The sequence below is a fragment of the Gobio gobio genome, assembly GCF_949357685.1.
Source record: "Gobio gobio genome assembly, chromosome: 22".
NCBI classification, from domain to species: Eukaryota; Metazoa; Chordata; class Actinopteri; order Cypriniformes; family Gobionidae; genus Gobio; species Gobio gobio.
The window spans coordinates 27,563,839-27,686,048 of NC_137118.1; the positions used below are offsets into that span (position 1 = coordinate 27,563,839).

At 39.1% G+C, this 122,210-nt stretch overlaps 6 protein-coding genes across 9 annotated transcripts; 4 read left to right on the forward strand and 2 right to left on the reverse strand.

The window, feature by feature from the left end:
* Nucleotides 1–320: 320 nt before the first annotated feature.
* On the reverse strand, nucleotides 321–47,298 carry wrn (WRN RecQ like helicase). The gene is made up of 36 exons (XM_079805349.1): nucleotides 47,070–47,298; nucleotides 46,863–46,936; nucleotides 45,757–45,875; nucleotides 43,376–43,521; nucleotides 43,147–43,295; nucleotides 41,677–41,826; nucleotides 41,359–41,401; nucleotides 41,086–41,194; nucleotides 37,988–38,312; nucleotides 37,835–37,909; nucleotides 34,526–34,631; nucleotides 34,088–34,163; nucleotides 33,900–33,967; nucleotides 33,340–33,448; nucleotides 32,927–32,995; nucleotides 31,068–31,150; nucleotides 30,868–30,974; nucleotides 30,578–30,765; nucleotides 29,923–30,097; nucleotides 26,578–26,759; nucleotides 26,382–26,483; nucleotides 26,005–26,097; nucleotides 25,791–25,920; nucleotides 25,352–25,522; nucleotides 24,410–24,507; nucleotides 24,049–24,112; nucleotides 23,884–23,954; nucleotides 23,664–23,745; nucleotides 23,345–23,457; nucleotides 18,576–18,690; nucleotides 16,971–17,093; nucleotides 12,815–12,977; nucleotides 8,955–9,079; nucleotides 7,839–7,958; nucleotides 7,442–7,582; nucleotides 321–1,422 (listed from the first exon to the last, which is right to left on the reverse strand). Exons 2-36 carry the CDS (start codon nucleotides 46,914–46,916, stop codon nucleotides 1,309–1,311), a joined length of 4,158 nt encoding a protein of 1,385 aa, XP_079661475.1. The 5' UTR covers nucleotides 46,917–46,936; nucleotides 47,070–47,298; the 3' UTR covers nucleotides 321–1,308.
* Nucleotides 47,299–55,516: 8,218 nt separating this feature from the next.
* On the forward strand, nucleotides 55,517–62,923 carry purg (purine-rich element binding protein G). The gene has a single exon (XM_079804803.1). The coding sequence runs from the start codon at nucleotides 58,196–58,198 to the stop codon at nucleotides 59,168–59,170; it is 975 nt and encodes a 324-aa protein (XP_079660929.1). The 5' UTR covers nucleotides 55,517–58,195; the 3' UTR covers nucleotides 59,171–62,923.
* Nucleotides 62,924–64,371: 1,448 nt separating this feature from the next.
* tex15 (testis expressed 15, meiosis and synapsis associated) lies at nucleotides 64,372–75,733 on the forward strand. 2 transcript variants are annotated; one of them, XM_079805347.1, is made up of 10 exons: nucleotides 64,372–64,475; nucleotides 64,928–65,101; nucleotides 65,421–65,565; nucleotides 65,716–65,881; nucleotides 66,320–66,554; nucleotides 66,654–66,797; nucleotides 66,889–67,051; nucleotides 67,243–72,290; nucleotides 74,644–74,690; nucleotides 74,767–75,733. In XM_079805347.1, exons 3-10 carry the CDS (start codon nucleotides 65,445–65,447, stop codon nucleotides 75,410–75,412), a joined length of 6,570 nt encoding a protein of 2,189 aa, XP_079661473.1. In that variant the 5' UTR covers nucleotides 64,372–64,475; nucleotides 64,928–65,101; nucleotides 65,421–65,444; the 3' UTR covers nucleotides 75,413–75,733. The 2 variants fall into 2 exon arrangements, with proteins under 2 accessions (XP_079661473.1, XP_079661474.1); XM_079805348.1 differs by lacking the exon at nucleotides 64,928–65,101 and having other exon boundaries at nucleotides 64,381–64,475.
* Nucleotides 75,734–76,201: 468 nt separating this feature from the next.
* ppp2cb (protein phosphatase 2, catalytic subunit, beta isozyme) lies at nucleotides 76,202–98,081 on the forward strand. 2 transcript variants are annotated; one of them, XM_079805370.1, is made up of 7 exons: nucleotides 76,202–76,629; nucleotides 89,663–89,872; nucleotides 89,953–90,126; nucleotides 90,268–90,357; nucleotides 92,750–92,911; nucleotides 93,002–93,120; nucleotides 96,344–98,081. In XM_079805370.1, exons 1-7 carry the CDS (start codon nucleotides 76,528–76,530, stop codon nucleotides 96,414–96,416), a joined length of 930 nt encoding a protein of 309 aa, XP_079661496.1. In that variant the 5' UTR covers nucleotides 76,202–76,527; the 3' UTR covers nucleotides 96,417–98,081. The 2 variants fall into 2 exon arrangements, with proteins under 2 accessions (XP_079661496.1, XP_079661497.1); XM_079805371.1 differs by lacking the exon at nucleotides 76,202–76,629 and adding an exon at nucleotides 84,142–89,056.
* ubxn8 (UBX domain protein 8) lies at nucleotides 96,737–107,013 on the reverse strand. 2 transcript variants are annotated; one of them, XM_079805372.1, is made up of 8 exons: nucleotides 106,903–107,007; nucleotides 103,179–103,304; nucleotides 103,005–103,078; nucleotides 102,771–102,893; nucleotides 99,564–99,695; nucleotides 98,544–98,585; nucleotides 98,349–98,423; nucleotides 96,737–98,270 (listed from the first exon to the last, which is right to left on the reverse strand). In XM_079805372.1, the coding sequence occupies exons 1-8, from the start codon at nucleotides 106,979–106,981 to the stop codon at nucleotides 98,100–98,102; spliced, it is 822 nt and encodes a 273-aa protein (XP_079661498.1). In that variant the 5' UTR covers nucleotides 106,982–107,007; the 3' UTR covers nucleotides 96,737–98,099. The 2 variants fall into 2 exon arrangements, with proteins under 2 accessions (XP_079661498.1, XP_079661499.1); XM_079805373.1 differs by having other exon boundaries at nucleotides 97,181–98,270; nucleotides 106,624–107,013.
* Nucleotides 107,014–107,529: 516 nt separating this feature from the next.
* Nucleotides 107,530–110,840, forward strand: hint1 (histidine triad nucleotide binding protein 1). Its single transcript, XM_079804120.1, has 3 exons — nucleotides 107,530–107,664; nucleotides 108,188–108,292; nucleotides 110,554–110,840. The coding sequence occupies exons 1-3, from the start codon at nucleotides 107,554–107,556 to the stop codon at nucleotides 110,716–110,718; spliced, it is 381 nt and encodes a 126-aa protein (XP_079660246.1). The 5' UTR covers nucleotides 107,530–107,553; the 3' UTR covers nucleotides 110,719–110,840.
* The last annotated feature ends 11,370 nt before the right edge of the window (nucleotides 110,841–122,210 follow it).

Below are 122,210 nucleotides of genomic sequence, written 5' to 3' on the forward strand. Positions count from 1 at the left end.
TATCATTGAAAAATGTAACTATATAAAAAGCTGGCTGATAATATGAAGTTGGATATACAAGTATGTCCAGCTTTATTCACACTAGGAACGCCCATGATTGACTTCACAGTACAGAGACTAGCGACATGCAGCGACAAAGTCTCTGGTGGTGTGAATGCAGCTTAAGTTTTATTGTTTTATCTGTAATGAACCACTGTCCCATATGCATGAAATGTTAGTGTACATTCATGTCATCATATGGAAGTGAGACCTCAAAGGTGCTTGGATTCTGACTCATGGCACTCCGTTCCCCCTGAATGCAGGTACAGTTACAACTCTTTCATTATTTGATTGTTTTTATTAAATTTGTATACAAAAAAAAGAAAAAAAAGATTTACACTGGTTACATAAGCACCATAGACAAAAAAAAAAAAAAAATCAAGTACGGCTGAATTGTGTTCACACTTCACTGTAGCACAACTAATTTTGGACAAAGACTCAGAGAGGAAGTGCTCAGGAGCATCAGGTGAATGTCCTGCCAGAGCAAAACTGATGATGACGGGGAAAGTTTGGAAGGAAATCTTAAAATCTGTCCTGCTTCATAAAGGCAGGTTGTGAATGCAAGTATTTACCATGGTGGGGAACATTGTGGCAGAAATCAGAAGCAGATTTCACAATAAAAGCCTGTGCTTTACTCCTGCCATGTAAACTGAATTGTACAGCCGGCATACACATACTGCTCTGTGAATGTGCTGCTTCAATAACATCACTGCTTCACGGTGAGCAGCAAGACATTTAACTGAAATTGCATCAGTACTGTTTTAACTACAGGTGTTTGTTTAACAAAATTTGCTCCTTGGCAATAAACAATCTCAACTTTCAAAAATCTTATTGTCTCTGGACAATTATTTAATTATTTACTTAATATTTACACCCAGGAATGAACCAATTCAGGAAATAAAAGTCCGCCCAACGCTTTGGAAATCTCCCTGTTTTTTGTGGTCTGGGAGTTGGCGGTATTCTGAGAGGAGTGTTTCCACAACGACAGGTGGAAGCCAGTAGCGTTCAGCTCCAGGCCACTCACGGAATCAGAAACATGATATGCGCAAATCAAGAACTAGTGTGTGGGCCTGTGAGAAATCTGAAAAATATCTAGAGGAGTTCAAGCTGCTGGTCCCCTTTACTAACAGGATTCTTGACAACAAATGCAGACAAATAATGAGACGCTCTTGTAGAACTAGATTATATCAGTATTCAGAGCCATTAACAAAGAAATCTTGTACAAAATATGAAAATGTCTGTTAAACGGCTTAGTAATACCCCAGAGTGTCAACTAAAAAGTCCTTTCTTCTTTTTGGTTTTCTTCTCAGTTGCAGCAGTTATTGGGGTGTTTGGTAGTTCAGCCCAATCAGGTAGTTTTCTCTTCGTAGTCTGACTCGCAATCTGTGGAAACAAAGATAACCATCAGCCAATAGATAATTTTGCTCAAAAGACAACTAGATTTAGCATAAGGTACTTGTGCGCCTCTTGAAGGCAGGAGAGTGAGGCTTACTAGCACTGCTCTTACCAGCTGGACCACCTAAACCTCTCTTTCATGCACTAAACCTCGTCAGTCGGAACCAAATGGCAACTGTACGGTCTCTCTCTTAAATCCAACATAGAACAGAAACTGCAATTCATTGACTGGCCGCAAGAGACTGGCTACAAAAGGGAGTCAATCCCATAAACCCCAAAAATACTCTTCAGAATACTACGGATGACATTATGGACACAACTTCCATTGTTTTACACAGTCTATGGTCGGAACGAATCAAAACTGATTTAAGGTTCTCAAAGTTCTGTTTATATGAACCCTAACTGTTGCAATCCAATTCATATATACATGTTTACAAGTGTATTACATGCAGGGCTTAACATAAACTTCTTTGCTCACAAGCCACTGTGGCTAATGTTACTAGCCACTCAGCATTTTCACTGGCCACAATTTTGACATCAATACCATGGGGAAAACTGCCATATAGATATTTTTTAAAGCCGCACTAGGTAACTTTTGCTCTCGGGCTCCCCCTACAGTTGTGAAACAGTATTGTCCTCTACTACTGTCGTAAACGGTCACTCTACATCAGGGGATGCATCGCACGTGCATTTGTTGACATGACAACCATGATAGCCCTGAACACTGCCGGAGTTCACATGCGTGTTCTGCTTGCGTCGCGTGTGAAATGTCTTCATCCCAGGTACAGTGGCATATGTTTCAGCAGGTCATATGAATACAATTTCATGGGTTTTATTTTTTTCAAACGCCAAATGATCGCGATGCTCACGTTTACAAGCCAGCGTCATTATAGTAGCCTAGTCTATTGGTTCCCGTTTTACAGAATCTATATGATACTTCAATTCAATGTTTGAGTGGCAGGTAATAACCATATATCGTCAATATTATAATATCAAGCTACCATAGATGAATCTGCAAATTCGAAAAATCGATTTGCATTAAAGCTTGAGGAAAGACAAATAAACCAATATCACAGACATGTTAGGTATCCTAAAATATGATTTTGTATTTACTACGTATTTACTTGCAAGAATGTAGCCCCTCCTCCTCCAGCTCACGTCAACGAGCAAACGCTGGCCCAGTGTTGAGCCTCGTCCTGCCTTTAATCCGATCACTTTCTCGTTTTCTCTTTTTGCTTTCCTCAGACAAAACCTTTGCTTTCTTATTTTTCTGTGCTGCTTCGGCCATGACTATAACATTCGGTAAACAAATGATTTGCGAGCGTTTTTTTCACGCACGTCCGAATTTAAGGAAGTGGGGATGGTGGTGGAAGTGACATATATGCCGTAAAGCAGTCTAATTTTGTAGTTCTTTTTGTTCTCGGGTTACTACCCGAAACCCGAAGTTTAAAAGTACGATTAAAAACGATACAGACCCCGTCAGGCTATGGCAGACGTGTCATTCAACCTATTGTAAGTCGATGTATCATCACAAGAGTTTTGAAAATATATTATGAAGGTTGAAAAGTTACCTAGTGCTGCTTTAACATCATCTCATAATTTGGCAGCAGGTATATTAGGCTGCTGTCACTTTAAGGCCTGACACACAAACATAACTGACTGTGTTTAAGTGAATACTCGCCAAGACCGGCATTTTGACATTATTTTGTGTATATTTGACTGTTTAAGCGCATTAAGGAGCAAAAAAAGAACTCAATTTAGTATTGAGAGGCATCTTTATGTGCACACACTTTGGGTGTAAAATAGTAAAATTATGCGCAATACACGCTATCCCACGCCGAAATTCAAGCCCCGTAACATCAACAATATTTGCATTTGGCCGTCACCACGTTTAGATAATGTCACCATAAGCTTTCATGTCACCAGAGCTAATGCAAGTTTTTCCTTTTTCTTGATAACATTTCTAAAAACATCTGTCACAAGAGCTGATCAGTTCGTAAGACGTGAGATTTAAATAAACATATAAAAGTGTTTATATTTTAGACCTGACAGGATGGTAAATGGGAAATTGCGTACATGCGTCACTCGACCGTGCATGTCTCATCATATCTGTAAATAGAAAAAAGTTGCTCTGGCTGCTTTGACGTGTGTATGGTGTGGGAGTGGAAGAGGTTAGTTGTCACAATGAGCGAGAAAGGTTGACATGGAGCAGCTTAATCTCCAACCTCTGGGGAATCACCCCTTTTCAACAAGCACCGAACAGAGAAGAGTCTGCTCGCAAAAAGAGAACGTGACAGAGCTCGTAATAAAACAAGAACAGTTTGGCTTGGCTTGTTGTTGGTTTGACTTTTCAGAGATGGCAAGAACTGATGGATTTGAAATGTTGTAAAAGCAACGCGAAGATAATGGCGTTTTTATTACTCAACAGGTGAGTATATTTTATTGAACAGATAAATTGCCATATGAAGCTCTCTAGCAGAGTTGACTGTAAAGCATTATCTATTGTAAAGGGTCATATTCATCCGCACAATCATGCAGATTCAATGCACAAGCAAAACAATGTTGTTCCGCAGGAAAATGCAAAAAAATGCAGTTTTGTTTTTTCGAGGGTTTACATTTAAGTTACAGCCACATCACTGAGAAGATCCTGGGTGCGAAGGCTTACATGACGCAGACAGCTGCATCAACAGAGGAAAACCCCGCGCTCAGATTAACATCCATCACAATTCCTCATAAGCCATTTATGTGTCCCTCCAAACTTCATTTCCTTCCAGCCAGCTCTTCTTATCTCCCTGTCTTGCAATCTGTTCAGTATTCATGTTAAATCATTTGTGCGACTCCAGAGTGGGCGAGGGAACATCAGGGAGGGTGTGTTTAAAGAGGCCCTAATGATCTCACATCGATCTACAGGCTCATGTCACTGCAGGACAAAAGAGCAATGATGGACGTGCTCTTTAAACCAGCTTCTATCACCATTAATGTCCATGATAACAGGTCAGAGAGATGCACGCTAGACAGTAATGGCTGGAATTTACTGGAAAAGACCTGAACCACACACACAAAAAATAACATTATATGATATATTAGTCTTAATAAGGCGTAGTATTATTACATTGTGTTAGTAAAAGTTCATTTTGCCTTTTTCCTTTATTGTTTTTAGAAACATGGGCCAAAAGTATAAAATCTTCTTCATCCTGTCACACCTCCTGCACTCCTGAAGATCAGACGTGAAGCTGAGTGACACAGGTCACAACCTTATGACCTTAATGGCTTTGAGCTTACAAGGGGAGGTGTCGGGTAATGGTGCGTGTCAAAGGTCAAGCAGAGGTTAAAGACAGTTGGCTCATGCTAAAGCAGCACACAGCGCTCATCACTTCAGGGGAGGGTGTCTGATGTTCAATGACTTTAGCGGACAGGATTACACCTAAACCAAAGGTTGGGGTTTAGATTACAGCCTAAAAAAACGTCTGTGTTAACATCATATGATGAGCTGTTTTAAGTCTGAAGGCGCCGCATTCATCAAAAACAGCATCCATGTTACAATAATAGTCACTCACATAATGTTCAGAAATGACTGAACAATACTAAAGTTCAAGTGTTTTACACAGTCTATACATATTTCTGATAATTCTACTTTCAGAAGAATTTTCAATTCCTTTCATAATCACAATTTGGATATACACTACTTTGCCAAAAGTTTTGGGACAGCTGCCTTTACATGCACATGAACTTTACATCCCACTCTAAATCCGTAGGGTTTAATATGGAGTTGGCCCAACCCTTTGCAGCTATCACAGCTTCATCTCTTTTGGGAAGGCTTTCCACAAGCTAAAGGAATTTTTGACCATTCTTCTAGAAGCACATTTGTGAGGTCAGGCACTGATGTTGGACGAGAAGGCCTGGCTCGCAGTCTCCGTTCTAATTCATCCCAAAGGTATTCTATTGGGTTGAGCTCAGGACTATGTGCAGGCCAGTCAAGTTTCTCCACACCAAACTCACTCATCTTTATGGACCTTGCTTTATGCACTGGTGCGCAGTCATGTTGGAACAGGAAGGGGCCATCCCCCAACTGTTCCCACCAGTACTGATCTCTTAGGGTGCTTTCACACTAGCAGTTTTGGTGCGCACCCGGGTTCGATTGATGTCAGAGTTCGCTACGTTTGGATGATGTGAACGCGGTCTTCCGAACTCGGGTGCGCACCCGCGAACCGTACCAGAGTCCGCTTAAAAAGGGTGGTCTGGGGTACGGTTCATGTGAACTCTGGTACGGTTCGCTGCTGATGTGAACGCAATCGTACTAAATCGCGGAAGTGAACCGCTATTAATGACGTATGATTTGATAAAAATGTGTGTTTGTGTGTGTTTCACTCACTTTCCTGACGAGCATGACTGACATACTGCAAGCAGAGAGCTGTACATCTCATTTCTGCTCGTCTTCAGCGTTTTTAAGAGCATTTGCAGTACATTTGCACCATATAGATGCAAGTGCCATTACGTACTGAAGCTTTAGAAACAAAACCAACAGTTAAAAAACTAAAATATAAAAGTGAGGTCAGCAACACTATGCATTTCGCCGCCTTCACGCTCGCTGTCATTACTAAGCAACCGGGTAAACAGCTGCTGCTTTGATGACGCAAACGCACCTCGGTTCGGAACCAAATAATATAATATGAACACAGTCCAGCAGGGGCACGGGGAGGGGGGAGCAATCGAAATCGGGTTCGGTCCAGGCAATCGAACCAAGTGTGAAAGCACCCTTAGTAACCACCAAACCCAGACTCGTCCATTGGATTGCCAGACAGAGAAGAGTGATTCGTCACTCTAGAGTCCAGTGGCGGCGTGCTTTCCACCACTGCATCTGACGCTTTGCATTGAAGTTGGTGATGCAAGGCTTGGATGCAGCTGCTCAGCCATGAAAACCATTCCATGAAGCTCTCTACGCACTGTTCTTGAGCTAATCTGAAGGCCGCACAAAGTTTGGAGGTCTGTAGCTATCGTCTCTGCAGAAAGCTGGCGACTTCTGCACAGTGCGCCTCAGCATGCGCTTTCTGTGATTTTGGCCTATCACTTTGTGGCTGAGTTGCTGTTGTTCCTAATTGTATCCATTTTGTTATAAAATACCACTAACAGTTGATCGTGGAATATTTAGTAGTGAGAAAATTTCACAAATGGACTTATTGCACAGGGTGGCAACTCCTCACGGTACCACGCTTGAATTCACTGAGCTCCTGAGAGCGATTCATTCTTTCACAAATGTTTGTAGAAGCAGTCTGCATGCCTAGGTGCTTGATTTTATACACCTGTGGCCATGGTAGAGATTGGAACACCTGAATTCAATGATTTGGAGGGGTGTCCCAATACTTTTGGCAATATAGTGTATATTTATAGTTAATAAATAAATCAATAAATTAAATAAATAAATAAATAATGCTGTACCAAATACGGTTTTGTACAAAATACAAAAATACATTACTCAGTAGTAGCAATGTAGGGAACACAAATGTTTTTATATTTTTATAATAAGTTAACTTGTCCGGGTTATTGTGTAGTGACTGGGTGACTGTACATTATTTCTACTTTGTAGTATGCTAGACTCTGAGTTCACATGATAAAATATTTTACTTTTTATTGTAATACAGACCAAAGAGAAATGTATCTTTGAACCTTTTCTATTATTAAAACATGTAAAGATAAAATTGCATCATCCATTTTCTCACCAAACATGAGGTCAAGATGATGACGGATGTTAAGAGTATTTTGAGATTCTGTAGTGTGTGTAATGTATTCACATGTCTCTCCGGGGTCCGTTTCATTTAGCAATTGTCTGCTGAGTTCATGCACTGACGTTCAAAAGTTTGGGATCTTTCTTTCTTTTTCACAAAAAAATACAACAAAAACAATAATATTGTGAAATATGATTACAATTTAAAATGACTGTATTTTATGTACGTTTAGTAGTGTATATTCTGTGAATGATTCTTTATCAGTTCTGTTCTTCAAATTATACCTTTACAGGTGAATCACTGAAAAGATCTTGCGTGTCCTTATCCAGGTTATCCTGGTTCCAGGAGGCCAGAACCATTCCACTGCTCTGAGGAACCGGGTCACATGATGTCAGACGGACATCAGTTCTCAAGCAGGGATCATCCTATACACACAATAGAGATTTACCTCAGCTGCAATCAGAAACTAAACAGTCAGGGAATTAACAATATGGGACTGGACATCAATAAGTGTGTTTACAAGCGCAATAATAATCATTTGAATTGATCCTGGAACGAACAAGAAGGTAGACTAGATATTAGAACTAATGAAAGAGCAGCTTTTCAAATGAAGTCCATCCGCATATGCATTGATTTCAGAAATTATGTGCACAAATGCAAAAAAACTGAGATGTCAGTCACCTGCGGCATGGGAATATTGATGAAGAGCTCATCTTCACTTGTGTCCATGACATCTGACTCGAGCTGTGAATCTTCACGCACACGTTTAACAGCAGGCCTGTCTTCAGTCACTGATTTATCCTACAACAACGAAACACATCTGTTGGCATTTGATCCCTGCATACTGCCATCTCAGGAACTTATACAGCTGCCGACGTGACCATCAAAGAACATAACCATGAAAGCAATTGCTTAAAACTTATCTTTTTCTACAAGACATCAGCAGTAAAACTAATTTATTATCAAATCTTGCAGAGGTTTCTGTGAAATGTGCATATACTACAGCTGCAGAAGCCAATGACGCCACATCTGGAGATGAGGCATGCTGGGATGATGGCTAAGAAAAATAAAGTAGGTCTGCCGTAATCAGTCTGAGAGACACAGCAGATGGTGAGTCTTAATGTCAGAATACTGACAGAGATGAGAATACGACAGAGTCACTGAATGTTACCAATATGATGGTTTTAGGATAAAACGTGTAAGGAAAAGTGCATTCTATGTACACAAGTAATTGTGTAAAAATACAAAGTACAAATATTCCGTATAGTGTCTATATGAGCTGCACATCTAGTATTATAAAGTGGTTTTAGACAGATTATATCATGCCACACTGCAGGATTCTCTGAATACAGTGCGTTTCATGAATCAAATAGCAGGTATTGACTTTAAGACCTTGAATTTTTCTGGTACTTGATTTATGAGATAGTAAAACTCCTTTTCCCATTATTAAGAGAATAGGCAAAATAAAAAAAAAATCATAGTAAACTTTAGTATCTGCACATACCATGAATAATTCTGCTCAGCACAGAGGAAGTGAAAATTAAAATGATAAACCCTTAAACATAAATAGACAGCAGCTGTAAATAAACTATTGCTAGTGAAACCAGTAACATCAGCAGCGATCAGTATATCAGTTACTCTGATAAAAACAAACAAATCCATGAGACAGCACTGTGCTGCCCTCTGCTGGTGCACCTCCATTTCAGCCAAATATACACAAAATTAAATTAACACAAAATGATTTCAATCAAATTATGCATCTCTACTGGAGTCAAGAGCGACAGGAGTGAAACACACCAGCGGCTCAATCCAGCTGATGTCATGATGTGCTTCTCTCTGGAGTTCATAAACCGCCAGCCTGAGCAGGAAGTTACTGATATCATCAGGCACACGAGAGCGAATCGCTTTAAAATCACTCAGATCTGTTCAGGAATGACAAAGAAATAATATAAGATTAATTAGTATTGTCAATGGATTATCTATCTTAATCGCACCTAACATTAAATGTTTTTTTATATATTTTTTTATATTGTAATAATTTCACATTTAAACAAAAAAATTTAATGTAAATGCAATTTTAACATTTATTAAGCTTTAAAAAAAAACAACTTAAAACAATCTTCTCACAAACCCATTATAATAAATGTCACATTTACCTGCCCTTCAATATATCAGGGGTCAATTTTTTCTATTGGTCCAGTCAGACTGGTTCAGATTTTTACTTGCCCCGTCAAAATGTTTATTGTTTTCATAGTTTTTTGACCCATGTAACCTTGTGAACAGTGCTTTAAGATCTACAGGTAGGAAATATACAGAAATTAAAGTTATATGATAAAGTTATCAAATACTTCACAGTCTTCACTTTTAAAGGGATAGTTCACCCAAAAATGAAAATTAGCCCATGATTTACTCACCCTCAAGTCATCCTAGGTGTATATGACATTCTTCTTTCAGACGAATATAATCAGAGTTATATTAAAAAAATCCAGGCTAACCCAAGCATTATAATTGCAGTAATAGTTGCTCTGTTTTTGAAGTCCATAAAAAAATGCACCTGTTCATCGAATAACGTGCTCCACGCGGCTCCGGGGTGTTAATAAAGGCCTTCTGAAGCGAATTATAAATTAAATATATATTAATCTTTATTAAAGCTACAAAAGTTATTCAGTTAAGAGCAGTAATTGATTTTTTCTTTTTCTTTTGTTCTTTGATTAACATTAATGACAAACAGCAGCAGGTTTATTAGGCTGCTGTCACTTTAAGACCTGCCACATATCACACAGATCTGACACGCATCCCATTTTCTCACAATTCTTTACGTTCATTTAAGACTTCCTTTAACTCATTTAAGACTGTACTTGTGAGAATCCTCAACAAAACAGGCATTTTGGCATAATTTTGTGTTTTTTTGTCCATTCAAGCACTGTCTTATGCTGCGTTCACACCAAACGCGAATTGAGCGTCCAAATCGCGTCTACCGCGTCTAGTTTCACGCGCGAACATTTTGAATGCATTCGCATGTCCGCAGAGAATTGGACGCGCGTAGAAATCGAGCGCTGGAAGCGAAATTGACGCGCGTTCAAGGCACTCCAGGAGAAATATGTCATAAAACACCACTCTGCCTCTTTTCATTTTCATTAAAAATATATATTAAGCATTAATAGCCACACAAATGTGGTCCAGGCAACTCCTACATTATCTTCACTGCATGTATGTTTAAATATCCTTAAAATATAAAGTTATGAAACTTCTCTTTGCCCTCAGTCAAAACGATTTGGCAGACAACAAATTATAGATTCATGAGAGCAAAGCTCGGCCGTTAGATCTACACAAAACGAACCACTACAGGACATCAGAGCCAGCGGCAGACGCCAGAAGGACTGGCCGAGGAAAGGCTGCCTTCGCCGGGGTTATGAGCAGTGATTGCCCGGTGATCGCCTGGATCTCACAACTCCAAAAACACAAGATTATTTTTTTTAAATAGGCGCTCTCTTTATAAATAAACCACAGATTTGAGCTTTAAACAACTACATTCCCATCTGAAAAAGTCTTAAAACTACATTTTGTGACACAATAGTACTATTTTTAATTTATGCAGGGTTTCTCATACACGTCACTTTACCACGTGACAGCAGCAAGCAGGCTCCTGATTGGTTAACGTGGCGCGAATTGACGCCAAAGTTCAAATTTTTCAACTCGGGCGTCAGACGCGAATTCGCTTCAAACGCGTGAATGCACAAAAGCACCATTCGCGTGTAACGCGCGTTTCGCGCAAGACGCTCAATTCGCTGGACGCGCGAATGAGGCGGATTCGCGTCCTTCGCGCCGCGCGAAACGCGCCTTCCGCGCCGCGAGACCTCCAGACGCGCGTCAACGCGCCTTTCCATTGACTTAACATTGAAATCACTCGCGCCAGACGCTCAATTCGCGTTTGGTGTGAACGCAGCATTAAAGCAGCTTTCTGTGCGCACACAGACAGGAGATTCACAGACACGCACCAGTACTGCACTAGGGATGAAACGGTATGGAAATTTCACATCACGATTATAATGACCCACATTATCACGGTTATCAATATTATCACGGTTTTGTTCAAATGAGATGAAAGTGTTCAAAAAGAACAGATGCACACACTTAAAACATTTCAACAAGTTTTATATTTGAAAATAAACAAACAACAAATAAATCAAGGAGCTCTATGCACTTTTTTAAGATAGATTCTGTGGGATATCCTTCCTTATAATGGCTGTCGTCAATAGCAACGCATAAATAATAATAATTTGGTGTAAATATAATCTCTAATATTATCTCTGTAAATATATTCTCAAGCAATATTCTCATCAGTGATCAGCAATGATGCATTTAAATCTAGCATATTTTGTGTAAGAGCCCAAACAGTATCCTAGTGAAATAATGCATATCCATATTTCCATATGATTTGACAGTTTATTTTATTAAATATCAAAATGTGTGCATCATACCTGACACCTAGATGAACACTTTACAGTCAGTTTTATGACTGTCATTCCCTTCAAATGCTATTGAAGTTTGAAACGTGTATAACGTTACCAATGTTGTATGTAACTTTAGAGACGGTCCCTAAATTCGCCAACTTTATGCCAGTCATATCAGATGCGCTGTGGTTCTGCTGTGTTTGTTTGAAACTATTTTCGCTGCTGAAATAGAACAGAAACAGTCAATCACTGGATGATGAGTGAATCTCCTGCGTACATCGCATGTTTTGAGTGCTGATTTCAGCGAGTGAGAGCGGCGTGTGCGGTCTGAACAAAACTCCGGCTAATCTGAACGTCTCTGATTATGAGAGGTTATTCATGCTCAACGCGATTATAACAGATGGCTTTTAAGAAGACTATAATAAGTTCAACAGCCAGAGTGACTAGTGTGCAGCCGAAATAACGTTACACCTGCAAATGGCGGTTGTTAATGTCAAGCCCTGATTATTATCCCTTAAATGTCACCCTAGTCTTGTCTGAATTTGTTCGTTCACTTCACGTTATAATTTGCCAGACGTAGTTTTGGTATTGAGGTCAAAGTCCACTTGCCTTGCGTCCGCAGATTTGAAGTGTTTCCCCTATTACAGCGACTTTCTTCTGACATGTTCTGCAGACAGGGTGACCATCTTCGATTAAGTTTCCTTCAGGACTTTTGTAAAAGCCAAAATATGACCACACCTCAGATTTGGTCCTTTTAGAAGTCTGAACATTTCCCCGAGTGCTGTCACTGCCTTCTGCCATTTCTTCTCACTCAAAAACAGCTGCGTGCTGCACCAGACTGACGCTGACTGGACAAGATTTACCGCGAGTTTTCAAAATCGTGATAATCACACACGGTTTTAATGATAATTAAATTTTAAACGATATTACTAACCGTCACTACATTTTATCGTGGTTTATCGTGAAACCGGTAATCGTTTCATCCCTATACTGCACTGCGTTCTCTTTTACGTGTTAGCAAAGATGCTGCGTTGATTGTGTTAAATTATTTTAACGCATTACAATGAATTTTTTTTTTTAATGAATTTTGACGGCACTATTATTAATATCATTCACATTGTGGCCCAAAAATAGTCTCAAGAACAAAAACACAAGCTTTTAGATAAGAGATAGTGGGCTGTTTTGGGGTGAGATGTGTTTAACCTGAGCTGGCTGGAGGAGAGGCAATGTTTTTTCTGATGGTGTTATAGACGGCCGCTGAGAGTCCAGCTCTATCCGTGTCCACAGCACAGCCCATCTTCTGCGCCTGGAGTAGGTGAGACTCCACCACTGCCATGGGCAGAGAGCGAACGTCTGCCACCTGCCTCTACACAAGACAAGACAAATAACTGCTGCTTCACCAGCAAAACACACCGGCTCAATGACACCATGCTCAGTTTATCGGTCCAAAAACATATATGATAATGCAATTCATTTAACAGACAGTGACTTGAATACATCTTTTCTACAATGAACCTAAATTAAACTGATATTTGTATGGGGGATGAATTAAAAATCTCAAGATGGTGTAACAGGCTTGATAGTGTAATAAAGATAAGGTATATATGGGGCATATTTATTATTTCTTTATAAGCAATGCTTTTTTTTTGGTACAAACTTACAACTGATAAAACTAGTGTAAATGGGATTTTTAGCAGTGCCTTGGGCAACCCAAGTTTAGCCAATTCACACCCCACAGACAAACGCCAACAAACAACACCAACAAGGCCATTGGATTTAGAATTTTATGAAAAATAACCATAATCATGTTCACACTGCCCCAACAGACACCAACAAACGCGGATTGAACATGTTCAGTCGGGTGAGAACAAACCCCAACCAACACCAACAGAGGCCGACAGGGGTAACACACTGATCCGACAAAACCCAACACACATTTGTTGGCGTTTGTCTGTGTAGTGCGAATTGGCCATAAGATTGTCTTTTATGATCTTGTCTCTCTAATACGGCTAATAAATGGCAAAAAGGCCTAAATATATAACTTCAAATAATTATTAAGATTAAGCAAGAACAATTTATTGGCATTTTTTTAAGTATTTAATAATTGGTATTGGTCAATATTGGATAAGTAATTGGCATTTTAAGATTTAGATGACTTTTGCCATTATCTAGCACTAATTTAAAGGGATAACAGATTATGGCAAAAATTTAACTCGTATGGTTTCTCTTTAAGAGTATGTGCTGGCATAAATTGCTGTGCACATGAAAGATCGTAGAACTGTGTGTGTTGTTTACCCATAAAGTGAGTTAAAAAGTACATCCTTTTATGTATATATATTATTTTTAAATGCCCAGTAAACTTTCCCATATAAACCAAATTAAAAATGCTATTGGTTCTCACTCTCTGAGCTCTATTATCCAGCTAAACTTTGTCAGGGACTGCTCTATATAACCAGCATCCCAGGCTAGCATCCTAGCAAACAAACCATTCATTATACACCGATCAGACATAACATTATGACCAGGTGAAGTGAATAGCACTGATTATCTCTTCATCATGCCACCTGTTAGTGAGTGGGATGTATTAGGCAGCAGGTGAACATTTTGTCCTCAAAGTTGATGTGTTAGAAGCAGGAAAAATGGGCAAGCATAAGGATTTGAGCAAGTTTGACAAGGGCCAAATTGTGATGGCTAGACGACTGGGCCAGAGTATCTCCAAAACTGCAGCTCTTGTGGGGTGTTCCCAGGCTGCAGTAGTCAGTATCTATCAAAAGTGGTCCAAGGCAGGAACGGTGATGAACTGGCAGCAGGGTCATGGGCGGCCAAGGCTCATTGATGCACATGGGGAGGGAAGGCTAGCCTTTGTGGTCTGAATAAACAGACGAGCTACTGTAGCTCAAATTGCTCAAGAAATTAATGCTGGTTCTGATAGAAAGGTGTCAGAATACACAGTGCATCTCAGTTTATTGCGAATGGGGCTGCATAGCCGCAGACCAGTCAGGGTGCCCATGCTGACCCCTGTCCACCGTCGAAAGCGACAACCGTGGGCACGTGAGCATCAGAACTGGACCACGGAGCAATGGAAGAAGGTGGCCTGGTCTGATGAAATACGTTTTCTTTTACATCATGTGGATGGCCGGTGTGTGTGCATTGCTTACCTGGGGAACACATGGCACCAGGATGCACTATGGGAAGAAGGCAAGCCGGCGGAGGCAGTGTGATGCTTTGAGCAATGTTCTGCTGGGAAACCTTGGGTCCTGCCATCCATGTGGATGTTACTTTGACACGTACCACCTACCTAAGCATTGTTGCAGACCATGTACTCACTTTCATGGAAACAGTATTCTCTGGTGGCTGTGCTCGCTTTCAGCAGGATAATGTGCCCTGCCACAAAGCAAACATGGTTCAGGAATGGTTTGAGGAGCACAACAACACGTTTTTGGTGTTGACTTGGCCTCCAAATTCCCCAGATCTCAATCCAATCGAGCATATGTGCAGGGCTGAAACGATTAGTCGACATTGTCGACAATACAAAATTGTCGACAAATATCTTTGTTGTCAAGTAGTCGTTTGATCTCATGTGACCTAATGTAAGGGCCTGCAATATCGCGATTTGACCGCTACGGCGATGTAGCGCTAGAGTGCAATGCAGCCCTTACAAATGTTGCGGTAGAAGAAAACAGCGCGAATGACGGAGTGCAAACAAATCTGAACTAGCAAGAAGTGGGAAAGTTTCACAAAACTTCAAACTAAAGGCTGCGTCTCAATCAGCTTCCTAGTTCAGTAGTCAGGGCACTGATCAGGGATCAGCCCATTGATTCTTGTCCTGATCAGTGCCCTGACTACTGAACCAGGAGCTGATTCAGACGTGCAAGGCGAAACGAGAGCACAACGTGCATGTTGGAGCACTTAAAGAGGAAACGACTAACTAGCGGTACATTCTCTTATTAGAGAATGCAATACTACTAATAATTGTAATAATATTAACAACAATAATAATATAATTACAGTAATGTGATGATTTATTTAGCATAGAATAAAGTTTAATCGAGCTTGGAGTCAGGACTGTTTTTTATTATTATAACACTATTAGGTATTATAGTCTCATCACTTGCCTGTATTTTGTTCCATATGCATGAAGACAAAAGGCAGTGTTAGGAAGAATATCATGTCAGTTACTTTTTCATATTGTTGATTAAAAGGTGAATGAGAATCTTTCAGCTCAATTGTCATGTAAGAGATTAATATTATGTCATTTTTTCTGCAATGTCATTTGCAGATTCATATTTTTACCATTCTTTGTGTCCTGAAGTAAATGTCCTCTTTTTCTGTTTTAGTTCTAAGAAAAGCAGTGGGCCCATTATTGTTTTACAAATTAAGCTCTTAATACTGCTGCCAAGAGATGTTTACATTCAAACATCTATTTTTTTTTGTCTGTAATGCAGCTAATTTTTGTTTATTATTATTATTATTATTTTTTTTCAATTGAAAGCAAACAGAATATTTTAACAATGCTTAGAGAGCATTTGTGTGTGATTTGAGTTCTGAGAACTTGGCTCAAAATGTATTAAAACCATTTCAAAAGCTGAAGTGACTTTCTTTTTTATATATTATAGTTAGAATATGTATAACTCGATGCTTTAACTAATTGAAAAAGATGAATAATCGTCCAAAATGTACTGATTAGTCGTCGATGTCGATGGCGATAACCGATGATTAGTCGATTAACTGTTCTAATAATCATTAGATTCATCGATTATTAAAATAATCGTTTGTTGCAGCCCTGCATATGTGGAATGTGCTTAACAAACATGTCTGATCCATGGAGACCCCCACCTTGCAATTAACAGGACTTAAAACCATGCTGCAGTTCAGACAATCTCATTCAGATCACTCTGGTATGCAACACTCACTTTTTACAACCCAATCAACAACTCATGGATAAAATCAGGTCCTGGCCTACATAAGCGGGTTCACTCAGAAATACGTCACAATACGGTAGTGAAGTCAACTGCGACTTCTGTTTCATGACAGCGTTAAAGGTGCACTCAGTAGAATTTGTTCATGTTTCCCAGTCCTATTGTCCTGGATGCATATTTAGCAACTGCTGCTGCTTCACACTGAAGCAGATTATCTTCTGTTTAGCATCTTTCTATGTTTTTTCTGTCTCATGCTATACACATACATACATATTTTCATTTATTATAACACATTTTTGTGCATTGTTGGAAGTACTTTTTTATTGTTCCTTTTCATCTTCTCTGGCATCTTAATTTGCCATTGACCCAGATACACTGATACGTTTTTCACTTTGGACACGATGGACATTGGGCATAATAATAGGAGGTGAATATCGTACCATGCTCTTGTGCTCCATCTGGAACAGTCTGTAAGTGACGGAGACACTATCCGGCAGAAACTGTCCCACAGAACCTACGCCTGCTGTTTGGACAAGTGGAGTAGAGCTGGAGGAAACATCCACCTGATTCACAGAACAACTCATTATCATAATCATACAGTATAACACTTCATCCTGAAGATAATAAATCAACCTACAAGCCCTGAGAGAAACATCTGGAGCCAGGAAGATCCACAATAAAATAGATGGACGTGGTCCTAGATGCTGACTGGTCAATCCAAAGTTTCAGTGAGGAACTGTGACAGCTGTGATGTGAAACAGCTGTTCAGCAGCTACTGTGTATCTCACTGAAATCAACTATTAAGGCCCCGATATATTCACGGCAAAGTTCTTTTTCGTTCTCCGTTTAGAGGTAAAACTAAGTTTGAAATACATGACCAGCGATATACTGTTATCGAACATCTGACGCTGCCCACACTGCTGAGAGCAGCATTTAGATGAATATGTATATATGCGCTGCGCTCTTTCCTCTCACATTATTTCGTTCTTCGATTTTCGTTTGAAGTATATCAGGGCCTTTAACCTTAGTTAACACTAGATCTACTAGTGGAGGTGGACGACATTCAATTTGATTAAAAAATTTGATTAAAATGATTTATGTGGAAATGTTATGTCCTTTGAATATATATAGTAACTTTTCAAAAAGAAATGAGGCACTCAGTGTTGATATTATGTGCAGCAAAATATATTCTGTACAGCACAGCATAGAATTATTTATATGTATATATATGTATATACATATATATATATATTCATAATACAGCATAACCATAAGTGCTTAAAGGTGAAATGTATACTTTTCTGAATGATAAAATACTTTCATATGCCAGATTAATATGCTGAGACAACTTTAAGTCATTGGTAGGTTGAACACTGCCACTCTGTGGCGACATTATGAAAACATTACTCTGTTTGAGCATCCCAACCATTCCAACTACAGCACAATGGGGCAAGTTAGAGGCAAGATTATATTTCTGGTTTAGGAAACTTGTTTGAGAACAGTCATTATTTTTGCAATATACACTCAAGCCACACTTTATTTTAGGTGGCCTTGTCTACTATGTACTAACTAACAAGACTATGCACTCCCATGTTTACTGCTAATGAGTTTGAGGTAAGGTTGGCTTTAGGAGTAAAGGTAGGGTTAGGATTATAGGGGTTAAGATCTGGGTTCTGGGTAATCGTTGGGTTAAAGCTAGGGGTAACGTTAACTGTGTAACTAAAACTGTTATTTAAATGCAAGTACTTTTTATGTAATTAAAATTCATGTACATAGTAGTTAAGGCCGCCTAAAGTGTGACCTACAGTCATACATTTTGCACATCAAAATCATAATTTTTCAAACCGTTCAAAAGTTTGGGATCACATTTTTAAAGAAATTATAAATTTTATTCAGCAAGGTTGCATCGAATAAGAAAAAAGCATCAAATAATGCAGCCTTGGTGAACATAAGAATCTTCTTTTGAAACAAAACTTAAAAAATCCCAAACTTTTGAAGGGTAGTGCACAATATACAATGTTTAGCAGTGTGCTAGTGTGCAGTACCTGTAAGCTGTGTGTCTGACAGAATCGGATGATGACATCAATCAGAGGCATTAACATGGCTGCTTTGGCTTCTGAAACACCGTCCACCTGTTTCAAGCTGGATGTTGTGCACGGCCTGCCAAAAAAGTCCACATGAAACATCAAAATATGACATAGGACATTCATGTCTGCCTAAGTTTAATATCACACCTTATAACACTGTTTTTTTAATCGTCAGTACAAATTTGGCTTTTTTAACAATTAAAGTGTGGTCACAAAAAATGGTCCATTGTTTATTGTCAATAGCATAGCGATGTATAAAGCACAGCTCATACAGAAGTCCCTTTCAATAAAAATACCCTATTTTCCGGACTATAAGTCGCATCAGTCAAAAAATGCGTCATGAAGAGGAGAAAAACATATACAAGTCGCACTGGACTATAACGGCAGCTTCACACCGCACGCGGAGAGCGGGAGCTCATCTTGCTTTCAGTCCGCGATTAGCTTTCTTTGTTTTCTTCATTACAGTTAAAGTAACCTCTGCTTTTCGCCAGTCCCTCACAACTCACTCACTCCAAACTTTCTTTCTGCTGCTCGATTACTGTTTTCGGCTGCATATTTTACTACCTGCAGTTTGTAATTTGCAGAATAGGATTTTCTTTTTGGGGGGCGTTTTGTTTGTGTTCAGTCTTTCTCAGTTGTCTTTAAGTTAATATTTCAGTTTTCAGGTAATTTTTTCAGGGGTAGGCTACAGGAGCAGCATAGAGCGCCCTCTCGCGGCTGTAGACATAGCTAAATGTTTATTCTTGTCAGTCAGTATGAATTAATTTTGATATATAAGTCGCAGGACCAGCCAAACTATGAAAAAAAGTGTGACTTATAGTCCGGGAAATACGGTAGTTATCTCAGCATGGTAGAGCTGAAACAACTAATCGATTTAATCGATTCAAATCAATTATTAAAATAGTTGTCAACTAATTTATTCATCGATTAGTTGGTAAATAACTTTTATTTGCCGTAAGCGGCTCATTTCGTGCATATTTTAAATCTGCGGTGACCAAAGTATGGCAGTAATGAGCCACCGGAGGTTTTACTCAGCCAGTACAGCAGGAGAAGTAGCGAATAGCCAATAGCTGGCCGCGTTTTATGTCACGTGCTTCTCGCACAGCGTCTCTGCAGCATTCAGTGAGATGGCGGAGGCAGGCGGCAGTAGAGTAGTGAATAACACATTATTATGGACAAAATGTGCATCTAGAAATAGTGGAGTGGAAACAGAGTGAGCTGATGCAGGAAAGGGATAAAAGAGCCCAAAACCTCAGAATGATTTATTTTAAGCGAATGCATTAGCATTTAACATACCCTGTCATAACAGATGTGTGTGTGCATCTGCAGCCTCAGCGCAAAATGTTCATTTTACAGGTTATATCCACTGATCTATATAGAGAACTGCAGTTATATCCTCATCTGTAAATGTTACTAATTCACGCAAGTATTTCCATTTTGCATGAAAGAGCGTCCTGGTCCTGAAAGTAACTTCACTGAACGAGCGCCGGTGCAGTGAGCGCGCGCATGCGCGTCAAACAGACAGAATGCTTTTTAGAGAGGGAGACAATTAATATTCAGTACAAAACGTTCATGTAGCTGCAATATCTGCTTTACTCGCTAAATTTAGTTTTAAAAGTCAACATGTAATTCAAGTATTTTATGAGAATAGTAACTGTAAAGGGATAACGGCGTGTAATTGAATATAAATGTAAGAAGTTTCTACAGGATAAAGAAATGACTAACAGGTACTGTGTTCATAGAGAGGGAGTGTGTGTGTGTGTGTTCCTGCAGAACATTCATCTTATGCGGTAACACTGAGTTTGTATTTTTTTCTTTCTTTAATATTATTTTAATGTAGGGATTTGCTTAGTAACTTTTTTTGTACATAATGTATAGCACAAACATACCCTTACAAACATTATGCAGTATTGATAACCATTTGTATAACCACACAAATACCATATAGTTAAACTATGGATTTGAAGCAAAACAATGGTTCATTTGTGGTTACCATTGAATAACTAAAATAACCCTGTTATTTATTTATTATTATTATTGTTTGTTTTGTTCATTGTAAAACCAAGGGTAATTTATGTAATAGTAGATATATTCACTATGTGTGTTTTCATAGCACGTTTGTTTGAAGGACAACGTTAGACAGGATGTGGAACAGTGTGTTACAACCAAAAAACAGGCGTTTACCCGATTAATAAAAAAAATAATCAACCAACGAATCGATTATCAAAATCGTTAGTTGCAGCCCTACAGCATGGGCAATTCAATTGACAAAATAAGTTAAATCTGCATGGGCAGGGTTTCTGCAGGTTTTTATGAAGGTAAATTTAAGACCTTTTTAAGACCAATTAGAAAGAAAATGTAAGGAATAAATTGAAGGGAACAATGTCAATATGTTCTCTAAATGTCTAAGCACACAATGAGTTATATTAGTGACACTTCAAAGTCTTAAAATACAATTTCCAAACGATCTCCATAACTTTTTAATTAATTTTACAAAAAATTGCTTAAAGTTTGAGATAAGAAATTTTGGGAAATCTTGTGATTAAAACAAGAACAAATATCTGCCAATGGGTTCAATTTCTCAGAAAACAAGCATTTTGCATGTCATTAAATGTAACCTCAATTTTTTGCAGTGCATGCAATTTAATTTTGCAATTAAATTTAGGGCCCTATGAAATCAGTTTTTTTTTTTTTTTTTTTAGTTTATTCTGGTTACATTTTTTTGGACTCTGCTTTAATGGTTGGATTATATTTTACTGACTTTCATTCATCTTTGTAACACAAATGAAGATATTTAATGAAATGGGAAAGATTTCTGTCCCTTCATTGACAGTCTAAGCAACTACGACTTTGACGCTTCAAAAGTTCATAAAGAGTTCCTAAAACTAATCCTACGAATCAAGCGATTTATTCTAAATTTTCTGAAGAGACTCGATCGCTTTAAATGATGAATGAAAGTCTTACGGGTGATCTGTGTCCTGTCCTACTTTTGATTTATTCATCCAAAATTTGACAAATTCTGTGACATTCTTCATTATACAGTAAATTCCATTTTTATGAATGGATTCTGCAATTCCGTCCACATTTTCTGCATCGCAGAAATCATAGGGCCCTAATTTAATGCCATGATATTGAATTTAAGACTTTCTGCTCCAATTTAAGACATTTAAGGCCTTAAAGGGGTCATAGAATGACATTTTTGTACAAGTTAATATGATTCTTTAGTGTCTAAATGAAAAGTTTGTAATATACTTTAATTAAAAATTCTCATTAGTATTGTAAGAAAACACTAAATTTACCTGGTCAAAACCAGCTCAGTTTTCAGCAAGTCATTTCAGTGTATGTGACTTTAAATGATAATGAGCTTTGCTCACCCCGCCCCCTCTGCTCTGTGGGGCGTTCGGTTCGACCCGACACAACACACGTGGAGTGTTGCCTTGACAACATTTGAGGGTATATTTTCGAGAAATAATGGCAACGGGAGTCTCTGAGGACACATCTGAGCAACCTTATCATTTTGAACCGGAGTCGGACCAGGAACAGATGACGAACCCATCGAAGTTCGAACAGGACGTTTCTGAATGGTTGGTTAACGTCATGTCACTTTGATCTATCTTTGTACTGGCAGAGTAGCGTAGTTGCTATGTGTTTACTGATGTTTTAGTTCATTGACAGATTGATGTTATGTTATAAGATTTTTTTTTTTTACATTACTTCTTAATCAGTAACAGACACCGTTATAAACCATGTACAAAAGTAAGCTTAGTGTAGTGTTACCACGTTAACTTTATCACCCGAGTACACAGTTTGTAATAACAAACATAACGCGTTGTTCATTATAAACGTGGGATTATGAATTATATTGAGAGCGTCATACACAGAAAGCATGCCATAATGTAACTTACCCTGTAAACTTTAGCCTCATTCATCGTGAAGCGTTCAAGCGATTTGCAAAGATTAATATAAAGGTTAATAAAACGTTACACTCACATCTTCTGAAGGTGCAGCAGGAACACGATCCTTTTTTCAAGAGCAGCTTATTAGCAAAACCTGCTTTATACTGACGCTCATTTATAAAGCAGTCTGCTGAGAAATGATTCGCGCAAACATTGACGTTGATCGGGGAGAATATTCCCTTCTAAAACAAAACTCAGCAGCAACTGGGTCTTCAGCGGTTCGGATTTAGGAACATCAAAATGACTGCTGTGTTCGTTATTACACCCAAGAACACAACACCACAATCGCTTAGACGCCATTCTGCTCCAGCGCATCAACAATGGCGGACTGATGTCAGCTCGCTCAGGGCGGGTCTGTGTTGAAACGCTGCTGTCAATCAACAATCTTAGGAGGGGCGTACACCGTGTAACGTCACACGATCAGACGGCTCGATTTGAGACAGGGGAAAATATATAAGGAGATTTAAAAAAAAACACTGGATGTATTTTTATCATTATAGGATGGTAGTGTACAGGCACTGCCAACACACATTTCCGTATAATCAACTTGTAAAAGTGCATGTACCATTCTATGACCCCTTTAAATTGTGGAAGATCAAATTAAAACTCACAATCACACAGATTCCTATTAGAATGACTGGATTTTGCCTGCAAAATTTCACAGAGCAACAATAAATGTGGCAGTTGTAAAAGGAAATGTTCTTCTTGGAAGACTACACTATCCTACATTATCCAAATGCCTACAAACCCTTTCCTTCAAGCAAACATTACCTTAATTTTGCCATGTCCAAAAGGATTTTATTGGTAGCCAGTAGAGCTGGTGGGATGTCTCTGAGACTAGCTAACTTCTGACGCTCAGACACCAGCTTACCATAGAGTTCAGACTGCAAAAACAAAAGAAACAAGACAGAGCATGAAAAACAGATTCTGACTGTTGTTTCCAGAGACATATGCTGCTGTGCAAACTTTCAGAAATCACTCAGTTACTCTTAAGAAATAAGAAACATGATGGGAACTGAAGACAAGCAGGATAAATAAATGACAGCACTGGGCTCATCCTTACTCTGTGGCTCTGTTTTGTATTCAGTACCTGTAGCTGGATTTCTCTAGCAGAGACCACTGGAGTTTGGGCTCTGACATCAGTGTGAACCAGGGTTGGTCTGGCAGCTGATCTGTAAACAAATATTAAATATCATTGTGACGTGACCAATTTAGTTGTAAAAACCTCTGAACAACACACAAACCATAATCAAATAAAAATGCCCATTTGGAGTCAAACTTTCAAGTTAATATTTATGTGTAATTCATACCTTGAGGGTAATTCTGCTTTCCTCACCATATGAGAACTAACCTTTGGCCTCTGAAAAGCAGCAAGAGAGGGCTGCAAAAAACAATAAAATCATCCATTTAAAAGTAAAACTGTTAATTCAAAGGAAGATGAAAGATTTCAGGATTTATTAATGGATGATACTGACCCGAGTGTAATCTGACTGCAGGTCAGAAGCAGTAGACCCAACATGTGCTGGATCCGCTTTTCTACTGCAAAGACATACCAGGAATACAATGAAAAATGCATCAAGAGATCTTTGTGCCACTCTGTTTTGCATGGCAGGAAAAATTCCAGTACCTGCTATTCTGAAATGTCACAAAAGAACACCTTTCACAAGATTCAAGCTATGTATTACATTGAATGCACTGGAATCTGTGCAGATGGAGCAATGGCACATAGCCTTCTAAATGAGGCTAGCCACATGGACCCAGTGTGTCCTCAACTACACAGTGCACATGTGAGTTTGCATGTGATGGAGCACAGCTGATGAGATGTGAGGGTCTTACCGTGGTATGGTAACCACTCTGCTGAACAGATCCCTGTTGGGCTGCAGCAGGAGTCGCCTGTGCCTCTCATCCTCAGCTGTACTCAGCCACGATCTGCCCTGAGTCAAATATTCACATACAATCTTGATGAATATATCATGTTTTTTTGATGAATATAAAAGTTTGTGCATTGAAAGCATTGTTGAAGATATTATTCATAAAGTTATGTACTTTTAATATACATGTTTGCAACTGAATCCTGCAACAAATTAAATGTAGCTTTTATAACAGATGTTTTATGGTTGTGGTAAAGACAACTATAGAAATCTGTACCCTGTGTGGTATGTATGTCATGTGGCATGTATGTACCCTGAAATATGTATGTCAGTATGTGGGGGAAAAAGTTAGTGTAGTGTAACGCTGCAGATGACAGATGCCTTTTTCATGCACAACACACAGACAATTTACTGTAAATGCAACATATTTTATTTAAAGTATTATAACAATGAGGATGAACTATTGGAGAGTTTAAGCCTAATGATTTTTTAAATATTATATATATAGTTGCAGGAGGCAATTAAGGTGCCAAGCATGGTAAAAGCAAAAAGGTCACAAATGACATCACAATTTTAGTATGACACACTGAATCTAAGGGAGTTTTCACACCTGTTTTGTTCCATTTTTGTTACAATGTTGCATTTTCTTCTTGTTTCAGTTCACTTTCACAAGGGAACATTTCAAGCATACCAAAATGTGTTCACGCAAGTCATGCATGCCAGTACAACTGTCCCCTTATTGGTCAGAGTTTCCTCTGCGTCATCCATCAAGATGATTGACAAGTTCGCTCTGTTTTTTTCTCTTTTTCCCTTGGCTGAAATTCCAGTCCCACCGGTTTCCCCCTCTAACGACAGCCTTGAAACATGCTTTACTAAATAGTTAATGACTAATCTTGGGTGTGAGTACCTTGGGTGTGAGTTTACAGAGAGTGCTGAATTTGTTGTGGCCTGTGGTTTCCATCAGATATTTTTCAGCAACCAGTTCTCTGCTGAGAGCCTTCCACCATGTTTCTGAGATTTCCCTGCCGACACCAAAAAGAGAGTGCTTCCGAAAGCGATCTGGAACCCGCTGAGCGCTCTAAAAGAGAGATTACATATTCATTTGATTTTAAAAATGTCTAATTCATGTGTGAAAGATAAAGTCCTCATTGATGCAGTATAAACATCTTTCAGATGTTTTCATCTTTTTTCTTTTTGCATCCTAATATTTTATGCAAAGAATTTTTAGATTGATGATTGATTTTAATTAAGTGACATAAAACAAACTCATCCACATTCTCAGCATCAAGACAGAGGGTTTGGTTTTGTATGTTATTGGATGTTAACGGGTGTTGTGTTTAACATACTGAGCCACGCAGGAAGAGGATGGGCGCTGTGATGCCAAACTTCTCATTCATAGTGCAGACGGCCTTCATCAGCTGATAGGCACACGAGCCAAAGTCCTGTAGGACCACCTCTGGATCGCCTCTGTTCACACTGACATCACAACAAGATAAAACAAGTCATCCTTTATGAACTATCAGAACAGTTTGAAGACACACAGAGAGCAGATATACTCACCCTGTTCTGCAGTTATCACAACACTCACTGCTACCCAGAATTCCAGACGTCACTTTCCTCAGACGCTTGTCTTCAAAATGACATAAAATCAACCTACGATACAATTCACACAATGCTCAAAAATATCATCAACTTTACAGACTTAGAAATCAAGTCTCAAAAAGAATGTAAGCATTTATAAATGTCACATTCACAGCAAAAAATAAATAAATACTTTTGAATAATTCATAACCTTATGACGACATTATCATACGTAGGAATATTCCCCACTAAACTTACTGTAATGCATTTTGACATTGAGTTTTTTTTGTTTCATTTTCTTTGATCGAGTTACATATTCTGTGTCATGAGATTCACCCAAAATTAAATTCACTTACTTTCGTCTGCATTTGGTTGAATTAAGATACTTTTCCATTTTTGCCATCATGTCCATTTTGTAACCTCTGAATCGCTCACTTTTGGATTGATTGAGTATGAATCTTCAGGAAAACAAAAGCAGATATATTTTAAGTAAGCTCATCAGAAAAAGTTGTCCAAGTTAAGCTAGTTAAAGAAATGAGGGTGAGTTGCCACCTATTCAGGGCCATATCTCCAGGCATCCATAAGACGTGACAGGCACTGGGCAGCCCGTCTCTGCCGGCCCTCCCGATCTCCTGATAGTATGACTCCATCTCTTTGGGAGCTCCGTAATGGATGACCTTCCTGATATCAGATTTATTGATGCCCATCCCAAACGCCACAGTGGCCACCACACACTGCAGACAAAACCACGAGGAAACAACACTGTGTACTCTACGTACTCTAACCTTCAGAAAGCCCCACCCAGAGCATTTACTGAAACAAAACTCTAAAATCAACTGATCATCACCGGTTCATAAGATGCCACAATCACAGGAACATTAGCATATGACCATTTAGGGGTGGGTGATATGACCAAAATCATGTAATGAGTAATTTTATTTCACGATAACGATATATATCACAAATTAGTTATTTTTTGCTTTAAAAAAGGTTATAATTTTTTTTGATACCATTGAAATTTCATAATTCTTAGCACCCTTTTCAATATCATTAAAAAAACTAATACAGCCTTAAAAAAACTCAAGCTTACTGAAGCAAAGCAAAGACAACAAACTACAATAGAACAAAGACACAAATGAAATAGACCTACCTGAAAACCTTCAAGCACTAGAAATACATAAAATGTATAAAGTAATCAAATGTAAAAAAAAAAAAAAAGTCACAGTACAGTCTTTACTGTGTAAATTAAATACACATTTATTCTTATTAAAGTTACAAAAGTGATTCAGTCAAGAACAGTGATAACATTTTCTCTCATTTTTGTTTGCTTGATTAACATTATGACAGCAGGTACATTTGGATGCTGTCAGTTTAAGATCGACTGCACATATCCAATATACTCGTGCATTTTTTTCTCTCAACTGTTAACGTTCATAAATGACTGTTTACTTGCAAAGAACTGGTCGTGCACGCATCCAATATACTTGTGTGTTTTTTAATCTCAACTGTATAGTATAGCAAAGTATAGCACATACATATGTGTATTTAACTGTTCAAGCCCAATTAGGCAGAAAAAAGCATTCAGATCAGTTCTCACTCGCTCTATGAGCAGCAGCTTCATGTCTCTCAGCACGCGCATATACTGAAATAATTTCTCTTTTCACTGTTAATTGTGCTTCAACGCTAAAAATGCATGCAAACAATAAGCTTTCATGATCACGCAGCACAGAAACACCACATGAGCGTAAACCGCGATAGAGACGATAGTCCAAAATCGGTTGACAAATTTCTTCCAGTATATCGCCCACCCCTAACCACATGAACATTAGCATATGACCACTAGAGGCAGTACTACAAAAGTAAACTGCACATGCACATGCTGGTACCTGATGACAAGATGCTACTATTCAGCACAGTTCTGCAGATCAGGCAGTGAGATGTGAAGAGTTTAAACAAAAACATTAATGGATCAATTAAATATTCAATTGCTGAGACGCATACATGTCTTAACTCGTGGTGATCACTTGCTCTTAGGTTTGATATGCCATTATTAAAGTTATTAATTATCTTAAACGGTTTAATTTAAATCATCTGTCCATTAAATATTTCATATGTATTTATTTCTGTATATACAAATATTTAAAGAATCATGAATCACACCAAAATAATCAAACTGACAGTGTGAGCCATACCAGTATGCAAAGTTACCAAATCATAACAGAGGTCATGTACATTAACATTAAAGGCACAGTAGCTAAAGAGCCTGTTAAGTAGCTACGTTAACATGGACACATTTTGTTTCGATCATAAATGAAATAATTCCGACTGATGAATCCGAACATATAGTTTCATTCATGAAACTTTAATAAATATATGAGTAAATCCGGTAGCCTAGAAATCTAGACGCAATCTAGCGGCAGCAAATCTAATTTGCCACGAGTGTAGTCTAGCAACTCTCGGTAGACCTGTGAGCTGGAAAAACCAAACTCTGGTCAGGCCAATCACATCGTGCAAAGAGTCGGTGGGCAGGCTTAACATAATGACGGCACGTCACGGCAGAGTTGCAGCGGTTCGCGTGCTACTCGTGAACAAAGAAGCTGGCGCACGGCGGTCTTTCGAATCGGCTTTGGCCGTGACCCTGGAAGACTTTGAGTTAAGCTTTTCTTTGAGAAAAGAACAAAGAATGATTTTGTGCCAGTCTTAAGAAAGGAAGATGTGTTCGGACATTTGCCGACCGGATACAGCGAAAGTTTAATCCATCAACTTGCTCCACTTCACGTTGCTCTCTGGTTGGTTGTAGCGCTATCCAATTGCGTGCAGGGGGAATTTGAAAAACAACCGTTTGTCCCGCCCCTCGGATTGAACCCTGTCAATGGTGAGTTCCCAGACCCAACATCTTGATGTGGGTCTGGCTTGTTAGGCTATAAATCCGGAGTAATTTGGAATATCCACGGCATTAACATGTTACTAGTATCTCATTTTGAAGAATATTACTGAATATAAAAATGCAGTAACCAGCAACAATAACTTCTCACTTGTTGTTCAGTCATTGTACAAATAGGATGGTTGATTGGTGTAGTATTTGTCCCACCCCTTCTCCGCTGTGATTGGACGGTTGGGTAAAAAGTTCCAGTGGTGGAATCACCAGACTTGCCTTTCACCCAAAGTTTAACTGTTTTCAACTCTCAGCTACAAAAAAAGATAGGGCAAACGAACTCATGAAATATTATTATGCTACAGAGCGCATCAAATGCTGTGTCATTTGCCTAAAGAACACAGAACGTTCGAAGGTTTTACACACCATTTACACAGTAGTGGTGGGAGCAGGTGTAAATTTCTTTTGTACCAAGTAACATTTGGAAAATATGAACATTTCCATGACTCCGAAAATTTACGTCAGAACGGCTTTACAAACGGTTTACACAAACATTTATCCTGCTTGTGTTTCATGAATGAGGCCTATAGTGTTTACATGAATGCTGAAGTAAAAATGCCCCAAAACAAGGCAGAAACAAATGATTGTCCTGCAACACTTCACAGACGATGAGTGGAAGGAGAACTTTAGATTATATTACACTATATTCAACAACAGATCGTTCCACTCGTCATACACCATTGCACATGCACAGAACTTTCCAGTTTCGGTTTTCAATCCGATCAAGTGTTTACATGTTCAATCAAACAGATTAGAAAAGGTTTAAATCATCCCTTTACAATTAAAATGAAATTTCAATCTGATTTGGTCAATTCGTCCTTTTTTTTCGATTACAATCGGATTATTAGGGTCCATGTTAATGCAGCTACTGACAGCAAAATGTTGGAAAATGAACATTTAAAACTACATTTCTATTTCTTGCACAAAACAAACATTATAAGTTGACTTTCAATGGCATTTACCTGAATCTCATCTCTCATGAACTGGTGCTGGGTTTCTCTCCTCTGTTTGATGCTCAGACCTGCATGATAAACTCCACATGGGATGTCCAGTTTATGCAGTGCCGCTGTTACACGCTCCGCCTCTTTCTTAGATGGACAGTACACAATGGCTGAGCCTTCAAGCTCAAAACCACCCCTAAAAAAGAGAGAGAGAAAACTAATACTGAATCTGTAATGTGTGTAAAGGGACTCTTATTGGATTCTGAAGATTAGAATCAAAATTGAAATATTAATTGTTGTTGTGTATAAACTACTGGTATACAATTGTCCTTGGCACCGAACTTTGATAATGCAACTAGATAAATATAAAAATATTTTACAGGTCAATAAAAATCACACTTTTAAAATTCCTGGATAAATTCAGAGAGAATCCTGGTACGTAAATAAAATTGGCAGATGTTGAGGGAACAAATTAAAATGAATTTCAGCTTACATCATCTCGTAACTTATTTTAAAACTTGTCTTGTCTTATTTTTTTGGGGGGTGGGAAGCTTGTTGAGGCCCCTGGTTGAGAATCACATTAGGCAATCCCAAAATACTCCTGAGCCAAAATACTTAAAGAAAGCTTTGCATAGAATTATTCAGACAAATAATTACAAGAATCAGCATGGCCTACCCTTTCTTTTTAACGAGAAATTGTTTGAGGTCTTGGATAACGTCACCAGACTTGCGATTGACATCCAGGTAGAGGTTTGGTCGGTCGAACGAGGTACAGGTGATCATGGGATTGATCAGATGAAGGCTCTTAATGATGTCCTCACGGATCGACGGACTCGCAGTAGCCGTGAGTGCCAAAATAGGAACCTGATTAAACAATAACGTGTTAGGAATAACATGAATAGATGAACAAAATCAATCACTCAGTGATTGCTTTATAACGACAAATCAAAACCAAACATGACTTACACCAGGGAGATTTTTCTTGAGTTTTCCCAGGTCACGATACGCACTTCTGAAATCATGACCCCACTGAGAGATGCAATGAGCCTCGTCTATCGCAACCAGAGATAAACCTACAAACACATGCACAAAAAGAGAAGTTCCTCAGTTACAATGAAGCACTGGTTCATTTCAAACATAATTTGATTTCTTCCTGTTTGATTCACCATGAGTCCTGTCGAGCTGCACTAGCAGAGGAATATTCCCAGAGCAGAACTCAGGTGTCATGTACACCACTCGGAAATGACCCCTGAAGACGAGACAACAGGAAAAGAAACAGTGTCAGTGGCAATACACGTCACTGAATTATCTTTAGTGAAACTGTTTTCGGATAGTTTAAACGTGACATGTCCAATAATTTTTTTAAATCAACCTCAAGATTTAATGTCACAATTTTAATATGAATGCATAAGAGACAATATCAGTGGCAAGAAAAAGTATGTGAACCCTTTGGAAAGAGTTGATTTTCTGTATTAATTGGTCATTGGCTCTCGGGGTCATTCCACAGCATCTCTATGCCATGTTGAAAATTGTCTGCAAATCTCTCAATATGCTATATCATCACCAAATATTGGATTGAATTTTCTTATAAACTTGTTTTCTTTCAATTATCACAGGTTTTGTATTGCTTTTTGGAACTGATGGAACTTTTGGAACTTTAGCATTGGCCTCGGTGATCTGAGCTTTTTGCACCTCAGTTTTTGAGTGAAAAAAGTTACATCAAGTTATTCACCAAAAAATACAATAAAACTGGTGCATAAGCTCAGATAAATGATTTGTATGGAATTTTTTGTAGGTGGGTCATTTTTGACCAGGAACATCAAGGCCCTATTTTAACGATCTGAGCGCATGGTCTGAAGTACATGACGCAGGTGCACTTGGAGCATGTCCGAATCCGCTTTTGCTAGTTTAACAACAGAAAAAAACGGTCAACGGTCAATTTGCTATATAAACGTGGAGCTGGTTGTGAAAATGGAGCTGGTTGTGATAACTGCAACAGGCTGAAAATAGCAAAGAACACTTGCGTCGCACCTGGCGTCACATTGCCCCGGGTGTATAATAGGGCCCACAAGTGTAACAAGGTTGAAAAAAAAGTTGTCATACACTGTGTGAGTAAAGTCAGTACATTTTAGTTCAATACGAAAACATTAACTACAATTTTCAACACAAAAGAAAATCCTCTTTGGGTCAAAATGACCAGTGCAAGGGTTAAAGGGATAGTTCACCCAGAAATAAAAAGTGTCATCATTTTACCCAACCTCTTGTCATTCCAAACCCATAAGACCTTTGTTCACACAAATGTAGATTTCTGTCCCTCTATTGGAAGTCCATTCCACAAAACTTAAGTTCATAAAGAGATCCATATGATGCATGTACAGTAAATGTAATCCATATGAATATACATTGAGAAGTTTAATCCAGGTCTTCTGAAGATCAGATTTATATGAAGATTAACACTGATCAACACACATACAAAGAGCTCATCAAATAAGTTAAACAGAAGCTCAACTGCATGTTGTTTGATGAACAAACTTGGTTCGCAATCGTCAAGCACCGTTGAGTGATATTTGATAAGCTCCAAGTATCAGTGTTTTTAGGTGAATTCACTTGCCACTGTATTTTAAGTCAAGTCAAGTCAAGTCAACTTTATTTATATAGCGCTTTTTACAATGCAGATTGTTTCAAAGCAGCTTCACAGTGTTAAATAGGAAAATAATGCAACAGAATTTGATTCAGCTGTACAGCCGCTCCGGAGAAAACGGTGATGTCACCTAGCTCATTTAAATTATCATACAGTGAAAATGTGGGCAGATCAGTTATTTAGTTGATGTATTTAATTTAGTTTAGTAATTCAATTTATTTGGATATTTAGTCGAAAATGTAGTGTCCCCGTATAGTACCTGTACTACCTGCTTAAAATTCTATTATTCCCCATTATTTTCCTCCATCTTATTATTTTTAGATGGAGTGTAGCATGTAACATCACAGGACATGTCAAGTGGCCAAAATTGTTTCAGCCTCTCACCTGTTCACTTCCTCAAATAAGTTTTTGGTCTGAGCAGATCCAAGAAAACAAGCATGGATGTTTGACATTCTGCAACACAAACACAAATACGAATGAAAGATTAATGAATGAGACCTCCACTGATTTATCAAAACATCTCATTAACGATCACACAATGCTCTTCCTAGAGTTGCCATGGGATTTCTTTTTCTAAAACATCTGATTAATGTTGTATTATGTACCTTTTCATCTACAGAATGACCAAACCACTACACATCCAAATCTGAGGCACATTCCACCTTTCAACTACAGAACGCTGATTAACAGTGCCCTAAACGCACATTAAAAATGTCATAACTTGAAATACGTCACAATACGGTAGTAAAGTCAGTCACAATGTGCACTTCATGACTGATGTCAGAAATGTAACATACTGCAGATGAAGCACCTGGTCCTCCATGAGGGCGATGAGAGGGGAAATGACCACACTTATTTTATGGCAGTATACTGGAGGAAACTGGAAACACAAACTCTTCCCATAACCTGCCAACACAGCGTTTCATGCGAGCAGACATTTGAACACAAACTAAGTCGTCATATTTATTCACATAGCACTTTTCAAAATACACATTGTCTGATCTAATTGTTTATAATATCTTAATATCTTCATGTCTTAGAGTTGCATTTAGCGGATTAACTAGGCGATAATAACATTCATTAATGGCTGAAGTCTACACCTTCTAAATACTTCACCTGATTGACGCTAATATCACAACAGAGCTAAGAAATGTAGATTATGCAGAATGATATCTAACCCTGAACACTCTCCAGACACAACTAAACTGACATGTTAGTGACACTGTAAATCTCTAATGCAGAAATATTTCATCTGTACAGTATCATCAATATGTACACTGAATGAATGCCAATTAAACCATACATAAAATATAATTTAGTAAATATCTCAATGTCAATGATCAAGAAAAAGTTATACCAGTTGCCATGACAACAAGATTATCCCTCCTCTCCATGAGAACGGACTGAATCACTTTCCACTGAACCCTGAAAAACGATGAGCATCATTTGGGCTAATGGCATTAATAACTACATAAAATTTCATAATCATAATCATAATCAATTGTATAAAAGACATCCCAAGACTGCTTGAGTTTCAATACTTACGGTTTAAAGTTGGGGTGTCCAAAGTACATTTTCAGACATCTAATTTGTTCAGGAATTGGTTGTGGGATACTTGAATCTTAATAGAAACAAACAAGTTTGTTGAAATTCAAAATAAACATAACTCAAAACAACCTAAAAAGGAAACCTGACAGAATATCATACATATTTAGAATATCATAAATCAATTAGATTTAAATAGATGAAAGCTTCGATTCTTGCATTTATTCTAGATTTTCTTTTACAGTAGTATTAATGCTTGTAAAACATGTAAAGCAGCAAAACTTCTCTCACAATATTGCTGACTAATATTAAGACTGATAGTGAATAACGTTCAAGCTGAACAAGCTGTGTCGTCAGTCAAAGATTACATAAACATAAAATAAATAACTATATTAATCTGGGAAGGCCATTCATGTTCATGATGGACAGTAAATTTACCAAACACCTCTTCCTCATCTTCCTCAACATCCTCATCGTCGTCGTCAGCACCAGACTGTGGGACATCTGCCGGTTTCTCATTTAATTTTTCTAGGTCATCAGCACACTGACCAACAACAGAAGAGAGACATGATGAGAGTAAAGACTCGCTCCTGGAAACTATTGGGAATCAAACTATCCGAGTAAATCTCGAGTTTTCAGAAACATCTGCCATCATTTACCTTAACCTTAGGTCTTTCCAAACCCATAGAGTTTTTTGGACTATCTTTAATGGCTTTTTATGGCATTTTTGGAGCTTGACTGACTTGCTTTAAAGCTGCAGAATGTAAAGTTTTTGGTTAAAAAAATAACAAAACAGTTATTGAGGAAGTACATAAGACATCAGTGTTGAATAACTGCCTTCCTAACGGTTTTGAACACTGATGTCTTATGTAACCGATTGGCAATGGTAATCTTATAAAAATTATTTCGAATTTGAGTTCTCAGTTTGAGGTCATTCATCTTTGCGTGGTTACGTCACAACCGTAAACAGAAAGACCTTTAAATTGCACATATGCTGAGGACGTAGTTGCTTAGACTTGTCATCAAGATGGCAGTTTTTGATCTAGAAAGGTCTAAATGGAAATCATCTTTGACATCTGGGGAAACATTTGAATACAGCTGTTCAAAAGTAATCTGATTGGATTTCGGCTATTGGATTCTGACATTGTTTTGAATATATGCTTACTAGATAAAGGTTTGCAATATTGACAAAAATAATGCCTCAATTTTCTGGGATTTTGTTGACAACATTGATCAGACAGCATTTTGTTGAGTGTGTTTATTGTGTTGGTACCTTGGCAGGTTTAGGACTGCCGTGGATAGCTGATTCCTAAAGTTTTTTTATATTCTTCATATTTTTTTTGCGGTGGTCAGTTCGCAGCAGTGACAGAAATGATCTTTTCCAATAAGTTTAAATTGAATTTTACCTTTTATCTGCATTTTTACATTTATATGGGATTTTTTATTACCTAATTAAATGTAGCCTATGTATAATTTATTATGTAAAATTACTACATTTAATCAATGAATTCAATTAAAATAATGAGACACAATAGGACTGTCACCAATCAAATGAAATCGGAATGAAATGGAAACCCATGAAACTGCATCTGAAGTGGCATTTAGATGCATTTACACAGACTGTTTAATGCAGCTCAGAGGGACATGAATGCATTTAACCTGCTGTTACAAATGCATAAATTATGTTTTGATGTTTTAAAAATAAAACCTTCACCGAGCGGCAGCGGGCATGCGCATTTACATTCTGTGAGTGAGATCCCACCCCTGTGGGCGGGTTGAAAACATGCGGAACTAGCTCCTGTAGTCTCTAGGCTCTGGCCAAAAATCCATCAAAATGACGATATTTGCGTCATTGGAGGATTTTTTCCAGAAATAAAATGCATAATTATCTTGTCTCAGGGGGATATGAGGGGAAAAAGTACCATAATTCAAATATACTACCGGGTTTCTACTGATACAAAGCTTAATGCTAATCGCTGAAGTAACCCTTTAACTCTTTCCCCGCCAAACACAGAATTTTCCGTTATGTGTGAGAAAACACAAATTGATGAGTTGATTTATAAATATAGCATATATAGCCTAAAAAACAAATACTCATAAGAGGCATTTTTACTGAATTTTAAAGGTGTCATTAACTGGCTTTTTAAAAAAATTGTATACTGCTGTCTGAGGTCAACTTATGACGTTCGCGTGGTTTTTACATTCAAAAACATCATAATGAATAAGTAAGAAAATTTTCTGCCTTGGTTTTGAGGCTCTCTGAAAAACGGTCGGTTTTGATGGGCGTGCCGCACTGAAGACTTGGAAGTAAATGGCCACGGCTAGGATTGGATAAGATTTGCAAATTTAATAAGCTTCAGCTCCCCTCAGTACATGTGGAAATTGTTTTGAAAGTGTCTGGAGAAACGCTCACAGGGCTAGAAAAACATCTTTATCAAACAAACACAATGATTCATCTCTCATCCACCAGCGATTGACTGGAATGGTATTTCTGTATTACTTGGTCAGCCCGATCATCAGTGAATATAACCGCAAACCGTACACACACAGTGGGTGCGCGCGCAAGAAAGGAATGTTATTTCACTATAGCCCGTTGGCAGGCCAGGGATAGGCCGTCTGAAAAACACAGACCCCTGGGTCTTTGGGCTTTGCGAGTTGGCATCGTTTAGCTCCACGAGTCGGTGGGCGGGCTTGAGGCGGTGCTTCTGCATTCTATTACGTCAGTGGTCGACATATTCTTAGATCTCTCGTTTTCTGGGCCTGGTGTCAAGAAAAGCTTTTCTTTGACTAACAAGGATGTGAGTGCATTTTCAGCTCTGAAACGTACAGGATATTCTTATATCACGATTAACTTTTATATACCAAAGGCTCAAAAGAAAGTTGATTTCTCAATTCATCACCCCTTTAATAGAGTAAACCACGCAGTGAGAGTGAACCCTCTAAATGCATTCTAACCTAAACTGAAAAGGCTACATCATGCAGAGTATGCACTCTAGGCATGTTTCTGTTTGGTTTTTGCAAAGTGAGGGACATATTTGATGCTGTCAGTTTACATATCATTGAAACAACAATTACGATATTATCATAGGCGATATATAATCACACACCCCTACTACAAGAACATATTTCTTATTGTAATGACGAATGTCGATGTACCATAACAGATTCACACAGATTTCAAACGGAGATGGCGATAGAAAAGTTTCATACTGCAGCTTTAATTACAGACACAAGGGTGACTAATGACTCATTTCCACCGCGCGGTACGGATCAGTTTTTGCTGTTTCCATTGTCAGAAGTTGTGAATGTTAACCTAATTCTGAACCGTACCGTACTAAAGGGTGGAGCTAGACTCACTGCAGAACGTTGTTTGGTTGACAGAGAATAGTCACTTGCACTTGCTTTTTCAGCTGTGTTTTTCCTTGCAGCCTGGAGCCTTGGTTCAAACAAAGCGTGTCTTCTTGTGACAACAGCCAATTGCAGAGAAGCAAGAACAAGATCTGCTGTATGTCATCCATTGTTGTTTACGGTGTCGCTTTCTTTTTAGCGTGAGAATGACGGCGATCGTCACGCTTATCGGAAACGCAAGCCGGATCAGGGTTTACTGAACCGTACCGCACCGCTCTGTGGAAACGAGCCATAAGTGATCAGAGTTTTCATCTTAATGGACAAATATTGCTGTGGTGCGTGATCAATCACTCCACAGCGATCACCTGAAAACATAAACTGAGCTGCATTCACTTTTACCTTCATCATTTCATCATCAAACTCTTCATCACTCTCCGTGTCATTAGAGTTCTTGGGGGCTGATGCCTGCTGAGTCTGAAGGAAACCATAACAATCATGAAGCATCAGTAAGTGACACAGATAAAGCACAGAAGAGCTGAATGTGGCACTCACCTGGAAAGCTAAGATGCACTCCTCCTCCAGCTGCTCCTGTCTGGCCTGCTGCTCCAGCATCTGCAGCTCATACTTGGAGATATCCAGAGACATCACACCTTCACTCGGAGAGAGTCTGCCAGGCTCTTCCTCAGGCTGACTGTGGCTCCGCTCTTCAGAAGGTGTGGAAACACCTTCATGATGTGTCCTAGTTTTGGCATCGTTGAGGTTGTGGTATAGAGAAGACTGTTCTTCGACTGACTCGTCAGCCATTTTGATGCCATTTGACAAGATGCATCTTAGGGATGCATTTGTCTGAGACAGATCATCCACTAGTCTTTCAGCACTGCAAAAATCATACATAAATCACTTTAAGAGGAATCACATTTCCAACTGAATATTGGCATGTAGATGGCATGTCTTGAGGTCAGGACTCTTATCAAACATGTGAAGTTTGGGGCAGATCGGACATTGTATGCCTGACTTACAACAGCTTCCTGTGTCATGGCGAAACATCAGACTTTGTCAGGCTGCCACGGACACGCCCTTCAGCGAAAACTCAAGATCTTCACAATTTAACATCACCAAGGCCTTTAGATTAGACTGATCAAATGTGATGTTGATCTGATTAAATCTCTAGGAGGAGTTCCTTAAAGTACGTCTGGAAATGGCAAAAACCGCAAAAATTTTGCAGATCAAATTCAAAATATCTCACTTCCAGTTGGGTTTTCAGATTTTGCTTCCAGGAACTTTTTTGTAGGTATTGGGCTGTTACATGTGTTTACCGAATTTCATAATTGTACGTGAAACATAGCTCGAATGGCGCTTAATTTACATTTTGTAGGTGGCGCCATCGAGCCATTTTGCCATGCCTAATTCTGAAACCCATATCAGATGTAAATTTTCACCACTTTTGACACGTGTGCAAAGTTTCATGAGTTTTTGAGCATGTTTAGGCCCTTAAAACTGCGATTAATTTGGGAGAAGAAGAAGAATAGGCTGAGCAATTCCAATAGGGTCCTCACACCATTATTGCTCGGGCCCTAATAATAATGCACAGGCAGAATTATGTACCATGGACTGTGGAATTTAAACTGTGATTTTTAATCAACTTCAACCTTTTGCCTCTACATTTCATATCATGTGAAATTACAGTTGCAACTAGCACCTTAGCCTGAAAATACCATGAAGTGCCATTTTTGAAAGAGAATACTTTAAAATGCTCATATAACAAAAATAAAAAAAATGCTGGAATTGATGCACAATCACAAGGAGAATTCCAGATGAACAATGAGTGTGACTTCACAATCTCACTGAATAAATATTAGAAGTATATTAGCATAATGTGATCAAAATTCAAGCGTGGTTATACATTCACTTTACGCTTGACTTTCCTAACCATGCCCACACATTGTGACAAAATTCAATACATTATTGGAGGGCTATTGGATTCCATTCGTGGAGGGCCGTCTCAAACAGGACAGTGGCTCCCCAGGACCAGAGTTGAACAGCCCTTCTATGTCGTATATTTGTATCTGCATTCTCCTCTTGATACCGGCCTCTGTTCTCAAAACACATTACACATGCATCCGTTTCCAGGACTGAAATTAACCAACACTAACAAATGCATAATTGCACCATACAGTTGTCAAGCATCATACTATGAGATCGGCTCAAAATATCAAACATGTTTGACTGGATGGAATCATAGATGGTAAAATCCTAAAGTCAGAATAAATTAAATTGAATGAATAGATTGAAAGGACCACAATAAGCCAATATGTTCTCTAAATATAAATGTCTACTTCAAACAGATATCCATTACTTTTTAATACATTTTACAAAAAAACTAACTTGAATACTTGATACTAAATGCTGATACACTGATCGCAATGCACTAAAGTGATGTTCTTCCTCAGTATTTTTCTTTTCCAGTGCAAATGTCTAAAGGTTCTTAAATCAAGATGCATTTACTGGAGAGGCATAAAGACAAAATATGAAGTCTTGTTTAAAGCGAAATTGATCAAAATGAAGAGAGTTTATAATTAAAACAAGAACAAATATAGCCGCAAGCAACAATTATCAGGGCCAGATACAACAGAAGCAAACAAGGAAGCTAGCAGCAGACCAATTGCAAAAATGATGGTTAAATTCGGAAAAAAAAAAATTCTGGTTAAATTTACTGTTATGATCGGCTAACGTCCTTGCATAGGAAACTCACTTGCTATTGCACACGAGTAAGTGTTTTGAAAACATTATCCATATAAAACCATTATTTATAGACAAAGCATTATGAAATAATTTACTGACGGTTGGTAATGCAGCTGCTGTCAGATACAATACAGTCGACTGCTTTATCTATCAACAAGTTTCTTTGCCAACTCTCCATTACACTGTGCCTCGTTTACAAAACAAAATGCTCCGAACAAACATATAATCCTCAGACGTGATTCCGGGACACCATTAAAATAAACCATCCACTTGTTCCTGATGCTGGGATATTTCTGAAGTCTGTACAGATGCAAACAAGCCATTTAAACTGGACATGTCAAAGTGAATGTTCTTTCACTCTTCCATTTGCCCTATTGTCGACAGACTCGAGTGTGTGGAGTATGTCAAAAACGTAATGTGTATCTGTATACTGTATCGGTGTAGTGATCATCAGTGATTATAATGGCTTCTATTTGCTTTTGACACAACACTCACATCCATTGTAAGCAAATATATTTAAGCGACTGAACGCCAGTGGGCGGAGCCTATGGTGCGATGATGTAAAACTATTCGTTGATGACTTGCTCTGGAGGCAGTCATAATGCAAATGTATTTGCTCGTGTGATGACACAGATCCTGCAATATCAAAACAAGCCATTTTTTGAGCTCAATTAAATGCTTTATTTATAATGAGGAAGACAAAACCCTGGTGAGGTAATGAGGCGGAAGGTACAAGAAGTTGAGATTTAACTAATGATAAGAGTAAAAAAAAAAACATACAGCAAACATAGACCCAACAGCAAACCTGCAGCTCATGTGTGAGCGCAACAAAACACTGATCCTCATTTCACATGTGAAGAGGTGCTTGACTAACATTATTACTGGACCTTAGACAAAAATAAACTGACCTGTCCGTGCAGTCGAGTTCATCTGGAATATGATCAGCCAGTTCTTTAAGATCTCGAGCAATCTGAAAAATTCTGTGTTTCAAACCGAGTGCTGAAGATCCTGAGTGGCCTATTAGCAAATGAACACAGAGTGTACAGAGACACAGAAATAGATATACAAATATTAAATATAAAGTGCAGGTTAAACAGCGCCAAAACATAATTTGATCGTCATTACATGCAGGTACATAAGAACAGCGCAGCCACAACATACAAGAAAATAAGTGATCTCACCAGACATTATTTCCTGTAGTTTCTGATAAATGAGCAATCCAGCCTGCGGAAAATACAGCCAATGAGTTTTTATTAGCATCAAGATGTAAAAATCTGATTTATATGAATCTATAAATACTGTTAAGATTATATGCTGGTGTTGTAAATGGTCACCATTCCTAATTATGTTTTCACCATTTTAATCATCTATTTGTCTTCACATTTTAAATGGTCCAGCGAAAAATGCTGTTCAAATCATTTTAGACAGTGTTTAGCTTGTTCACACCACAACTTTACTCATTTCCTGTTTTTAAACTGCTATGGTTTATTTGGACTCACATATGAATCTGTGGCAGCGTATCTCATTTGGTCTTCCGTCAGACTAAAGTTGTCCCAGTTACTACAGCGCACAAGTTTGTCTTTGGAGAGCCGTTTCTTCAACAAGTGCTTCACTAGACCATCCAAACTCCACTTCTCACAACATCTCAGCTGAATAAAACAACCAACACACACATGTCAATACATCTCACTCAAAAACAGCATGCACATTTTATGCAATACATTATTTTATCATTATAACCAACTATAAGGTTTTATTTTCTTCACATATTGAGGACAATGAGCTTAAGTGAATAACTTAACGCATCACGTCAAACCCCTGACTTGCTCTCTCGTTTCAAACAAACATCTTCTTGATGCCATCTTTCCACTGTTATGTTGCTGTGCAGGTGATGGTAAACAAAACAATCTCAAAACAATATTTTGTGTCCTTGTATCAGTACTTAAGTATTATTCATATACTATTAAAGTATTTATTAATGTTTTGAATTCAAGTTAATTTTAGCTAACATTAACAACACTGCCTCGTAATTTTAATTTAGTTAGTTGCCATGTAATAAGCAAGACAAATTACAGTCAGCCAGGCGCATGGTCCAAAAGGGTTGCACCCAGTCTCTTAATGAGTCATCGGTGTGTTTTGGGCGTAATATGCAATAACCCAATCAGAGTCTCATCTTCCATTCCCTTAAAAAGCCAGTTGCGCTTGCACCATGGTGAATTTGCTATTTACATGGCAGAATATAGATACCTTCAACCTGATGAGTCAGTTTAAATACATATGTGTATTGCCACGATTGGTTAAACAAGTTGCCAATTTAATTTGTCATTACTGCAAATAGGTAATTCTGACACATGCAATGACTATCCATTGACACGTAGGAGTTTTTATCTTTATGTACACAATAATAATCTTTTACATTGTAATCCTTTTATTTTTTTTATATTTGGCATGTTTGTGTGCTTCTGCGCATCCCTGTGTGTGTAATAAGCAGTGATGCCAGTAACGCGTTACTTAGTAACGCGTTACTCTAATCTGACTACTTTTTTCCAGTAACGAGTAATCTAACGCATTACTATTTCCAAACCAGTAATCAGATTAAAGTAATTTATCCAAGTCACTGTGAGTTACTATTTTAGTCATTTTCCTTAGTAAAAATAATTATTTTTGCTTTCTTCTTGCGTCTCGGGGAGAGTATTTTTGTTAAGTGAAGTCAAGAAAGACTGTCTTTATTACATTTTTTATTAAAACATGTTTTTTTTTTTCAGGAAATATTCTTTTAATTGCACTGCATTGCGCCGAGTGTATGATAGGACCCTGAGTGTTACAGGTTTAAAAAAAGAATGAGCACCAGTAATAGTGATACATGATTTCTCAAAATCTATTAATAAAAAGAGCAGAGGTTTCACACCATAACACATACTAAAACTACCGGATGATAAAATACATCTATAAATACTAAGACAGCGTACCGTCTCATTGGCCAGATCAGAGAGCTCAACAATATTCTTCAATTTGATGTCATAATCAGATAATAACTTCCACTTGTCACCCTCAATTCCCACTCCAACTTTCATGATGCTCTCATCCTCCAAAAACACCTTCAGGCCAGGAGGAAACCCTGGGGGACATGATGAGACATACGTGAGCATATAATCAGGTAATACTGAACAACGACAGGCAGCTTCTGCCTGAGCCCACCTGACATTGAGGAGATGTGAAACAGATAGCATTTCTCATCTGATGCACACAACTGCACTACAGCCACTTTCTTTGTCTTCCCTTTGGTGAAGCTGGGTGGCCATTCCAGATCAAATCCAACCGCCGACCCTGACATAAGACCAGATCTGGATATGACACACAAAAGCCAAACATTAGGAAAATGTAGAGCTGAGCTAGCAGAAAAAACATGTACATTCACAATATAAATTTAATAGAAAACAGTTATTTGACATATGAATAATATTTCATAATATTACTGTTTTTTGTATTTTTAATAAATAAATGCAGCATTGGTGAGCATAAGAGACATCTTCTAAAAACATTAAAAATTTTACAGATCAAAAACTTTTGAACGGCAGTGTATAAAATGCCATTTAAAAATGTAAATAAACACTGTGGAACACTATCAACATCTGTAGTTAAAACAGAAAAATGCGGAGAAAGATTTTAACATCTGCTGTGCTTCACTCATCACTCATGCTCCATGTGGAAAAATCTAATGGTTGAAAAATATTCATAATCTGTGATCAACATATCAGTTAAAACAAGATCACTGATAGCAAGAACAAAGTCCTACAAGATGTGTACATAGAAAAAGGTCATCTGAGCAAGTAAGTAGCTGATATTTATCAAACTGTAAAAACGGCCATTCTCGTGCCCAAAACAAGGCATCTGTGCATGAGAGTCCGAAACAAGGACTGATGGGACGTTATCATGCTCCCCTTCACAGACGGTGAGTGAAAGTAAATTTTAGATTGGCACGACAGTTATTAATGACACTTCACTCAACAACAATAGCTTAAAATAGTTTTGTGCATCATACGCCACTTCTATGTCACTGGCTGCACATGCGCAGTCCTTTCCAGTTTCGGTTTTCAATCCGATCACGTGTTTACATGTCCTCTTGATCGGATTAGAAAAGGTTTAAACCACCTCTTACAATCCGAATTAAATGTATTTTTTCTTTTATATTCCCACTGTGCTACTAGTCCAATTACAAAATGTTTAGGGTCCATGTAAACGCAGCTAAGTCGGTCAGTCGCTAAGTCGGTAAGTCTTACAATGATAGTTGTCAGTGTGAAAAACTTATCCCAAGATGTTTTTGGACCCAAAATGTAGCGTATACCCCGTCCGAATGATGGCCAAACTTTACTGATGGTTTATGAAGTTTATTACATTAACGTCTCATTCACAAACTCTCTCTCTCTCCGTTGCATTATCATTAACATACACAGCAAATTACACAAAAACACTCATACAACTAACAGTAAACAAACATATACAGACCTTATGCCTTTTCGGGGGTGCTAATAAACTGTAAACTTTGTATCTGCAAAACAACTCCGATAAACTGCGAGCTCTCCCTTTCACTACCCAGTAAATTATAATACCCATCAAAATAGAAATCCTCCTTAGTAAGACAGATAATGTAGACCTTAAACATATTTAAACTCACAGAAATATCAAAAATGTATACAAAAACAAATTAGACAATAAATCACAAAGTCTGTGACACAGAAGGACCATGTCGAGGAGCATTCAAGTGGGACTTAAATATATAAAAGATTTTAAAATAAATATGGTGGGAGATTAATTTGGAAGCGAGGGTTTACAGATCACAATGCAAGTGGGAGAAGCCTCATGTTACGGTCTCCACGAACGCAGATAACAACATCTAGGATCAACACTGTTTATGTACCACAGGGTAAGATTAAATTAATTTACATTTAACCAGTTTAATATGGAGAGGCACTGAAATGTAGACATTTGTGTTTTTGACCTACACCATTACATCATGACGTGAGAACAGATAGTTATTTCGGTTTTTATGTTAGCAGGGACTTTAATCGTAACGTAATGAGAGTATGACAACCATAAAATCCTCTCAGGATACCTGGAATCAGTGTTACAGTACCTCAGGCACAACGTTTTACCCTTTTTGTAGCATAAACACCATCAAACCGATGAGAGCTTCGGATTTTCCAATGTTTCTCAATGGCTCTGAAACCTAAAGATATCCGAGTTCCGGTCCCAGCACAACTGATACTCAACTGCCATTGGCTCATTTGCATTCAAGGGGAGGGGCTTAGCGATAGGTCAATTGGCTTCTATAGTATTTATTTCATACTATGGAAGTCAATGAGGACCAGAAACTGTTTGGTTACCCACATTCTTTAAAATATCTTCTTTTGTGTTCAACAGAACAAAGAAACTAATACAGGTTTGGAACAGCTTGAGGGTAATTTTTTTTTTTTAAATGAGTGGTGAACTATCCCTTTAAAGAAGAAATCCTTTGTAGTGCATCTTAATTGTTATGAAAATGCCACAATAAATTTGGAAAGTTCAGCCAAATATATTACCTTAAGTCTTCTGATAAAAATGAACAGTCGTGTCTTTCCTGGCTGTATATGACTGTCCCACCAAACTCCAGATAAGGAAGATAATCCTCCAGAACATTCTTTTTATAGCTTCCTGAAGTCTGTGGAAACACACAACAAGCCAATTCAAACAAAATCTGAGCCATATTTACTGTAGTAAAATAGTATGCGCAAAACAACCAAAGAGTCCATGTTCACGGCAGTGCTGTCACTGAGATACATCATCCTATTATAGTCAGATGGAAAAATATAAAAATATGGAGGGCTGCCAGGTGCTTTTCATACAGGTGCATCGTGCTCTAAATCTACCACGTTTGTTTTACAGCTTAGACAAGTTTTTTTATTTCCTCTCTACATGAAACTGGTTCACCACACAGCTATTCTCTTTAAAACATTTAGAAATATAAATAACAAGAGCATATAGAAAAATCCTTAAGATTCGTGTAGTGACATGGAAGCTGAGACTGATACAGAATCAGAAATATGTTGGTTATAATGACAAAAAGGTGGCTTCATGCAAATATCATATTCATAGTGCAGCATGCGTCAGTGCCAGGAAACACACGTCCAACTATGCAATGAATGCATCATAACATGCAAACTGTAAAGAACAGATCATGTTATAGACTAGCTGTGTCAAACATTATAAAAGCTTTTGAACTGATTTACACAACATAAACCTCAATAAATGTGGAATACAATCTTCCTTTCTACAGAACACATGTTTCATCAGAGCTTTTATAAAATGATGTGTATTTAATGAGCTGGTATATGTAGACCAGTATTATTTAACCAGTATTTCTTGGCTGTTGACCTGCAAACAGTGCTTTGGTTTTATTTGAATATGAGCATGATAGTGCTGCAGGTGTCTCAGTAAATAATGCAAATAAGTGGCTTTTTCTCTCTCAACCAATGGAAAACATACACATTAGTGAAAGCACAGGTACATAGAGAGCATTTCCTCATACACACAACATACCAACGAAGAGGACACGTGTATGAAGGAAGAAAAGGAGCAAACTTCGGGCAAACAGGTCAGTGTAGGGTTTTCACGTGTGATTTATGTTTGTATTATTGAGTTTTTTCACCTGTTCTTCTTGAGGTTTGTTGTTCATCCATTCAGGTAAAGTCCTGTCACCCATTACAGCTTCCTTTAATCCGTCTTCAAAAATAAAACACCACAAAGCTAACGTTAGTTCGGCACATGATAGCAGTAATACTAGCATGACTGTTTCTGAGTTTAACATACAGTGTGGTGATGATAATAATATTACTTTTGACGTGCTCATACTTACAATAACACACAAAGTACGCGATTATTGCTCACAGCGCTGAATGTCCCGCTGTCTGCCTCTGCATTTCATTCAGCACTTTACATTTATCTAAAAGCTTTGAAAACTCGCAGCCTGTCTGTTCGTGTTGATTATTAATTTATATTTATTCGCAACATTTCCAGTTACCTCAGCAAAACTCTCCCGCACTGTGTTCGTGTGTGAAACACCTAGCAGCGCCACCTGTGGGACTGGAGTGAAATCAAATATTGGTCGTCTAAAGTAAAGCATCTGCATCAAGTGCTTCAGGGAACTAGGGTTATTATACTGTAGTTGTTTAGTTACAATGCTTTAAACCTAATATAGAAGAATTAAAAATGAATAGGGCATCATAGATACATTTGGAAATGCATAGGCTAAGTTTCACAGTTCCTCTTAAAGGGATAGTTCACCCCAAAATAAAAAAAAAACTTTTTAATCAGACTTTTGCTTTTCTGAAGCAACCCAGATATAAACACGAAAACACAATTTTCAGACTAATAAAATGTAGAGTATAGCTCAAATTCAATTCTTCACATGGCTGTCCTTCGATGTCAACAAACTTGGTTCCTCGTGAACGTGCGTATGACAATTAGCGGAAGTTAGAGATACAGTTTGTAAAGTTTTAAGTATGGATATTTTTCTTACACAAATGCCACGCTTTTCTTCAGAAGGCCTTTATTAACCCCACCCATTACCATCAAGCTTGGAAGAGCCAGGACATTTTTAATATAACTCTGATTGTATTCATCTGAAAGAAGAATGTCTTATACTTGAGGGTGAGTAAATCATGAGCTAATTTTCATTTTTGGGTGTACTATACCTTTAAGCTCACTGCAAATCTCTGTTGTGTTTATGCTTTTTAAAAGCTTTTGTGCTTCTGACAGAGGCCTATATCAGTATCAGTGGTGTTAAGTATTTGAGTAAATTTAATTAGTTACTGTACTTGAGTATCTTTTTGGCTGCTTTGTAATTGTACTGAGTATCAAAGATATTAGCAACTTTTACTCTCTACTTGACTACTCTCTACTCTACTACTTTTTGAACAAGAAATTTTACTTTTTACTCCAGTACATTTGTGTTGAGTAATGCAATTACACATTACATTTTGCATGGCACCTAACTTTTTCTGCTGCAGTTGGTGTCTGCTATAAAGTGATATCGCCATCTAAGGGCATTGAAGGTACTATATCTTGTGCGTTTTGCCTTAACTCACCCAAACATGTCAACAAGGCTACATAACATGAATGCGAGTGCATAAGCAGGTAGTTGATGAATTGCAAGTGTTTGATTTATGAGATGAGGACATGACTACAGCCAGTGATGCGGCTGAAACCAGCCCATCCAGTGCAAGAAGGCTTTGACTATTTAATTTTACTTAACATTATTTTATTTATACGCTATATTGACGAGACCTTTTTGAAGGATATTGGTTTACTTATGGCCTTTTTGTGCACTTGAGCTTAACTGAGACTTGAGAGTTTGTAGACGTTTAAGAGGCTGTTGTGTCCACTTTGATTTATTGCAATATTGAAGTGTTCAGTTTTATTTTGATTTATAACATGATTTCTTATCTTACAAATCAATTGTTTCTTATTTTTACTGGTATGTTTCTCAGGTGTCGAGGACTAGTGCATCATTGAGCCTATATTTAGTATGAGTAAAATACTTAAGTACTGTTAAAATCAGATACTTTAAGACTTTTACTCAAGTTGTATTGGAATTGGTGACTTGTAAATGGTAATGGAGTAATTTTCGCTGTAAGGAATCTCTTAAAAGTATGGTTTTCAGGTACTCTTTACACCTCATTCAGATACATGAAAATTGTATAAATATATAAATTAAAAGTCAGAATCTCAAATTTCTGGCTTTACAAGGTCATTACTAGATGTTCTAGAGGACGTGAAAGAACGTAACTGTAACATAACGTAAATCTGATATGATGTGAACACTTTCAAAATACTTCAATACAAAGATTGTGAATGTTTCTCATGTTTGAAGTAAAACAACTGAATAATGCGTGCTTCACAGGGTTAAATCTGGGGACGGAACAGGGATCAGATATCATTTTCTATTTGCATGGAAATATACAGTCACAACATCAAAAACACCTTTAAAGTTAAGCCACCTTTATTTAGTGTTGGGTGCAATGCATTACTGCAATTTAATTACTTTTCCCTTAAAATTTAAAGTAAGAGATTACTCTTAATTGTTCTGTAATTTAATTACAGTTACTTCTGATGTGGGCTAATTGCATTAAATACTGTATATAGAACAATAGTGGATTTAACATCAAGATTTAACATCTAATGTTGAACATTTTTTTTTAATGTAACCTTCTGTCTTTAAATACTTAAACTCAGTTCAAGAATAATTTAGACAATTTTATATTATTTCTTTGCAAGAATTAAAAGAGCAGTTTCATGTCTTGTATTGTTCAACTGGTCGAGGATGATGTTCCATGCTCCCAGCCAAACCGCGCTCTGGCCCATCTCTGGTCGGGTACAGAGGACTCGCACTAGTCAACCGAACCAGACTTTGGGGGTCACGGGCACGCATCAGATATTATTATTCAGGTCAGCAGTAATGATGTTCGACTTTGACGGAGATCACTAAAAATAACATTAAAGGGTTAGTTCACCCAAAAATTAAAATTATGTAATTAATGACTCACCCTCATGTGGTTCCACACCCGTACGATCTCCGTTCATCTTCGGAACACAGTTTAAGACATTTTAGTACGATGTCAGGCACTATAATATGCTCTGGCCCCCTCCCCGTTCGCCGGAGTGACGAGATCCGTATAGACTGTCCTCACTCAATGGCTGGCTGTTCAGTGCACAAGCAATACACAAGTATTGGGACGCCTGCCTTTACATGCACATGAACTTTAATACATCCCATTCTTAATCCGTAGGGTTTCATGTGGAGTTGGCCCACCCTTTGCAGCTATAACAGCTTCAACTCTTCTGGGAAGGCTTTCCACAAGGTTTAGGAGTGTGTTTATGGGAATTTTTGACCATTCTTCTAGAAGCACATTTGTGAGGTCAGGCACTGATGTTGGACGAGAAGGCCTGGCTCGCAGTCTCCGCTCTAATTCATCCCAAAAGGTGTTCTATTGGGTTGAGGTCAGGACTTTGTGCAGGGCAGTCAAGTTCCTCCACACCAAACTCGCTCATCCATGTCTTTATGGACTTTGCTTTGTGCACTGGTGCGCAGTCATGTTGGAACAGGAAGGGGCCATCCACAAACTGTTCCCACAAAGTTGGGAGCATGAAATTGTCCAAAATGTCTTGGTATGCTGAAGCATTAAGAGTTCCTTTCACTGGACCTAAGGGACCATGCCCAACCCCTGAAAGACAACCCCACACCATAATCCCCCCCTGGTGTTAATTTTGTCACCTATTTTTAGTCTTAGTCTTGTGCCAAATGTCCTTGTTAGTTTTAGTCATATTTTGTCATTTACATCTTTTTTTTTTTGTCAGGTTTTAGTCGACTAAATGTCTCGTAATTTTAAACTAAAGAAAACTCAATATATTGTGTGACAAAATAAATTACATAAAATATATATAACCTGCATAATGTATGTGCCACAACACCATAGCTAACTTGTTGATTTACAGCGTAGATGCCTAAAATCAGCATTAGCTTATGAGACGATGGGCTCAAATATCGATTTAGATCTTGATTCAGTATGATTTCATATGTACTGTATATACGTAGCCTACTGTACATATAAGGAAAAATAAGTTTGCCTTTTAGCACTATTTTAAAATTTTGGGGGGGTTAAATTATATTTGCTTGCATTCATTACTATTCACTATTATTAACATTTTAAAATTTCACAAATAAGTAAGCAGTTATGATCTGGAATACCCTTTTGAGCAACTAGACTACACTGGAAAAAATCCAACTTGTGTTTTTTATGACAAATTCAGCGTTTAAAGTTTATTCAACTACACTGTAAAAATCCAACTTATGTTTTGAATGACAAATTCAGCTTTTAAAGTTTATTCAGCTACTATTTAACATGAAAAAAGTTTGGACAACTAATTGACCCTAAGTTGAGAAAACTCAAAATGTTCTGCAGCTGGTTGCCTTAAACTTTTAAGTTTTCTCAACTTTTTTTTTTTTACAGTGTACATGTATATTTATTAAAGAGCCATACAGGCACCTAGTGGGTAATGGCATTACAAATGAACATTTTTATTTTTCCAGCCACAAAATGACTCTAGTTTGCCTCTTTGCATTGGAATTCTCTATTTTAACCTTAATTACTACACTAATTGTAATATAAATATTAGAAAAAAATTTAAGTGGTCATTAATGGACCATAATTATTGCACAAATAGTTTTTAGTACTAAAAGATCTCCTCAAAATATTCAATACATATTATTGAAATAAAATATAGGCTATTTAATTTAAAAAATAGTTAAGGTATGGTCACATTTAACCACCAATGAGTATAAGTATGACCAATTAGTAAGGAATACCTGAGGGCTAAATACAAGAAAAACATTAATGTTAACAATATTGCATCTCCACCACTCTCTATAATAAAATGATACTGTAAATGTGGTTGACGTAATAATCATTGCACACTATGCTGTACTGTTTAAAAAAAATTGCTGCAAACACCTGTATAGTGAAGCTGTTTATCCGCTTAAGCCATTCAAATGTAGCCTATTGACACAGCGCTAGAAGTATTGAGAGCTCCATGAACCACGTGACTGAGCGCACCACCGCAAGATGAAAGCATGTTGCAACTCGGCTCTCGCTTTAACTGTTATGCCACATTAAGTGCACCAAAACGGTATTTATGGTTTGAATTTCGTATTTAAACTTTTGTTTAAATGTAAAAGCTTAGACTTTGTTATATCAAAAGCAGGTTTGGCAATTTGGTGTGAGATTTACTTAGGCAGAGTGAGAGCGTGAGACAGAGCCTGAAAGCGTGTCTGCACAAAATGCTTGAGAGTTGGCAACCCTGTGAATGTGTGTGTTCATGTATGTCGCTTGAGGTTGGTGGTGTTTTTCCCCAATATTTTTTGTCCGCAGTGCTTCCCGTCAGTTATAATGACACATTCTAACTTTTTGTCAATATCATTGTAAGTAGAATGCGACCAAATATCGAGCCTATTCCTTCTACCTAGCATGTGGTCGGCGCTCGTCACTCGAGTTCGCTACTGTCTATGGGTGTTGTCGTGTTCTTGCTCCATGTAGTTTCGTGTTGCAGCCACAGGCCGGCAGCAACAGGAGTATGAGACCTGTACTTGAGCAACAGCGCAAACTCATTCTGAATATTTTGAAGGCGTAACAGCAGAATATTCTATCTCATGATGAAAAAGTAGAGACGATTGTAGACGAAAATAAAGAGAGATTTTATCTTAGTTTTTATTTTATGCAAAACATTTTAGTGTTTTTCGTTTTTTTCCCCGTTATTTTACTTCTTTCGTCAGCAATAATGCATGTTAATTTAGTCTTAGTCAGCGTTTCAACATTGGTGCAGTCTCGTCATCGTCTCGTCTTAGTCATGGAAAAAAAGGTAATTGACGAACATATTTAGTCTCGTCTCGTCTGACGAAATTAACACTAATCCCCTCTCCACCAAATTTTACACTTGGCACAATGCAGTCCCTTGTGGCCTACCACTTTGTGGCTGAGTTTCTGTTGTTCCCAATTGCTTCCACTTTGTTATAATAGCACTAACAGTTGACCGTGGAATATTTAGTAGTGAGGAAATTTCACTAATAGACCTATTGCACAGGTGGCAACCTATCACGGTACCATGCTTGAATTCTTTGAGCTCCTGAGTGAGACCCATTCTTTCACAAATGTTTGTAGAAGCAGTCTGCATGTCTAGGTGCTTGATTTTATACACCTGTGGCCATGGAAGAGATTGGAACAACTCTGATTTGGAGGGGTGTTCCAACACTTGGCAATATACCTACATCAGCACATTGCACTTAATATACCGAGCCGGAGCACGCTTTTACATTCACGATGCAACGTTTTGTTTTGAATAAGACAGGAAGAAAAGCGCTTTCGCTAATAGACTGTTTAATAGATTTATCATTTATGCCACGCAGAGATTTTCACTTGATTGCACTGCACGTATCATAAGATTATTACAGAGACAGCTGACTTTGATGGAGGAATTTACAGCTTTGTTATAATAGCACTAAAAGTTGACCGTGGAGTATTTAGTAGTGAGGAAATTTCACAAATAGACTTATTGTCATGGAAGGAAAACTGAAGTGAGGACTCAAATGCGGGAAAAGGAATTTATTAACAAAATAAAAACAATAATAGTAAAGTCAAGTCAACCTTGTTTATATAGCGCTTTTAACAATGCAGATTGTTTCAAAGCAGCTTTACAGTGTTAAACAGGAAAATAATGCAACATAATTTTATTCAGCCGTATAGCCATTCTGGAGAAAACGGTGATGTCATCAGTTCATTTCAATTATCATACAGTGACAGTGTGGGCTTTAGATCAGTAATTAGATCAGTAATTTAGTTTATATGGTTAATTTAGTTTAATAATTAGATTTATTTGGATATTTAGTTGAAAAATTGAGTGTCCCCAACTGAGCAAGCCAAGCCAGAGGCAACAGTGGCAAGGAAACCAAAACCCCATCAGGTGACCTAATGGAGAAAAATAAACCTTGGGAGAAACCAGGCTCAGTCGGGGTGCCAGTTCTCCTCTGGCCAAATTAAAAAAACGGCGTATGATTATTATTCTGGCAACTTTACAGGTCAGAGGTCATAATAGATTGCAACACGCCGGAGATGGGTTTATTGAGGATGATGTGTTGATTAAATAATTATTCAAGTGCAATATTCAAACAATCGGAGTCATCACGCCGGAGACGGGTTTATTGAGGATGCCGTGTCGACGATGCAATTTCAGGGGGAGTGTAATTGACATGGTCTCTGCAGACACTTCAGGGTCATGCGTTGGTCTTCTCTGGACGCAGGTCCACCATCTGATCTGGATACGGCCCGGATTCGGCTGACTGCAGTAAACCTCGGGATAAAATAGAGAGACTATCATTAGCGTAGATGCCCTTCTTCTGATGATGTAACGAGTACATCTGGTGTTATGGGAAGTGTTCCCGGTTCCGGCTGACCTAGTTAATGCAGCCTAACAATCATTTCATTGAAAAAGTGTTTTATGTGTATGCCATAGTAAAGAGATGTGTTTTTAGTCTAGATTTAAACTGACAGAGTGTGTCTGCTTCCCGTACAATATTAGGAAGACTGTTCCAGAGTTTAGGTTCTAAATAGGAAAAGGATCGACCGCCTGCAGTTGATTTGGATATTCTCGGTATTATCAACTGGCCAGAATTTTGAGACTGCAGTAGACGTGATGGAGTATAATATGTTAAGAGCTCGCTCAAGTATTGGGGAGCTAAACCATTTAGTGCTTTGTAAGTAATAAGCAAGATTTTAAAATGTATGCAATGTTTAATAGGCAGCCAGTGCAGTGTTGACAGAACCGAGCTAATATGGTCATACTTCCTGGTTCTAGTAAGAACTCGAGCTGCTGCGTTTTGGACCAGCTGGAGTTTATTTATTAAGCGAGCAGGGCAACCACCCAGTAGAGCATTACAATAATCTAACCTTGAGGTCATGAATGCATGAACTAACTGTTCAGCATTTTGCATTGAGAGCATGTGCCGTAATTTAGATATATTTTTAAGATAGTAGAATGCAATTTTACAGATGCTAGAAACGTGGCTTTCAAACAAAAGATTGGTATCAAAGAGCACACCTAAGTTCCTCACTGACGACGAGGACTTGACAGAGCAGCCATCAAGTGTTAGACTGTATTCTAGGTTATTACTTGTGGTTTTTGTCCAATAATTAAAAATTCATTTTTGTCTGAATTGAGTTGCAGGAAATTACTGGTCATCCAATGTTTTATATCAGCTATGCATCCCGTTAATCTTGTGAATTGGTAAGTTTCGTCAGGGCGTGAAGAAATATAGAGCTGAGTATCGTCAGCATAACAATGAAAACTAACGCCATGCTTCCTAATGATATCTCCCAGTGGTAGCATGTACAGGGTGAAGAGCAGCGGTCCTAGCACTGAGCCTTGCGGTACTCCATACTGAACTTGTGATCAGTGGGACCTCTCTTCATTTACTGCTACAAACTGATAACGGTCACATAGGTATGATTTAAACCATGACAAAGCAATTCCACAAATGCCTACATCATTTTCGAGTCTATTCAAAAGAATGTTGTGGTCGATAGTATCAAATGCAGCGCTAAGATCGAGTAACACTAATAGAGAGATACAGCCACGATCGGATGATAAGAGTAAATCATTTGTAACTCTGATGAGAGCAGTCTCAGTACTATGATACGGTCTAAATCCTGACTGGAAATCCTCACAGATACCATTTCTTTCTAAAAAGGAACATAATTTTGAAGACACTGCCTTTTCAAGTATTTGTGATTTTTATTTAAAGTATTTAATAAACACAAAACAAAATGCACGAGGGGGGAAAAACAAATAAGGCTCAGGAACAAGAAATCGGGAAAAGGAAACAGAAGACGTAACATGGACAACGTACCAACCCAGGACAGAAAACGGAAGGAGATTAAATAGGAGACAAACAAGGCAGGTAACGAGGGACAACAGGTGGGGCAAATGAATCACTAATCAGATGACAAGGGTGGGGTCAAGACTGCAGACAGGAGTACATGGCCCAGATACAACCAAAACACCACATGTGCAAAACAAGACCGGACAGACATGTGACACTTATTGCACAGGTGGCAACTTATCATGGTACCACGCTTGAATTCACTGAGCTCCTGAGAGCGACCAATTCTTTCACAAATGTTTGTAGAAGCAGTCTGCATGCCTAGGTTATACACCTGTGGCCATGGAAGTGATTGGAACACCTCTGATTTGGAGGGGTGTCCCAATACTTTTGGCAATATAGTGTACATCAGCAGAATGACGAGATAGATGGCAAAGAAAATACAAAAGGGGAATGGGTCAGGGAAATATAACTTTAAAAATATCAGGCAAGAGGTAGGACCCGGAGAAGCTTTCCAGCTTAAGGAGTGGGAAGTCCTGAATACGTGAGGTACATTGGTTTTGCAGTGTTTCACAGAACTAAGATATGCTGTCTTTTGCTTGAATATACTTGTGGGTCATCTTCGCTTGTTTGTTAATTTGCATTATTATTATTATTATAGCCCGGAATGTCTAAACATCCTCCAACGCCTATTTCATGCATCAGCTCCCAAAGTGTGTCCGAAAAATTAGATAACATGCTCCTAATATGTTTTTTTTTCTTTTGGTTCCCCTTTTAGTGATTGCTATAACCCATTAATCTTGTCACATTTGTAATGTTACCTAGACTAAGAGCATGATCATGTAGGGAGCTGTTCATGAGTGTGATCCTTTTGGGTAGGGGCGTGTTTGTTTTGGTGATTTTACATAAAGTATTTCAGGTATGACGTCACTTTGTAGGCCAATTGGCAGCTACCATCACACTGGCTCCCTCGACAAAAACCCAACAGGATCTTTCCATCCCAAAGGCTTTTGGATTATTGCAAAAAACAAGCTCTGTGATCAACAAAAGTTTGATACTTACTTACACGTTTTGTCCATCAAGATCATTTTAACAGACACTTTTATGAATTTTGAAGCCTAAATTCAGTCGCTAGAAGCAAAAAGCTAAAGGTAGGCTATAAACTAACCACGACGAATTCCGCGTCATCATTAAATAAGCTTCCAACAACTATTTCAGTTTTTATCTAAAAACATTTTCTCAGAAAGTTTGAGTTTTAAAGGTTTATAAGCATATAATAAAGCCGTAAAAGTGGACTGAGGTTACCTCTTTAGCGTGATGATGTTTAATGTCCCCGACAGCCTGTGTATTCCCATTTAGCTACTTGTTAGCAACCACCTTTTTCAAGACACGTAACAGCTTCAAAAAATCCCGAGTGGGGTGTTACTGATGTATTTTATGTAGTAGAATAAAACAAGAAAGTGTCTTGAGCTTGTGATCACCACAGACCTTATTTTAGCCATTTAACCAAAACCCCATTCAAAAAAACCCATTGACTTTGCGTCCCAAAGTTTGGGACGATGGAATCGGAAGTGCTAAAATGCTAACTAAGTTCCGCATTTTAGCCAACAACGTTTTTTCAGCATTTTCCAGAAATCGCTTACTGCACCTTTAATTATGACTTCAAAAAGTCAAAATTATGACAAGTCATAATTATATGATTAAAGTAGAAATGATGACATAAAAAGCCTGTTATGACTGTCATGCACTGAAAACAATAGTAATCTAAAAATGGTTAGATTTAAATGATCAATAGTAAAAAAATATTATTTAACATTCACTGCATCAACCTAAGGCATTAATTTAAAGGCCTACCAACAAAATTAATTTAGGCTATATGGGTTAACTCAGGTAGAAATAGCTTTTTAGGGTAACAATTGGAGGTTATTTGTAGGCCTATATAATTATTTATTTCATAATTTCCATTTATGCTATAATTCTGCATTAGAGCGGCATATTTCGACTTTTTATGTCATATTATTTACAAAAGCATGATTGATTTAGCGCATGTGGCTGAAATGGGCTTCCATAGAAAACCGAAATGTGGTAGTATGGACTATTGATGTACTACTGCACACTTTGCCGTGCGCAGCGCAGTGCCAGTTGTAGTACGCAGAAGCGGTATGTGAGTTGAGTTGAGTTGAGCTGCATTCGGGAGCGCGCGCGCGCCGCTGTGTGTGTGATAGAGGGAGGGGGAGTGGGTCATTGAGTTCATTCGCACTACAGCAGCGGCGCCCTCCATAGAGATCCGCTGTCTCTCTCTCACACACTCTCCAGCTGGCAGAATATGTGTCAGATGGATGCTGAGGCGAAAAACAAGAGCTTTTAAAATATGGTGCAAACGGTACGTGCCTCTGCGCTTCGCTTGACCTTTCATCAGGACAAAGAAAGTCGATGAGCCGTTTTAAGCGGAGCCGCTGCTGCTGCCATTTTCAGGTCAGTCGAGGAGACTCGCCGGAGCTCGAGCTGTCGATAAGCGGAATAATCCAGCGCGGAGAGATGATGGAGCGCCGTGAATGATTATGGCCGATAGTCAGCGGAGGGGCACGGACAGCGGCAGAGGCAGGATGACATCGGGATACTCGCAGCAGTACGCGAGCAGCAAAGCGTCAGATATACAGGAGCTCGCGTCCAAGCGCGTGGACATCCAGAAGAAGCGCTTCTACCTGGACGTGAAGCAGAGCACGCGCGGTCGCTTCCTGAAGATCGCCGAGGTGTGGATCGGCCGAGGCAGACATGACAACATCCGCAAGAGTAAGCTCACCCTGTCCATGTCCATGGCGCCCGACTTGCGCTACTGCCTGGGCGACTTCATCGATTACTACGCGCACATCGGGCTCCGAGGATGCCAGGCGCCGGACCGCCGGCCGGATGAGCAGAGCAACGGCCAGGGCCGCGCACTAGACCCCCGCCGGAGAGCGGCGGACCCAGCAGCGTCTCCCAGCGAGTCCGCCGCATCCGAGGAGCAGACGCACCGGGTGCTGAAGAGTGAGTTCATCGAGCGGGACAACAGGAAGTACTACCTGGACCTGAAGGAGAACCAGCGCGGCCGGTTCCTGCGCATCAGGCAGACCGTCACCCGAGGACATGGCAGCATGGGTTACTACGGGCAGGGCATCGAGCAGACCATCGTGCTGCCCGCGCAAGGGCTCATCGAGTTCCGAGACGCGCTGTCTCAGCTCATCGACGACTACGGCGACGACGAACCCGAGCGGGCCTGCGCGCGGAACCACGACGAGTCGCCCGAGCTCCCCGAGGCGGCGTCGTTCCGCGTCGACAACAAGCGATTTTACTTCGACGTGGGCTCGAACAGGTTCGGCGTGTTTCTGAAGATCAGCGAGGTCCGGCAGCCCTACAGGAACACCATCACCGTCCCGCTGAAAGCCTGGGCGCGCTTCGGGGAGAACTTCGTCAGGTACGAGGAGGAGATGCGACACATCTTCAGCTGTCATAAAGAGAAGAGGACAGACACGGAGGAGCAAGAGGATTGACGCAGACTGCTGTTTCTGACCTTTCTGGTGTTAGCTGTACCTCTGGTGGACCGTCCGGCCCCTTCTGTACATGGCCATTATTGAAGTTGATATGAATCTAGACATAATCTGTGCATAGAGGCTCTGCTGAGGTTGCAGTGTGTGTGTGTGCGACCGGACAGGTGCAGTGTGTTTGTGTGTGTGTGTGTGTGTGTGAGTAAGAGAGAGAGAGAGAGTGAGAGTGAGTGAGAGAGAATGTGAGCATGCATATGAGAGCATTAGGATTTGGTCTCTTTGCATCCAATACTTATTCCCAGGCTTTACATGTAGGAGGCTGCTGTGCAATTTCTCAAAGCTGGGAATCAAATAATCGTAAGCACTTATGTCAGAGATACACTGCACACAATCAAGTGCCGAGTATTTCATGGTCCAAAGTGAGGGTTTTTATTTCATTTTGAAGCTTGAAGTCTGACTTCATCTCAATGATAAAAAAATAAAATGCTACACTTTGCCATTGCACAAACACTACTTTCCCCATCTGAAATCAAAAACCAAAAAGTGCATTTAATATTTACATTATTTGGATGAATTATTTACACACTAGCCTAATGAAAAATACCCAACCTAATGAGGTGCTTGAATTATAGAGCATTCAATTGTGTGGCTTTAGCATAAATGATGAACGAACACACAAAATTTGTTTTTTTTTAATTAAATGCTTTTAGACGTGGCTTTAAATATTGGATTTCAGCAAAATCCTGCTTTTGATAGGTGCAATATATTTTCATCAGTCCCTGTCACTGGGATCAAACGAGAACTGTGCAAAAGCAAAGCGAACATGAATGGGCTGTCAAATTATGTTTGTTTTAAAACAGCTAAATTTAATTTAGCTTGGTTTGAAGGGTCGTGAAGGCTCTTACGTGAGGTGATGCATTATGGATTTACACAGATCTAAAAAAGAAATGCATTTGACATGACGTCATTATGCTCAAAAAGATAGCTGTGTTTAAAAAAAACAAACAAAAAAAAACAATTTCCTACTACATTACTAATAAGAAATCATTCCTTTTTTAAGCAGCGTATGATAAAATAAACAATTTACTAGCAAATTGCTGCATCCCTCCCCAGATGTCCTTCGTGCCCAATTTATTGGATTGTGGGAGATGGTTTTGCAGATTTTGGCGTACTTTTTTAAAATCTACTCTGAAATTGGGCATACTATGCACAGTATGTATTCTGCATACTGAATATCTATTGAATATAATACAAGCAGTAGTGTACTATTATGAAAAACACAAAATGCGTATGTTAACTATAGTGGCCTTTACCTTTTTTCTGGGCCTGTAGCATTTAGAGGCATGACATTCGTGCATCTAGGCAGTTGTTTTCTCGTTGAAGCACAACTAAAGAAATATTTCCGTTGGTTTTCAATCTGGCGCGAGTTGGCTTCTGTTTATTTGTACTGTAATTACTGTCGAGCTGACAAGAAAAGCAATTCATTTCGGCACTTCTATTGAGTTCTCAGCTATCAACAGCTGTTACCTAATACCTTTTTTCTCTGTTCGTAAGTGTGAGTGTGTGTGTGAGAGAGAGAGAGTATTTATCTTGTATCAGAATATGACTGAATTATGGGTACGTTTTAAGGGTTAGTGTTTAGATGCTGATCTATAACAGACACCTCCTACAGGAAGCACTTTATTCAAACAGCACTTTGAGCTGCTTCACCTGCTTTACCACTGCACAGAGGACCTTCGTTTGTGCCCCGTGTGAGAAGAGTGACAATCGTGCTCCCAATTGAACACCTCAGCCATTCAGAAGTGCATTCATCTGTCTGCTCTTTGCTCTTCTTGCTTTATTTCGATCAGATTCGGTGGATGTGTCTGATTTAGCATATCACTGACACCAAGTATTCAGTCTGTGATTGTATTGTTCTCATCGTCTGTTTGGTTTCCTATGACTGTCTGCACACATATTTCTAACAATAAGGGCTGCTATAGGAGGCAGTATATATAGTGTGGGTCATAATTCCTGTAGTATTCAGATTACCTGTATTTAGATGATGAGGCAGTTATTTTCTCCCCCTTTTTGTTCTACCAAGGGCATCAAAATATTCAGAAAGTTACCCTTGAATGGCAGCGGCAGGTTCTTTTTTTCTTTCCTTTTTTACCTATGAAGCGGTATTCTGGCGCGAAATGGATGAACCGTGTACACTTTAAAAATCTGAGTACGGGTTTGTTCCCAACAAAGAAAATGAGTAGAAGTATGCTTGTTATACGTGTATGTGCAATGCATGACCAGAAGAGAGCAGTGTTCGTATGATGTTTTTCTTGCTTTATGTATAGGTGGTATACAAATATTGCTAGTGTACACTATTTATCACCCAGATAAAACAGCTGATTTCATTTTAAAAAGCAATTATTGGGAAGACTGATGTCTATTTTCCTGTAGTGTTAGAGGAAACAGCTATATCAATTTATAAGGCCATCTCAAAATGTTATTGTATTGCAGCTCTATCTGAATTACTCTAAACACTTGAATTCATGAAATTGGACTGTTATGCATAACATGTACTGAAATCACATTTTTCAACCCATAGGCCTTAAAATCATTAAACTGCGGTTGTAATGATTGACTTTAGGGTTACAATTTGTAGTTTGCCTTCATCTCTAAAACGTAACATTTGTACGCATGATGTAAGAAAACGAAATAACCGGAAAAAAACATGATCTAGCAAATAAAATGAACAATAACAGTCAAAAAAGTAAAATATTGTAGTTCTGGAAATATGGAAATATCTGAGCAGAGATGCATAAACTTCTGTATTTGTTCTTGGTAGTTGTGTGGGTAATGTGACGTACAAAAAAAAAGAAGAAGAATAGAGTGGTTGTTCACAAGCTTTCTTCAGTTGTTCCTTTTTTATCTTTGTGTTGACCATCTGCGGTTGGAATTAAGATGTGTTAGTGTTTGGTCAATGATTTTAAAAGATGGCAAAAAAATTTAAAGATGTTTTGGTGTACCTTTAGATAATGTAATGTAGTGTGTCCTCCTGTAGAGCCTTCGGATATTATACGACTCAAAAACAAGAAAGAAATGGTTCTGTCTAGCACTTTCTTTAATGTGAGTACTGTATTAGTTTCTGTTTAACATGTATGGTACAGTATGAATATTCCTGATTTGCCTTGTAATGTTTTAAAAAGGTTGAAATGTGTAGGATTATACATATCTGGAGAAATATGAAGTTTAAAATTGACGTTTGTGCATGCCAACAGTAGGGTCCTGTCAAACTTAACATTTATATATATATATATATTATATATGAAAAAATGGTGCTATGAGAACTTATAAAGGTGCTGAACTGGACCCTAGCTGCATGCATGTTGAATGACAATGGAAACAGTAAAGCAAACCCAAGGCCAGATGCTGTCGTCAATCTCATGATACCCGTTCTCAACGCAAGCAGTTTTGCGTAACTGTAAATCATGCATACTTCCAATCGCCCGTGAGCCTGCAGCGTTCCAGCCGTGTGTTGGTGGCCTTTGTTTTCCAGTTACGGTTGCTTTGAGCAGGATGACATAGGAAAGGTTTGTTTACTCCTGTTGAATGCAACCAGGGAGCAGCCCATATAGCTTGACTGATACTCAGACGTTACAGTGAATGACAGCACATTATATGTGGGTGTGATAACTGGAATCAATTGAGCTGTAGGCATCACAAAAGTACAAGCTGAAATGTGTGATGCTTATTTACAGTTACCCAATATTTGTGTGTAAAAGTTCCACAGACAATCTAATAAAGTACAACTTTTTTATGTTTAAAATGTGTTTTTTGGTCAAATCTTCAGATATCATTGGCTAACCGGAAGACATTGTGTTGACTGTTGTAAGCATATGCTGGCAAAACGGGATGTTTTTATCTTTTTTTCCCATTAAAGTGTCTTCATAACTTATTTTTTGTATAGTCGTTTGTACACTAATTAATTTTTGGTTTATAATTTTTTTATTACTGTCTCTGAACAGTCACAAGGAAGAATGTGTACAAACAGTATAGCTGCAGATCATCAGACTGTCTTGTAGTTTTAAGTGCTCTATATGGTCCCATTTTATATTAGGTGGCCTTAACTACTATTTACTTACATCAAAAATTCATATTGTATTCCAAACACTTTTGCTAATATTGAGGGACAAGTGTGGTGGTATGGGTAGGTTTAAGGGTAGGGTTAGGTGTAAAGGATGGGTCAACAGTGTAATTATAAATGTAATTACAGAAATTAATTACAGATGTAATTACATGCAGGTATTTTTAAAAATGTAAGTACAATGTAAAAACATGTATGTAAACAATAAGTGCATTGTATCAAATTATTAATTCACATGTTATTACGTAGTAGTTAAGGCCTAATATAAAGTGGGTCCACTCTATTTGGTGAGTGTGTTCAGCATACGTGTCAGGAAGCAATATCCCTCTGACTCACTATCATTTGAGCTCAAGGGATGAGCCATGGTCACCGATAGCTGCCTGATCTGGCCTTTTCTGTCAGAAATACTGGTTATATTTAATCACATAATTGCAGTAGGTAACTGTTTTCATCTGTTTTAGAGCTGCATTCATAGGATGTGTAAGTATTTTAAGAACTTTGTCAGAGATTCGAATCATTCTCAAGAAGAAAAACCCACAAAAAAGGAAGCACAGAAAACGGCGGGTGTGATGATGGGCGTAAACGCTGTAAATAGAAGCTTCTCTTTCTGAGAACGATGGTCAGTTGGTGCATACCGTTAAGTAGAAAAAACATTTCCTCTCTTGCATAAAGGATCCAAAGTGTGTATGAGAAATGCACATATGTTGGAAATATAAATACTGCAAAAGAGAGAGATGAAACAACCATAGATTCAAGTGTCATCTATAATCTTTATACAGTGTAAAAGCAAGGCACAGGAATATATTGGCTAATGGCCAGTATTTTCCCCTATGAAGCTCTGCCTGTGGTGACCCCTGACCCATATCAAGAGTAAAGTCTTAAATAGTATAATCCTAAAATTCAAAGGTATTCTCATAGTAAAATGAACTAAACATTCTCATCTCTTGTGTATGTGGGTGATATTTTCTCAAAGCTCACTGGTGGTTGGACTAAAGAAGAACCCGTGGTGTTAGTGCTAACAGTACTAGGTAATTTCCTGTGCCTTTGCTGCTCAGCGTTTGAGGTCAAGCGATTTCCTTTTTGGTATGTCTCACTTGATGTTCCTCAAACTGAAGTGACAAACTTCGCACAGTTCCCTGCTAAGACATTTTCGATCATGTCATACATGTTCAACTGCCATTTTACATGATGGTAAGTACCCAAAACTTTGATCTTACATGGCGAAATGATATATTTCATCAGCGTATTGATGCATATCAGTTTGTTTTCTCAGTTATGGTGTAGACATGTGAGTTTTCTTGGCATTAAACATTTCACATATTCATATCGGTGTTTTCACATACAGTGTCATGAAAATAACCGAGATGTAGTTTAATGCTACTAATAATACAGCTTTAGCCAAATCAGCATTCTCTAGAAGCCATGTGATTGTCATTGCATAATAGCAACGTTCCCTAAACCATTATGTTAGTACTGACCACGTCTAAAGGCTGCTTTTGCATGTAAAAGCTTAAATACTTGTGTCTATGTTTGCATTTCATTGGTTTATTTTACCATGCTGTTAGTTAAGTTTTGCTGTGGCAGCGTTATTATTTTCCAAGATGCATTTCTTTTTCTCAGTTGTTGCATTTCTCATTTCTCAGGGTTGTTGTTGAAATGAAACCTCAATGATGTTTTATGGTTGTACAGTCACATGGTAAATAGAACAAACAGAGAGCTGACCAGGTTTAACAACACGTAAGCAAAGTTCACGTTTGTGAGCAGTGCATTACAACATAATCTGGACAACAGGGAAGCTCTCGCTGCCATGACATTTGGTGAGATTTAGTTTTAACTCTAACCATTATTCTACATAAAGGCAGTTCTTAGTATGGTAATGCTGACCTTCAGATCTTTAAATGGGTAAATGATTACAGGGTGGTGATAAGTGTGGTTTAGTGCAGGTTTACGGAACATGGGCTTAAACACAATTGTTATACAAATGCACCAATGATCCTGAATCCATATGCATTTAGTTATCTACCAACATCTGTTTGTGTGACAGCTTATTATAGTGTTATGGGAATATTGCTGAGAAAATAGTCTTCAGACAAAATCTAGACTCTCAGATTAACTAAGGTATATTATCTTTTTTAGGGTGAGGATCAGTTGTAAACAAGTATGGAGAGAAGACAGCGTGAGGAGACGGTAGAGGGCTCTAGATCACAGCAGTCAGCATTAACAGCAACCCTGGCACTGAAGAACTTCACCATACCCAGGAAGAAACGGACCTCTGGAGAAGGTTTTACTAGGTTTTCACAAAATCCATAGCAGCAGAAACATATTTCAGATGGCATGAAAACTGTGTGATGATGATACTGTCATAATCCAGAGTTAATGTTAAATTCCTCAGCTGTTTTTAATAAGTGCTGTTTGACTTCTCTTCGGTTAGTCCTTCTGGAACATTGTTCAGAGGAGAGCCGTGATTACAGTCTCATTCAAACAAAACTCAGAGATTCCAACCTGGACACGAGGAAGGACCGAGCAAACGCATGGATCTGGAGAGATTTTTGTTTGGTGCACAATGAAGAGCTCCTTAAAAAGTTCTCTGAAAAAAGGTAATTACATAAAAATGCAGCATACAATAACATCCTCAGTGATTCTGCTGTTACTTACTGTAGCTGTACATTTCAATTCACATTCATTTGTATAGCACTTTTCACAATACTTATCATTTCAAAGCAGCTTTACATAAAATGCTTGTCTCTACATAACACTTTAAAGTGTCCATTAAGTGTTATCAGAGGTGGCTGTTTCCAAGTAATGCATTTCAGAAATGTGCATATACTAATCACACAGTAGTATTAATTTATGCAGAAACAATGAGTTCATTGAAGTAATTATTACAAGTTGTGAACATATTACAATAAATAGAACATTTAGCATTTGTGCATGTTGATTCACCAATGCTTAATTTTCTATATATTGTAGGCCTATACATTTAAAAAAGTGAATCCACATTAAATTAATGTTGCTTATCTGTTGACTGACTACAGGTCAGAGATGCGTGCCAAAGGAAGACATGGGAGAGAAATGGAGGAACGTTTCTGTTTTTTATCTGCATCGGATCAAATGGTTGCCCAGATTTATCAGCATGGTCTGCGGGTTGGCAACACAGCCCAGTATGCCTTAGGAAAGCCATCACATGGTGTATATCTGTTTAAGCATGTCGATGTGGCATTAAAGTCAACTACCAGCATATTAAGTGCAAAAAACATTTTTATTTTCAAGGTTTGTTGAATGTTTTTGTACCCTCTACAGTCTGAGCCTTTTGGAATGACACTGACTTATGGAATGACATTATGGCATTTTTGTGCTTTGGGGCTTCAGGTTCTTTATGGAAAGGTGAAAAAAATTGCTCCAAGCTTGGACTGGAACAAAACACAGGATCCCACAGTGAGCTTTGACTGTCACATGTGTAAAGATGCAGTGTCCCATCGAGACACTCTTCACCAGCAAGTACTGGGCTCTGCTGTGAGTTGATTCATCTCAGACTATAGCAAATGATCCAATCAAATGTATATAAAGATCAGCAAGAGTCTTAATAAAACATTTGTTTTTCTAGGTTTTTCTATTCGACTATAATGAAAAGCAGGAGCTCAGTGAAAGACCCAGGCAGTGTTTGCCATATGCCGTAGTTTCATTCATTCCTGCCAGCAGTGCCATTCTGACTGTACCTGCAAACCCACCACTCTCTCCTTCAACGCTACCCATTGGCCAAGTACATGGTGAGATAGAGCACACCTCTTTATTAACACATCAAATACATGCCCAGCATAATTATCATGTCAAGTCATGTATAGCACTTTTCATAATACATATTTTCAGATGGCTTTGTAGAAATGTATGTCTCATGATTATGCCTCTATTTATTTAATCAACAAAATGCGTTTTATTCTACCACTTGAAAATGCAATAGATCGTTTTATGGCGTGTACTGTGGCAGAGAGAAGACGAAAAGGAAAGACAGCCACTGTTACATTCAAACATTTTGGCATGCCGGGCTGCTTTGAGACAGATTATACACCTCAGAATCCAGCTCCATTTCAAAAGACTGATATGCAAAACACTCAATTACTGAAGCCAAAACAGCAGCGGACTCCGGCCAGTGAGGACTCTGAATCTTCCAGCATTTCAGTGCCAGTTATGGATCACTCTGCTCTCTCCCAAAGCTTGCTGGGAAAGAAAGCATTTACACATGGAAGAAATGACAGTAAATGGGATACAATACCTCAAAGTCCATTCAACAAAATTTCCACCATAGTGTATTCTTCACGCTTGGTTAGGGATCCGCGTGTGTCTAGACAAGAAGCAAACCAACAGACCAACTGCTCAGAGGCTGAGGCAGCAAACACCGGCTTAGCATGTGATAATAAAAACAGCCAACTAGCCTGTCAAAACCAAGAGGACAATTATGGATTTGCTGCCAATAAGTCTGATTCAAAAGAGCCATCAAACATGGACCAGAAGGAAGCTCAAAGAGATGATGTTTGTTCCCTAAAATCCTCAATGATTGATCAATGTGTGCCTATCCCAGCATTGCCCTCGATGAAGTTATTCAAAATGAAATTCCAGAAATATGCTGCATACTTTAGAATGAATGAGGAAGAGAGACATCAAACAATATGGTTACAAGAAAACATGTCACCACAACAAAAGCAAGAACTAGCTGACCGTATACATTTCTATGAGGTTTATTATGAGAGGTATAAAAATGGACTACTCTTTCAAAAAATCAGTGAGACAAAGGAGACCTCCAGTCTGTCTCAAAGAGAGCCCAAAGAAAATCCTGTTTTACAGACAAAAGACACATACGAACAGAATCTGTCCAAACTGTGCCAAGCACAACAACATGATGCTGCAAGTTTTTCAGATGACAATGATTTTGTTAACAGGGATAAATGGAGCACAACACACATTCATGAGACCAAACATCTCGATCATCCAGAACCCAGCACAGTAATGTTGACAGAAAAGGGACAGGATCACCTGCTACCAGAGACTCATCAGGAGGATGTGGATCATCCCAATAGATGTCTGATTCAGTTTCCAGATCAACTATTAGAGCAGTCCTTGGTGCTGGGTTCACTGAATCTCAACCTCACAGATAAAAAAGCTGATACACAAAGTGTTCAGTTTAATCTCAAGCACCCGAGTCCTTTAACTTCTCCCTCTAATGAAGCTACGCTTAATTACAGCATGGCATGTGAGTGTGAGTGTGAGCTCTCCAGAAGTGCAGGAGAGGGCGTGCAGAAGAATGAATCCGCTCCAGGTGTAAACTTGGATGAATGGCCCAGCACTGAATCATCCCTTGTGCATGCAAACAACACCATTGTCATGGATATTGCAACCTGTGTCGAAGTCTCTAGCTATGGGACATCAGACAACTGTAATCTTAGTCCTGCCATGGCAGTAAAGCAAAAGCAGAATGGGAAAAGTTGCAGCAGTGTTCAAGAGATAAAATGCTGTGAACACTCTGAAATATCTCCAGAGCTTGATATGGAAACAGTACAGCTGGACTACAGTGCTCACAGGGAATTGTACAAAAGACTTCAACTTGATCAACTATTACCAAGCAAAAATCAAAAGCATGTTTTCTCGTCAAGGGCTTACATTACACCCAGAGTTATGGGCAGACCTGCAGACACCATTTCCAAGCCAAAAAATCAAAGCAAAGATCTACACACAAGATGCTCAGAAGATCTCCATCTCATAGTCACTCTAAAAGCCAACAAAACGTCTGCTTATGAAAGAGAAATGCTTTCTCTCACTGAAAGATTTTCAAAAATCAAAGGCCTTCAAAAGAAATTGAGTGGAAGAAACAACAAAGTGATTCAAACCCCAGGGACCCAAATGTGCAGCAGTGAAGGACACAAAAAAACTGCAACCTGTAATGTTGAACTAATACGTCTACTAGCTCAGAGGTTTAGTAAATCTAAAATATATGTGAAAAGCAAGAGGTTGAGCAGACCACGCAGTCTCAAAAAACAGCACACAGGTCACTACTCTCGGAAGAGAAGCAAATGTGTCAAAAAGACAAATTTTTTGAAAGCAAAGAAGAATCTTGGCAGAAGAATTGTGTCAGCTAAGACTGTCAATGAGATGGTAAACAGCAAGGCAACATCAGACTCTTCAAACAGTCTGTCATATTCATCTGAAAAAGATCAAGAACCAGACTCTAATTTACGTGTAATGTCTCACACATCTGATGCTGGCGATGACCGACAGTGGTTACACATTCAGAGTTTTCAGGAAGCTAATGCTTTTAGAAGTACACTCCAAGATCAATGTTGTCCAACCGTGTCTGTTATCAGCAAACATCTGACACAACCCATACGTTTCAACACTATTCCTGAGGCCAAAGAGGAACCAATAAATCCTACAGAACCATGTTCAGAAGATCTCTGTAAAAGTAATTCAGTCTACACTGAGAAGGCATCAAAAGATTTAACTTCACACCTAATCTCAGTAATGGTGGATGAAGGACAACAAGTTAGGACAACTAAAAACATCTCAATACAAAACAAAACACCATTAATGACAAGCACTAGCAAAGATTATGGAAGTATCACAGAGCGCAAGGAGGAGACTAGATTGAATCCATTAAGCAAGGAGCATTTCACAATGAAAATATCAGTAGATGACAATGTAGATGCTTCTGAGAGCTTGAGTATTCCTGATTATGAGACATCAAAAACAAACAGTGATATGACGGCAAGCCACACAGACATCAGTCACACAACTGAACAGACAAACATGACTCCAGAAGCCAAAGTGATGCATACTATCAATAATACATCTGAGACAGAGACTATCAAATGTGAACAAAATACAAGTTCTCCATATGTACAAGCAAGAGAACACATGCCAGTAAATATCCCAAATATGAACCAATCATGTCTCCAAATTTCTACCAACACATCTAATGGCAGCAGTGTTTGGAGTACTGATACAGAGGTGTTGGAAGATGCAACATCAGATTCAAAGCAGTATGGTCTACAGGCTTTGGAATGTGCATCAAATAATGTAGTAGATCTTACTGTTGATGATCCAGCTTTGATTGGCCCATGTGAGATTCCTTCAGAGCACGTAAACAGCAGCAACACCAATTTGCTTGGTTCTACCAAATCACCAAGTACTCACATAGTCAAAGACAAATGTGATTTATCAAGGCCAGAGCAAAACAAAAAAGATGATGCGAACTCACCAGAAACCCATCTTATTTCCAAACTAAGAGATTATTTGACCAAATTTGAGTCCACTGTCAAGAAACAAGAAGCAGTGAATGAAGATCTGAAAGAAAGACCAGTGGTGTGGATAACACTTGACAGCACGGCACATAAACAGCAGTTGTTTGAAAAAGGCCAGTACTGTATGGTGAATCTTCCCTGCCTGATGCCTCCTGAGAGTGACGCTGTTACAAAAGACAATTCCAGTGAATGCGCCAAAATCCCTGTTCAAACCCGGAAGGTTCCTCGAGGTGAACGTGCTCAAACTGGAGCTGATGTTTGTCTGCTAGTGTCTGTTGAATCTAAGAGAGGCAGACGATCTTCTCACACCAAACACACCAGAAGATCAAGAAGGAGCTCAGTCACTAGTGTCAGCCCTGACAGTACCAGTGCATTAGATACCGTCAAAAATAATACAAGTCCTCATCCCTTGGCCCAGGTGAACGACCCGAAAGCTGGTTCCCCAGAAATCTCCATCAATAACACCTGCGATGCCCAGTTCCAGATGCAAAGTAAGAGCACAACTGTCCAACAAAATCCCTCAGAAAATGTGGATACTTTATGTGAACAAAAGTGTCAAGAGAATCAGTCTTTGAACACAATAGAAATCATTGATGATGGCAATGTAAGCAGTACATTCGCTGACACTGAATACAGCATCAGTGACATTTCAAACACTCTTAAACTTGCTGACGAAACAACCTCGTTAAACGAACTCGGATCTTTGCAGTCTAAATTCAAAAACATGTTGCAGCATTTTATCTCTAGTTTTGAACGAGATCAGAAAGTCCCATTCAACCAGTCTTTCGTTTCAAGGTGTCTTGTATTAGAACAATATTTAGACCATCCACCCACACAAGTAGACCTGAAGTATGAAGCAGTGAACTCTTACTTGGAGTTGCAGATGATGATGGAAGCTTGGCAGTTTGTAGAAAATAAAATGAACTTCATGAAAGGTAAACCTACATTTAGGAGTTTGCTTTGGTATGATCCCTCTCTTTATGGAGAACTCTACAAGGGGGAGGTTGGCTTTCAGCAGCAGTCATCGTTGTTTGCATCTTTTCAAAACCTCTTGGCACAAGAGGGCTACTGCAAACTGCAGGAATACTACAGTGCAGTGTCCTCCTTGCACCAACAGCTCCATGCGGCCCCTGATGCATCTTATTACATGTATCTGAAGAGCAAGCGTGAGCTCCTCGAGGCTGAGGCTGCTCTCAGAAATCCCCGCGATATTAAAAGCTTCTTTTTATCTGTACCAATTGCTGCGATGATAAATTTTGGAGACAATTTGGAAAGACTGGAAAAGGTCCGCAAAGTCATAATGACTTTTGTGGAAACACCATCAGATCAGTTGCCAGGGACATTTGATGTGGGGAAAGCAGAGCATCTGTCCATCGCATGCAGATATCTCCAAGAAAAAGCCCTTTTCTTGAAATCATGCAAAGAAATGATTAGCAAAATATCATGGTTTGGAATCGAGCACCTTCTTTATGATGCCTCTAAGGTTCTCGTGTGGCAAGACATGGGTCATGGTGCACCAAGTGAGGCTCTCAAGACATATAAGAATTCAAACCCGCAGATTATTTTTGGGGTGACAGAGTCAGGTGTTGCTCTCGTGAACAAAGTGGAACAGCCTCCCCCGACCATGAATGGAGCAGAGACGAAACAAAAGAGTGATGCTCCACGGAAACGCAAGAGTTTACAGTTATGGATGTCCACTCAACCCAGTGTTGCACAGGTAAGATTTTGCTCAAAATATATATATGTCAACATGAAATCAAAATGTTTTGAGTGTGAATGAAAGCTTCATGTTATTCCAAAGAAAATCATAATTTGGCTTGGTTATCTTAAAGTAAAATGTAATAACTTTCTCAAAATTACTTTCCCCTTTCCTCATAATGCTAATTTCCTTATAATTTCTTTATAATGCATTATTTTAGCAAACTCTTACTTGGTCTGGCTCCTTACATTAAATAAAACAACCATTTTTCTCGGTCCAATCAGTTCCCAGTGAATAACGTCCTTCCATACATGTTTTTTCTCATTGAATCTTGTTTATAATAGAAATGCATCACAATATGGGTTGCACTTTGACTTTACACTGTTAAAGGTCCCATGGCATGAAATTTTCATTTTATGAGGTTTTTCAACATTAATATGAGTTCCCCTAGCCTGAATATTGTCCCCAAGTGGATAGAAATGTTGATCGGTGTAAACCCGAGTTCTGGCTGTCTTTCTCTGCCTTTGAGAAAATGACAGGCCAGACTAGCCAATCCTGAAGTTTCCTGGTTTGACGTCCAAGCAGGAACGGTTACCTCCCTTTCCTCCGCCCAGAGAATCTGGCACGCCCATGCAAGCGCTCGAGAGATCATTGCTTGTGAACGAGTGAACGCTGGCAGTTTCTCAGTGTTTGGATGTACAAATGAAAACAGAAGTCTTTTTTCAGTTCCTTCTGATCTGTGATCAGTGATTTCTTATGTGTAGCTAATTATTTATTATTCGTGCACACGCAGTGGCTTCTCTCTCTCCCGACAGAACGGTGTTTTCTATCTTGTGAGTCAGGGTTTTTGTACGTCCTCGTCGCGTCTATCTGTTCTAAAATGTGCATACAGTCATTTCTGCTCAACATCAGCAGAGTAACATCTTTAGAGATAAACCTCACACACGCCGAAGCTCGGGCTGCACTGGCCGGTCGGCCTTCAACATCCCCGACCCCCAGTACTGCATCTGGCCCACAGCGGAAGCGCCTTACGCGGTGCGAGATTAAGCAGAAGGGGGGTAACAGTGAGCATATCCGGGCTAGGCAGCTTTCCCCGAATCCCCACAATAAACTGTATTACATTCGATTACTACTGTTGTGTCTTTGTTTGCGCTGTGTACTCAATGCGCGTCACTGACGCTTTTCATATGATAGGAGAACATATCTAAAAATAATGCTATTATCAACACTTACTCGTAACTCGTTCATCTCGACAGCTGTAATGGTACTTTGCATGTGTTACAAAGTTGGTAATAATGATGAAGACGGACTCGGTGTGACTGGGACTCGTGTTTATTCAGAACTCTCAGATACAAACACAATAAACTCTCATAACTCAGTAGTTACTATAAATAACTTTGTTAGCAATCGCTGAGCTCCATCTCTCGTACATTAGTGATGTCCGGTTCCCGAATGATCTTTCTTTTGAACCGGTTCTTTTTAGTGAACCGAATCAGTTCACCAAATCGGACTGAATCGTTCTAAACGGTTCGCGTCTCCAGTCAGCGCTGATCCATAATTTACTAAAGTTACTAACTTTCTGACATGAGTGACAGTCCCTCCGACTAGAAATAGACTAATAACCTGAAGTATATGCTGTACAACAGTCTACAACAGTTCACTGAACTGAGACTGACAGAACTGATGTGAAGTGAACTCCGGTCCATCCGTCTCTCTGGCAGCAGCTCGTGCCTGCTCGTGCCTCGTAGACCTCGTTAAACCACGCCCCCTCCGCTCATTTCAAATGCAAAGATGTCAGCCAATTACAACAGTGGACGTTTTTACTGAAGTCTCACAGCAGACACGCCTCTTGAAACAGGGCATTCAGCCACAGGGCAAACATCAGTATTGAAAAAATGCCTTTTATTTCTAAATTATGACATTTTATGATGTAAAAATCATACTAACAATATAAGTACACCTCAGGAAACATTATAAAATAATAGAAAAATGCCATGCCATGGGACCTTTAAAAATACAAGTAATTTTTGGCATCTGTGGTTCCATAAAGAACCTTCAACTTTCATAGAACCTTTCCATTGAATGTGTGTTGTTCTTTATAGTGAAAAAACGGTTCTTTAGATTTTTAAAATGTTATTCACATTAAGAAAACAAAAATGGTTCTGTTAAGAACTGTTCACTGAAAGGTTCTTTGGGGAATCAAAAATGGTTCTTCTATGGCATCCCTGCGAAAACACACATTTAATTTTAAACCCACCTTTAAGGATGTTAGAGTTGCTTTTTTGGATGATAATTAAATATCTCTAAATTCTATTTTGAAAGAAAAACATTGTGTATCTTTCTAAATGTTTTTATTATTTTTATAATCTAGAGTATAAAGGTTGACAATGAGGTGGCTTACAACATTGCTAAAAGGAGGTAGGAGACCTTTCTAATATAAAGATTTTTTTTAATGCATTAATGTGTGGCTAATAAATGTTTCCAACGTCCTCAGGGCATCTCATCCACCCACAACACAATGTAACATAAATAATGGTGTAAACCCCGTTTTCCAAACAACTCCTGCAACCCTTGAGATCCCGAGGCCTTACTATCTTCCTCACAGAGTGGATCCGGGCCATTGGGGAAATGTTGGAAGCACTGCTGCGCACTGGAACGCGTCTTTACCTTCCACATCTCATGCACACTCTGAAGTAAATCCTCATTTTCTCTCTAAAAGACGAGTGACTTTATCACACTCTGATGAGAGAAGATCTTTAGCAGAAGTACAAAAAGCTCAATGGCCTTCAGTCTCGGCTCCCCAAGCAACTTTACGAAGAGATTCTTGTGTTAAACATCCAGCGTTTGATAGTGTTAAATATCAGCAAAATAACACTGCAGCTCATCGTCCTGTGCTCTCACAAGAACAAGTAAACCAGTTTAGTTTAGCCATGACACAACCTTATAATTTACCAAATTGTCCTTTGAATGCAAATGTGCATCCTGCTCTCTCAGTCCAGGCTTTGACACACGTGCCTATGCCCAGCCGGATTACAGCCATTCATTACCCATACTTCCTTCTGAATGGACAGACATACACCACAGGCTCCACTGCAGCCATTCACCCTGAGACCAGATATTATCCCAACACCATGGGCTAATGAACTACAAGTTACAAGTGAATCACATACATATGTATCTTTGATTTTCGACAACTTTATTTACAGGGAAGCACATCAAGGACGGTTTTTTTTTTCAACTTAAAATAAAATCCCACTGATACATACATGCACTTGGTACTTTTAAGCAAATGTACTTTAATGTGACGTTGATGTATATATAATATAACATTTTCAGGTACATTTATACATTACTGTATATAACAGTGTTATGTTCAAAGTCTTTTGTGGTATTTATTGCAATTTGACATTTATTTTCTACAACAATATAATGTGAATAAAGAAATTATTTGATAATTCTACTAATTTCTGAAATATACTGCTCACTGCATAATATCATAGCTTTAAAACAGATTGTTTGGGACCTGTCTTACACATAAGAACTTGAGGGATTACTACTGCTTTACATTAAGCATTATTATTATTAGACGCAGATATGCATGTGATCTCTAATAGGTTTCCCACTTGCTCGTTGTAAACTGCATGCATTGAATAACTGATTTAAAATGTATAGCCTATAGTGTGGCCTTCATTGAAAAATTGTATGAATGTATTCAATTTCATTTTCTTTCATTGGTAACACTTTACAATATGGTTCATTACATTAACAAAGATTAACTAATGCTGAACAGAGGTGTTGTTCATGGTTAGTTCGCGTTAACTGCATTAACTAATGTTAACTAATACAAAAGTGTTACCTTTTCATTTCTGAGCTGTCCGTGGTCTTCCTGGCCACAGGGGGCAGCATATCGTTCGGTGGAATGCCTTTCTGGTGACGTCACGGGCGGCAATAGCAGCGGCCATTACACAGCGCGTTTATGAGGAAGGTCGGAAGCGCGACGAGTCAACTGAAAATTTATTAACTACAAATCGCGGATACCGTCGAAGGACAGATATCCGTTACCACTAAGCCTAGATTTAAAAAAACACCGTGACACGGCATTTGGTGTTTAATGAGCTGATATCCTAGTTGAACAGCAGTGTTTGTGTTTCGCGTCGGCCCAGCGCGTGAGTGTGGCAGTGTTCAGTGCGCGCGCACTCACTGCTGATTTAATTACCGAGGAATCCGTGAGAATTACCGCAGAATCGCTCCGGTGATGGATGATAAAACGTTCACGAAAGAATTAGACCAATGGGTCGAACAGCTGAACGAGTGCAAACAGCTGACCGAGAACCAAGTGAGAACACTCTGCGAGAAGGTACGTTAAAGAAAATCTCGTGTTTTATACATTATTAGTTCATATTGATCATTTAATAAACATAAACGGTACTATTAAACGTAACATACATTTCAGACAAAGTACAACTACTTGCATCAGTATTATATCAATCAAAATTCTTTGGACAATTTTTTTTGATGCAATTCATGGGATTTACATTAAAACACACTGATATAGACATTTAGCAAAACTTTTTTGGCAAAGTATAAATACGAACTGTTTTGATTGGTTTTTAAACTAGGAAGTCCTTCAACATAAGTATATTGTTGCGTACAGTAAAAAAAAGTATAGGGAACTCCTTGGTACTTTTGTAACCTGTCTAGAAACTGTGTCTACTGATATCCCACGATGACTAGGGCAGATCGATCTGGGCGATTTAAAAATTCTCATATTGCTCACCAAAACGTGTCGAGGGTCTCTTGAAATGATGCTCCTGATTTGCATGTTTTTGTCTCTATCACGTTACAATCTATTTAATGTGCAGACAGTGTTAAAGTTATTATAGCATCATTTGACTGATGTAACACCTCAGCCAACACAGAGTGCTCAATATTATTATTTTTTTCAGAAATGGCGTTCTAATTTGTGTCGTTTAGTTTATTCATGTCAGTGTTTGTTACATAAATGTAATTTGCAGTCTATATAACTTGAAATTGACTGGCTGTCTGGTTGAATAGTAACCTCCAGCAAAGACACTCTAGTTGCTTCTGTTTGCAGTCACTACACTGTTGTTTACATGTGACACAGATGTTACCTCACATCTGTCTGATGTCACCATGACTCCATGGATCTAGACTCTGTTGAATAAGTCCTGAGAAGATCTATAGATTTATCAAAACATTGTGTGGTTATCTGTTTTATATAACTAAAGGCCTAAGTAATACAAGTAAATAATAACAATACAAGTAAAAAATAACCTTATCCATTATATGATTAACCGATATTGAGCTATTGCTAATCTAGAAACACAAAGAGGTGTTTTTCATAACTGTCACATGTTACCAAAACCAATACAGCTATTCAGGAAGAGCAGATAAATGCTTTTTACATTGATTTGGCCAATGAGTCTTCATATAACAAAACATTATCCCTTTTGTTTTGATGCCTTTTTAAGAATATGTCAGGCAAACACCTTTGGTCGCTGCATCACATGTACTATGTTATAAAAAAAAAGTAAAGAAAACTGTTTCCTACTGTACTAAATAGACATGGGACCAAATGTCTCCATGGAAACACACTCATACTGTCTCCATGGTGATGGGGTTGTTCTCGCCGCAGGTATTGATTTGATTTCACAGCGATACAGAGCGCACAAACATGCACATCAACAGATAAGCCCTGTAGTGTCTTTTAATATTTAATGTTATATGCCTTAATCTTTGCATGTTTAAAAGCTGCATGTTGTCTTGAGGATTTCCAGCATGGTCTATTAAAGGTCCCATGGCATGGCATTTTTCTATTATTTTATAGTGTTTCCTGAGGTGTACTTATATTGTTAGTATGATTTTTACATCATAAAATGTCATAATTTAGAAATAAAAGGCATTTTTTCTATACTGCTGTTTGCCCTGTGGCTGAATGCCCTGCTTCAAGAGGCGTGTCTGCTGTGAGACTTCAGTAAAAACGCCCACTGTTGTGATTGGCTGACATCTTTGCATTTTAAATGAGCGGAGGGGGCGTGGTTTAACGAGGCACGAGCAGGCACGAGTCTGCCAGAGACGATGGACCTGTGTTCACTTCTCATCAGTTCTCAGCATGTCTCAGTTCAGGGTGAACTGTTGTTACTAGAATATACTTCAGGTTATTAGTTTATTTCTAGTCGGAGGGGCTGTCACTCATGTCAGAAAGTTAGTAACTTTAGTAAATTATGGATCAGCGCTGACTCGAGACGCGAACCGTTTACGATTCAGTCCGATTTGGTGAACTGGTTCGGTTCACTAAAAAGAACCGATTCAAAAGAATGATTCGTTCGCGAACCGGACATCACGGAGACGGAGCGATTGCTAACAAAGTTATTTATAGTAACTACTGAGTTATGAGAGCGCTGTCAGTCAGCGCGAGTTTATTGTGTTTGTATCTGAGAGTTCTGAATAAACACGAGTCCCAGTCACACCGAGTTCGTCTTCATCATTATTCTACCAACTTTGTAACACATGCAAAGTACCATTACAGCGAGATGAACGAGTTAGTAAGTGTTGAGTATAGCATTATTTCTAGATATGTTCCAATCATATGAAAAGCGCCAGTGACGCGCATTGAGTAACGTTACACAGCGCAAACAAAGACACAACAGCAGTAATCGAATGTAATCCAGTTTATTGTGGGGAAAGCTGGCTAGCCTAGCCGGATACCCTCACGCTTACCCCCCTTCTGCTTAATCTCACGCCGCGTTTGGTGCCTCCGCTGTCGGCCAGATGCAGTACTGGGGGTCGGGGATGTTGAAGGCCGAGCTTCGGCGTGTGTGAAGTTTATCTGTAAAGATGTGACTGCTGATGTTGAGCAGAAAATACTGTATGCACATTTTAGAACAGATAGACGCGACGAGGACGTACAAAAACACTGACTCACAAGATAGAAAACACCTTTCTGTCGGGTATAATAAATAATTGCACGAATAATAAATAATTTGCTACACATCAGAAATCAACGATCACAGATCAGAAGGAACTGAAGAAAGACTTCTGTTTTCATTTGCACATCCAAACACTGAGAAACTGCCAGCATTCACTCGTTCAAAAGCAATGATCTCTCCAGGACAAATATAGCGTTTGCATGGGCGTGCCAGATTCTCTGGGCGGAGGAAAGGGAGGAAACCGTTCCTGCTTGGACGTCAAAGCAGGAGACTTCAGGATTGGCTCGTCTGGCCTGTCATTTTCTCAAAGGCAGAGAAAGACAGCCAGAACTCGGGTTTACACCGATCAACATTTCTATCCACTTGGGGACAATATTCAGGCTAGGGGAACTCATATTAATGTTGAAATACCTCATAAAATGAAAATTTCATGCAATGGGACCTTTAACTTTAGGCAATCACTCAGACAGTCTTATAGAAGCAGCCTGTCTTTATTCTCAATTCAGCCTCAGTATTCCAGTAAAGGCAGGATGTGTCACAAGTGCAGTTCAGTGTTAGAGAGATTGTGAGCATGCATTTATAATTACATTTTTTGATGAAAGTTTGAGTGGTGCTTAACTGGTCACTTCACAAGACCAGATTAAGACCCATGAGTTCATGTCCAGACAATTGTTGCAGTTTGTTAAAGTCACTAAATGAGAGGAATAATGCCTCTTGCTATATCAAACACCATTAATGAGTGTGAAAATTGTACTAGTACGCGTACACATGCACTCGACGCATGCGCAGTTTTGATCTCTCAATACGAGTTACAACTAGGGATGCACTGATACCACTTTATTTCAGACCAAGTACTTACATTTGGGTACTTGCCGATACCAAGTACTGATACGAGTACTTAATACCATTACAGTTCTTCTAACAATATTTTATTTTCATCAGATGTTTTTCACTTTCTGACTGTTAACAATGTAAATATACAAATTGATGCTGTTGCTGACATTTTAACATTCAACTTGCTGTTTTCCTCAACAAACATGGCACTGCTGCCAATTTCACATAAATGTAACCTGTAACACATTCAGTGTATTTCAGTACCTCACAACGTAGTAGCAGAACAACTGAAATTATGTTATCATAGCCATACAGCCTTTTCCGGAAAAGTGAGAGGCAGGTTCTTTTGGATGAAAAGAAGCTTCTCTGCATTATCAGCTATGCGTCGGATTCTGTTTTCATCTACAATGTGTGACACTGAGCTAGGGATGTGCGGGAATGGTCGATTAAACGTTAGTACTGCTGCTAGATGACTTGGAAAATACTAGTCGTTAATATAATTTTTTTTTTATGCACATTTAATGTTTTGCGTTTCTTCTTTTTTTTTTTTACAAAGGCTATGTTTAAATTACCGTTGTGTTAATGTTATATCTTGAAATTCATATATTCTAAAAAGTGTTTATCTGCAGCAAAACAAAATCATTTAATTTTACTTCAGGTTTTCTCTGGCACTCGCGGCAGCTTCAGATAAATCTCCATGCGGCTGAAGGAGGATTTTGTAAGCTTACGTAAAACTTTTCTGTTTTCTTCCATGTCATGTCGAACTAGTATACACTTTCTTAGGCTTTTTATACTACTGGTTATGAGGGACAATACGGTATGACATTTTATATTGGATTAAAGGAGAAACATTATGAATGAACTTTTCACTTGAACAGTTGCTATATCAACACCCTAAAGATATGAAAATACAGTTAAATAATGTATAGTTGTCAGTACACGACAAGCTTTTCTTGCGATTTTGCTGCCCGTCAAGTGCGTTCATACCTGGACACAAGTAGTTGCTGTGGTAACGAAAAACAATACCTTAATGTGCTGACTTATTTGGACTAACTTTAATTTCAGGAAATCTGTTTATAATATAGGCTATTAAGTTAGCACGCCTCGTTTGTTTGGGGACGTGTTTATACTCAATGTGCTCGCCGTTGTGCTATTCTTGACTTTGCGGTGCAAAGTGGAGTAGAATGAGTGCACTCAATTAGTGCTGGGCGGTATACCGGTATTTATTTTTTTAAGATATGAATTTTGATGGTACCGCAATACCGGTATATGTCGCTTAAACAACATTCGGAGCGCAGCGCAGAGCGTCATTGTTTGAGAGGGGACCCATTTCATTGATGCACTGTAGTAAGAGCAGTCAGAGCACAGTTGAGATCACATTACAGCCTATGGCTGAATCCTATACTCTCATTCACTTTTCCCTACGTTATCACTTTATTTGAAGGAGTGAATGAAAACGTGTGTGAAGTCGGACAGCGTTGTGTGTTCATTGCGGTGCGATGTGGGATTGAATGAGTGCACTCAATAACGTCCACTAGGGTTTCGGACACCACTACAAAGTGCTTCCCCTCCAAATAGTGCTCTATTTGAGGTTATAGGGGGCGATTTGGATTCAGCCCTTGATTACAGTAGAGAATTCAAACTATACGCGGCGCGCGAGAGAGAGCGGTTTCTGCGCGGAACGCCGCGATGGGTTTAACAACGCTCACCACATGGATCATATAGCACTGATATAGACCAGAGCGAGCGCGTTTAAATTTTTTATGGACATATTTCATATACTCTAGTGCTCTAGACATGAACCAGAAGCATGTATGCGGACATTTCATCACGTCTTATTAAAATGAAATGTATGCACTGATACAAGCACTAAGTCTGATCACAAACGGGCATTCTAGTCAATCTACTGCAGTATTTACTCTCTCAATCAGTAGAAAATGTGATTAACACTAGGCTTGCTACGATAGTCGGTGTTACCGGTGTTCAGACTCAACACCGCTTGCATCACTTGCCCACTGTGGCACTGCCCCACCGTCGTTTTTTTTTTTTTATCCTAATAAAATAATTTAGTTCAGTTAGAGAACAGACAATACAAATTAAAACTGAACGTGTCTACTTAATAAAGCATGACCCGATCGTGAGTCTAGTGAGTCATTCATCAGATTTCATTCATCATAGAGCTGACTGAGATGATCGCAGAAGATTTGGTTTCAAAGCGAAACGTAAAATCGCCTATTTAAGGGATTTTGTCATTTGTTTTGTTGTTGTGTTTTTCATATAAAATAATAGGCTAATGAACCCACAATTCAAGCAACCCGCCACCGAATTGGCGCTAATTCAAAACCGAAAGTAAAATGTGCACGGCCGCACAGAGCGCGCATTGTTTCCTTTCGAGTCCGACACTCTGAGATGACGTAATTTTTGCCGCACGCGCACCCTCCCGCTCGTTTGTTCGGATGCGTCGAGTATAAACAAGGGTTCACGGACGAATTGTCATTCATTCATGGCGTGCGTCTCACACATAGACCGATCAATGCCTGATCAGTGCCCTGACTACTAGGGAACTGTTGAGACGCACCCATGGCCTCACAAAGCGCGCATTTACGGACGAACTTCATTCATGGCCTCACAGAGCACGCATTTACAGACGAGCTGTCATTCACGGTGTGTGCGCGCACTGGTGCGTTTTCAGTTCAGTTTTCAGTTGCGTGTATGTTTCTTTCGGTTAGATATAATTAGCGATTTACAAGCCCCCGCCGGTGATACCGGTATTACCGGTGTTGTCACACGTCGATTAACCGGTGGGAAAATTTACTCACCGTCACATCCCTAATTAACACCCTGTCATGCATAGGGGAAAAAATACCGTCATATATCGTGAAACCGATATAATTCAGAAAAATACTGTGATATAAATTTTTGGTCATACCGCCCAGCACTACACTCAATAACGTCCACTATCGTTTTGGACACCACTAAAAATGTCTGTCCCCTGTGCCCTATTTAAGGATTTCGGATTCAGCCTTCGAATCTACATGGAGAGGTACTAGTCTGCATCAGTGCCTTATGACAAAGCATCTAAACGGTAACCGTTACAAAGAAATAACTGAGGCACTGCACCTTAAAGGGTTAGTTCACCCAAAAATGAAATTTCTTCCATTAATGACTCACCCCAATATTGTTCCACACCCGTAAAACCTCCGTTCATCCTCGGAACACAGCGTCTTACGTCAGCAGCGTCACTGTGGCGTCGTGAACGCGGATTCAAACAAAGCCGGAAGAGAAGACCATGCTTAATAAAGTCTTAGTTTTTGTTATTTTTGGACCAAAATGTATTGTCGACGCTTCAAAAGAGTCTAACTAACCAAATGATGTCACATATGGACTACTTTGATGATGTTTTCATTACCTTTCTGGACGTGGACAGCAAAGTGTGCATACACTTACATTCAAAGGACTGAAAGCCCTCGGACTAGGGATGTGACGGTGAGGAAATTTTCCCACCGGTTAATTGATATGTGACAACACAGGTAATACCGGTATCACCGGCGGAGGCTTTTAAATCACTAATTCTATCTAACCGAAAGTAACATGCACACGACCGCTCTGAACTGAAAACGCACCAGTGCGCACACCGTGAATGACAGCTCGTCTGTAAATGCGCGCTCTGTGAGGTCATGGGTGCGTCTCAATCAGTTCCCTAGTTCAGTAGTCAGGGCACTGATCAGGCATTGATCAGTCTATGATTGAGATGCACGGCATGAATTAATAACCGTTCGTCCGTAAAGCCTTATTTCTACTCGACGCGCCCGCGCGAGCGCGAGGGTGCGCGCGGCAAAAATAAATGCGCGCAGTCAGCGTAGCGCAGAGGCTCGCACTGCGGAGCCAGGCAAAAGTAAACAATGCGCGCTCTGTGCGGCCATGCACATTTTACTTTCGGTTTTGAATTAGCGCCAATTCGGCTGCGGGTTGCTTGAATTGTGGGTTCATTAGCCTATTATTTTTAATGAAAAGCACAACAACAAAACAAATGACAAACTCCCTTAAATAGGTGCTTTTACGTTTCACTTTGGTTTCCTTGCCACTGTTGCCTCTGGCTTGGCGTGCTCAGTTGGGGACACTACATTTTTCAACTAAACATCGAAATAAATCTAATTAATAAACTAAATTAACCATTTAAACTAAATTACTGATCGAATTATTGATCTAAAGCCCAAACTGTCACTGTATGATAATTGAAATGAACTGATGACATCAGCGTTTTTTCCAGAATGGCTATACAGCTGAATAAAATTATGCTGCATTATTTTCCTGTTTAACACTGTAAAGCTGCTTTGAAGCAATCTGCATTGTTAAAAGCGCTATATAAATAAAGTTGACTTGACTTTGAAACCAAATCTTCCTCGATCATCTCAGTCAGCTCCTCACTCTTAAATCTGATGAATGACTCCTGCCGCTGCCGAGACTCACGGTCGGATCCTGCTTTCTTAAGCAGATACGTTCAGTTTTTGTTTATTGTCTGTTCTCTAACTGAACTAAATTATTTTATTACTATAAAAAAAAAATCAAAAAGACAGTGGGTGGTGCCACGTGGGCAAGTGATGTAACCGGTGTTGAGTCTGAACACCGGTAACACCGGCAACACCGACTATCGTAGCAAGCCTACCTCGGACTAAATCTAAAATATCTTAAACTGTGTTCCGAGGATGAACAGAGGTCTTACGGGTGTGGGACAACATTGGGGTGAGTCATTAATGGAAGAAATTTCATTTTTGGGTGAACTAACCCTTTAATGTTAAGAGATAATTGTTAAGTGTTCATTGTGATTTTAGACTTGTGTTTATATTTTAATTATTTGAGTGTTTTCCATGGTTGTGTTGCCATTTTTGCCTTTATAACTGAAGGATTATAATCAGACATTTTTTAAATAAAAATGTTTAAATGTAAAATATTTTTCTCCTGGTCCTTATATTACATAGGTCCTAAAAATATAAATAATTATCGATATCAACTGATATGAAACGCTTATATCGTGATACAGTTTTCAGCCATATCGCCCAGCCCTAGTTTAATACAAAGATCATCATGCAAGGCAAGCTTTCGCATGTGATCTATTTTTAGCGGCATTCAGTATGGGATTTGAGTACTCATAGTTTAAGTGTTCGGACTAGTCATTGTGCACATTCCTACTAAACAGCCTTTCACTTTCCACACTACTCACTACCGAGAGTTATCTGCCTCACGAGAGGTTAAGCTTGGTTTATCCTCGTTGCGTCCACACTAGCGCGAGGGTGCGTGCAGCAAAAATGAAGTCATCGCAGTCATGCGCGTTGAGTGCGAGACCCCTTTTCACTTGGCTGCGGGGTGTGCACGGCGAATTTTGTAACTTTCCGCACGGCTCGGCATCCAAAGATGCGTTGCCATTAGGGATGGGTCGCGATTTTCGAATATTCGATTAGTTATTTAATTATAGAATATCGAATAGTATGTGCGATTATCGTCCAAAAAAATCCCCATGTTGTCGGTGCTGATGTGGTGCTGACGCGTTCATGTAACCAGAGGCGCTGCCAATAAAGCTCCTAAAAGCTGCCAGTCAGCTCTCAGGGTGTTTTATACTGGACACGTTTGCTGCGGTCCGAGTCTGATTGTTCCCTCCGCCTCCGCAGTGTTGGTCTGGTTTCACACTCAACTTGAACCCTGGTGCGTTTGCGTTCATCTTACGTCATCACAAACGTGCACGGGCGTGATAGAAAACAGAACGCGGGTCAATATATTGGGCTTTTTTCAATTAATTTGGTGCTATTATGTGCAGCTGAGTAAACAACACTTGGGTTTACCGTATGTGTGTCGCTTGAAGGCGGCTTTGCTGCTTGCAAACAGACTCTTTTGAGGAGACGGTGAATTGCCATTAATTCGCTCTCGCGATCGTATCTCAGCTAAATCATCAACACTATCATCTCTTACGTGTATGTTATTGAACTAATGACATTGTAATCGGCTAAAACGCATGCGCTGGTTACTTTCTTCCAGAACAAGTGTGAACGAGTGTTGTTTGCACATTCACGTGAATCACGGCTCAGCTCCGAGAGCAACCGAACTCCGGTTGTGTGTTCTCGGGTTCGGTACCTCAGTGCACACCAAGCTCTGTAGGTAAGCTTTCACATTAGCAATTTTTCATGCTAACCGTGCCCCATTCCGAACTAAAATGCCAGAGTAAAAACGCCCTGAGACAACAGAAGAATAACACATCGTCTCACGCGCACGCTGTAGACTTGTGGCATTTATCAGGTAACTTGGGGCGATGTCACATTACAGTCATATGTTTCAGCATGTTACAATAATATGGCTTGAGTTGATATAGCCTATTCCCTAATTAATTAAACAGTTTATCATACAGATTGAGAGTGTGAATGGTCTCTCTCCCTCTCTCTCTCTCTTTCTCTCTCTCTCTGTTTATGTGTGTAGCCTATACATGCGTACATGCGTGCATGCGGGGGAGGAGTTGCGATTTTCGAATAAAAATCGAATAATTCCCAGCGATCTTCGAATATCATTTTTGCTTGAAATGCCCATCCCTAGTTGCCATAAAGTTGTATCGGTGTGCAGTTGTATCAGGGTAGTTTTACTAGTACATGAGCACAGTATCGGACCGACACCCGAGTACTGGTATCGGTGCATCCCTAGTTACAACCCATTTAAATACTGCAAATATTTTAATGCGCATGTACAACCTGCGCCTACAAATCCGGCGGTGCGCGTTCAGTGCGCTTTACACGTACGCATACAATGTGAAGTATACTCTGGCCTTTAAAAACAACCAGATTGGGCTTTGGAAATGTTCTTGTCAGGTGTTTTACTGCTCCATGTGTTTGAGGTAAGCCCAGGCCTGTGTAGCCTAGGGATGCGCGGTATACCGGTACTGCAAAAATACCGGTATATATTTTATTTCAAACGGTACGATATCATGATTTTGCTCATTTCGGTATATGCTGCTGTTCCGAAGTTCACCGCTAGGTGAAAAACTGACGCGAAACCGGCAAATGTGGCAACAGAACAAGATGAATACAGCAGTTGAATCTCACTCAACACGCACAAAACTCATTAATAAAGACGAGTAGACGTGAAATTTGGAATTACTTTGCTTATAAAACTGCTGAAGAACCATCAAACCTTGCCAAGCATCTGCCACTTAATTCCTGACTTGTAAGACATTAAGAGATCGACAGGTGAGTGCATAATTCTAACGATCTAATTTAGACATTTTTCTTTTAACACTGATTAACGCACATGCATAAGATCGTATCGTTTAAATATAAAGAAATCTCCAGCATTCGTTTCAACCAGTGACGTTTAGACCTCATAATATTTGCACGCATACTATTGCACTATTTACATCCGCGAAAGACATAACCAACTGTGTTTATTTAACTACTCACTAAAGATTGACATTTTGACATAATTTTGTGTGTATTTGACTGAGGAAAAACAACTTAATTTGGAATGCGCGAGCTCTTTAGGCTTGTGTGTGTGTGTGTGTGTGTGTGTGTGTGTGTGTTTGTTGTTGGCATGAGCGCAAAGAAAACTCTCTCTCAAAGAGCTCTCATCCCATATGTATTACGAAATGCTATAAAATCGCTTGCATGTTCAAATTGGCGAGGTTTAAAAAGGCGTGGGCAGTGATTTCCGTCAGTTGTCCCGCAACCGAAGCGAAAGTGTTGAATCTGAGTGCGCAGATTGCTTTTATAGTGCAGGTGCGATGTCTTTTCAAGCCAGAAGCAATGGAGACGCGCAGTAATGCTGTAATTACTTACAAAAAAGTTTCCAAATGACTGATTGATGTGACAATCTTTGTTGATTAATTTAATAATAAACATTTGCGGTAATTTCCCGCTTCATAAACCCAAAACTTGCGAGAGTGAGCAAAACTATGCACAATACCCGCATCAAAATTCAGACCCTGTATGGTATCGATTTAATATCGGTACTTCGGTATTAGATTGTGGTACCGTACCGAAGACAAAATTGTGGTATCGAGCCATCCCTAGTGTAGCCAGAGCTTCAGACTGATGGCGAAAAGTCTGGACTCCATTTTACCTTTTATTGGCCAAGGACGGCCCAGAGCCGCCTGACTGACAAAGCAGCCAATCTCACACGCACATCTCCTGGGCATCCTGTAGAATACAACTAATCAGATGATGACTTCGAAAATCCTGAAGGGTTTCTAGTTAAGTATGCCATATGCATCAGATGTTCAGCCAGCGGTCTGTAGGCGTGACATCTGAGACTAGCCCAGAATAGGCATGCACTGACCCACTGAATGCTTTCACAACACTTACTTTTGGCTGCCAAAATTTTTTAGGCCGAATTGGTTTTGAAGGGTTGAAATCATTGACCGAATGTGAAGTTTAATTAACACTTCTCCAATGGTTCAATTTGACTGTTCAGCATCTATTTCATGCACACAATGTTGGATGAACCATAACCGTTAAATGCATCAACTAGGGGTGGGTGATATGGCAAAAAAAGAGAGATTTTATTAAGCTGCTGTCACTTTAAGACCGAATGCACAGATCTCATATACTGATAAAGGCTCTTCATTAATGGAGTTAAACACTCAAATTACATGATTCATTATCCAGAAGTTAAACAAAAATTGTATATATTTGTAGTACGTTTTAGTGTTTTAATGACAGAGAAGAGTTCTTGTCGCATTATCCTCTTTAAATTGCAGAACTCATGTTCTGAGAAAATATTTATAATGCGCACTTGACTCTGATGTTATGGCAGACACTGCTGGATTCGCTCGGTGGTCGAACGGTCCATTGGCCGATTTGAAAAGGTTCGATGACAATACTGTACAACCGCTACTGCACGGAGGTGTGCTGTTGATGTCATGTTGCTGTTGATGACAGACAGTAGCCTAATGATAACTCCTCCTTTGATCTTCACAACATTATGAAAAATACCACTGTATTTGAAGGATAGAATTTGAAGGAAACGGTAAGATTTGCACGTTTTTTTTTCAAATGTTTTGTCATTGACGCACTGAGTATTTACACTGCAAAAGAAAAGTAATCAATTTGATTAGTTTAAAAGTATTAAAAATACTATTTGGCCAGTGAAAGAAATTTGAATAACAAATTTTTCTCTGAAAGTACTTTTGTTGTAGTATTTATTCTAAAACTAGACAAGGATAGTAATTGATTTTTAGTAATGTGACTGCATAAAATGCCATTTATAGTCCGTGTCTCATATTTTCCTCATGTCTTGTACTGTTAAATGTGGTATCACGTAGATGGGAATATGCATATGGAAATGATATGCAGATGACGTTATGCATAGTAAAATTAGGCGGTGTAAGCTCCATATATGGACGGGGTGAAGATGCATGTATGCACAATCTTCCGCTGACTGGGTTTTATAAGGGAATTTTGTGCAGGTTCTGTCGTATGCATGGTTTTATAAATCTGAAAACCTTTGTGCGTATGCAAAATTTAGCTTTAGTGTGTACGCACGCTTTTAGGATGAAATCTACGAAATGTTTTCTACACAAGGCCCCTGGACTCTTACTGTGACTGATGCACTGTCCTGTTCTCACACCCGCAGGCTAAAGAGATTCTCACTAAGGAGTCGAATGTGCAGGAGGTGCGTTGCCCCGTCACAGTGTGTGGAGATGTGCACGGCCAGTTTCATGACCTGATGGAGCTCTTTAGAATTGGTGGGAAGTCACCTGACACCAACTACCTGTTTATGGGCGACTATGTAGACAGAGGATATTACTCAGTGGAAACAGTCACACTTCTTGTTGCACTAAAGGTACATTTACTACATTTGCTATGATGGTCTTGCAAACATTTTAGACTTCTTGACACTCCTTTTGTCTAATTGATTTGTAGGTTCGCTATCCAGAACGCATCACGATATTGCGAGGTAACCACGAGAGCAGACAGATCACACAGGTGTATGGTTTCTATGACGAGTGCTTGAGGAAATACGGCAACGCAAATGTCTGGAAGTACTTTACAGACCTCTTTGACTATCTACCCCTAACAGCCCTGGTGGATGGACAGGTGAGGAATCCTCCTTTTCTGAGAAATACACATTATTAAGAATAATACCAGATTTTCTCTGCTGTAGATTCCTCTTACACCTGCTGATGGCTGTCGTCGATAACTCCTATAATTCTCTCTCTCTCTCTCTCTGTGTATCAGATCTTCTGCCTGCACGGTGGTCTCTCTCCGTCCATAGACACACTGGATCACATTCGTGCGCTGGATCGTCTGCAGGAGGTGCCACATGAGGTCAGTACAACCACAGGTCGCATCCATACTACTGGCTGCGTCCAGTGGCTTGAAGAAAGGGGACATCAGTGTTTGTAGTAGGGCTGGTCCGATTACCATTTTTTGAGCTTCTAAGCTACGGTAGTAATCAACACCGAATATTCGAAGTTTCGGAGGGAGGGGGCTGAACATATTCTTCTTTCTAATAAAGGCAGGAATCTCGAAGCGGCAGGTATCGCTCTGGCAGGGTTTATATGCTCAGAGAACAGACACTGCACTAGTGATACAAAACAAACAGGTTTGTTATGTTCCAGTAACAAGCTCTTATATTTCACAGTAGATTGATAATAACGGGTAATAGGCTTGCTGCTAAAGTCTGTGTTACCGATGTTCAGGCATAACACCGGTTACATCCCTTGCCACTGTCGTGCTGATATTTTATAGTAGTAAAAATCCTTCTTTTCAGCAGGGCAAAGTAATTTGATTCCAATTTACTTCTATCTGACTCCATTTGATCATGACCTCGAATTTAGGTTAGAAGGCAGATTGGTTATTTGGTCATTTGTATAATAGTTTAAATACACATTTGATTAATCTGTTTAACTCTTTTTTGAAATTATACCCGTTCATCTGGATCTCAATAACACTTCGAGTCTCGAACCGGCCGGATTACATTCTCTTTATCACAAACCCATTAGTCTTGGTCACTAGACAAAGGCGATTAACTGATATCCTAGAAGCCCGTGCTCCAGGTTGATCATTCTAGAATAGTTTTTCTTCAGTCCCCTTCAATCTGAACCCACTAATGCAAGACTATATCTAACCAGAGGCCATGATGACCATTACCATAGAACCAAGCCACCAACTTAACTTCCTCTAATGGTAACTTTACATAATCATGCCGTGATTTCCCACATACATGTAATTAGAATAATATTACAATAATCACAGGGTTCCCGCGGGGTCTTAAAATGTCTTAAATTTCAAAATCTAAATTTTAGGCCTTAAAAAGTCTTAAATTCTCTGAAGTATTGAGTTCTAGGTCTTAAATAGTTTTAAACAGGTCTTAAATTATCCTACGTCCATGTAACGGTACCTCTAATGCTTATTGAAATGCTCCGTCAGCATGTGTGTTTGTTTGTTTATTCCGGGCTGTTGTAGTTCTTTCTTTCGCTAGTCCAACTATAGTTCGCTGTATTACAACTACAAGTGAGACCAGCATGCATCTTATATTGCAGCCAATCAGCTTTCATGTTATTGGCGCGAGTCTCTTTCGGATTGTACCACTGACACATCAAACGGCTTTTATTCTTCTGATGACAGTTCTCCAGTTCACGCGATCGTGAAAGCGAATCTTTCTCACCTGTTTCCCCCCACAGTGGATGCATAAGAGGCTCATATTTCATATTAAATACATAGACTTTAAGAAATTTATATCGTATAATTTTTTTTTTTTTTTTTATACAATAAATCTTTAGACCTTTCTAATGAGTTTTAGTCATAGGCTGTCTGCATATTAACAGGTAACCCAGCAGTTTTTTTTGTAAAATAAGTTTTCTGTAAAATATAAATGTTATTTTATTAGTATTATTATTATATTGTTATATTTATTCTTAAATACTCTATTTTATAATTTTTTAATAATTAAAATGTTATTGTAATAGTAATATTTCTAATTTTGTTAAATATTTGTATTTATTGAATATTATCATTATTATTAGTCTTGTTAATATATAAACATTAATGTATAAAATGTTATATGCATACACTTTTCATTTGTAAAAAAAAATTACAAAATATTTGCATTTTAACCAGAATAATTGCAATTAGATATCTTCCCCAAATCGTGCATCCCTAGTTTATCCTATCTCCTTAGTGCATCCCCTGTTCAATCTCTATTAGGCTATTAATATGCTGTTTTGTAATCTATTCTTTTTGAGGGCAAGTTTGTTTTAGCCTATTTTCATTTTGGGCCTAAGGTTTTGGGCATTTGGCACGTTGTTGGCTGTGGAGGGTTACTAATGTCATTGCTTTTTTTATTATTTCTTTGATTTAAATAATTTTGGTAATGCGTCGTATAGGTCTTAAATTTCAATCTTTATGGTCTTAAAATGTCTTAAAAAGGTCTTAAATTTGACTTTCTGAAACCTGCAAGAACCCCGTTTCATCTGCTCTTATCAAGAGCAGATTCATGGGTATTGAGCTGAACTCTTGTGACCATGTGACTCTGTAGAACCTTGTCTCTTCAACTTTTATTAGCTCTTCAGATGAAGTATCCAAGATACTGTACTTGTAAATGTCAAGAGTAATTAAAATAAGTTTAAGATACATGGCATCTATAAAACACATTCTCATGAGGGCTTTCACTGGTTTAAGGGGATTGGCTGTAAATCTGTGTGTGTTTGTGTTTCAGGGACCCATGTGTGACCTGCTGTGGTCAGACCCTGATGATCGTGGTGGCTGGGGAATCTCTCCACGAGGAGCTGGTTACACCTTTGGACAGGATATTTCTGAGACCTTTAACCACGCTAATGGCCTCACGCTAGTGTCCCGTGCCCATCAGCTGGTCATGGAGGTGAGATCCACAATTCAACTCTTCACAACCCTTCAGTGGAATGACAATTAAGATCAGATCATATAAAACAACTACTACTTTTTTTTTCAGGGGTATAACTGGTGTCATGATAGGAATGTTGTCACTATCTTCAGTGCACCAAACTACTGCTATCGCTGTGGTAACCAGGCAGCCATTATGGAACTGGACGACACTCTTAAATATTCGTTGTAAGTTACACTTATTATGATAATCATGAAGTGTGTTTTCAAGAACATGTCTGAACCGTATTTCAATGGTTTTACTTAAAATAATGAAAATGAAGCTTATTTCTAAGAATATAAAGTTTTTTTTTTAATGCCTTTGTGGCATTATCTTCATATTGTGACATGATTTTCATGGCTATTGAAGTGCCCCTATTATGCTTTTTTTGGATATTACCTTTCATGTAGCGTGTAATATAGCTGTTTGTGAATGTAATGTCTGCAAAGTTTTAAAGATAAAAGTTTTGAAGTTATTGTCTCCTACAAGAATGAAGCGATTCTGAACTGTCGAAACGAGTCATCAGCAATTCGAGTCTCACATATGTAACACATCTATGTGGGTTTGTAACAAATGCCCACCTATGGTCTTCATTGGCTGTGTGTGAACATCTACTTTGACCCACAAATACTGTCGTTGTAGCTGAAAAGCAACATTTTCACGATTACATCAGACTGAGCCATCTGACCAAGTAGACCAGTCACAAAGACTGGGTCACCTGACCAATCAGAACAGAGTACACCAGTCACAATTGACTGGGCCATCCGACCAATCGGAGTGGAGCAGGCTCTCGGAATCTTATCGAGCTATTTCAGACACTGAGAGAAGAGCTGATGCTGCACTGTATATTGAAGTTTTTGTTGACATTGGATGCATGTAAACCTATTGTAGGAGACCCCAAAAACAAAATTAGGAGCCTTAAAAATAGTATAATATACAGGCACTTTAACCATATTACTGCAATGCAAACAGTCTTATTCTGTGTAATTGTCGACAAACTGCAAGAAAAATGATTGAAGCAGGTTCTCTGAACGCTCCATCTGCTATTGGTTGAGGTAGTGTTACTGTGTTGGAATGTTCAAATAAACACAATGTTTTCATTGCACCATTGTTGGACACTTCAGGAAAATCAGTCTACAAATGTCTCGCTGCATATTAAACCAGGATAGGAGAAAGACAAAATGACTCCGTAATGACACTCTAATAACAATCACCATTTGAGAATAGTGGGAATTAAAAATACTATATTACAGCAATGCGAACTGTGTGGTAAAATGTGCTTAATTGCTATTACAGGGTTCCCGCGGGGTCTTAAAAAGTCTTAAATTTCAAAATCTAAATTTTAAATTCTCTGAAGTATTGAGTTCTAGGTCTTAAATAGTTTTAAACAGGTCTTAAATGATCCTACGTCCATGTAACGGTACCTCTAATGCTCATTGAAATGCTCCCGCAGCGCTTTTGTCTGTGTGTTTATTCCGGGCTGTTGTAGTTCTTTCTTTCGCTAGTCCTACTATAGTTCGCTTTATTACAACTACAAATGAGACCAGCATGCATCTTCTATTGCAGCCAATCAGCTTTCATGTTATTGGCGTGGGTCTCTTTCGGATTGTACCACAGACGCATCAAAAGGATTTTATTCTTCAGCTTCAGTTCTCCAGTTCACGCGATCGTGAAAGCGAAGGTGAATCTTTCTAATCTGCCATCTCGCATAATGACCAAATAAAAGTATGATACGTCTGATAACACTAAAAAGAGTTAATAAAAGTGATGTAAACCACGAACTCAATTCGGTAGACACACAGAACGATGTCAGAACGGCTGAGGATTTTGTGCACGTGTTTGCCGCCTGTCAGTTTGCGCGAGTGTACCGAATGTGTCTATTTCTAGGCTTACTCTTGAACGATCATACACACATTCATATCCCTATGTTCTTAATGGCGGTTATGTCTTGACTCTTGAGTAAAAAAGTTTGGGACGTGGGTCAGTATTGGATCTGCACATTACTGTAGTTCTTAAAGTGAAAGCATACTAAGATAGCTTGTACCCGCTCCTGTCTGTGTGTTAATGTTAAACAAACAACAACAGGGAAAAAACGGTACTTCAACTTAAAGCACTGTTTGTATCCGTATCTTTAGGTTGTATTTATTTGTCCTATTGTAATTGGTTAATAAGTTCTTATTTTATTAATGACCGTTTACTTGAACTTTTTACTTTATATTAAGCAATTGCTTACTTGTAAGATTTGTCACATTTCCCACCCTAAAGGCCTGTTCACACCGGGGCGATTTTCGCGCGCGTTTATCGCTGACGTTTAACGCCTCATGACTAAACAAAGGGCGCCAATGTGATTGTGCACACCGACGTGTAAAAGCGTCATTTAAAAAAAAAAACGCCTCGTGTTTTATTTTGACGCGGCGCGTTAAAAACTGGCCGACCAATGAGATCAGCGCTTTTGTTCACGTGCCTGGAGCTGCTGAAGTGACAGTAAAACACGACTTGGTGGCGCTCAAGCACAAAACAGTCTTGCCGAGCACACATTATGTAGAAGTAGTAAGTAGACAAAGAAGAAGATGAGCTGCAAATGCTGCTGGCCAGTTAGCAAAAAGTGTGTGAATGGTTTTGGCCATAGACATAATATATCTACGGTTATGGCAAGAACGTAAATACTGTCTCTCTTCTTCTTCTGTGTGACAAGCGAGTGTCAGAAGCGTAAAGTGCCGCAGCACCACCTGTACCGGGAGCGCTATCTACTGAATGTGCACTCGGCGCATCGCCAGTGAAAATCGCTTGGGTGTGAACACTCAAGACGCACCGAAAAACGCTGGCGATAAACGCGCGATATTCGTCCCGGTGTGTACTGGCCTAAATCGATAATTTTATTAAGGCTAGATGGCACACCACTGGACCAGCCTTTTTTTGTAATACCAAACAAGATTCATGCATTTTGTTTGTTTTATTGTCATGTGTGACTATTGTGCATCTAATATGGTAAATGTGGCATCCTATGAAAAAAACAACAAAACTGGAAATGACCACCACAAAATCAGTAATTTTGATCTCGGAAGGAGAAAAAAAAAAAATCAAATCAAATAAAAAATATATATATATTGAATAAATTAATTTGCTTTGCAAGTAATTTTGTGATTCTGCATTTCCTTTTGTACGTTTTTTTTATTGTGTGATATAGGTCTTCAATTTAATTCATAATGGTCTTAAATTTGACTTGGTGAAACCTGCAGAAACCCTGTATTAAAATGTATGTCACAATGCAAAAAATCTTAGTAGTCCTAAAACTATGCTTCATTTTCATGCATTCTGCAATATGCTATTTCTTACTAATTTAGTTTTTAGAGTGAAATTTGACTGGGCAGGTTTTCATGAGATGGATTTTTTTTATTTTCTTCCCCTCAGCCTTCAGTTTGATCCAGCTCCTCGACGCGGAGAGCCCCACGTCACCCGCCGCACCCCCGACTACTTCCTATAAGCGAGCACTGGCCTGCCTCCAAAGACCTCTGACGCAACATGAAAAATTGACAATTCCAAACATGCCTACATCTATTCATCCAATGTGTATATAAAATGGGGGAAATGTTCTGACACAACACTAACACGGACCAAAATGTGCCATACAAGCATTTAATGCCCAAATCCGATCGCTCTGTCTCAGTACTGCTACAAAGTGTCTCGTTTTAGCCTATAGTGCAAATTGCCTGCTGTATACAATGAATAGAGATGTTCCCTTCGTTCTTGAATTGTAAATTTCTCTGAGTAAAAAAAATAAGCAAGTGACTAGCTTTCTCTCTTACAGTACCACTGGAAAAAAAGTCCTTTACGTTGGCAATGCCAGGCATGTGAAAAACAGTAACATTTTATACAAGTGCACAAGCTGACATTCTTTCCTCTGTATTCACCAAAAAAAAAAAACACAAAAATTCCTATCGGAAAGAATGTTGAAACCGAAGGACATGCCTCTTCCATTCTGGGAGTGAACACACAAGTGTACATGGACTTTATCTGACTGTCCCTCTTTGTCTAACCTACCATTTTCTTTTCTTTTGTGTTTCCTGTCTTCTGTGTATTTGTTAATAAGTGATAGCCTCTTCTTTGGTGTATTTGAACTAATAAAGTACTTTTAATCGCAAGCTACTCCAAAACCACACACTAGTTGTGCTTTTATTAACATTGCTAATTGAGGATTGTTGTCTTTTGAGAGTGAAACAATACTTGCGTAATGTGAAACCATATATTCAGCAAAAACTGTTTTATTTTTGTAGTTTCCATTAGGAATTGACTGGATCATGAAAAGTGTTTGTTTTCTTTACTGGAGTGGTGCAGGTCATTGTTCTGTATTTGACTGGTTATCATCTGAAACTACACTATCTGGCTGCAAAGAGCTTTATTCTCCATTCACAGATGGTCTGAAATATCCATGTATTCTGAGAAAATACACTTTTGCAAGCAAACATTTCATCGCTTTGTAGTTCTTTGGTCTGATTCTTTGGTTCCCGTTGAAGGTCAAAGTCACTGTCCAGAACTTCACATCCTGAAGGTGACACTGATTTTCAGTTCTAGCATTGCCATAAACATTATGTGGATATTAACCAACATTAAACTACTGTGTAAACAAGTGGCAGGTTTTAGAAAGGCTGCAGCACCTACGACACTAAAAAGCAAGAGTTGTTTCAGAGTTGGTTAAGTTAAAACATTTTGGAGAAAGATTACAAAGAAAAATGTTTCATGTTTTTGAAAAGGTCTCTTATTCTCACCTGCATTTATTTGATCAAAAATTGTATGGACATTCAGATACTAAATAACATGAGTCAAGTGTACCAATCTGCAGCTTAATATGAAAACTACCTGCGAATTCTGCCCCGTCACCCTGAGAACCCTCATAACCTCAACTAAAATAATGTATTTATACAGCAAGGTAGCATTTGCTTTATAACCTTTTTTTGCTGATTTAAAAAAAACGTATATCTGGACAGGATTATTCTCATGTATTAAAGAAAAACTAATATCTACATAAAGACTTAGAGCTGCAAAACTTAGAGTTACAGGAAATGTATCCCAATTCTGGCAGATGTAGAGAATGAAGGCATGTTGACTGGTGCACGATGTTACAGCATCCATTCAGTCCCATAAAAGCATTTCAAAAGCAGAAGTGCTCTTAGGTAACGGCCGGCTCTTTCTCCTCCACGTGCAGCAGTGTGTCGGTGAGAATCCCAGCCTCCTCCAGACTCACGTCTGCAGCCATCAGTAGTGTTTTCCTGGGGTAAGACGTACACAGCGTGTAGAGAGCAGGGTGGTATCCTGTCTTCATCATCCAGTCAAGAAGGAGCTAATGAACATAAGATATTAATATTACCTTGTCATCTTCTCTAGTCAAAGCAGACGACAGTAATGAGGAAGGACTCACCGTCGAGCTCCAGGTTTTGAGGAATCGCCGGTGGATCATTCTTCTGCTTGGACATCTTAGAGCTATTTTTACAACCTGTCAGTGCGTTACAGAGCAGAGATGTAACTATAAATACATGACTTCACAGAAGAAAGTACCACTTATCATGGGGTTATCATGTTTTTATTCCTCTGGATCATATGTTGGTCCACTCACCCCCTCGGTGTCCGCTGACGGCTCATCGGGCAAAACTATGACCTTTAATGGAAAGAAAAAACTAATTTCTTCCACACAGACCCATAATGCAGTAGTGTTTCTGAACAAATTTCAATGAAAGTTTAAAATTTCTGAAAGTCCTACGCCTGCACTTAAAGGATTAGTTCACTTTTAAATAAACTTTTGCTGATAATTTACTCACCCCCATGTCATCCAAGATGTCCATGTCTTTCTTTCTGCAGTCGAAAAGAAATGAAGGTTTTGGATGAAAACAGTCCAGGGTTTTTCTCCATATAATGGACTTCAGTGGGACCCAAACGGTTCAAGGTCCAAATGACAGTTTCAGTGCAGCTTCAAAGGGCTTTAAACGATACCAGACGATGAATAAGGGTCTTGTCTAGCGAAACGATCAGTTTCTGCGAGAAACCGAGCAGTATTTATGCTATTATTTTACCTCTTAACAGAGGAACGCGATCGTCTCTGAGCTCCGCCATTACTTCCGGAGAGTGAGGTCAAATTTAATTGTGGTCATATATGTATACGTAGATGCCTCATTAGCGACTGCACGGATCAGTAGAATGAGGCATCTACTATCGATATATCTATAACCACGATCAAATTTGACCTCACTCTCCGGAAGTAATGGCGATCGCGTTCCTCTGTTAAGAGGTAAAATAATAGCATAAATACTGCTCGGTTTCTCGCAGAAACTGATCGTTTCGCTAGACAAGACCCTTATTCATCGTCTGGTATTGTTTAAAGCCCTTTGAAGCTGCACTGAAACTGTCATTTGGACCTCGAACCGTTTGGGTCCCACTGAAGTCCATTATATGGAGAAAAACCCTGGACTGTTTTCATCCAAAACCTTCATTTCTTTTCGACTGCAGAAAGAAAGACATGGACATCTTGGATGACATGGGGGTGAGTAAATTATCAGCAAAAGTTTATTTAAAAGTGAACTAATCCTTTAAGGGCTCCTTTAGAGCACCATTCCAAGAAAAACACAAATGCACTGTTTACCTTCTTCTGCTTGGGCGCTTCCTTTTGGACAGGATTTGGCGTAACAGTCAGCAGCAGCTTCCGTCTCCTTATGGCTCCCTGATTAGGATTCTCGTCTGCATTGACATCAAGAAACATCTGATCCTCTTCCCCCTGAACCACAACATGCAGTTAAAGGTGCTCTCAGTAAAATTGTATGTTGCGCTGGTCAATGTAATGGTCATCTTAGATCAGAAGTGTCCAATCCTGCTCTTGCAGAGTTTAGCTCCAACCAGCTCCAACACTCCTGCCTGGAAGTTTCTAATATGCAGAGTAAGACCTTGATTATCCGGTTCAGGTGTGTGTAACTGGGGTTGGCGCTGAAGTCTGCGGGGCAGTGGCCCTCCAAGAGCAGGATTGGACACCCCTGTTAGACTGAAAGTTTTCTACTACCAATGCCATTATTGAAATGCTCTATTTGTAGTCAGCCGTGAGTACTATTAATAGGCTTTTATACCGAACATCAGATGAACAAACAGGAAAGCAGGTCTCATTGCATCTGCATCACCTGTCTGTAGCTTTCTAGTAATCCAGAAGACCGTGATAAGCTAGATAAGGTGAGTTAGAACTGAACTCTATAGGAAAGTGCTCCCCATTTTTAAAAAGTGCACTATAGAGGGTATGCATTGACGTCACTGTCCAGATGTGAGTAACGATTTTCAATTTGAAATTAAAGGTTGGACTCGATATAGTATTCCTTACAAGTTACCAAAGATCCAGTGATCCATGGATATTGACGTGAAGCCAGGAATCGTGTTTCCTGACATTTATATGAGCCTGATTTTAACGCCGGGAAAATGCATAAAGCACATTTGCCTGTGAACTACTTATATAAATACAAAATAAGTAGGTCTAAATCTGCGTGATCACGTATATTAATGTTATATATATATCATCATATCATCAAGCCCTAAAACTTGAATCGTTTTTGTTAGTGTTTATTTAAAAACATCCAATTAGACAGAATATAAGATGATAAATATTTAATTGCTGAGTTGTCAAAACAATATATAGGGTACGATATTACCCCAAAATTCAACATATTGACACAAACATCCATAGATATACATAATAAAGGCTAGATGTCTCGTCCGCGCTGCTGGCCAATGGACCGCGCCTGGCGGCCATCTTGTCACAGTCAGCTCGCTCACTCGTAACATTGTGTTTTAATGGTGCATGTACTTTTTAAATAACTAAAGTCTCTATTGACTTTATATTGCGTGAAGTGGCCTCCTTGTCATTTTTGACTTATAACAAAAAACAGAACAATGTCTAAAAGCTGATTTGTGACAAGGTGTACAGCAAACAAGCTAAAAAAACCCAGAACCAAAAACCCAGGACACAAAAGTGGATACAGGCAATTGAGATGCGACATGTTATATTACACTAAGAACTACGCCCACTAGAGGGGAACATAATCAGAGACAGGAAATATGATGTATAAAACTGACATTTGGATATTTGACTTAACAGTGACAAAATATTTACTGCACACGTAGGCATACGGAGTGTCAGGATCCCAAAATGTACCCATTCTTCCTGCTGAAGCTTCACATCTTATTGCCTGTATCCACTTTTGTCTCCTTAAACACTCGTTTTTTTTGGTCGACAGCTTATAAAACGTAGTTCTGTGTTTATTGGCTTGTTTGCTGTACACCGTCACAAAGTAGCTTTTAGACATAGTTATATTTTTTGTTATAAGTCAGAAATGACAAGGAGGCCGCTTCACGCAATACAATGGAGAGGGTTGGATTGAAAAATACGCTCCGTCTCTATTTGCTTCTCTTTTCGGTAGCTTTCGGTAGTCTGTAAAAAATATACCTCAGATTTCTTGTCAACTCTATTTGTACCGTCAATCTCAAAGCTCTTTCCCATTTTAGATGTGTGTTTGTGTTTTTCACGCTGTAAACCAATGCCGCTCAGTCGTTCTGCCACTCAGTGGGCGTAACCGCAGTCACTTTGGTCGACGGTGACATCCCACGCATACCCTCTATATCCGTGTCGGCCATTTTGCTGTCCAAATTCTGAGTGAACAATATAATTTCCTACAATCATTCACTCTTTAATACCCACAATGCACTCTGAGTGTACATTTGATGCACTCACCAACAAACCATTTCCACATTACAATGCGAGACGGCGATAGAGCTCAAAAGAAAATGAAAGATAGGCCATGAAAACACCAAAGGCGGTAACTTGTACAATTGTAAGTGTAACATTTACAATCTCCATCTGTATGGAGATATTGTGAAGCGACATGATAGAGATTGATTGACATGGTAATTATTTTCAGGGGTAGTTATGTTGTTATTTAATGTTCTTTTAAGTGAACAAATAAAACAGACAGTAGTGTATTTCTAATATAATAAACATAATAGTGAATATACATGACAGCCAGCTGTTTTCTTCTCTTTATAATGAACATACAATAAATGTGTGACAAAACAAACTAAGGAAATAAACTTCACTAATGTACAATAAAGTCAGAGATGTTAATACAGGGTATAGTAATATGTCAATCAATCCGTCACTGCGGGTCTCAGGTGCACGGCCTCCGCTCCGTCCCGCCCTCGGTTCATCCCCTCGGTCTTCCAGCATTTTTCAAATATTGCCAGTGGGTCGAGTTAAGCGCTGAGCTGGGATTTAGTTAACCTTTAACGTTTATGATTGAATTGTCCTCTCTGATGTGTGATATTTACGTCAGTGTACGAATTCGCTCACTCATTCTCATTCCCTTCTTCTATTTGAGAGGACTCAAATGTCAATGGCTATATAGGGAACAGTGCATGAGTGTCTCCGGACGCAGCTGGATCTCGAGGGCCAGAGTTGAGAACCCCTGCACTATGTCTAGATTGTTTCTTTTTCTGAGCAGGTGTATTACACTCTAATATTTAGTATTACTTTTCGACTCAATAATGACACTATTGTAGAGCTGCTTTATAGATGAATTGAACTCATTTCATAATTGATGACCTGACGAAACTGTTTGCATCATTGATTATTATATTCCTGTTCATCACTGTAAAGCTGCTTTGAAACAATCTGTACTTTATAATGCGCGACATACTGTAAATAAAGGTGACTTAACTTGTGTTAATTGTTTTAAAAATACAAAACAAAACAGAAAAGCACATTTCCCATCCCGCTGCTGCATGTGGCACTAGTGATAATGAGTTTGAGTTTGCTCACCCCGACTGGAAACCCCTGGCTCAGTCTCCAGGACTCTCCTGTCATGCGATGGTGCCGTTCCATTTTCTTCTGGAGCAACAAGTTCTGTCTCGGCTTTAACACGCTTTCAGCGTAGTCAGACATCTTCATGGTATGAGAAACAACATATTTATTGTTAGAATATATTCATAACATATTTACAGACCTAGAGTGGAACATTTATTAGCTTTTAAAGGCAGAGATATTGTTTTGAACCTTGTCATTGAGTTGGTGTTGTTGAATTCTTCTAACTTGCTCTTGTCTCAGTCGGTCGGATTCATGCAGTGGGCCTGTAAGATACCAAACGTCAACTTCAATCATAAAAATAAGCCATTACAGTTACAGCAATAATACATCGACAAAATTTTATGGGAATAAAACTGGTCATACGGTCTGGGAGCTCTTGACACACTGGAAAGAAGAAAGATTTCAGCCTTGGTAACATGTATATCAGCCATGTGCAGATGCCCAGGAATATGAGCCCACGTCCGGCCAGCTTCAGAGCATCTGTAACACCTGTAACACACACATCAAATAGCTGTCAGACCATCTGTAACACACACATCAAACAGCTGTCAGAACATCTGTAACACACACACACACACACACACACACACAAACAGCTGTTAGAGCATCTGTAACACACACACACACACACACACACACACACACACACACACACACACACACACACACACACACACACACACACACACAAACAACTGTCAGAGCATCTGTAACCCCTGTAACACACACACACACACACATTTTAATTTCTTTATTTGAATCTGCCAATCAAATTTCGTACAGAAAGGATTCAAATATTCTCAGAGGTAACACAGCTTTGACATTTAAGGGTACATAAAACATCTCCTACGCCACACAGCAAGGCTGCCTATCACAGCTGATATAGAGCAGAACTTTGCCAGTTGTTTAGACTGTCCTTTTGGTAGCCCTGCCAGTCTTAGTCCACTAACAGTCAGTTTGTGGACATGTCCCAGGCTGCCAAATATCAATACCGCAAACTTACATGCATAGCCCAGGTCACTGATCTTAGCAAGGAGGGGATGGTATTTAGTCATTTTTTCTAAAAAGGCTATGTCCATATACAAATCATATACACAGCCTATTTCAAGGACTAGCACCTCCTTTCTATCTATATCCACCAACACAACATCAGGGCTGTTAGGGATGTTACAGAACACATCTTCAGAGCTGTTGAACCAGTCTGGTGTCACTCGTGAGTGTTTATACATCGGTATGTTTTTTGGAAATATGTCCTGAACAGAACTGGCAATAAGATCAACAATACGGTCATGGCGTGCTGTGTATAATCCCTTGTACATATTACACCCATTCACAATATGAGCAACTGATTCCAGATGTTCAGAGTTAGAATGCATTATACAGTGTGGATGGTGATTCTGAGGGTACCATAATGCTAGATTGTATCTGGTTGGCAGCATCTGTAGTCTGGCCTTCACAGTGAAGCAGAGGATATCCTCCCCTAGTGCAGCATTTCTGTACACAGAGTGAGAGGTAGAATGGTCTGCAAAGTCAAGACATGCCAACTTTCCCTGCATTCTCAGTCCAGTCCAGTGTTGTTTTGTGTCCATCTGTTTGATGTTCAGTAAGGCTTTTCTTGCTGTTGTGCTCTGTAGTGTGTGTTGTGTCTCGTTGTGGCAGATTGTGGCCTCCGCAGTAATAGATGGGTGTGTAACCACTGCGTCAGACACCTCAGGTGCAGTGTGTGAGTTGCTTTGTCTCCACTGTAGTTTAACTGCCAGTCTGTTACACAGATCGTTTAGGTCTGGCCAGTCTGAACGAACTCCGAAACCTGCAGCTTGTGTGTCCAGTTTGCCATTGCTCTTCCTCCTGAAGCCTAGGAAGCTGTCTTGGTTGCCTGTGGCCAAAGGGACCTTTCTCTTCCTAAGGTCCAATAAGAGGGAAGCTATGGCTAGCTCTCTGACTGCAGCATCATCGTTGTTGAGCATGCTGATGAGATGTACTAGTCGTCCATTCCACATTTGGGACCCCCAGACCCCCTTCCTTGAGTGTGAGGAAGATTATGTCCCTGGTGGAATGAGAATTGAGTCCCAGCTATTTCCTAACGGCCTCAACTGTTTTATTATTCATGTCCCGTAGGACATTTTGTGGGATGTGAATGTTTGCAAAGAGATGTTGTATCTTTGCCAGAGCCACTTCTCTAATGGCCTCCAGCTTCATGACTACAGGTAGGGGGGAGGAGTCGATCAGATCGATCCTGTTCTTAAAGGCACAGGATAACTCCTGCACCTGTTCACCCCACTCACCTGCAATGTTGAATCTATGGCCAAGATAGGTGTATGTTTCATGACGAGAGTAGACCCTGATAGGCTGGCCCATTATTGTAAAGGAGGGGGGTTTGTCAGATTTTGCTTTGTACCAGCGGTTTCCACCGCTTCGCCGCTCGTAAAATGCTGCACATTTGGTGTGTTTCACCTCCAGCTTAGACCACTGTAGGAATTCATCCGTTCTGGTCAGCATGTTTTGAATGGTATTCTCGTCCCTGGAGGACACCTGGACATCATCGGCGTACCCCTGGCCTGGACAGGGTTTGGGGATCTAGTGTGTGGTGTTGCGCACTGGCAGATCCATCTCATCCACTGGTTGATGGCCAGGATGAAATTGACAGCACTCCAGGGGCAGCCTGTTTTAATCCACACTTTAAGAGTTATAGGCTCTGTGAGTTGTTTACCACAGATAACCTGTAGAAAAGATCCCCTATACACATCTGTTATGAGGTCCACAAAGGGCTGAGGTAGATGGATCTCCTCTAATGCGTTAAGCAACAATTTGTGAGATAATGTCCCAAAGGCATCTCTAAAGTCCAAGAACACAGTATAGAATTTACATGATTCATGTTTAAAATCGTCAATTTTAAACATGAATCACACACACAGACAGCTGTCAGAGCATCTGTAACCCCTGTAACACACACCTCAAACAGCTGTCAGAGCATCTGTAACACACACACACCAAACAGCTGTCGGAGCATCTGTAACACACATATCAAACAGCTGCCGGAGCATCTGTAACACACATATCAAACAGCTGCCGGAGCATCTGTAACACACATATCAAACAGCTGCCAGAGCATCTGTAACACACAACTCAAACAGCTGTCAGAGCATCTGTAACACATACACTCACTCACACACACACACACACACACACACACACACACACACACACACACACACACACACACACACACACACACACACACACACACACACACACACACACACACACACACACACACACACACACACACATCCATCAAACAGCTGTCAGAGCATCTGTAACACACACACACACACACCAAACAGCTGTCAGAGCATCTATAACACACACACACATATCAAACAGCTGTCAGAGCATCTGAAACACCTGTAACACACAGATCAATTAGCTGTCAGAGCATCTGTAATCCCGGTAACACACACACACACACACACACAAACACACCAAACTGCTGTCAGAGCATCTGTAACACACAGATCAATTAGCTGTCAGAGCATCCGTAACCCCTGTAACACAGAAAACACACACACCTCGCTAAACAAGCGGTCAGAGCATCTGTAACACACAGATCAATTAGCTGTCAGAGCATCTGTTACCCCTGTAACACACACACACATCAAACAGCTGTCAGAGCATCTGTAACACACACACACATCAAACAGCTGTCAGAACATCTGTAACACACACACACACACACACACACACACACACACACACACACACACACACACACAGCTGTCAGAGCATCTGTAACCCCTGTAACACACACCTCAAACAGCTGTCAGATCTCAGCAGCGCACTTTACAGCTGCAGCAACATTAACACAAGCTGATTTCACAACACTAGCCACCCTTAAGATTTTAAAACATCGAAAATTGATCTAAATAAATGATACAATTAATTCAATTTCATCGATTACATTTTGTTTCGAGTACAAGTTGAAGACACTCTACCAAAGTGAGAGAGACAGCATGAAACTCGGTTTTTTTCTGCTTCAAAAAACAAAATAAGTATTGCCAGAATAATGATTATCATAATAACGTGTTACCAATTAACGAGTGTTTCCATGAAATGAAGCAAAATCCCGCCAGTAAAACACAGAACACAGCATATCTGTTGTTAGACATGTCAGCAGCGATACAAATAACAACACGGAAGTAAGATGTTTCAAATTAAAAGCTGACCAGACGCGAAAAATACATAAACAATGGGTGCGTCTCAATCAGCTTCCTAGTTCAGTAGTCAGGGCACTGATCAGGACACAAGTCAATGGGCTGACTCCCTGATCAGTGCCCTGATTACTGAGCTAGGGGGCTGATTGAGACGCAGCCATTATTATTGTAGTATTTTATTAGACCATGCTTTAGTATTGAGTTCTTAGGTTGGCATTGAGCTTTCGACTGAACTTAATTTTTTTTCTGCGATGTTTAATAACTAATCTATGCAAATTTTATCAAAAGGATTGCAATAATAGAATGTTAAATACGGAACTTCTCAGTTTAATTAGGTTGTCTCTGCATGGCACTTTTATTATGAAAATAATTCATTTTCAGCTGTCCAATCATGTGGCCGATCGTCAATGGGCTCTGTCCAGTCGCTCTGCCGGTTGTCGTTTTGTGCTTATCTCAGCCAATAGGAGTTGAGCTGTGTGTGCGCATGTTATTGAGAGCTGCGCAGCTGCAGAAGCAGATCTGTGATCATGGCGGATGAAGTGGAGCGAGCTCAGAGCGCGCAGCCGGGAGGAGACACGATATTCGGCAAAATCATCCGTAAAGAGATTCCTGCCAACATCATTTATGAAGATGATCAGGTGCGATCTCTGCTGTTTGTACAGCGATAGCTATATACTGCCGTCAGTGCGCTCGATGCTGCGCCTGCTCTGCAGCATTTCAATGCGCTTTCAGACTATATCTTAACGAAATGATCGAGTGTCTGATCACTGTTATTGATGCATTTGAAGTTCAGTTGCAAAATCATTTTGAGTTCTGTTGACAGTTCAACTGAAATCTAGGATATTTGGAAATGTGCCAGATTGCAATGCTAGAGTAGTTCACGTGTTCTGCACTCGTATGTGAACTGTCACATTTCTGCACAACTTCGTTGCACATTGAACAGCGATTAATGAAGGCCCTTTCCAAAATAATGTGAACGCTTTCAGTTACACGGCAGTTTTCCTACTTTTACACTTAACTATTTATTTATTACACCCAATGAATAATACACATTGATAATCTCTCTCTCTCTCTCTCTCTCTCTCGCTCTCTCTCTCTCTCTCTCTCTCGCTCTCTCTCTCTCTCTCTCTCTCTCTGTCTCTCTGTGTGATGAATTATCAGTGCATTGCCTTCCATGATGTGGCCCCTCAGGCTCCCACTCACTTCCTGGTGGTCCCCAGAAAGGCCATCACTCAGATCTCTAAAGTAGAGGATGCTGATAAAGAGGTCAGTATTAAACTTACACTGTACCACTGTGTGTGTGTGTGAACTTCATCTCAAAGCAGTATATATAGTTGCAAGAAAAAGTGTGTGAACTGCTTGCAGAATGAACATTTGAATAATTTTAACAAAATAAGAGAGATCATACAAAATGCATGTTGTTTTTTAATTAGTACTGTCCTGAATAAGATATTTTACATAAAACATGTTTATAAGTCCATATAGTTTTCTGATGGTTGTTCTCAAGTCCCTTGTTTGTCCCGAGCAGTTAAACTGGCCAATGTTTTTCAGAAAAATCCTCCAGTCCAGGTCCTGCAAATTCTTCAGTTTTCCAGCATCCTTTCCATATTTTAACCCTCTCCAGCAGTAACTGAATGATTTTCAACCATCCTATAATGATAAAAATCCATCTAGTGTTTTTTTTAAATCTCCTTATATGTTTTCCCCTGTCTCAAATCGAGCCGTGTGACGTTACACGTTGTTACGTTGTTGATTGACAGCAGCATTTCAACACAGACCCGCCCTGAGCGAGCTGTCATCAGTCCGCCATTGTTGATACCCTGGAGCAGAATGGCGTCTAAGCGATTGTGGTGTTGTGTTCTTGGGTGTAATAACGAACACAGCAGTCATTTTGATGTTCCTAAATCCGAACCACTGAAGACGCAGTGGCTGAGTTTTGTTTTCGAAGGGAATATTCCCCCCGATCAACGTCAATGCTTTCATGTTTGTGAATCATTTCTCACCAGACTGCTTTATAAACGAGGGTCAGTATAAAGCAGGTTTTGCAAAGAACCTTTGCTAAGCTCCTGAAAAAGGATCGCTACCAACTATTTGTGTTCCTGCTGCACCTCAGGAAGAAGTGAGTGTAACGTTTTATTAACCTTTATATTAATCTTTGCAAATCGCTTGCACGCTTCATGAAGAATGCGGCAAAAGTTTACAGGGTAAGTTACATTACGGCATGCTTTCTATGTATGACGTTCTCAATATACTTCATAATCCCACGTTTATAGTGAACAACGCGTTATGGTTATTACAAACTGTGTACGCTGGTTATAGAGTTAACGTGGTAACAATGAACTAACGTATACATCAGTAAACACATAGCATTCATATCTCACTGCGCTAACGCGACCCTGCCAGTACAAAGATAGATCAAAGTGACATTACGTTAACCAACCATTCAGAAACGTTATAAACGTCAGAAACCTTATTGTCGAACTTCGTTGGGGCCGTCATCTTGTTCCAGGTCCGACTCTGGTTCAAATTGTGTCCTCAGAGAGTCGCCATTTCTCCAAAACATACCCTCAACTGTTGTCAAGGCAACACTCCACGTGTGTTGTGTCAAAACGCGCCACAGAACAGAGGGGCGGGGTGAGCAAAGCTCATTATCATTTAAAGTCACATGCACTGAAATGACTTGCTGAAAACAGAGCTGTTTTTGACCAGGTAAAATGAGTGTTTTCTTACAATACTAATGAGAATTTTTAATTAAAGTATATTACAAACTTTTCATTTAGACACTAACGAATCATATTAAATTGTACAAAAATGGCATTATATGACCCCTTTAAACAAAGAAATATTTGGACATCTTCATCCTGTTAAAAAGTTTTCAGCCCCCAGCTCTTAATGAATGTTTGAACCTTTTTTTTTAAAATAGTTTTTTAATATCTCAAAATCATACAGTCACTGCTGGAGAGGGTTCAAAAATGCAAAAGATGCTGGAAAACTATCCTAATATACTTATTACTAATACTTATTTGCATTTACATTGTGATTTCTGGATGTGATTTTTTTTTTTAGATTATGTCTCTCACAGTGGACATGCACCTACGATGACAATTTCAGACCCCTCCATGATTTCTAAGTGGGAGAACTTGCAAAATAGCAGGGTGTTCAAATACTTATTTTCCTCACTATATATATATATATATATATATATATATATATATATATATATATATATATATATATATATATATATATATATATATATATATATATATATATATATATATATATATATATATATATATATATATATATATATATATAATTATATTTACATTTACTGTGGTTGGTTTTTTTTTTGTTTACTGCCAAATATTCAAATATAGAAGATGTAATTTGCAATGCTTCATGGGATTGGACAGTCACAGCTATTTCCTGTGATTCTCTGATTGGTAGATTGAAGGTTCTCTTCATAATTATTCAGTTACTAAACAAGTGTTATATATTCTGCTTATGTCTTTGTCTCGGCTCAGCTGCTCGGACATCTGATGGTGGTTGCTAAGAACTGTGCCGAGCAGGTGGGTTTACCCAGAGGATACCGACTGGTGCTCAACGAGGGTCCTGACGGTGGGCAGTCCGTTTACCATGTTCACATCCACGTCCTGGGTGGCCGTCAGCTGGGATGGCCTCCTGGATAACCACTTTATAGATAGTTGTGTCACTGTTATCCATCATTCAGTTATGCCAAGTAAGAATCAGTCCAGAAAACATCTAAAAATAAGTTCTCTCTAAGGATGTCAATAAAAAACGTTAAATGTTATTGCTTGGAATGTGTCGTTATTTTAGTCTTGCCACTCTGTGTTTTTGGTTGTGTGACTTTTGAATGTCATCCTATGTTATGTAGGCCTTGACATTGTAAACTTGGAAAAATAAAAACAGTTTTAAAATGTGTGAGAAAGCAGTGGACTTACAAATAAAGGTTGAGTATTTCCCCCCAAAGATGGACATGAGTGAGCTAATATATGAAGACACAATCAATGTCAGCTTTATAGTGTGCATTCAAGTCAAAGTCAGTCCATTTGCTCAGCTTTTATATTGAATACGGATCACACATTTGTAAAATTCATGTAAATAACAGGCATCTGACTGCCATGATACAACTGTGGTGCATTAGCCAGCATAACCTATACATGGAAACCAGTGAAATGGATGCTTCTTGCATTACCTCATTAGGCCTGTGGGTAAATTCAGTTTGTTGGAATGGGCCAGGAACCATTTGAAAACGGATGGACACAAGGCAGATGTTGTAAATTCATAATTTCATCCGGCCCCAGTTAAAAGGACTGTTAAGCCCCTGATGTCAGCATGATGAGTAAGATTTCTGGTTTAAAAGGAGCATGATTTGTTTTCACAAGTTTGTAGTTTTTTTTAAAGAAACAAAATCTCATCTGTTACCTACCCTTGTGTCATTTCAAACAATTTTTGATAGTAAGAAGAAGAAAAAAAACCTGCATGCAATTTTGTGAAAAATTCATCCTTGCGTCACTGTGGGTCTGAGGTGAGTAGACTCATAGATGAGCCCTAATGTGTATTATACACACCGATGGAGCTTCAACAACATCCTGCCAAATAAATATTTGTCTTTAAGTCCAGGCATAGTCTGGAGATCATACTACAGCAGTGTTGACTGAGCAACCTGTCTCTCGTGAGGACTTCTGACGGTTTCCCATCAGATTCTGTATTCTTGTTTAAGATCTGACGTTGTGCTTCAGGATAAAAGCAAAGATCCCAAGCAATATGTTGGAGTGAGGGGGCATCCTTGTTTGATGCTGCTCCTGTTGGTGAAGGCATCACAAACAATTTCTGTTGTGCCGTTCATGCCTTCACAGTATTTTCCAGCTCTGCTCACTCTAGATCAGGGATGTCCAGTCTCTTGGGGCTCCAGGAGCAGGACTGGACAGTCATGAGGTTTTTACTGAGGCAGTTCATATGAATGATGAAAACAGCTTTGTTGAATTCAGCAAAGCAAACCATAATGAACTACGAAGTGATCACCCTGAACTAATTCATATTTACCAAGGAAAAGTATAAAACCACTAATGTAGTCATCACTATCCTCTTAGCAGCTTGATGGCTGTGGTAGTAGTAGTACCTCAAAACTGGAATACAAAAATAACTGTTGACCCAGCCAAAACGGTTGAAAAGTGAGGAAAAGGAGGATTCAATGCTGGTTTAACTGGCCGAGGGATACAGTTAACAGCAGGTTGACTGTTGATGATGAACAAGGTCAAGCTTAGATATTGGGGTCAGTGGCAGAGGGAGAAAACGACTGTCCACTTACGAGGGGACGAGCAATGAATGTCAAAGATCAAATTTGAAAAAGGAATAACAACTTTGACTAAAATGCAGCAAATAAGTTTCAAGATAAGATTATTACAGTTTTTCAGAAAATACACCCACTCGATACAGCACAGAAGAGACACCAAAGATCTTACATTTGGAAATAATCAAACATGATCTACAAACAAATAAACAAACAAATCTTGTAACACAAGGCATAAAAAGGTTAATAAAGAAAAGATCAAGAATTCATAAAGAAAATACTTCATAAGGAAAATATTATAAGATTAAATAACAAGGAAAAATTAATAAGACATCAATAAAAATAATAAAACCGAATACATTCGAGTATGAAAGATTTCACATACACCAGGCTCTTTATCAATGAAAAGAAGAGTCAGGACTAGACTCTTCTGAGGTGAGGTCATCTGCTCTGATCAATCAAGTTTTCACCTGCTTGTCTAATGGTTAGATGGAGATCTGGAGAGCTGCAGTGTCTCGTGCCCACTGTGAAATTTGGGTAGCCAATCCTGCTCTGGAGGGCAGCTGTCCTGCCTAGTTTAGCACCACCATGCCTCAAGTTTCTAGTATGGCCCTTGATTAGCTGGTTCAAGTGTGTTTAACGGATGATGGAGCTGAACTCTGCAGGACAGTGGCCCTCCAGAAGCAAGATTGGACACTGCTGATCTAGGTGGTGATAGGTGATGAACTTACCGTAAACAGCTCCGACAGAGCTTTATGATTGGCCTAAAGCAGATTTCTTACTAGTGCGTTCTGACCTCATACGTGATCATACCGGGATGGTATGATCATCTTCATCCTTTGATCACACAAAGCTTACCGGTAGGCTAATTTACTGCACAGCAAATTTCAGGAGTTGAAAAATCATGAGTTATACAAAAAAGTGTGAATGAGTTAAATTTGTTGAGTTATTTTTTTAATTTTGACTACCGTGTGTGTTATTGGATACTCCCTGGCTGTGTTGTATTTTGGCGTTCATTCATTGGTGTTCAGGAGCGTGTTTTAACACTACATCTGGAGTTACATTTTGAGAAGTGCGTCACGACACGACCCTGGTTCTGCAGACTGCAGCACAAATAATGGACTTTCGGCTTCGTCGTGACTGAGGTAGGTAAAAGTGTATATATACAACAACAAAAAAACTATTTCAACATGTTCTATATTTTCTGACAAACACGTTTTGTCATAGCTGTTACGTTATATACTGTGTACTAACGTCAACGACCATGGCAACGTATGAACGTAGCCGATAACTTGTTTCAAAATTTTAATTGCCTATTTGCGCGGACTTTTTGTCGATGTAAACCAGCTAACCGTCTTTCCATTTGCTTTGCAGAGAAACCGGATAGAATGGCTTCAGCCAAGTGCAAGCAAAACTCAAGTAGGCAGGCTATCTGACGTTTCACATGGGGTTTATTAACAGCGCCACTCCCGTGCACACATGGGGTAACGTTAGTTTGCAACACTTTCAAACGGCAACGCCGTCAAATTGAAGTGGCGACTCAGCTCAAGAAACCTGTTCAGCTTCCACACTAACTTTAATGCCAACGAGGTAACGTAATTCACTCTGTTAGCTGCCTATATGTTTTGCTGTTAGATTTTACAGTATGACAGCAATTGTTTTCAAAGTGTGTCCATGCAATGAATTTCTGAACCAAATGTATGAATTTGCTCAAATAAAGGCAGTAAATCAAGAGTATGGTGTTCAGTGTAGTCATTTCCACATAAAACATATTGTGTTAAATAAATGTTAACTCTAAGAAGTGTTAAATAAAATGTGTTTCAAGTGTTAATTTTTAACACTGGTAAGGAGTTTATATTATAATTAACTACATTTCAGAGTTACAGTTACTCTCCGTAGGATTAGTATTTTAACTCCAGAAAGAGTTAAATTTTAACTCTGAAAAAGTGTTAAAAATTCAACTCCAAGAGCAGAGTTATTTTAACTCTGCGCTGGAGTTTATTTGATGGTCACGCATGTACACTCAGATTGAGTTGATTTTAACTAACAGGGAGTTTATTCCAAAAACCAGAATTTGCTGTGTGTTAATGTTACATCTTCACAATTGCCACAACCAATACCATTATATTTTTTAAAAGGTTCCGTTACGATCTCTTAACAATAGTTTTCCACTAAAGTCTGTCTGTGTAAAAAGGTCTGTCTGTGAAAGCTGTGATTAAAAATCAGGGTTATTTCATCAAATAATCATTTTTGAACTCTTCCTTAGTGAAAAATTTTGCTTTTTAAAATGTGTTTTCTTTGTATTATTTGAGGTCTGAAAACATTGATTTTTAGACTTTGAATCTGAGACATTGAGTTCTCATTTTTCTGCAAATGCTAATATTGTCAGTAGTTTATAGAATTAAACAAAAATGATAATTTTCCTTAAACAAAACATTAAATTCAACAATTTGTAGTGGTCTCTTTTCCAGAGCTATATATACAGTACATCAGTCAACCAAGCTATTCTCCAATATTTCAGCCAAGGCTCTTCAGTTCCAGACTTCCAACCTACCCAATGCACAAGCTAATCACAATGTTCAGAATTACTTGCAAATTACAGACCGGTGAGTTTAATTAGGCTTGGAACTAACAAGTCCCCACAGGACTTAAGTTGAAGAGCCCTGAAGCACTTTTTAAAAATTCTGAACTGGGGCCCGTCATGACCAGACACTTTCACTTGTCACGAGAAAAAAAAATCAGGGCCAATCAAGTTTTGCCAGTTTCAAAGTCCAAGGCATCATCACATCTCGTCGCCACCACTGGACAACAGTGTGTAGGGATAGCTGGAGGACTGTGAGGAAAAAAACACTCTATGGTGTACAATGGGGGAGAAAATAACATAAGTAATAGCAGGTATGCTGGGAAGGGGTTTGGGAACCAAACCTGTGGGCCCCAACCTGTGGGCCCCTGGATGGCACCTGGGGATGTGCACAGATAGACATATCAATCAGGAAATCACATTAATATTGTTATTGTTATTTAACAACTCCCAAAGGACACATATTTCTAATTGTAAGGTATTTCTTTTCACTACCTTTTTCTTCTTTCTCTTCTCCCCTTATAGTGTTCTTTGTCTATAGTGTTTTAAGTTGTTGTTATTTGTCAATATGTGCATTTTGTACAATTTCTGTATGTATTTTTTGAATTATTATTATTTATTAATTTTTAAAAAGAAAGAGTTTTGCTTTTTTTTTCTCTCATATGTCGCCGTCACTGTTCTGACCAACCACACAAAACAGAAACTGCAACGCTAAACTGGAATGACAAATACAAAAATCAAACAAAAATAAAAACTAAATAGGTAATATTGCACATATATAGGTAAAATTTGTAAAACAGCACTTCAGAAGATTCATTGTCAAGATTTCAAGTATTCAAAAGTACCTTTAATTGACATTTAAAAAAATCCATCTCAGTTATGTTTTCATATTTCTAAGTAGTTTAGAGATGTACCATCAGGGGGCGCTGCATGCATCACAGTTTGATAGGCACTGAAAAACACTCTTCATCTAAAAACAGGAAGGTTTTCTTTGGGTGGTGTGGCTGAGTGCAATAGCTTTGAAGGGAAGGGGTGCTTTTGGAGGTGATGAATAGACACTTGAGATGTAACCAGATAACACTCTGGTGCTTTTCAATCTTCCTCAGAAGTTTTTCTCTGCAGTTCTTGAAAAGACACAATCAATTGTACAATAGTATATGAAAATATGAATAAAACAAAATTATTATACAATATTGTTGAAGCAGAAACGCTGTACTTGAGAGTATGTATTGCTGTCTTTATCATTTTCAGAGCCATGAGACATTTAAGATTCACACAGATTCACTCGTACACTGTAAAATGTTAAATTCTGAATCTGTAGTAAATAGGTAAAGTCTGCATTTTATGCACACTGAGCAGGTTAATCAATTTCTTCACTTTAGCAGCAGCATATTATGAGAGCTGATGAGTGTGACATTTCATTAGTTTTCCCTTCATTCAGATGATAATGCAGCAGTCAGTCATTCATCACTTCACACGCACACATTGTGTTTTCATGTTTTATGGGGACTATCCATGGACAGACGGTGTACAAATTGTATATTCTATCCCCTTACACTAACCCTACCCCTAAACCAGACCCATCACACAAAACTTTCTGCATTTTTACGTATGATGTATGTTGCCATCTTTGTAGGGACATGTCCTGATAATGTGAGTTTACCAGGCCCTACAAACACACACACACACACACACACACACACACGCACGCACGCACACACACACAAACAAACAACCTTAATAGCACAGTATGGGGACAATAAAAATGTAATGTTTTCTGTTGTAAAAATAAATGCTCACTTAATATGTATCCAAGCAGAAGGGCAACAGCCACCTCGTCTCATGGCGTCTAACGAAAGGAAGGTGAAAAACTTATGTGAGGCCAGAAAACACTGGTCTATTTAGTAGTACAAAGAAGCTTGTCCTTACTCATACAAAAGCAATACTATTATATCAGACTGTATGCCTTGAAGTGTACTTTAAATATGTTATTTCCACAGGATAACATATGACTGATAGTAAAGATTTAAATCAACATTTAAGATTAAAATAGCCAGTCATAATTGATTGTGACAGGAAAAGTCAATAACGCGACATTGATTACCTTGTTGGGGAAACAAATCCCAGTTATACAGTTACCCATTCATTATTATGGGAACAATGAAGTGAAACGAGAACAGATGTGATATATTTTATTGATATATTGCAATATATTGATGTATTAATTATTTAGGAGACACCTCATTATTGCACTGATGGGCACAGTAAAAATCGTAACATTCGAGTGTGATCTGATGGCTTGACTATTTTCTTTAAATGCCCCTTCAGTGAAGATGTGGACGTGTGTTATGGTATTACTCTTCAGGAAGAGTTGAATGCATCTCAGCTGATATTGGCCAGCCACAGTGGTGGAAAGATTAACAGACAGCACTTTCATCAAGCTATAATAGACAACTTGTTGAAGCGCCACCTACATTCACAGTTGGTGGAGCTGTTAAACCACTATATAAACAATGCTGGCCACAGGCTCACACAGACTTACTGTAATTTACACAAGCCCACTCTGTATAGTGACATTTCTCAGCGTAACAGCAGGCAAGCTGCGGATCAGTTCTGTGACTGGAAGCTTCTTATGCAGCGACTTCCTGCTAAACACACACAGGCTTTTAGGTCCCTTTTAATGTTAAACAATTTGTTACCGGTGTGCTGTCTTTCTGTTTATGTCAAGTCAAGCCACCTTTATTTATATAGCGCTTTTTTCAATGGAGATTGTTTCAAAGCAGCTTCACAGTGGTAACAGGAAAACAATGCAACAGAATTTAATATAAAAGTAATATGGTTAAATATTTAGTGTCCCCAACTGAGCAAGCCAAAGGCAACGGGGGTGACCGTGGAAAGGAACCCAAACTCCATCAGGTGACATAATGGAGGAAAAAAACCTTGGGAGAAATCAGGCTCAGTCCGGGGGCCAGTTCTCCTCTGGCCAAACGAACAAACAGTGAATGATTATGATTCAGGCAACATTACAAATCATATTAGATCGAAGTATTCAGAGTAGTTGTCCAGTTTCATCTGGTTGAAGATCGGAGTCATCACCCAGGAGACAGGCTTGTTAATGTTGATGAGGCCATCACAGGGGAGAGTTGACACAGTCTCTGCTCACACTTGAGGGCTGCGTTTGTTGCATCAAGGTGCAACTCGGGATAAACAATGAGACTAATTTTAGCGTAGATACCATTCTTTTTATGATGTAACAAGTACATCAGGTGTTATGGGAAGTGTTCCCGGTTCCGGTTGACCTAATGCAGCCTAAAACAATAATTTAACTGATTTGAATAATATAAATTGATAATGTTCTATGTAAGCCATAGTAAAGAGAAGTGTGTCTGCTTCCCAAACAGTGCTCGGAAAACTGTTCCAGAGATTAGGAGCTAAATAAGAAAAGTATCGACCGCCAGCAGTTGATTTTGATATTCTAGGTATTATCAACTGGCCAGAATTTTGTGACCGCAATAGATGTGGTGGAGTATAATGCGTTAAGAGCTCGCTCTTACTGGGGAGCTAAACCATTTAGTGCTTTGTAAGTAATTAGCAAGATTTTAAAATGTATGCAATGTTTAATAGGGAGCCAGTGCAGTGTTGACAGAACCGGGCTAATAAGGTCATACTTCCTGAGTCTAGTAAGAACTCGAGCTGCTGCGTTTTGGACCAGCTGGAGTTTGTTTGTTAAGCGAGCAGGGCAACCACCCAGTAGAGCATTACAATAATCTAGCCTTGAGGTCATGAACGCATGAACTAACTGTTTAGTATTTTGCATTGAAAGCATGTGCCGTAATTTAGACATATTTTTAAGATGGAAGAATGCAGTTTTACAGATGCAAGAAACATGGCTTTAAAATGAGAGATTGGTATCAAAGAGCACACCCAGGTTCCTAACTGACGATGAGGACTTGACAGAGCAGCCATCAAGTGTTAGATAGTATTCTAGGTTACAACGTGCAGAGTTTTTTAGTCCAATAATTAGAAATTCAGTTTTTTCAGAATTAAGTTGTAGGAAATTACTTGTCATCCAATGTTTTATATCAGCTATGCATTCCGTTTATTTTGTGAACTGGTAAGTTTCGTCAGGGCGTGAAGAAATATAGAGCTGAGTATCGTCAGCATAACAATGAAAATCATGCTTCCTAATGATATCTCCCAAGGGTAGCATGTACAGGGTGAAAAGCAACGGTCCTAATACTGAGCCTTGCGGTACTCCATACTGAACTTGTGATCGGTATGACATCTCTTCATTTACTGCTACAAACTGATAAAGGCCAGATAAGTATGATTTGAACCATGTTAATGCAATTCCACTTATGCCAACATAATTTTTGAGTCCATTCAAAAGAATGTTGTGGTCGATAGTATCAAATGCAGCACTAAGATCGAGTAACACTAATAGCGAGATACAACCACGATCGGATGATAAGAGCAAATAATTTGTAACTCTGATGAGAGCAGTCTCAGTACTATGATACAGTCTAAATCCTGACTATAAATCCTCACATATATAATTTCTTTCTAAAAAGGAGCGTAGTTGTGAAGACACTGCCTTTTCTAGTATTTTTGACAGAAAGGGTAGATTTGAGATGTAATTTACTAATTCTGTGGGATCAAGTTGTGTTTTTTTTTAATAAGTGGTTTAATAATAGCTAGGTTTTCGGTACATATCCTAATGGCAAAGCTGAATTTATGATATTAAGAAGAGGATCTATGACCTCTGGAAGCATCTCTTTTAGTAGTTTAGTCGGTAAAGGGGTCGAGCATACATGTTGATTTAGATGATTTAACGAGTTTAGCAAATTCGTCCTCTCCAATAGCAGTAAATGAGTGAAATTTTTCCTGATTGACACTACAATGCACTGTCTGATGTGATCAGCTGCGCTCCATTTTTCTGGCTGCTGTTTTAAGGGCCCGAATGTGCTCGTTGTACCACGGTTATATAGCGACGAAGTGGCATTTGCATCAATGGAAATGTATCACTGCATTTCATTTAAATTTAAATGTTGGTTAATCTTCACCTTATTATTTGAAAGTTCAGTGAATGTGATATGTGTGGACTGGAAAGGGAATTACTTTCGGGTACTAAGACGGGTTTTCAAAGTGTGGGGCGTGAGCGCATGTCAGGGGAGGCGGGGCTGCACATGGGCGATATGACGATGTCAATTGATACACTCTAAAAAATGATGGGTTAAAAACAACCCAAGTTGGGTTGAAAATGGACTAACCCAAGCAATTGGGTTGTTTTAACCCAGTGAATGGGTTGTTTTAACCCAGTGGTTGGGTTAAATGTTTGCTTAAAACAACCCAATCGCTTGGTTAAAACAACCCAATTTCTGGGTTAGTCCATTTTTAACCCAACTTGGGATGTTTTTAACCCAGCATTTTTAAGAGTGTAGAGATTTTTCTAGATTCACATAAACACTATTAGTTGTGTCTAAAGTAAAAGTAAACAGTTTGACTAAATTATCATTAGAATAGAATAGAATAGAATAGAAAACTTTATTGTCATTGTACAGCTGTACAATGAAATTTAGTCGAAAGTGCATGCACATAAGAAAATGTACAATTAAACAAAAGTTACAGATGCAAATATGACAAATATGTGCAGTAAAGTGCTGATAATGTGCAGACATTTAATTTCATACATATGTATACATATTTAACGTAACATTATGTTAGGTGACATTTAGATCATGTACAGTTATTGGATAAAAACAGTTTTTGAGTCAGTTTGTCCTTGTTCGAATGGATCTGTACCGTCTGCCTGATGGTAGCAGATTGAAAAGCGAGTTACCTGGATGAGATGTGTCCTTTATGATGCTGTAAGCTCTCTTGAGGCAGCGGGAACTGTGTAGGTCCTCCAAGGTTGGGAGAGGGCACCCGATGATTTCCTCTGCAGTCCTGATGGCCCTCTGAAGCTGTTTTTTGTACATCACAGTGCAGCTGGAAAACCACACGCAGAGGCAGTAAGTGAAAATGCTCTCTGTGGTGGAGCAGTAGAAGGATACCAGCAGACTCTGGGCGATGTTGTTCTTCCTAAGGACCCTCAGAAAGTAGAGTCTCTGCTGTGCCTTCTCCACCAGTTCTGTGGTGTTCATGCCCCAGGTCAGGTCCTTCTCAATATGATCTCCCAGGAAACGGAAGTATGTGACCCTCTCCACACTGTCCCCGCTAATGAATATGGATTGAATGTCTGTTTTTTTTCCCCTCTTGAAATCAATGACTAACTCCTTTGTCTTTGATGTGTTCAGGAGCAGGTTGTCTCTGCACCACACTGACAGCCGCTTCACATCGTCCTGGTAGGCCGACTCATCAGCCCCTGAGATGAGCCCCACTACTACGGCAAATTTGACGAAGGTGTTGCTGGAGTGGAAAGGTGTGCAGTCATATGTATAGAGCAGGGGGCTCAACACACAGCCCTGGGGGGAGCCGGTGCTGAGACTAAGAGCTGTGGAGATGTGGGAGCCTGCTCTGAATCTCTGTGTGCATCCTGTCAGGAAGTCTTTAGCCGCGTTTCCACCGCAGGAACTTTACCCCGGAACCAGGAACTTTGGGGGGGAACTCGGTGTGTTTCGACCGCAGGAACCAGGGTCTAAATGAAGTTCCGGGTAAATATTTCCCCCTCCAAACGGCCCTGCTTGCGAGGTGGGACTTTTCAAAAGTTCGCGAACTTTCGGGGGTGGGACTTGGGCGCTGAACATGCTGATTGGTTGAGCTCTCGCAGCTATTTTTTTTTTCCACCGCCATATTTACAAGTCTTTTGCGAGGTGGGTTCCGTGGGTTTTGCGTTCAGTAAATATTTTTTTTGCAACAATGGAGTTCAACAAAAAATTCGACCGATGGACCGACGACGAGGTTCAGGCTTTATTGAGCATATATGCGGAGGAGGACATCCAGCGGGAACTGGAAACGGCGACCCGTAATGAAAAGGTATACCTGAAGATATCGGCTCGGTTCCAGTCACACTGGAAAACAGTGCAGAGAGAAGTTGAAGAAATTAAGACAAGATTACAAGAAATTAAAGGATCATAACAACCGGAGCGGTTCCGACCGGCGTATCAACAAGTGGTATGACCGCCTGGACGCGTTGCTGGGACACAGACCGTCCTTTTCTAGGGCAGCGGTAACGAAAGACTTGGCTAGTGCGTTGTTGGAAACCATCCAGGAATCCGAAGGTAAAGGTAAGGTAAATATATCATCTTGGTATCATCTATTAAACTCGTTGCAGTGTTTAAACACGT

Coding starts and splice junctions, on each gene's coding strand:
- hint1 (XM_079804120.1), top strand. CDS start 107,554: ATGGCGGATGAAGTGGAGCGAGCTCAGAGCGCGCAGCCGGGAGGAGAC. Junction 107,665..108,187: donor TCATTTATGAAGATGATCAG/GTGCGATCTCTG, acceptor ATGAATTATCAG/TGCATTGCCTTCCATGATGT. Junction 108,293..110,553: donor TAGAGGATGCTGATAAAGAG/GTCAGTATTAAA, acceptor GTCTCGGCTCAG/CTGCTCGGACATCTGATGGT.
- ppp2cb (XM_079805370.1), top strand. CDS start 76,528: ATGGATGATAAAACGTTCACGAAAGAATTAGACCAATGGGTCGAACAG. Junction 89,873..89,952: donor CACTTCTTGTTGCACTAAAG/GTACATTTACTA, acceptor ATTGATTTGTAG/GTTCGCTATCCAGAACGCAT. Junction 90,127..90,267: donor CAGCCCTGGTGGATGGACAG/GTGAGGAATCCT, acceptor TCTGTGTATCAG/ATCTTCTGCCTGCACGGTGG.
- wrn (XM_079805349.1), bottom strand. CDS start 46,916: ATGGGTGACAGGACTTTACCTGAATGGATGAACAACAAACCTCAAGAA. Junction 41,402..41,676: donor ACGCTGCCACAGATTCATAT/GTGAGTCCAAAT, acceptor TATTTTCCGCAG/GCTGGATTGCTCATTTATCA. Junction 1,423..7,441: donor TCAGTGATTCACCTGTAAAG/GTATAATTTGAA, acceptor TTGTTTCCACAG/ATTGCGAGTCAGACTACGAA.
- ubxn8 (XM_079805372.1), bottom strand. CDS start 106,981: ATGTCTAACAACAGATATGCTGTGTTCTGTGTTTTACTGGCGGGATTT. Junction 103,079..103,178: donor GTGTCAAGAGCTCCCAGACC/GTATGACCAGTT, acceptor GGTATCTTACAG/GCCCACTGCATGAATCCGAC. Junction 98,271..98,348: donor TCAAAACCTGGAGCTCGACG/GTGAGTCCTTCC, acceptor TATGTTCATTAG/CTCCTTCTTGACTGGATGAT.
- tex15 (XM_079805347.1), top strand. CDS start 65,445: ATGGAGAGAAGACAGCGTGAGGAGACGGTAGAGGGCTCTAGATCACAG. Junction 65,566..65,715: donor GAAACGGACCTCTGGAGAAG/GTTTTACTAGGT, acceptor CTCTTCGGTTAG/TCCTTCTGGAACATTGTTCA. Junction 72,291..74,643: donor CTCAACCCAGTGTTGCACAG/GTAAGATTTTGC, acceptor TTTATAATCTAG/AGTATAAAGGTTGACAATGA.
- purg (XM_079804803.1), top strand. CDS start 58,196: ATGATTATGGCCGATAGTCAGCGGAGGGGCACGGACAGCGGCAGAGGC.